The sequence below is a fragment of the Stylophora pistillata genome, chromosome 12 (genome assembly GCF_964205215.1).
Source record: "Stylophora pistillata chromosome 12, jaStyPist1.2, whole genome shotgun sequence".
Classification (NCBI taxonomy): Eukaryota; Metazoa; Cnidaria; class Anthozoa; order Scleractinia; family Pocilloporidae; genus Stylophora; species Stylophora pistillata.
In genome coordinates this window covers 11,277,591-11,420,312 of record NC_142530.1, presented here as the reverse complement: position 1 = coordinate 11,420,312, position 142,722 = coordinate 11,277,591, and the positions used below count along the sequence as shown (strand labels likewise).

Below are 142,722 nucleotides of genomic sequence, written 5' to 3'. Positions count from 1 at the left end.
CATCTACCGAAGCAAGCTGCGGTGGCATTGGTAGTGACTTAGCTAATTTCTCACGGATCTGGGAAAAGTATGCGTTCATTATCTTTACTTTTTCTTTCTCCATAAGAGCAAAACTGCCATCGGTTCTCTTAAGGAGGCCTATTGTTCTGTTACGTGCTGAGCGAATTGTAGCTTTGTTAATTAAGTTCCAGTAAGTACTATATTTCCTTACTTCTTCAAACGTTTTGGTAAACTAGGATGCTTTAGCTCTTCGCAAAGTTGACGTGACCACATTTCTGCCTTTCTTGTATTTTGACCGAAGCTCAGGACGTTTGGTGCTAACTGCTGCCTTGAAAATCTTGTATCTTTTATTAATCATGTAACGCATCTCGTTTGTTATCCAAGGAGCCAGTTTACTTCTTATCTTGACTTCTTTCTGGGCGACGTCACAAATTCTGTTAAACAAAGTTTGCCATGCCCATAAGACATAATCTGGCACTTCAAAAACTAACGCCACATGGAAAGGTGTAGATTCTGTTCCTCCCGAAATTTTCAGCGTCAAATTTCCTGTAATCTCTTGTTTTGATGTACTACGGTTGCGGCCTTTCTTCTTCAGCTTCCTCGTTGCGTATACCACAGTGTGGTCTGAAACTCTCAAAGGCAAAACACCACACTTGCTTATGAGATCAGTCCTTGTTGTGATAATAAGGTCTATCAACGTACTCGTTGTTTGTGTTTATCTAGGGTTTGCATTCACCACATATTGTATATTAAACGTTTCAAGAGTAGAGCATAGTTTTCTGGCGTTAGTACACTGTTCAGATTCCGCCTTAAAGTCACCGTTGAAGTCCCCAAGTAGCATTATATTAAACGTTTTAAGCCAAGCTTTTTCTGAGGTGGCACCGAGAACATCAAAGAATTCACCGGCGTCTGGCGGTCTGTAGATAACTGGAAATAACACAGAAGAACTTGGGAATTTGACTTGTAGCCACGATCTGCGTCGATATTTTGTAGCGTGCAATTGCTCCCCGTAATATAATAAGCATTCTCCTCCTTTTCGACCCTTCCTATTTAATCATCATTACATATCGACATTCCTATCCTCGTCGCATGCAAGAGGTTTATCGCCATGGACCTAGTTCCCCGGCCTAGCTTAACTGATAGGAACTGGCTATAGCTCAGTGATAGAGCGTCCGAAGTACTAATCGGAATGTCGTACGTTCGACAACTGGGGAGCACTCAGACTTTCCTTTTTTTATCCGAGCACGCCTTTGACGGTCTTTTACTAAAGAACGTCTCAGTTCACTTAAATCCCTAGCAATATAATTTACTATCTCCATTTACATCATCATTGCGTATAAGCATTAGATATCGGCATTCCTATCCGTGCAGTATGCAGGAAGTTGGTCATTATGAACCTAGCTAACCATCACAACTTGCCACAAGTCATCACCCATCGGCATTCCGATTATCCTCTAATGTGGAGGAAATTTGTAACCATGGACCTATTTAAACGGCCTAATTTTCCACTAGTCTCCTCTACCTCAGTGGTAGAGCATCCAAAGAACTAGTCGAAAGGTCGTAGGTTCTACTCCTATTGGTAGCTTTCGGAGTTTTCTTTTCTTCTCCGAAAACCCTGTCATTCACCGATAGCATATCTGTTCCTTTAAATCACCAAGCTTAATCCCAACCATCTTCATGTACGTCATCACTGTGCGTAAGCATCATTTAGTGGTGGGGGACAGGGGGGTGGGAGCCCGGGAGAACAGGGGGCGGGAAATGGGATCTTAATAAGGGCGGGAAGCGGGAGCAGAAATTAAAAAGGCTCCCTCTTTCTTGGTCACTGCTGCTTATCATCCAGAAAAAAACAAGTACTCCAAAGGTTTTTCGACTTCTATTCAACGTTCATCGACGGGTAAAAATAAAATTTTATAGGCGAGGAAAAGTACTTTAATCTCAGACTGAAAAAAACAGTTTGTTTGTTTTTTTCTTCGTCGTTAGGTTCGAGTCATATTAAGATAAAACTAAAAAACCCCTAGCTCTTATAGATGCTCCTCTACCTGAGAATTCAAAGTCTAGGTTAACTTTTAATCCCTGATTAACGTTAACCCTCTTTCGAACAACCTGGCCCAGTATTCTGCATTAGTGTAAGTGGAAGTAGTTGTATTGTTATCAGTGTAATGCGTTTTTTTAGTAGAGTAAGTGGGTTGTTGCAATAAGTGTTTTTCGCAAATTGAGTTTAAAAAAATGTTAAAAAGTTAACTACTTTCTTTTCTTCTACAAAGTAACAATTACAAAGTGTTATACTATAAGTTATGTAAGTATTGCATCGTATTGTATTGTATTATCTTGCATTGTGTTAGTTATCCCGTAATGTAAGTAATGTAAGAAATTTCATGTTCCATTAATGATTGATAAAAAAATTTGCGATTTGGTACTGTGCAGCAGTAATGGAAGATAAAACAAGTGAGTTATCATGACTGACGCCCTTATTCACTCACCTGCGGGAAGATATCTCATAAGGTGACTGCCGAGCAGTCTTGGAGAGAAGGAAGTAGTAGCAGTGAATAGCTTTGCAGTGTCTGAAAGAAAAAATGTGTCCTTTTACGTTGAACACTGCTGATCTGTTGGCTTAACGAATACCGTACAAGGAAATTCAGACATGGCCCCGTATTTCTCCTGGCTACCAATCGAAGTGCATGGATTGATTTCCTTACGGTCCTCCTATAGATTAAACGGGTTGTTGGATGTTAGCTGCCGTGGGACTGCAGTCGAGAATTCCTGTCCTCCTGGAGACGTCATCGTGGATTATTTCTAGGCTTAACATGAGGTCTAGCACCCAGACTACAGCTCAGAGACTGACCTCTCATAGGGTGGGTTCTTTACAACTGTATGTCCACAGTATGTTGTGGACATTTCGTACTTCTCCGGAAGAGGCTTTATCAGTTGATTTTTGTTGTGGGTTGTCTAACAACATTGGCATCAAGAGGAATGTTTTCCACAGCTCAGCACTGTAGATATAATTAGTCCGTTTGGATGGAGAGAGTTTCATTGTCAAAGGTAAGGAGCTAGAGAGGTGTAATTGCCCATGGACTCCAGTTATCTTTGCGTCGAGAAAATATCGAGACCCGGGCGGTCCAATATTACTGATCTAGGCGCAAAACTCTAGAACAAAAAATTAACTTCCAAATCGGCACTCTTAATCCCAACGGTATCAACGAACGCTTTTCATTCAACTTCTTGATTCTTGTTTTTCTCGTTACCATGAGCGTAGCTCCATTTTTTGCATATAAACACACACGCACAACCCACAACTCCTTCATTCGCTCTGACGAAGGGCTAACGCTCGAAACGTCTAGTTAGCTTCAAGTTAGGTTAGGTTCTTGCTTAAATTCATTGTTTAACTGAGTTATCGACTGAGTTGCATGCCTTGGGAAATGTTTAGAGAAATCCTGGAGTCTCGGACGAAAGAAAATTATCAAAATAGAAAATCGCATTGAGTCCAGGTATTGCTTGAATTAAAATATCCTGGTTAACTGTTCAAAAACTGCCGCAAACTTCGCAAATGATTTTCGGCGCTGCATTGCAACGCACATAGTCTGAGTAGGAATGTATCGTTATTACATGACATTTTACCCATCCAGAATCGTGAAAACACCCGAACTTATCTCAGTCTTTTCTGGGACAAAACTAATGAATATGTTTAAAATCAGTAAGAGCCTTTTCATGACATGTGTTGGTGTCACCAAAAAAGCACGAGGCTGTTTTCTATCGAAGCTTTAAGGGCTTCCCTTTCAATCTCCCCAGGATAGGTTCAGCTGCAGTCAGTCAGGGCAAGCTTAGTCAATTCTTATCACTTTTCTCACTACCTTATTATCACTTATCTTCGTGCGACTTTAATTTTGCGTATTTGGAATAAAAATATTTCGCGGGACTTAAAAATTCGCGATTTTCACGAATCACTGTTTTTCAAGGTAATTAAATTTCGCGAATCAAGTAACTGGTGCTCGTTTTTTAAACTTCCATTTCTGTATTTTATTTAACCATAACGGAAAAGAAACCTCAAACGCAACAAACAATTGGCTGAAATGTTCAACAATGTCAGCAACTTAGTAACATCTTTTAAAAGGGTTGATACAAGCAAGATGAGTCAGATGATGAGGAATAAGGGCATGCGTTGAACTTAAATTTGAGTCTTCTTACTCGTATGTAAACTCCTAGCAGACGGAAAGCTCAAATAAAGGATTTTATAAAGGTCTCCAAATTTCGCGTCTTTAATTTTCGCGGCACCTTCTTTTCGCGGGACCTTAATTTCGCGATTTTTTTTTTTAAATCGCGAAAATCGCAAAAATTGAGTCTCACGAAAATAAGTAATAAGGTAATAAATGGTCCAACTGTTTTAATAAGTAAGGACTCCGCCCCTAGAAGAGCGTAAATTGAGTAAATTATCACGATTGGAAAATTTTCTTTTGAAGTAAAACCCAGAACCTATTTTAGTAAAAAACAACAACAGCTTCTTTGAGGGAATATCTCGCCCATCCAGAATGCCCAATGTGACCTCTTTTGAGAAACGCCTAAAACACTGAGTAGATAAATTCTTTAAAACTAAAGCACACAGATTATCCTTGGCTGTGTTTTTGAAGCGAAAGGAAAAAAATGTCTAAAAAAGAGTAAGATTAAAGAAAATTGGAAAACATCAAAAGTTTGCAAAACGTCTTGTGTGAGTCATGTGGTGCAGTGTTTTTTTACGGCTTAAACTATTTCATGAATATTGGAAACAAATGTTTGAATTCTAAAACAGACTGTCCACATGCAGAGGAGAACTATTGATTGGTGAGAAAGTAATTTCTGGCCGTTGAAGTCTCTATTTCCGGAGTCTATTCTGGTGACAAAGTTTTACCTCAGTGCTTTTGATCTCACCTTGAAGAAAAGTTTTTGTCAGGCCGGCCCTTCGTTCTCTGGAAAGATTCATTTATCTAGAAGTGAGATCCATTGCTCTATTCAGTTGTTGGTTTTGAAGAAACTGTTTCTCTTACTGGTGTAAATAAAAATGGACGAAAATTTACATGGACCTCTCTGTCTTTCCTTTAATCTAAAGTTCTGAGAGGAAGTATATCTGGTAATCAACACTTGGTTGAGCTCATCCTCAAGGAAAAAGAACTATACTTCCGTGGAAAGTTTTTAGACTTAATCTGCAAAATCAGTGTTCCAAGCTATTCAATTATTTTTGCCAGTGGATTCATGTGAGGGCTTCATATGCACACTTCTCAACTTTTTACGATGGTTTTACGATTGGTGATCCCTCTCGTAGCCGAATATCAAATATAATAGTAGTTTGAGATTACTGGAAAAATATTTATTACCATCATAAGAGCTCTTCATGTGCGCAGCTCTAAATTTATGACAGAAACGGCAAGGCTTACTTACATGAGTATTTATCCATGTTCGTATAACGGTCAATAAACAGATTTCTTAAGACGCAAGAGTTAAGAAATTTACTGACTGGGCTGAAACTACCTATGTTTGAATGTGCAGTTTGAGTCGTGAAAGTTCTCTTTATCAGTTTTGTTGATTAATACAACGCTCAGTTATCTTTGGGGCAAGAGTTAACAACATCTACAATTCCAGAAATAGTTAGCTGGGAAACATGTCGAGAACCACGTTTATGATGTTCTTTCGCCTCCTGGCCTTCTTGCCAATTTTTCTATGCCATCGCAGAGTAACATTTAAGAGGGGCAGAGGAGGCCGCAAGTGACTCAACAAATGTGTCTAGGATAATGGGTCAGGTCATTTGCCCCTCTGTTTATAGGGAATGAAATTGTCTCCCATTTACTAACGATAGGTGAAATGAATGTGTTATCGACAAAAGAGTTTTACGGGCGCTGTCGAAAATTCAAAATATTTTTTCGACTCTCGCGATTCAAACAAATGAATAAAGGGGGTAAGTTTCTAAAGAAACTGCGGTGCTGCGTCGGTGGTGAGTAACAAGGTAATTTTGGTTTTATCAACTGAGTTGGTGATGTAAATTGGCCACCTTTAAGAGTTTCAAAGCTGACGTTTCGAGCGTTAGCCCTTCGTCAGAACAAAAGCCGAGAAGGAATTGTGGGTTGTGTGTGTGTTTACATGCAGAAATTGGAGCTACGCTATCGGTGGAAAAAAGGATAAATTTTTAGAATGAAAAGCGTCCATTGATTCGTTCGTTCGATTAGGTGACCGATTCCGAGAACACCTTCGCGACGTAGAAAGGAATGACAGGGACGCGTCAAAACCAGCCTGAGTCGCTAAAATCTTTAATCTGTCTCACGCTTCTTGGCAGCATATGGCAGTCTGCGGCCTTTCCTTACATTTAGGTGGTTCGGCAAGCCGCAAAACTTTTGAAAAAACAGGTTACTTTTCAAGTCAGCACTCCTAATCCCAATGGTATCAACAAACGCTTTTCATATCGAATTTAAAATAAACTAAAGGAATTGCCAAACAAGTTCACCGAAGAACATAAGCTGAGCTTGCTCGGATAAACAACAACTTCTTTTTTCCATTTTTTGTTTTTTGTTTGTTTAAACGCGACCAATCATCGTTCAGAATGAAAACAGGTAGTTTATCAGTATTTTTTTTACCAGATAAACCCAGAAGATTGAATTCGTTTAAAATTTCCTTCACTTGCGAGCATGATGAAGTCGAAATGTTGCTTACACTTAAAAGTAAAATTCTTCAGTCCTTGAACACCAAAGTAATAGACCATATTGTTTGATAATAGGTATTTTCCGTTAAATATGATAATATCCCCTTACATCCAAATTTTTTAAATTTAGGTTTGTAAGATAATGGCCAATATTTGTGGTTTGTAACCGCTGTCAGATTTGACCCCTTACTCGATTTCTCATTCTTACTTGCAATATTAGTACACCACTTCAAATTATTTCTCCTTCAAATTGACAAAAAAAGAACAGGACAGAAAATTTGCATATATGCATTAACGGTATTTTTGTCGTAAATTTTTAATATCATTTAATATCATATTTCACTTACTAGTAGGGTAGTTTTTCCTTTGTCTCCAGCAGTGTCCAATGATTCCTTTGTCCAACTTATGCTGCATTAAAACGAGGGGTAATTTTAAGTTTTACACCCAAACAAAAGACGATAAATATCAAGTTTGGCCAACGTTGCGCAACGAAAAGGAGCAGATGTGATATACTGAGATATCTTCCCGTTCATGAAGTACGTTAGTCTATGTACTTAAGTTCCCTGATCTCAAAATAACTCTACTCTTCCAAGGTTCGCTACAATGACGGAAATAAGGCGAGAACACCGGATATGTCGCTACATTTTATTTTCACTCACCTGGATCGAGTAAAGTTGCAATAAAGTGACCTCGAGCTTGGCTTTGCTTGTGCTAGGTCTCAAGAGTAAAACTGAAGGACCTTAATGGTTCGAGATGAACTGTGTTGAACGATGATCCACGAGCCTTGACCTCACTACAGATGGTCAGGGTGAATCGTTATTCTCCACTCCCCATGATCCAAATATTTTAACTTTCCGACCATCGATTAGGGCTCACAGTAAATGGATTTCTTTAAATATGTTTTTTAATTCGGTTCTTCTCCTGATCCTGGAACAACGATTTAAAAAAAATCAACGATCTAAGTTGATACCTAGATTTTTCCTCTAATCCTTGGAGCTTTATCCTCTTCTCTTTTACTCTTAAAAATTAAAAAGGTAGGGTGCCCACTTCCGCGCCCTGTTAAAAAACCTCCATGAAGTTTCAAACGAAGTTGTAGTCCGTGACTCTCGAAATTTTGCTTCTTTCCTTTTCTTGACGCCTTATTTTTTTAGTTATCTTAATGGGAATTTAAGCGGAGCTCAGTGTGTAAAATGATCATTTAACGATTTGTCTGTTCTTTAAAGGGGGTGAAAAGTATGTTTTGGTGGGTTTTCGGTGTATTAGCTCGCCCACCAAGGTGAGTGGTAACTGGTAAGTGGTGACCTTGTCTGAAAGTCAAATCAAATGACAGCATTTTCACCTGCAGTCCTAGAAAGTGTGAAATGTCCTACAGCATGGCGCCTGCGGGTCTGCCTGAACTAACAAGGTAACACATGAAGGTGACAAAGTCTTCAGAAGAATTCACACTAGATTCTTTGTTTTCTAAGTGTTCCCAAACTTTTTATTTCGTTTTATTGTTTGTAAGCCGAATAGAAACCAGAAACACAGCAGTGTTAGCTTCTAAACGCAAAGTTATGTTTCTTGTTCGAACCAATGGCCACTCCCATTCTAACAACCAGCGGGAAATATGACAGCGTCGGACTCAGTTGTCCTGAAATGCCTGCGTAAAGTAGATGAATTAGATGAATAAATCATTTTGACGTTAGGTATTGCGCGTGATACATTGCAGGAATAGACATTTTATAATTTCTGATTTTCTATTGTTGGCTTGGCATCACGTTTAGACGCGAAAGTAATTTACATGCGCTCACAGCAGATAACACTACAAGTCCCGCAAAACGACAGAGATTTATAACCTAATCCGAAAATCCACCAATGCCGTGCGGTTTCCTAAGGATTTTAAACCAAACAACCTCACTTGAAAAAGGTGCCGCGTAATTAATCAAAGTTGACAGCTGTCATTAATTATCGCCAACGATAGGCGACAATCTGATTAAATATGTATACCAAAGACCCGCCATGACAGTAGAGTTTCTTGAGGTGCTGCCTTGTTACCGTGGATTCCTTTCTTAGTTTCATTATTTTTCCACATTTCATAACAAGAAAGAATCCTCTATTCACACGCCTTGCGTTGTAGCGATGCGCGCTGAAGATTTCAAACTTTGATGTAGTGCGACAGGAATAGTGATAGTGTCCAACGGATCAACCGAACGCCAAACTTGGATGACGCACTTGAAATAACGCTCAGAATAAAGTAAGTGCACCGATTTTCTGTTTTTTTTTTTAGTTCTTGAACATGAAGGAATGACGAGGGAATGCACATTGCACTTCTTATCTGTTCGAGACACCTCGAAATTAGGTGTTACTGTGGGGGTCGTCGATTTCCGGTAACACATTTCCTAGTGGTAAGTTTTAGGGGAAATGAAAACATCATTATAAGCTACTTCATTTATCTATGGATACCTTTCATGGAAAAAACATTTTCCAGTATACCCTCTATGCTTTATTTACCACATGTAAGTTGCCCTCGCTGCCTTGTACCAAACTGTTTAAACTAAACAGTTTGATTTTGATGTGATTCACCAACTTAAATACGGGAAAATTACAAAGTGTTACTTTTGCATAAAATGCCAAAGGTTTTTTTGCTTGTTATAGTTTCGTGAAGGTTCTATTATCTTTCTGTGTTTAACCTTGGTATTCGAAAATTTACAGTGGTATCTATCAACCAACCGAACTCGAAACTGTTCTGGTTTGTAGATTTATAGAGCACAGTAGTTGTCCAGTATTAATTGCGTTTGAAAGTTGGTTTAAGAAGCTGTAATATGCAAACTAACGAAAGAATAGTGGGCACTTCTTTGAGCAAAGAAAGCGAGTATTGACCTTCACTTTCAACTGATTACTCTGCAATAAACGTAACCAGTGTAGGTTGACTATTGCAATACGAAAGGTCGAGTTCAGCCACAATCCTCGTAAATGTGTCACTTGGAAATGAAAATCTCGAAGCCCTTCAGCGTTTCTGAAATAAAACTGTACATTATTCCAAAATTTTTTGTATGTTTTAAAACAAATGACATATTTTTAAGCTGTAGGAGGATTATTAGGGCTCAGTTTCAAAGAGAGGTTTGACGAGAAAGCAGGCCATTTTACAAATGACAACTTCAATTTAATTGGAAAACAAACAGCCTCGTAAGACAATGCGCACTCTTACCTTTGGTTTATATGGACATTACTGGAAAGCCGAAACGAACAATGAGCACAAAACGCTCCTTTTATCTCCTTTAGCTAACGTACGTATCATACTCTCATCCCGAGTACGATTTGATTGTAACTTTGGAGAAGTGATTTTGTAAGGCAAGCGCCGGAGTCTCCAGGAAAAGAAACGATCTCCCTAAATATAGAAATATTGTTGACCTCTACATTTCAATCACATAACATGACGATGATTCAGTCATAGATGGTTGACATATAAATTGCACGTTAAAAGTGAAATAGATTTGGAACTTGCTACCGACCAGATCTAGCCACAGAGACCGACTTTCCACCATTATTGTTGTAGTACATCCGTTTTTTTTTTCGATATGCAGCATTCCCTTCAGTCTAGGAACCATTACTCGTCTCTTAAATAGCTCGATATATATACACTCAATAATATTTCCTTCCTTTAGATTGCTAGCACAGCTGCTTGGGTTGAAAAACAACATAAAGAACCGAACACTCCTCATAAGTGATCTTTCGCTGATGTTTTTCAGTTCCTGTTAGAACCCCGTCGCTTCAGTTTCTTCAAGTGTGAAGTACAGATTAGTTCTAAATTGAAAAGAATTACTGCCTATTAGAAGCTGCCATTTTCACACCCTCAAAAGTTTCCGCAAGGTTCCCAGAGCTTAAGAAGTAGACGCACTGGCGACTGAGGTGCGAAAAAGCCAGATCATCAATACACAGCCGGGATGAAGCAAGAAACCACTTGTTTTCATTTACAAAACACCACTTTTGTCTGACGTGACTGTCAAGCCTGCTGAGCTAGCTGTCGGGTTTTTACGTTTCTAGTAAAAATGTAAGAACTTTTTCATATGTAAAACATGCTAAATACAGAGAACTTTCAGAGAGTGGGAAGCAAAGAGTTTTTCGGATATTCTAAGCTAACAGTACAGGAACAACAGTGTTCAGTGTTTTCATCCTTTGATAATTGAATGTGCATTAAGTCAAATCGCTTGTTGATCCTCGAGGCCATTCTTTGGTTTTGACGCTTACTATTTGCTACTTAATAAGAGAATTCGGAGGAAACAAACTGAACGCATGATGACTATGGTACAAAAATCACAAATAAGAACACCAAGAAAACAACTGAGTAGAACGTAGAACGAGCCAGGAGAGGCCAGCATGGCTTCGATACCGCTTTAGGACCACGATTGAGGGTCAACATCGTCTTTGAATATTAAACGAATAAATGCATATGTCAAGAAATGTAGAGTTGATTTTTTGATCCATATCTGTTCACATGAATGGGAATAGGAACAACAAGTTTAGGAGCGTGAAGCTTTCGGTTTCCATGAGCCTGAGGTCCACCAAGAGTCCTTACTCTCTTCCATTTCGCTCGTCTGTTCTGAAACCAAATTTTCACTTGAACCTCGCTGAGTTTTAAAGTTCTTGCAATGTGTGATCTCTCTTCCAGTGAAAGGTACTTTTTGGTGTGAAATTCTCGTTCAAGTTCTAGCAGTTGTTGGCTTGTAAAAGCCGTTCTTTTCCGTCTTGATTTGGTTCCTCCCTCGGAGTCTGAATTTTGGTCTTCTTGTTCGTCTTCGTCACTTCCAGTTGGTGAATTTGGACGAGTCTCACCACTGTATCCTATGTGAGGAAAATGGGCATCAAATAAACAGAAAAGTAGTACATTTAACTTTAACAGTAGTCAGTTGTAAACATCCTAACACAGTAGCTTTAGTGATGCACACAGTAAACGAGGAAAGAACCGGCACATAAACGTCGTAGGAGGACTAAACCTTCCATAAGGTCTGTAAGTGTAGACCAATGGAAAGAGAATATATTTTATATTTGAAATAGATGCATTACAAATTTTCATTTTAATTAGCAGTGAACAACGCCGGATGGCTCTGCTAAAATATGCAGTTTTCAAAAGCAATTCCAGCCTAAAAGCAGTTTTCAACACATTCCTTTCTAAATATCGAATCCTATTACTACAGTAACAAATAGAACAGAACACTCACTTGTTGGCGAGGAAGCAAAACGATCCACTACTTTCTCTCTACGAAAATGTTTGTCCAATTTTTCTTCCTCCATTTGAAATACAGAGACCGTCCTGTCCGAATAAATCCCATCGCCCCGCGGTGTGAGCTCAACCAAATTCTGCATGGCACTCAGTGGTCCGTGGCTAAAAATTCCTTGGCTGTCATAATTTTCTTCCCCTATTTGTTTCGGAGGATCTCTTCTAGAAATAATCGATTCAATAGAAAAGGAAATCGAATTTTGCATTGTAAGTCGCCACGTCTTCTTTGTGTTAAATACAAGAGCGAACACACATTAGTGACTGGTGTAGTTCGTATTGTTCCTTATCGGATTACGCTCTCTCTGTTAGCAGACGTTACAAATCACGGGGGCTGTGATGTGTTACGTCAGCCGGACACATCCCATTGGTTGTTTAGTTGTTAACTGACAGGCGTGAAAAATAAACCGAGCGCGAGGGCAAAAATCCATGATGCTTTAGGCTCAGTCAAAACAATTAAAAATCAATGTTCGTGCACAATGAAACTTAATTTTTCCTCATTGTGCTAAAAACTATTAAATACTACAAGGTATTTTGATTTCTTAACTGCCCGATTCGTTAATTATTGTTAGTTTGAAGACAAACAGATCCTGAGTTCCTGAATAATTCATTCAGCTACTGCGAAGTATACAGCACTCACACAGCTGGGCTGTTCCCGCATCGATATATAGACTTCGCTTTCTAATCACCCTAAATCGTCGCTCCTACTAATAGATTTCCCGTATCAAGACTAAAAATGACATCTTTCGCTCTATATCTTGGTTTTTTTTTGTGCTTGTGATCTAGTCCTGGTTGTTACCAAATAAAAAAGTTTACGTACTGAAACCTCGACTCTGACGCCTTAAACTTGCTATCCGTTGACACCTTGTACAAACTTCCGAGGTGAAACAGGCTAAAATAATGATGTATTATTTCATCATAAGAAGACAGCTATGATTTCAATTGCCTCGGTGGTCATTTTGAGAATAACTTGAAATCATTAAAAGCTTTTGTCTTCCCTTTCCTTCCGTAGACTTGTGGCCATTTCTATGTCTTTTATAGTAAATGGACACATCAAGTCAACAACAATACCACTAAAAGTAACTAAGTAACTGAACCAACTGAAGTCTGCGCTCGAAGATACCAGAAGCTAAGTACCGGTGGTTAACAACTCTCAGACTTGCAAGAGGGTCAAGAACTCGTGGAGAGGAAGTTACTTGAAACGACTGCTAATCAAGGTGATATCACCATAGTTTTCTGAAAGATAGTACTGTAATCCAAATATATCTTACTCACTCCCAGAAATTCCTTAAGTACTGTAATATAATAAATTTCAACGCAAATACAAACAAGACGAAATCAAAGAGGCTCCAAAAATGTTTAAACTGACAAAACTGACCATGCTAGCCCTACAGTTTTCGCCACTAAAAGTGTGAAAAGTTGTTCAGCGAGAGGCGCCTTCGGGTCTATAGGCCTGTACACAAAGGACTAAATCTGATCAGATTAACTGGTTACATGCTGATTCTTTGGTAATTACCACAACTGATGACATGATTCATTAAATTGTGGTGTGTACTCGGAAAACGATGCCGACTTCGTTCATGTGATAATCTCTTAAGCTGTTCCAGAGCAAACAATTATTCAATTATACATTTGCCAGACTATAATGAGTTCTGTTGGTTTGTTCTGTTCAAACTAGGTTAAATAAATCAGCGTCATTACAATGACGATAACCTAAATAATTTTAATGATCATAATTATGATAATAATAATAATGACGATATCGATAATGATGATAATTGTTGCCTGACCAGGCACCAACAGCGATAGTTTTTACCCTTGCGTAACGATCCGGTCTAACAGTGAATGATAATCGAACATCCGTGATGGACATTTTAAAGTGTTTTTTGATTTTTAGGGTTTTTATCAAACTTTTGTAAATATTTTTGGCGATTTTAAATAAAGTGGAGTACGTTTTATTAAAAGATACACGAATTGCTACATTGCGGGAACAACAACCGAGAGTCCGTGGAGAACCCGCAGACCCAATACGCATGCGCAGTTAAGCATATCTATGGATCGCGCATACGTGAAGAAAAGCTATGGACTGCAAACCAAATTTGTTTGAATGAGTCAATGCGCAGCCTAATGTGGGATTCACTAGTATGCTGCACCTCACGTGTGCATTGCGTGATGTGCAGGTGGCTAATATATAAACAGCATCTTGTTGCCGCTGCTTTACAAGCATCTCACGGCCTTCCCTCGGAGCCTGCGGGAGGTTCGAGGAGGTTCTGGCGCGGTTCGGCGTAGACCTCCGGCCAGCGAGCAAAGCTTGCTGGCTCGGCCCTCGCAGACTTCGCGAGGCCCCTGAGATGCACGTTCAGCAACGTCAATGAGAGCCTGCTTGCAGGCTAATGTGCAGAGAGGGGTCCCGCACCATGAGCGGCAGTCTTGTTGAGCGGACTTTTGTCACCTGCGTTGTTTTCTCTGTAAAGTAGAATACTTTTCTGTATTTTTCGCAATTACTAGCAATGATAGCCTTTACTAGGTGCATACAGACCTGATGTGCATAGAACTTATAGAAGTATATTATTTTAAACTCATTTAGTTAATCCCTCCGATGTGAGAGTAACATTTAATAGTGCAACACGACTGTCCGGGGAGGAGAAGTCCTGTAAAGGAGGTACTCGGTTGTGACAAAGACTACCATACGCTGTATTTGTACCGTAGTGGTAAAAAAGGATGCCAACAGGAATTTGTAGGTGCAGTAATGACATCAGTTGAGATTTCAACTTTGTCTTTTGAGTGTTTTTCATAATTGGAAATAACCCAGATTTTTTCGATTTTTCCACTGTCTCTTTCCTTTGTCTTAAGGTGGACACAGCGTTAGAGTTGGCTCAGGCAAGCCTAGATCTTGACCGATTTGTCCAGAACTGGGTGTAAATATCCATTATTAGTAACCAGAGGTAAAATATTTTTCGTTATGGACGAATTTTCGCACGTGCGAAAGCAATTTTTTTCGTTCACCTTTATTCTTGATATCAGAGCAATCTTTGGTACGCATGCACTTATCACTTTTTTTACTGTGAAGATAATTTTTTTAGCTATTCCAGCTTCACTAGAGCCTTTTCTTTCCCGGTTCTAAATAATGTAGATTGGTGCGGCGGCACGTTTGTTTTTTGAGTCACACCACAGGCGGCCCAAGCACTCTTTGAGAACCACACAAGGAACACAATTTGCATATCGATTTCTAAGGATTTGTATGGGATTTTCTACAAGATATCCATAGAGATAGTTAAAAGTGAAAATATTAAATAAAAATGGCTTACCTCATTCCATACGTGTGTTGTTTGCTCCTGGTGTCGTTATTTTACCGATTTCACTTGATTTAAGCGGGTCTTTTTAATCCTGGTTTTCTCTCCAAGAAGAGAGAAAATATTTTCTCCCCATCTGTCGGTCGACATATCGACCGACAGGTCGACCGACTATCGACCGACTATCGACCGACTATCGACCGACTATCGACCGACTATCGACCGACTATCGACCGACTATCGACCGACATATCGACCGTGAAAACCGTGAGTAACCTTAGGTTATTGTCGGTTTTTGTTTGTCATTGAGTGAATCACTAGTAGATTGTTGTGCGGGACGTGTGCAGGACGTGTGCAGGACGTTTGCAAGCCTTGTAGTTCGCCCTTGTGGCTGCATATTTCAGAAATCTTGATATTTTATATTTCTTCAACATCACCTAAACGAGGACAGTAGTGTACTTTACTGTCGAGAATAGGAGTATGGTGTTCTATTCGAGAATTTTCTCTTGTCCCTTCGCAACTCATGGAAATCTACAAATTGTTGGCGCAATCAGCCGCCATTATCCAGTCTATTATGGAAAACTTTGACGTCGCCCGGGATACGTGCTATAAGAAGAGGGCGAAGAACTTTGAAAGGATTGGAAGCTTAATACCCGACAAGGTGGAAATGAAAGAGTCAAATGTGATAGCTATTAAATACTCAAAATCTCATGCAACATCATACGACATAACACTGACACCGGCAACAGCCAACGAAGTGAGACTTGGTTCACGACATTTTATGAACCATCCAGTGATGGTGGAATCTGCCAAGCCTGGTTGTACACCGCATATAATACCACCCAATCGCATGGTCTTAAACACCCGTTCGTTCAACCATCTCAGCAGCAAAGATCTAATCTCTTAACGTACTTAAAGGAACTGGTCACTAAACCAACCCGTCGTGACAGTATTTTTAGATGCATTTTTTATCAACACTGTTCACCAATGGAAAAGACCAGTAGCGTCTAAGAGTCTGGTACGGTCAGGTTATCTTTCAGTCATTGTTTCTCCTAATCAACCTGCCGGAACCGAAAGGGGACGCGTTTCTTTCAGGGACGTAAGAGGTCATCGAAAATTCGATTTGCAGCATAAGTTGGAGGCATTTGAGGTCTCATCGATTCCTGCGCAAACTTGGACCAAGCAACTTATTTTTTAGTTCACTCTGTAAAGAGAATGTATGATGAAAGTTACCCACTCATCAAAACTAAGGTATCTTCTTGAGATCCATCTTATACGACACGCTTAATTATCAATAAATAATAATAATAATAATAATATCAATTTCTATAGCGCATTTCCATGCAATTTTCTAATTAAGGTGATTCCTCAGGAAAAAAAAGTTGTCGAACATTTTTTTAAACTTTCCGCAAATTCTCCCTATCAATGTCTGTTTTGAAAAATACAATGAAAAGGATAGGTCACCGTGCCTGTTTAAGAGGTATGATGAGCCAGTCTTACCCCACTTCTGCTCATGCTGTACTGGCACTAATCACGTACGTCCGCATGTTATCGGTTCACGGTACATTTTCGTGGGTAGGGCAAAAAGTATCGAGCGTATGATACAATTTGATCTATAATTTGTGGGAAAATCACGCAATTGTAAACGAAACCGACGCAAACGTTCCTCTAGTCGTTGCCTTCAGGGTCGTAATTTGCGTCATTGAGTAACGGGCTTCGTGCACGCTTTATATTTATCTTTTAGCTTTATCTTTTTTTCCTTTTATGACTTTTTTTTAATTTCTCCAGTTAAAGGGGGATAATTTGTACACTAAAATCATGCAAAAAAAAAAATTATTGGTCACGGCGCTCCTATTAGAGCTAAAGACCATCACACCTCTTTTCTTGGTCCATCAATTGAATTGAATTTTATGCCCAGTAGAGGATGCACAATGCAGTACCGAGGAATCACCTTGAACACATCTGCAAGAAAATTAATAAGCACATAAAGAAAGGAGCTAAACATGGCCAACAAGAACGTATTAATAACCTCATCGGCCAAAACCAAATCCAATCGATTCGCCAAGGGAACAGAAAACGTGGAACTGGATCAAAGAAATGGTGGGACACCTTGAACAAGATCACAGGAAGAGAGCGAAGTAGCCAGAATGTCAGCTCTATCCTGAGCCGAGTGCAATCAACAGTAATTCAAGAGAAATACAGATCTGGCGTATTCCGCTCTTCAGCCGATTCTCATACCACGCGGAAGTCGTGCCCCTGCTCTGAGGTAGACTGTCCAATGGTTCTCATCATAGCAGAAGCGCACAACCCCTGGTCCAGATGGGCTTCCCTATCGGATGCGAAGAGATTTCTCCCATGTCCTGGCTCTAGTGATCAAGAAGCTGTTTGATCCTTCATTGCAACAATAATCCAAGCCCTGTCTATGAAAACTTACCAATATGACCCCTATCCCAAAGGAATCACTCTTAACGAGCTGCAATAAATTACACCCTATTTTTACATGCCACCAAGGCTAACTTCAAGATATCGACCTTCATTGGAGAGAAAGATCAATTTCTGTCTAACAAGGTCACCACCACCAAAAACCATCTATTTTTTGCCGCCAAATAAGTCAAGAATACTATGGAAAAGGGGGCATGAATTCCAACTCCCCGAAATAAGAACTGAAAGACGCAAATACCCGGTTATGAACTTATGTCCTTCTAAACTTGTGTGACTTTAGTCCGTCATGAGTGACTGGTTCTTTTAATCTCTTTTATATCCTGTACAATGCACGCAATTACATAGAAAGTTTTAGATTGACATGATACAGTTGATGATTGAGTGTAAGTCGTTCCCATTGAATATGAATGACTTCTTTGACGACCTACACTGTCAATCTAAACCTTTCTTTGTCATTGCATCCATAGTTTTTTGTCTCTACTGTTGTTTGCCCCATGAGTATTATGTATACACTTTGAATTCAACTTTCTACTTTGCAGTATTTTAGCTGAAGATGACAGTAGTTACTGTGAAATGACATTTATTTTGTCAAATTCGTTACATATCTGCTCCTATCCAGACCTTTTGGAAACTCCTAAATACAAGTTAATAAAGATAAAGTAGAATGTTCTTCATTGAGTTTCCGAGGTTAAAATCACTCGTCATACTTGAGAAAGTAGGTAAGGTGTCTCTTGGTATTTCATCAAAGTCAGTTCTCCCTTTTTATGAATCAGAATATAATTCAGATACAATGAAATATATGAACTTCATATATTTTGAACTGCGGTATTAGATACGTATGATGCACGATCCTCGCAGTAGATAGCGCTATTTAAGCAATAGCGAAAATCAGACCTGAAAAAATTCAGGCCTGTACGGGATTCGAACCACTGACCTCTGCGATACTAGTGCAGAGGTCGCTATTGCTTAAAGAGCGCTATCCAGTGCGAGGATCGTGCATCATACGTATCTAATACCGCAGTTCAAAATCTATGAACTTCATATATTTTATTGTATCTGATTTATCACTTTCACGGGTTTATTACGAGTCAACTTAACGGCCTGCTCCCAGTTGGCTTGTTAGCTCAATTGGTAGAGCGCTGCACTAGTATTGCAGAGGTCAGTAGTTCGAATCCCATACAGGCCTGATTTTTTTTTTTTTTCTTCAGGTCTGATTTTCGCTATTGCTTAAATAGCGCTATCTACTGCGAGGATCGTGCATCATACGTATAGAATATAATTCATCAAAAATGTGGCCATTTTAAAATTCAAATCCGTGTTGACAAATGCTTCCTTCCTTCATTTTTGGGAGTTCCTTAGCCGAATCTACTGCTAATCCACACAGGGGAGTAATGTGGATGTTGTAAGAAGTTTCAAAAGTGTTTCTACAATGGAATATAATGCGGTTAACTTCATTTTGGTCAACCGCTCATTCGCGTTCACTTTTATGAGGTGAAAAGCTTAATTAATTATCTGAAAATAGAGGAGCAAAATAGTTTGCTAAAAAATTCCTTCATTCGGAAAGGAAAGAAAAAACTTGCAATCGAAGGATGAATAGTTATTTACTTTTCAGTGCCTTAGCAAACCTTTCTAGAGGAGGGAGTAACGAAATAATTTGGATATATCAACAAAGTTGAAATGGTAAATGGGCCACCGTAACGATTACAAAAGCTGACGTTTCGAGCGTTAGCCCTTCGTCGGAGCGAATAGAGAAATTGTGGGTTGTGTTTGCTTTTAAAGGCAGAAAATGGAGCTACGTTATTGGTGGGAACATGGCAACGAGAAAAACAAGAGTAAATTAGTGGAATGAAAAGCGTTCGTTGATCCCTGTGGGATTTAGACTGTCGGTTCAGTTGAAAAATGAGCTTTTGTTCAAGATTTTTACGGCTTTCCGTGCTACCTAAGTGTAAGGAAAGACCGCAGATTGCCATATGTTGCTTAGAATGATTAGGTAAATTAAAATGTCTAGCGACTGGTTTCGATGTGTCCTTGTCATTCCTTTCCACGTCTCGAAGGTGTTCTCGGAATCGGTCACCTAGTCTTCTGCCTGTTTCGCCGATGTATATCTTTTTGCAATAAGTGCAAGTTAGCGGAGGTGCACGTGAAGTGATCGGTGATCTTAATGGATCGTTTAGGTCCCGATATTTTATCAACGTTGTGAATGAAAGGACATGTTTTGTATCGTGCACGAGCGCATTTAAAAGTGCCTGGTTGGTCATTAGTCTCAAAAGAACTTCTGACCAAAAGGAGGGGCATTCTGACCAAGAGGAGGGGCATTCTGACCAAGAGGAGGGGCATTCTGCAGTTGGTCTAACTAGATCCTAACTCTTGATTTAATCTTATAATGATTCCTAAACCGATTGTTTCGTTGATTGTCAACTTTTGTTGCTATACGACTATTATATTTTCAATTATACTCCTTTATTGAATGCGAAGTTTTAGTTTCTCTTTTCATTCGCTCAGGTATCATTTCATTCGGCTAAAAAAAAGTTGAAGTACGATAGAAAGAGGGTAAAGTACTTTTGTTTTGACGACTTTGTGAGCACAACGAAAGTTATCCTACCTTTTAAGGGAAAATAACAGCTGCTCGAGTTAAGGGTGTAAATCAACAAAGGAAATCCTCATTACGAGGATACTGATTTCTCGAAGAAGCGTGACAAATATGGGAGATTTTCCTGTGATGCATCGGATGCAGTTTGGGGTAGAGCCCGATCGTTTGTTGTACACTTTCAAATTCTTCTTTAATCGTCTCGAACTGACTGAAAGCTGATTCTTCGTTTTCAGGCATGGATTTTGATTGAGTGTAAACTTGAACGTACATGCTTGGTCTTCCTTCCGGATTATTACAGAAAACACAAGTTCGTGATGGAATGTTTCATTGTTCTTTCAAACAGTTGTTTTCATACTTTCATAGGTAAAATGACAAAAAAAGAACAGTAACACTTGAAGAGCTGTCTATGATAAGTTGTACAACGTTGACCCATGGACTTTTCAAGGATTTCAGTTGTAAATAAAGATGTTAAATTTCCTGACAGGTTTTAGAAATCACAAGTTTTTCATCAATTTGTGGGATTGACCGCAATTGCGGTGTTAATTCAAGTTGAAAACCAAGAATAAAGAATTTATGTAGCTCAATATAATTATCAAACGAATCTACTTTCATATTCAAATTGTACTGCGAGTTTCGAGCTTCAAGAAGTGATTTATTTTGATTGACAAGACAATTATTCACAGCTTTATTCACTTTTCAATCATTCATTTTTTATTTACTTATTTATTCTAAGAGCAATGTAACTTTAAAGCACAAATTGTTAGGTTAGAAGAACAAATGGAAGCGATCTTACAAAGCAAGCACAGTTATACACTTCGCCACAAAGGTAAAATAATGGAAAGATGGATACCGTTTTTGCCGGCCCCAAGTTAGTTTGATTTGTAACTGTACATTTTATTATTCCTGAAATGAAAGACAGAATTCAGTCTTGAATAGAGTAATTGGATGTAAGTAAAGTAAGTAAAGTCTGTTTACGAGCCTAGTGGCCCATTAGGCAGGTGCTTAACTCCGGTTTCTGTAGCATGAAGCGACTAGGAGTATTTCTACTCCCCCCTGGATGGGATGCCAGTCCATCGCAGGGTTACCTACCCCCCAGCATTAAATTTTCCGGTACCCATTTATATGCCTGGGTGAAGAGAGGCACTGTGAGAGTAAAGTGTCTTGCCTAAGAACACAACACAATGTCCCGGCCGTGGCTCGAACCCGGACCACTCGATCCGGAGTCGAGCGCACTAACCATGAGGCCACCGCGCCTCCACACAATAGGATGACTTGGGAGGAAAAATTCAGTGAAAATATGTTGATGCGAAGAATATCCCAAAGTTAGATTGTGATTTCACAATCAAAGAGAGTGGTAAAAGGTACAGTCCCCGTGGAGCAATCAATGTTCAAGAGCTGTAGAGCTACTTGCCACCTGTGGCGCAAATCAAACTCTGACAACATTTACCTCTGGGCCATTTCAGTTTAAGAACTGGAAAAGGATGGAAAGTATCATAGAACATAGGTTCTTCCTTCCGGCTTTATTTTCAATGAAAACAGTCGATCGTTCGTGATGGAATGCTTTTACTCGGCAGTAAAGAGATTTTAAATTCCAATCCATCAATTGCAAACAATTACCAAACAAAATGAGGTGCGTTAACATGGGGAAATGTACGCAGTACTGGTTCGTGAATAATTACAAATGAACGACGCACCAGACGTAAGGTAACTGTTTCGTTCTTGCCTTGACAATGATTGAAAAACGTTCGTGTTGATTTTCATTAAGAATGACACACCCACATGTTCCCGTCATCAGTACGGCACACACCGCTAGTCAATGTAAAGTCTTCAATTTATACCTTAATATCATATATCGCTTTTCTCATATCCTGTGGTCTTGAGGGAAGTCGTGCCTGAAGATAACTTCAAATTAAGTTGGCTTTTCTCAAACATGAGAATAACATTGGATCAATAGCTTTATTCTTGAGTTTTGATCTTTAATATTTATAACCAGTTTAATATTTCTAAAAGTTAAAATACTATGCATCCGACATTGGCGATTTTCTATTATTTTGGTCTTTCGTGAGAAACTGTTCCCAGTGCTGTCGGTTGAGACAAATTTATCAAATGGTGGCGCGGTGTCACCTTAACACTCAATCGTAAGCCTCCGGGGGTATGGCATCTACCAGGTCTTGATTTTTCTGCACGTCTGAGGCGCCCGTATAGTAAGAATAAAGCGTTCTTTTCTTTTTCTTTTTAAGCGAGGTTTGGTAATGAGTGAGCATCATCATTTTTGAGTTCAACCGGCCTATTCTTTACAGTTTGATCAAGAGATCATTGGGATCCAGTGCTTCTTCTACGACAAGAGACTTCATTAACGTGAACCGGAAGGGAAAATATATCCTCTTTCTGTGTTTTCAAATTTTGTGAGAAAAAATTGGAACATTGAAACAAAAAATTACTCCACTCTGATTTTCTAAGTCATTCATAACCGACATAACCCTTTCCCGGGCTCTTCGTAAGATTTTCTGGAGAACATTATACAAGTACTGCGATGAAAGGGTGGTCGAGACACTCAGAGTTCATGCTGAGAAACAAGATGCCACTACTCCTAAACAGCAGGGATGTCGTGAGCCGTATGGGCATTAGATGGTCTAATGTATTGTTAGAAATTTCATTGTGCAGTTATCCAGCCTAACCCTTCCTGCTTTTAGCACTTTGTTTTCTTTGAAAAACGATCTTAGCCAGAATAAGGTTGACCTACAATTGTAGACTCAAATAACTTTCTATTCGTTTCCGAATTGGATCACACGATGTTATGTGCGCAATCTACGAATCCAGATTAATTTGTCTCTACATTGAATACCTATTCAAATGCTTTGCAAATTATGATTTCCCGTCCGGAAAGTGGCCAAAAATAAAGTTTAACTGTGCAACTGTTTGCTTGCAAAGAGAACCGGAATATTTTTAATGTGCTCCTCAGTACGAAAGCGTGGTGATGTTTGTTTTTATTTACTTGTGGCTAATCCCACTACTTATAACTTATACCACTTTGCTCCCTCCCACCAAATCTAGTCTATATTTCACTGCGCCGTATGACTCTTAAGTTTGTTCCAACAAGCGATGAAAGCGTTCTCCGACGAAAGCACGGGAGTTCAAAGGGAGTGTAGATGTCTGCTTCCTGACCGCAACCTATTTACAGTGTCTCAACGAGCCAATTAAGTTACAGTATTCCGGAGTCATAATTAGCCGGTTATCAAGGCGCGAGACTAGAGTCTCCAAACTAACTTATGTTGGTGCCAAGCAGCCGAGAAGTTGACTGCTTGTAAGAAGGTTAGCTGGCTACGAACATAATCGGTTGAGGCAATGTCTTCCAGAGTGAAATATGGCTCGGCTTTTTCCCCTGTCATCCCTTCCAAATCCGTCTTAAATCATCCTTTCTCCATTAAAAACCTGCTAAGTCTCTGCGACGACCAACGAGGTGAAGACAAGGAACATAAAAGAGTCGCTAACCTTTCTATTGCCAGCGAAAACTCGGCGAAGAAAACACGCCCCGTGAAAGAGGGCACAGGTTTGAGTGTAGCACAAGGTAACTTCGACCTAAACAGTGTCTGGCCGGCATGGGTTTATGCTACGAGATATTCGAGGCATGGCATCCCTCCAGGTTAGTTATAATTTAAATAAGAATTTAAAGATATGACGAAGCCTCCAAACTCCGTAATTAATACGTAAGTATAGCGGTGCAACATTTCTTTCTTAGCAGACTCCCATCGGAACTCTAATAAATCATGTATGACTGACCCGTCTCAACGTGATACAATAAATAGCACCTTCTTGGAGAGCATTACTTTCACTTCATAAACAGCTCCACAGAATGCAATTTCTGAACTTGAATTAAGTTTAAACAAACGCATCTATAAATCGTATTCTCTCTTGTCGATCACGTTCTATTTAGCAAAGGTTACTTCTTAGGGTAATGCTCTCTTTATAAAAGATGCTGAAAAAAGCTTGCCCACTTAGTGCATCATACTCGCAATGAAATATATATTTCTATAGCTTGCAAACCTTTAGCCTAGGCCGTGACATTTTAGAGTGTTTTCGTCAGAATCCCAAAATACACACAAAAGGAGGCGAACAATCAGAAATGTGTCTTTGAATATAAGGCTGACAAAAGGCCCCTACCGTATAATTTTTCGAAAAAAGGCGAAGTGTCACATTTATTTACTCGAAGAGGAACTCCGTGAAACATTACATTTTCAGTGGGTAATTAAAAGGGGTGTTTACCGACCTTTTAATTGCTCCGATTCAGAACAGGAAAAGACATAAACAGAAGTTTCATCTTATTTTACAGAAGCCGGTTTCCCATGATCTGACCCTTTGGCATTGTTTCTGTAGACACTGTTTGCAAGCTTTTGAAAGAGGAAAAAAACCGTCACTTGTATCTCAGAGACTGCATCGGTAATCACAACAGTATTGTTTAAATGTAACAAAGCAGTTGCGAAAACGACCGCAAAGGTACTAACTGAATTACCTAAACATGATTAGCGATGGCTAAAATTATCAATCACTTTCGGAAATATTTTGGAAAGTTCGAACTGATTTCCAGAAGCGTAAAATTTAAGCTCAAGTGGACGGAAGATGGGAGGACGCTAGCGGATGTTCCGTTTTTATTGTCCAAGAGTAAGCTATAAGCTTTTCCGCCGGGTTCGTGTGTTCGCCACTCACATGCACACTAGTGATAATACGTACAAATGGTAAACATCTCCACTTAGTTTAATTAAAATACAATGAAACCTCGGAAGCTGAGTTGGCACACATTGACTTGCTAATCACTGGTTTGCCTGATTGAACGGGATCCTCCCTAGATGCAGTCAATTCCACTGATTCACTGAAACTATTGTGATATCGATCGACATTTTTAGATTAAAGAACATATTAATTTTTACCGTAACCTGTGATACAGGTGGAAATTGACATCGCTCAATCTCATCACCAAGAGAGTGTGGAAATTTACGTTAGTAGCGGGTGAGAAGCACTCATTATCACACAGGCACTGACTTTACATCTCATGTTCCTAGTCAGGCTTTTGGTAAAAAAAAAAAAATCACAACAGACATGAAGGTCATGAGGAGCAAAGAAAATGCAAGGAAACGTTAAGTAGACAACTCCTCACATCTGAACTCTGACTTCTCAGTCCAATAGGCACTTTATAGCTCCGAATGCATCGTTTCTACGAACTGGAGAAATGCAGAAATTTGAGTATGAAAAATCCTATGTTTATTTGTAGTAACTGGCACATACTGTGGTCTTCTGGTCTTAGTTCCTTGTTACTTTTTGAATAAGGTGCCAAATCAATTTATTCTTTTCTTTTGGAGACCAAATATTTACTGTTGCAGTTCAATGCTTATAATGTTATTCACTGAATTACTTACAGCAAACTATGCAAACCCACGAAGACCTCGTAAACCTATCAAGAGACAAAAACAACGGCCTCTTTTCTCGCCAGAACAGCTCCAGAAACTTGAAGAAGAGTTTATCAACGAGAAATACATCTCCAAGTCTCGACGGTGTAAACTAGCCACGGAAATAAGCCTTACTGAAGCCCAAGTTAGAACATGGTTTCAAAACAGACGAACAAGATGGCGCAAAGAAGTACACGAAGAGGACGACGACCCCAGCTGGACCACGCACACTGGAATGGCAAAGTTTGACGCTAGTATCTTAACTGCTAACTGTATGATAGTTCGAGGATATTGCTCATCTTGAAAACTGTGACCTCCACATAGATACATTCACCCTCATGATTTCAAAGTCCTGTTAGCTACTTTTCTCCAGCAATAACACTTATACAGTAATTTGATAATATCAAATAAGTTGAAATTGTAAATTGGCTACCGTAAAGAGTTAAGAAGCTGACGTTTCCGAACGTTAGCCCTTCGTCAATCAGCATATAAATCAACTGACATATTTATTCGAGCGATAACGAAACTTCCACTATTGGAATTTGGATTGGCTGCCGTGATCACTGAAAATGGAAAACCGATCAACCAGTGCTCAGTGCTGTTTAGAAACACAAAGTCTTGTAGACGTGTTTTATGGAGGCATGTACATTCCCTGTGGCCGTTTTGATACTGAAAGTTATACTTTTTGTCAGAGAACTCAATATAGGTAGGGGTGGTAGAGCTGATGCGCATGAAAGCACAGTCTTAGGGAGTTCGCAGCATCGATAATTTTAAGTTTCACCAGAGTTAGTTTTTCCATCGCGTCCCGGGTGTTGCATCTAATCGAAAGCAAGACAAAATATAAGATTTGATGAATTATTTCTACACTTTGCACCACTTAGCTTCGTAGATGCCATTTCGGCGAACTTTGCACATTTAAATACCCACAGCTTTGTTGTAAACCCACTCTCTCAAGAAGGCAGCTTTGCGATCTTAAGTAGGCTCATGTGCGACTACACCAACTCAGAAATCTTGCTTAACCTACTGTTGTTTCTCTAAAATTTAATTTTAAGCAACAAATTTTCTTTGAAAATTTGAAAATACATTTTTTGAAAAGCATGTTAATGTGCAAGTGTATATATGTTATCAACCACGTCCTCCTCGCCTGTGTTGATTAGCTATATATGAACGTTCGAAATTTTTTGCGTTCCTACTAGACCTATTATTTATTTCTTAGTTCATAGAAATATTATGCGTCAAGCAGATTAATAAAATCCAGTCGTTGAACTTACTGAATCGAGGTTTCATTCATTCCCTCTAAGACCACTTGGACTCGATATGCTGATAACCCGCATAATTTACCAGGGCCAAAGGGTATTTCGGGAGATTGTTACCGTGAGCTTTTATTCTTCTTATTCGGGAGTTCAAAATCAGATCCCATGAGAAAGAAGAAGAGAGAGAAAGACGTGATTAGTATTAAATCAACTTTTCCTATTTCAAAGAAGCAACGTATTACGTTTTACACTTTTTTCTTCAGTTCTTAGCCCTGCAGTGGCATACTTTGTTTCCAAATATTATCGACATGACCGTACTCTGTTCCCCTTCCTTTGGTTGCCTTACCGACGAGAAAAGGTACTTAGCAGATGTACCGCTACGGTTGAGCGGGCGAAAGCAATTCACTAGCCATTTTCGCCATCCTTGTTTTAGTATGAAACTTTTCCTAAATCGCGTGAACAGTAGTCATGCACTAAGTCACCGTTGTCTGCATTGTGAAATATGTAGGTATCCTTTGTTAGCCTCTGCAAGCTGCACTAGCTTTCTAGGAATAATTGCTTTAGATCGTTCCTTGAAAGGAAGAATATCTTTCAACAAGAAAATTTAGTTCACCATATTCTCGACGGATGTATTGATGGGCCGGAGAATATTGTTTAAGTGAAGGTGCTGATCCTTTGCTATATGCTAACCTACAAACGTTTACAGAAACCTCAATTAACAAAGAGAATACCACGGGAAATACGGCATGTCGACTTTCATTGTTGACTCAACAACTCTGGGATGTCCTATGATTATTGTGAGGTTTATTTACGAGATAAGAAGTCCAAAATATGTCTTAAGTGTTAATTGAGGATACTATGGATAGGAAAATACTAATAATATTTTCATTCACTTTCTTTCCGCCGCGCGGGTGAGTTCCTGATCGGCTTAACTCTCATTATTTCTGTAAAGATCTGTACTTAACACTCCTACAAGTTCTTCTTGTAGATAGAAAACTGGAAGTTCTATCTCAAAATTAACAGAATCGTAACCTGCCAAGTTTCTGTAAGATTATCGTTCCTTGATGGGGTAAAAAGATTTCTACGCGCGCCGGAGTAAAATCCTTATGTCGATTCTACATAGTTTTACTTCCCGTCTTTAACAAGATCTTTTTAATGTTACTGTGCGTTCGCAGTGTTACTGATTCTTATCAATCGCACGAAACGCAAGCAATTTGAAGTTTCTCCCAAGAATTCTGGAGATAAGTAAAACCAACGAGCCTAAATCGCTTTTATCGCAGACGAACAAGATGGCGTAAAGAAGTCACTGACGACTGAACCTCACGCACGTGGACTGACAAAGTACGACCCTGTGTTTTAACTCCTATCTTATGATAGCTAGTGACTGAAAACAGAGAAAACAAAGCGTCGTTGTGGAGGAATATTTTATCGAGTATTGTATTAGTGTGCTGGGAATATGTGCACGAATCAGGGGTTCGGGGATTTTCGTTTCTCAATTCTGAAAGACTAATGACTGTCTAACCCCCGGACCGCTCCGGATAGATATAGTTTAACAGTTTATCCCAGTTCTCGGGACGCAAAGTTAAGGGATCTATGCTTACGATTGTTTAGTGGTCTAAGCACGGTAAATATCAAAGGCCTTCCCCGCCAGACATAACTGATCCCAGCAGAGTGAACACCCCTGGGCTGTGGTGACAACCCTCACAAGCCGGGGAAACCAGAATTTCAATGGTTTAATGTTTGCTTGTGACAAATGTGTACCGTCAATCCTAGTGTTTTCGATTACGAGTTCACACACCAAGCAAAACTGACCCTTCATATTAACACACGCTCTGACATTAATTGGCCTGATTACCTTAGTCATATCAAACAGATAAACCAGTTCGTCAGTTGCGGGTATAACATCAGTTCTAAATCTAACCTTGAAACCGTAAGGCCTGTCATTTGGGATCACTCTTAAAGGAAGGATATACTAATGAAAGTTGCAAAACTCGGTAATGCTTGTCATTCTGCATCATGATATTCTTGTCTGTGATTGAACATACAACTGAAACGAATGCAGTGAGCTGAATTAAAACTTGGAAAGCTTGTTAAGGAATACTGTATCAAACTTGAAATGTTGTCTTGCTAACTGCTAGCATAACGACTGAGTCACGTGGTGAAAATGGCAATGATCGCCCAACTTCTCCAACTATTACTTTCATGCACAACACTTTTGTAGTTTTCTGTTCACTAAGTGCTCGACAAAAACGATAAACTATTTGCAGCTAAGGAAAATTAATCGGCTCAATTTCATCCGCCAAGTTCCACCTAATTTTTCATGAAAAGTTCTTTGCTTCTTATGTCTCCCCTCGCTCCCCCCGCCCCCCCCCCCCACCCTCCCAACAGACGAAAACATTTGACCATGTTTACGGCTAAATACGCCACGTTTGATGGCGCTGCTTTTTTAACAAATCACATCCGGTGAAGGTATAATATTTCTTTATCCATTTAGGATCATTGAAGCAGTTCTGAAAACATAACGCAATGGCTTTGTTAGCCATTAGGCATCAAGGGCGTTCAACTGAGATGGGTAAAAAAGAACTTGAAATTAAAAAAATAAAGGAAAACATCCATCAAATGGTGTTACAGGTCCTCAGAATCATTCACAAAACTTATATCAGCATCCACTTGTCGCGTAAGCGTTTTTTTAACATTATTTCGCGGCTCGAACTTCGGGTAAAGAGATACTGATAGATTATTTGCAATACATAACAAACACGAGTTCTTTTAATCAGAAAACAGAGGAAAAGTCCATTAACGCACCATTTTGATCGGTGATCATTGCTGGGCGGATTTCATAGGCATTCAAACAACTCGCAAAATATACAAAGAGTTACTAACTTTGGAAGTACGATAGGATAATTTCAAGTGTTAGTCAAGGCCGCCAAATTCCGTTAACTAATGAATGTTAAGTTGCATTAACAAATTAAAAAAAAAAAAAAAAACAAGTATCTTGTGACCAAGCTATATCTAATTGGGTTTTCTTTATTAACTACCTCTTCTCCGTAATTTTTTTTAGCGGGCCAGCAGTGTTCCCCAAGAAATTAGCAGACATGAAAACTATAATTACACTTTCAGTTGTTCTTTTTCGCTTTTTTTTCATCCCTTTTATTTATTTAAGTTTAAATTTCTAGGTACGAGAAACTATTGACTTTCGACAAGTACGTGCGGAACATATCCTGAGAAGCTATAATTGATTTAGTAAACTATATTTAGAATGTAAACGAAGCTCACCAAAATAAACCAATATTTAACAAAGGAACAAGTGTTTTGTCTCAAACATATCTGATGAGTGTGTTCAACAGGAAACCCGCGGTTTTCAGGGTCAAAACATGACTGATGGCACGTGTACCGGATGCAAACGGCACCCCAGAGGAGTTTGTCTATTAGCCAATACATCACCACATAAATGAAGGGTGTAAGATCCTTAATCATTTTCTCCTCTGCACTTAACATGTACATAGCGAACTGCACGAAAGGGTCACCGAGTACACGATCATAGCCCGGAAACTGATGCTTTCCCACAAACTTACTCAGTGTGATTCGGCCATGAAAAAAATATTAGTCTCTGGATGAAATGCTAAGTCATCTTTTTTGTTTGTTTTGTTTTTAACAAAGAGAGCGGAAGATGTTTAAAATGTATGCAGGCATAAATCAATGCGATTCGCATAAGCCATGTCACTTGTTGACGAACAAGTTGAGATTTCGTTGTTTTCGGGCGCGGGAATTTGATCGCACGGATTTGATCTTGTCAGAATATATGGCTTGAAATGGTCATCCTTTTTATTGGTCATGGTAGTAGGTAACAGATACTCTCTCTTTATTATGGATCCCCGGTGCTCTCTCAGAATTCTCGTTCTCGGTCTTATTCCTTCGTTACGAGATGGACTGTAACGATATTGAAGGAAATTTTTCGGTACGTTTACGAACTCTTGGTGTTCTTTGTTGTACCTTTCAGTTTTCACGTACGGCCAAAGTCGTCTACCCTCCAAAAGAAATCACTTTCTAGACCGAGGCAACAACGAGCGGGGACTAAGTCTAGTGGGTATTACTCTAAGCGCATGTGCAAACAAAATGGCCGATGATTGTTTTGCTATTCGTGTCAAAAATTTGGGTTGATTTAGGAGGTTTTCTTTGATCGGTTTAATATCTTTCAAAAACGAGTATTTGGCATAATGTCACTTGATCATAATCCCCAATGTTCTGCTTGCAAAATAGCGAATTCTTTGATGTGGAGGAGAGGGTCTAATGGCGAAATCCTTTGTAACAGCTGCCATTTGAAACGGGTTAATTCTAGTGTTCGGGCTCAGCGGCAAAGCTCTAAGGAAAGCAAAAAGCTTATTGCAAGAATTAAGGCAGGGACACGGAAAGGTTGGAATGGAAAGTCTGGTGAGAGATCAAGAGGTCGTCGTTCCCTGCAAAAGATGAAACGAAAGGTGAATCTCATAGCGTACTATAATATATTTTACTTAAGTACGTACATGCCCACATGAACTATCAATTATTTTATTGTAAACTGCAAAGTTTGTTTTCTTAAGCTTTTGTTTACTGCTCTACTAAATTCCTGAAAGAGAGCGTTGTTCACACTTGAACTACTCGATGAAAAGTGCATGTCTCGAGGGCGACCCTTAAAGCTGGAATGACGTAAAATCACAGCGCAAAGTTACCCCAAATGCTAGAAGATGAAATGGCAGAATATTACCCAAATGCTAAAGGACAGAATGGCGGAAAATCTCACCAAATCTCAAAAGAGGAAATGTCAGTAAATCACCCCAAATCCCAAAAGATGGAATTATAGATAGTACACACATACTGCCCAATACCTGTTTTTTTTTTTCCTTTACTACGCCATAGGGGTGTTCTGATTGTGTATGTGAGTGAGATATTCCTTCCCTTTTTTCCCCTCTTGAGTATAACTTTTGTGGAAATTAAATCAATACCCAAAAAATTATCATTTTTCATTCTTGTATGCATGTGAGGACTGATATATTTAGTACAATTCTTTGATTAAGCCCAATTATACCTACATTTGTTTTATAGACATTGGTTGCCTCTGACTGTTGTTATTTTTGAAATGGACGTTTCGGCTAATGCTTAATCCTTCATCAGTGATATGAAAAACGAAGATCCTTATCATACGCTATTTAAAGTTAAAAACGTGACGCGAAGCTTGCGCGCGTAACTATGTATTTGATGCTCGTGCGAGGTCTTTATAGGCTTCTGGAAGTATGATGTGATCATTCCCCGCATTTGGATCCATATGTACAGGGTGTTTCCGAGAAAATAAGTCACATATTGAAACAAAAAAAGGTCAAAGTACATTTACTCCCTTAGTCTTTCTTAGTAGCAAATCTCTCTCAGAAGTTGTTCAATTTGATGAAAATATGACATTGTTCATGTAGGAGTGGAACTGGTTTCATGAACCAACATCGTAATGCCATTTACATGAAACTGTAAGATGTAAATGCTCACAAAATGCAAACAGCATACTAAAAAAATTTTTCAAGAGTGAAGCTCAGTCAACATTTGATTACAAAAAGAGTACTATGGTCTCTGACTTAAGTCTACGGCTACACATACATGACTATACATTTTATCAACAGACTGGACATTTTGAAGCTTAATTCAGTAAATTCCTCATTACTTTGGACATAGTAATTAGGTTGAAAAGATTTTATGCACATAAAATGTAAAGGTATCTCTGTATGGTTTGTTTCACTCAATTAAATTAGTGATCAGAGTTAAACATCTTCCTTTAAGATTACCTTTAATTAGTAGTTATCAATACTCTGAGGTTAATAATACTTTGAGGTGCAGTACATTGTATGTTGTTAGGTACCGATTTTATACGTCGTCACACAGGTAACTATGTGTCATTTTGATTGCAGCCATATAAGTCACCAGAGGGTTTTGCAACTGTAGTTGCAGCTGACAGGATTTACTACAAAGTAAGGCATTCTGGAAATTTAAAGATAAAATAATTCATATCATATATTATATTTTGACTCAAGGGTGATAGTAATAAACTAATTGATCTGCTCATTACCTGTGTGTCATTATTTGAAAGCTGTCAGTCAAGAATACCAAACAAAGAAATCACGGAACAGTTGACATTTACCATGTTGATAACCACTAGTTTTATCCTCTTCACAATGAGTGAAATAAATAATTTTTTAATTCAAGAGAATTAACACAAGAAAAAATCTTAAAAATACTGGAACCTTTATTCAGGAAACCACGTCTGGTGGAACAAATAGGCCCTTTGCAGCTAGAGGTCACGTGCTTGGATACTGCATAGCAACACAAAACTGGAGAGCAAGCGCTCCAGTAAACAAATCTCTTTAGCGGTCAAGCATATCTGGCTTTAGACAATAGTTTTCTGTTCATTACGCTCAATCCTTTTGCATTATCTACAAAAACTGTAAGATATTTACTAAATCTCTCATTTGGACTCAATTTTTGGATGGAAAGCAGGATATTTTTCTCGAAATCGTGAAAAAACTGTCACTAACAACCCACTCGATGGCTAAGAAACATGGCAGCTTTGCAAGGTATGTACTTCAAAAAATATACTTTTTTCTGCTTTTTTGAGTTATTGGACTTCTAAAGTCTATGAAAATAAAATATTGGATCGAAAATAGCAACTGAGTGGAATTTTACGGCATTTTACGCCCAATTTCTTACGATATTATGAGAGTAAATTATGCGTCTTACATTGAGACTAAACACATGCTAAAATTCACTGTAGATTTCTAAACTACCGACGAGCCATCAGACCCGAAGAAGAAATCTTCATACCATTTTTGTGTTCCCTTGTGTAACGTGGATTCTAGATATCATCCTGAATTAAAGTTCCACCACTTACCTGGCCAGGCAAAGGATGACCAAATGCCCATGGCTAGGTTGTAGTCCAGCCAGAAAAGTTTATGATCTTGATGCAGTAAATAATGGTCAGAATCCATTTGGCTTATTAGAAATAAAAGTTGTCAAAGAAGGTGAAACTTCATTTGACAATGTCAGACATCTAACTAAGGACCAGAACACTAACCAGTACAAACTGAAGACAACAGACATTTATTACTACCAGATTCAGTTCCAGCTTGGACTCTCAGGATTGGAACGCTGTGATTTTTTTAGTTATATTGATGACAATTTGTTTTTTTGCTCTAGAATTAATTTTGATCCAGTGTTCTTCCAGGAAGCAAAGGACAAAGTGGATAGTTTTTCCTTCAATTACTTTTTACATTAAGACTGTTCACAATGTATGGCAGAGGGAATAGGGCAGCTTGATTAAATTTTAATTGACAACAAATTAGCTGATCATCATTTATCATCTTCAAAGATTAAAACCCCCACACCAAGAAAGGCTAAAAACTTCGCAACTCCCAATTTTAATATAAAAATGTTCCTGTTTCCCTATGGATTTTTTTTTACATATTTTTTATCACATTGATTTTTACTGCACCCTTCCATCATACATGATGAATATTGACTTCTCAAACAAAACACAGGTTGCTCTGTACTTTATACTTCTCAGATATTCCAATTTATTATATCCATTTTGAAATCACCATCAAATCATGTAATTTGTTTGGTTCAAATTGTATGATTCAAGCACGAATCCCACTATTTTCAGTCTGAATCGCATCTTTTTGTTAGCAAAACAAAATTCCACACTACATTTAGACGACCAATCATGTTGCAGGATTGTACACAGTTTGCCAATCAGATTAGAGGAAATAATGCACACAAAATGAAATATTTTCCAAATTTTATTTCCTATGTTTGACATTGCTACTACTCTTTAGAGTGAACAAAGTGGAGCTTCATGTACATAAATCCAGAAAATGTTCAGTGTCGTACAATTTCGGTCTGATATCAAACTTTTGATTTCCTATCACACTCCTACTGCGCCATCGTGTGATTTTGTTCACTTGTGTTTGATATCAGATCAAGTTGCACTCCACTCAGTTCAATGACCATCAGTTATTTTTTTGTTTAGGTAAAGTATAAACATTCCCAATAAATTATAAATAACACAATAACTTCACTATGGCTCATTGTTACTATTAGATAAGATTAGTGGGCCATGGAAATTTGTAAGAAGGCAGGCTATAGTCCATGACTGATTGACTGAACCCAATGTAGACAATGGCACATCAGAACCAAAAAAGTGGTATCCTTTGACCCTCCTCATTGCTCTTTCAACATGTATTCTCAAACTTGCTATTGTCTTTGTTTTCTGAACATCTTGGGTAGAGATTTGTTCCAGACTTTCTAGAAACAGAGGGATATTTAGCTCCACTCCCTTCTCCCTCAGCAAATCTTCAATGTCAAACCCTTTGTCGGCCATGACCGAGTCCCCAGGCTCTAACAAATCTAGAATTCCACTGTACCTTGTAATTCCCCTTTCACTTATTCCTCCAGTGTAGAGGCTAGAAACAAAACTAATAGCTCCATAAGGGGTAATACCTATTAAGCCTTTTAGTGTAGTATTACTTTTATAAGTAGAATAAAGCTGTGACTGAAGTAGCAGTGAGGTAGGTGTTTGCACAAAAATCTCAGTACAATCTAATATAACATACATGCTTGCATAAACCCTTTTGAAACCTTCTGGTATATAGCTATTGACATCTTCCCTTGATGGCCAGATCACTTGACTCCCAAGAAAAAAATTAGTCTATGTGATCACTTTTCTGCAAACTGATGATCTGTGTATCTGAAACCTATTTGCTAAGTCCTGCTCAAATAAACCAAGCTTGAGTTGCACACAAAACATAAACAACTCATCTACAAGAAGCATATTTCTTGAACCTGGTCTACCAACTCTTTCACCGGAAGCATAACAATATGCCATTTGTGCAGCAAACGCATAGTTACTCTCATAATATCGTAAGAAATCGGGCATAAAATGCTGTAAAATTCCACTCGGAATTGTTGATGCCATTGTCACGGATTATTTAAATATCAATAGGGGTGTCCCTCAGGGGACAGTTTTGGGCCCTATACTATTTTCTATTATGGTCAACGATATTAAGGCCATTCTACCAAATCAGAACTTACTTGTGAAATATGCTGATGATTTAACATTAAGTACTCCAGTAAAATCGCGGGCTAACAACGGCAATTCAGCAGCTGAGGAGGTCCAATCGATCGTCGCATGGACATCTGCTAACCGTATGCAACTAAATTTCAAGAAAACGTGGGAGATGCTTCTTAGAGGTAAATCCACTATGGCCTTACCTGCTCCTCTGGTTTCTATAGAGCGTAAACCATGTCTGAAGTTGTTGGGTGTGACTTTTCAATCTGATCCGTGTAACTGGGATTTACATTTTGATAATATTATATCGAAAGCCAGTAGTCGTCTGTGCATCTTACGTGTTTGTAAATTCTATGGACTGCCGCTGGATCATCTTCATCTTCTTTTTATCAGTCTTATTCTACCTATATTTACATATGCTGTAGAAGTATGGGGCTGCGCGTATTATCATAAGTATCTGAGTCGCATAGACAGGCTGTTCAGGAGAGCTTTTAAGCTTGGCTACTGTAAAGAGCTTTTTTCGATTGAAAATATTATTATTCTAAAAGATAAGAAGTTGTGGGCCAAGATCACCGACAGCGATTTTACAACAGCTTTAGATGACCTTTTGCCACCTGAGCGACCAATGGTTACGCTACGTAAGAGGCGCCATAATTATATTCTCCCGCTTGTCAGAACTGAACGTTTCAAGAGGACTTTTGTTAATAGATGTTTGTTCTCTTATTAGTTAGTTAGTCAGTTAGTAATTTAGTTAGTTCATTAGTTTTATACTTGCTGAGTTCATATCATTGTAACTAAACACGTTTGTTGTTTAGAATGCTTAATAAAGACTTTTATTATTATTATTATTATTTTCGATATGATATTTTATTTTCATAGACTTTAGAATTCCAATACCTAAAAAAAAGCAGAAAAAAGTATATTTTTTGAAGTACAGACCTTGTGAAGCTGCTATGTTTCTTAGCGGTCGAGCGGGTTGTCAGGGACAGTTTTTTCACGATTTCGAGAAAGATATGGTGCTTTCCATCCAAAAATCGAGTCAAAACAAGAGATTTTGTAAATATTGCAAAAGGATTGAGTGTAATGTACAGAAAACTATTGTCTAAAGCCAGATATGCTTGACCTCTTACAGAGTTTGTTCACTGGAGCGCCTTCTCTCCAGTTTTGTGTTGCTATGCAGTATCCAAGCACATGACCTCTAGCTGCAAAGGGCCTATTGTTGTTCAATCATCAAAAATGATCTCAGTAGTTAAAATTTGTCATAAGTGGGACTCAACTACTTAGTGGGAGGAAAAACCAAAATAGATCTCTGCCATCTTCAAACTGGAATTCTCTGTGTTGCCATGTTGTATGACCTGCTACAGTTGCCTCTATTATCTGCACGATTCCTTTGGGACTTTAGTGAATGAAAGAGCTATTGTCTCATGAGAATAGTGGCAACTGTATGAAGTCTTCTGAAAAATGCAAGCATTAATATTTACAGTTTTTGTACATTTCAGTTCTGTTTCTCAGTTTTTTCAATCAAATCTTCCTAGTGCACAGCAACTTGTTCTACCATTGGTGGTTTGTGAGTTAGGTGGTTGTTTAGAGAGGGAGGCAAGAGATTGTACTTGATGCCTGACACAATCAAATGTTTCATTTACTTGCATTCGTTCAAGGGTATTCTTTACCAAGCTGGTGACATAGTATCCATTGAAGACATAGAAGGTGATCTGTATTATGCCCAGCTTAAAGGCTTTCTTCAAGACCAGTATGCACAGAAAACTGCAGTTATTACCTGGCTTCTACCAGTGGTTTCTAAGCCATCACACTTTGATCCTGCTCTCTTTTTACCAGGTGCAGTACATGTACTTGTTATGAATACAACAAATGTAAGTTAACATCATGATGTAAGTTAATATGATGTAAGTTGACATCATGATGTAATTTTCCTTTCATTTGCTCTGCCTAAATTATTTTAGGATTGTATGCTGAGGACAGGTGTACCTCTGATTTTTTCTTTCAGGACCCGAAGAAGACACTCCTAGACCAATGGAATGTATGGAGTTTGTTTGCCGCGCCCCAACAGAACTCTTTAAAGCAAGAAGACAACACCCTGCATTTGTAACTCCACGACAACCTGACCTTAATGATTTAGCAACAATTGCAGAACAACTTCTTCAAAATGAAACACCATCAGTAGTTAGAAGTTGACAACACTCTGGTTGGTACCCACATGCCCTATTTGGGTATTGCACAGCAAATTTTATCTTGGTTGCAGTTACTTTGAAAAGTTTATTTGATTTGTAACCATTTTAGCAAAAGATACATTCAGTTCATGACCAAATGATTTTGCAAACTTAGTCATTGAAATTATATTCATGATTCATAACTGCCTCACATGTAGATATAGAGATGATGGCAGTTGTGTGTCGTACAACAAACTCTTTATTTGACCAAACCTTTCCTTTATTTCCTTATTTAGAGTACTATTACTAATTACTTTTAACACATTCTCCATACTGTTCTCTACACTTTTTCTAAGGTTCTAACAGGGAAAATTTGTTTTCAAAATCAAGAGCTGCTTTAGTAAGGTGACAATCTCCTTTTTTCTCATGACCTTATTGTTTGATAGATGGGTTATACTGTAAGGTGAAATTAGGTGCTAGTCACTCCTACGTGTGAAGGGGTTAAAGCTATCACAATTGATCTGAGAATATTCGTATTACATTGCTCTTTCTTCAGTTCTGCTTTTTAAGACCAAATAGAGATAAAATGCCAAGCTGGCCCCAGTTGTTCAATGGGCGGATAGGGCTATTGAGTGGATAAATCACTAATAATTTTTGACAAAACTTATATTGCTACCCCAGGATAGCATTTTATCCAGTTGATAGTATTATCCACCCTTCAAATAACTAGAGCCAGAGTGGCAAATTTGACCTCATGTCATTGAAAACAAAGTAAATTTTGAAATCAAACTTTGAAGTTTGATCATCCTGGACACAAAATGCTATTCAGCAAAGTGGAATTCACAACAAGTGAATGAACCCTGCAAAATACTAAACATGGTTTAACAAAGTTACAAACCATCCTTCTTTGCCACAGAAAGTAAAAGCGAGTGTCCAATTGCCAACTACAGTGTGCTGGCAGTGTAGCACATTCCTGGCAACTGGCTGCCATTTCTGGGTAATCATTTACCACAGTAATTGATAGAAACTACTGCTGCTTATTTTCCATGCTGTAACCAACTGGGGATGTCAAAAATATCCACTTGTTTCCATTTCAATGGATTCAGCACAGCATACAACAGCTGGGCACCTAGGAGGTGTCTTGGCATCCAATCCTTTCTCTACTGTGTTTACTTCTAAAGAGCTCCTGGATTAGACCAATTCAGATACTGTTGCTGATGTAACCTTCTCCAAGTTGTATTGACAAAAAAAAGACTTGGAATATTCATAAGTGCTGATCATAACAGCACATGCTGGTGCCACTTTAATCAGTCTTGCTGACCCACCTTTCAAAGAAAAAAGATCAAACTGACACCCTACAAAGACAACTTACAATTCTAGCAAGGATTTTGTGTGAAGGGTTTAGGATAGGGTTTTGGCAGAAGCTTCTGGCCATAAGCTTCTGGTTTTGCACTGTATCTTCCCTCAGGCACTCACAGCCCCAAGACCATGCATGTAAATGAGACCACCATTAGTAATAGTATCATAGATATTAGTTATGCACTTTAAGGACAGCTGTGTAAAGTACTGACAAATAAAAAGTGATTACATAACTGTTTTAGTGAGTGCTGAACAATTCAAATACTAGTGAGAAATTTGCTACTTTGCAAGGCTTTTTGACACAGGTGGTACATTCAATCATGATCCCACAATCACTAAATAACATCACAGTTTAACTTAACAAAAGGTTACTTGTTTGTTTCAAATTCCAGATAAATGAATACTAGTAACCCTGACTACTGTAATTGGTAAGAATGAAAAACCCAAATTGCATTATTTGTAACTGCTGTATTCTCACCAGCAAAGAGACTTCTCCATCCACTTTCTCTATACAACTGAAAAATCAGTGAGAATGTGAAAGGCAGCTTCTTAACAGCACTGGAATCTTCTGCAAAGGTCATTTTAATATCATTACAAAATCAATCAAACAGTTTCTTCATTTTTAAAACTATAATTAGAGAGGTAAGTTAACATTGTTTAAAACAAACATTCCTGACAGGTCACAGACAGGTTACCAACAGATGGCTGACTGTTGGCCATCTGTCCACTGATGGTCAGCCAACACTTAGTCTGCAGCATAATGAAAACTGTTGGCCAACTGTTGGCTGATGGTCAGCCGACAGTCGACCAACAGTTGGCCAACAGTTGGCCAACAGTTGGTTCACCAACAGTCAACTGACAGACGGCCAACTGTCAGCTGACAAATGGCCAACAGTCAGCCAACTGTTGGCTAACAGAGGGCCAACAGTACCTTTTGGGAACTGTTCTTCACTTTTACCAATGATATGTTACTCCTTGACATAGAAGAGCACAATTAGTTTAATTTAATTTATCAGATTCGCCAGCAGGTAGGGACACCACAACAGCTTGTGACAATTACTGCGGGCCCAGTAAACCTGCCCTTCCCACCTCAGGGGAGGACATCAACCACGCAGTAAACTCGTGCATGGGAAATTAACATCTCCTACCCCTAACCCTGCAGGAGACAGGGCCTACAGTTTATTCGTCCTTATCCAAGAAGAGTATAATATCTATCCATTTCTTGATATTATAGAACGGTAGCAAATTCTCCTCAGTTATTTCAAGACCCTGAGTGTTGGTCTGGCCAGGGCTTGAACCCTCGACCTCCCGCACCACAGTCCGGCGCTCTACCAATTGAGCTAACCAGGAGGTAGTTAGTACATGATTGATCCTTTCTCTGATAGCTAAGGGATACAACAACACACAACATAGCTTAACCAGTGAAAACAATAGAATACATACTAAAAACAAGTTCACCAAGTTCCATCTGTCTATGTGTTTTCACCACATCAAATGGAGTTGTTATTAATGCAGCCATCTGCAAAACAATGATTTTCAGAATTCAATAAAAGTTAGCAAACCATTGATAGGTAATCTAATTTGACCATCTGTCCAACTGTCTATCAGTGTATCTATGTATCTATATTTCTATCTATCTGTATTTCTATCTACCTGATGAGTCGAACTGTACAGTCAAGCATTTCGATTGGCTCCTGCTTATGACATTGGAGGGCAAACATATAGATGTCACCATTAACAACATTTTGCTTTTTCATCACATAAAACAAATAGATTGTATGCTACTGTGAACCTGTACAGTCACAGATCACAGATGTCAAAATAATGTGAAAAGAACATCAGTAACGTTATCTGTAAACTATTACTGAACAGACATGGAAACATGCATATACAAGTATTCAAAAGGAGTGTGGTGGGTGATTGGGGAAAATGATAGTACTGTCCATTCCTGATAACTTGAGCTTTTGAGGGAAATTGAAAAACCTTTCCTTACATAGATAGTCTGAGTCATGGGAAGGTTAAGAAGAAATGACTGAGAAAAACATGTTTTCCAACAATTAATGTTTTACCAAATGCATCTCAGTACAACTGTTGGGTGAAAATGGAACATTATGGAAAACAAATTGAAGATGCAAAGCTTAGTGAAAATACACTGTAGTGTACTTATCAACTGTACTCTAACCCACAAAAAAAGTTGAAGGACTTGATACTATTTGCGTAATACATTTCTTTTGCATCTTATTCAGAAAAAGTTTGAGGACAGAATAGTTCTAAAAGTAGTTAAGAAAATGTTAGGATGTCCTTTGATTATTATTTCAGTATATACTTCAGATCTGTGAAATAGCCTGAAACATTTACTTGAACAGTCTGAAAACATGACCCATTCTTCTCTATTAACAAAAACCCCAGTCAAAAAAAATAATTTTCTGGATTAGAGCAGAGTACTTCTCGTTTTCACTTGTCACACATTGACAAACATGGTGAGGGCTAAATACTTTAGGGAACCATAACCTCGAGGTTCCCCTGTTAATTATCATTTGCCCAGTTGAGGGCCACTAGTTACTCAGTTGAAACACTGTTCCATTAAATAAAGTTGATTGATTGATTGATTAACACAAGGTTTGATTTAGCGAAGGTTCACCTTATCAAGTGTCTGCCATGGTATGCAAAATATGAAAGTAAGTAAATAGGAGAGTTTGTAAGTTTAAAACACGAGTGATGTAAGCATCACGTCTTGTGTAATAAATGGTCTTCTGTACTTCCAGCACTGTTAGTTTCATGATGGTAGGGTTTCTTAGTCAAAAAATCTCCTGAATAAGATAAAATTGTTTGTTAAAACACCAGGGCAAATTTGGAGAGCTGACCTGTAAGCCTATACTGCACTACAAAGTATTAATTTACTTCAGCTTCAGCCCATGAAATGAAATAATGGGACTTTTACTCACAGCTCCAGACAGCACTCCAGATGAAAAACTAGCAATAAATCCTGGCTCAGTGAACTTTGATTTTAGGACTTCATAGCCTGTCCAATATACAGCTTTTAAAAGACAAACAGGAAAACAGCAACAATGTTTAGTTCAACAATAAGATAGAATTTCTACTAAATTAGAATGCACCAGTGGTAAATTTGAAATATCCTGTTGATGTTGTAAGAGAATGAGGCATGTCAATCAGCCATGTTCTGACATTTATCTGACCAATGTCTTTATTTCAAGTTTCAGTCATGACGGTAAAATTTGAACCTAGCTAGGGGAAGTAAAATTTGTTCAAGTGAAAAGGAATTTGAGTTTACCAAGTTTGTTAGCTGATAGTATATGACTGGAAGAATGGGGGTCAAGTCCAAGGAAAATCAGATCTTGGTTGAGTTAGTGGAAGGTTTGAGTCAAATAAATATTTAAGTTGGGACAAATTATGCTAATTAATACGGTCCCAACCTGAGAATGGTACATCCCTGAGCAGGGTAGGTCCTAATCCATGCCAGAGTGATAACACTCCACCTTGCTGAATGGCAACCTTAATTACACTTAAAAGCTCTGAAGTCAAAATAATAAAATTCATTAGAAATAATGCAAGAAACACCTACAAAGATGATACTCACATTTATTGCAATCATGTTAAAATTTCAAATACTGTCATACATAAAAATGATGTCTACTTGATTCATCTGTTCCATTTCAATGGAAACACTCAACAGACAAAGTGCAGAAAAAAGAACTACAATCAAGAAAATAAAAAAAGCCAGACACCATGAGTAGTAAGTAATGCAACTTGGATGTGCAATACCTTTATAACTAAACTCCTTTCTCGATTGCAGTTTAGTTCTGATCATTTCTATTGGTGATATGCATGTGATGGAGGCAGCTGAAATAAAAAAAATATTTTTATAGATCAATTGAATTGATCTCCAAACCCAAAACACACTGAATATTGTTGTTGCTGCATTTGGAGTAGAAACAACGTAATAGTTACACAGCATTTCCTAGACCCCAGTTAATAAAGAGTAGTCACGTTGATGATAACTCTTACCGTACATCAGTAATTAAGTCAGTGAGACAGAAAGAAAGCAATAGGGGTCATTAAGTTACAATAATTGTTTCAAGTACTGGTTCATGAATAGTTGTGCATGTAATTTTCAAATGAACTTTGTTGGTTATACAAAATGATTAAAACAACAACAAAAAAATTATTACTTCGCGCAGTAACTCCAGAACACATCGGTGACCAAAAATTTTCTTCTCCCTCTTCAAATCCATACAGCACTTTAAGCTGGTCATAAAGAGTAAAATAAATCATTGTGTTTGGAACAGCCATAACTCTGCAATACAACCATAAAAAAACACGTCAGTCAGCACTATGAGAAACAACTACAGTTGTTATGGTAAGGAAAAGTTTTTGGCAAATAAATTTGTAGCAACAGTTGAGACCTTGGTTCAGCTGTCATTTAAAATGCAGTATTGTCTTCACTACTCTGTGTGTATGGTCTACTAAGAACTTTTTCAGTTAGAAGCTCCAGCCCAGTTTTCTAGATAAAGATTGATAAATGACTGAAACCTGGCTGAAATATCAGCTTCCATTACCTGTAATCAAAACTCACAGTGGGAAAAAATTTCTCCCTATTACATAATGTAGAAAGGTGGGTATTATTGTTCAGTTATTTGTGTATAATATTAAACAGCAATATTTAATTCTTATTTAACATAAGTATGTATTAATGCAGAGTTATGCTACCGGCAGAAACAAGTTTCCTAGAGCAGCCAGCCAAGGGTGCACAATTTGAAGGACAACTTTTTGTTGACAATTTATGGGATTTTCAGAAATACTTTAGTGAAGAGATATTAAAAAACTGCCACATTTCCCAAATAATGACCAGATAATAAATAGTTTCATTAAAAAGCTTTTTTACCAACTCTTAGATGTTCAAAAAATGATCTCTCCATGTAATGTCTTCCAATCGATCTTTTCCAATCCCAGACATCTAATAAGAAATGTTGAGCTTCCCTTAAATGTTCATTGACCACTGTACAATTTCCTGTCATAACACTCTAACTAACCCCTTTTCAAAATTCCTTAGAGTTGTTTATATTCTTTTATTACAGCCATTTTGAAATTACCACTGATTCTTACAATCTGCAGTTTATTTACAAATCCCACCAATTTCCATCTAAATCACAGCTTTTACCCAGCCAATGAAACAGTTTTACTAGAACACAACAACCAGTCAGATTTCAAGGCATCTTTAAAGTAACAACTCAAATTAGCAGAAATGAAAGACAACTTTTGTAACTTTTACAAATCAGCTCAGCACAACAACAAAATGTGTGTGCAGACTAAAAAATCCTGTATTTGAGTGACTGAATTTTGTAATTTCAAAATGGACATAACAAAGTGGTAATTGAACTTTGTGCTGAGCAATTTTAGTCTAAAATCATACATGCCCATGTGATTTCAAATCAAATTGCCCTCCTCTCACTTCAATTACCAAAATCTCTATTGCTGTTTGTTCATATTTATTCTCTTAAAATTCATTATCAGTAGAGTGCTTTAATTGCCCACCAACTCATGCACAACAATAATTTCTTCAAGAGGCTACAAACCTTGCTTCAGTGAAAAACCCAAACAATTCAAAACAATCTCTCTCAGCAACAGTCAACCACAATATTGTTCAGAATTTCACAAACAATTTAATGGAGTTTAAAACAAAAAAATTGTTCAAACTGTCATCTTACAGGGTTGGCGGTAAGCCTCTCCACAATGCTGAGATGCCTTCATAGCGAGGAATTTTGATTAGAGCATCCTGGAATTTAAATACACTGTTTTTTAATTAATCAACAATCATTCAAAGTTATACATGTACACATTGTTGAACCCTGTACTCCATTAAAACAGTCATGTCATTCCATTTTAAGAATTATCAATCAAAATATCAGCTGAATAAATATACCACAAGGAATATCACAATCACAATATATTCAAATACAAAAATTCAACTGGAACAAGCTCCAAGCGCAGCAATTTTAGTCCCCATTGACGGCTAAATTTGCAACAAAGATTTGGCAACCTGTGTTGAACAATCATATTGAAAGCTGTGGAATTTAATCTTTCACATTTTAAAGATAAGTGAGATAAATAATGGTACAAAATGTTGTTTTCCACTTTTTTATCTAGAGGGAAGTTAGCAAAAGTGTCATTTTGACAGTTAGAATTGTGGTAGCCATGCTACTACTGGCAGCATTCTGGTAGAAATTTCCAAGAATTTTTCTGGGCAATTTCCCATGGCTTCTTATCCTGACCATTATAATTTTATGTTGAACATTTTTATTCACAAAATGACTACTTTGAAAAAGGTTGAGCTTGAAGCCCTTAAGTATAATCATAAATGATCAAGACAAAAACAATACTGGTACTTCTGACAGCTAGTTTAAAGAACTAATCTAACTGATATAATAATAATAATAATAATAATAATAATAATAATAATAACAATAATTAAGTATTTATATAGCACTAGTATCCTCAAAGTTCAAAAGCGCTTAACAAGAGTGACTCAATAGTATTATTACAAAAATGCTTTTTTAAAAAGGAAAGTTTTCAATTTGTTTTTAAAAACGGACACTGAGGAGCTGTTCATAATGTCGGACAGCAAAGTGTTCCAGAGTGTGGGGGCAGCTACGGAAAAAGATCTTGCACCATAATATTATGTCTTCAAATTATACTATAGCATGGGTACTAGTGCATTTTTAACAAATTTCATACATGTGCACTGTATGGTCTCAAATAATTTTAATTCCAACCCACAAATATACATGTAATTAGTTAAAAAAGGAAAAAATTCTGGAGGTACAAAACTTTATAGATTTCTAAATAGACAACATATTTCATTAACAGTAGTGTTGACATGGTCAGACTTACTAAAGTTGAATTAAAGGGAGGATGAAGAGTATGAGGAAATGGACGGAATGGGGATCCAAGATTGGCACATAAACACAGATGATCCATAAGGCCATTACAGAATAAGTAACAAGGAGCTGAAGGATAAAAAAAAAAAACAAAACAAACAAATGAAAATAAAACCTCTGGAGAGAAAAGATATATGTATGTCATAGTTAAAACTGATTTCAAATTGCTTTACTAACCATTATAATGAATATGAACTAAGGGGAAATACAAATTGACCTACAACCCTGAAGATTATTACTATTTTGACCATAATTCTGTTTTAAACTGCCACATATGCATTTATGAAAATAGTCATAACATGAACATGATATAAAAAAATTTAGACATCACAGTTAAATAAAGACTCTGGAAAATTAAGGACCAGGATCAGTATTTCAACAACTAACATGTACCCCTCCCCTAACCTGTTATCAGGTGAATATTGTTAGGCTAGGAAGGAGGGGTGGGTGCACAGATACCGACAATGATACCAAATAAACATGAAGATTTCCTTTTTCTTGGTTTTAAAATAGTTTTCCCCTAATAAAGCATTTATGAAACCAAAACACAAATACTTGTACCACACAATAGATAAGAAACATGATGGAAATAACTTGTAAAGAAATTTTTATAATAACCATTTTTCAAGGATATCTTGTAGAAAGGTGTAAAAAATTTTTCTTGATTTAAATTCTTTAAATTTGAATTGCCTCAATCCCTTGCTTCAGATATGAAAGAGTCTTGTGCAGGGATTATTCGTTGTTTAAGACATCAATTTAAGCTTTCCCTCTCAACCAGCCAGTTTAGCTGTGTAACCAAAAAATTGAACAAAACAATAATACTCCTCCTACAACTTCTTGTCCAATAATAGAAATCATTGGTTCCAAAGGAAAAAAAGAGTAAATAGGTGTTCTGGCATTTGATCTTTCTATAGTCAGACTCCAAAAGGCTCAAATTAAACATAATGCTGATTTTTCTCCTTCTACTCTGTTCATAACAAATTATTTCCACTTTGCAGTTCATCACTCAAACAGCTATATCTTTTTATCATAATTTTTTTAAAATAATTATTTCTATTGTTATTATCATTAATTTTGTAGCAACTGGCAATATACAAATGAAAGTGATATACAAGAAAATTGAGTCAGCTACCCCATTAAAAAAAAAAAAAAGCTAAAGCTAATGCTAGGAGAGAAGGCAAACAACAGAATTGACAAGAATTGACTACCATTATTATTTTTGTTAGTATCATTATTAATATCAATGTCACCATTATTTTAAATTAATAACAAAAGTTTCATAAACAACAATAAAATCACAGGATAGCAAAGTTTTACATTTTGGGATAGGCCTGAGCTGGGCTTGCAGCCTTGTTTTTACCACATCAAGAGGAGTCACTAGAAATAAACAATAAAAAACATGAACATACGACCAAAGTAGTTCAAACATTAGCATCAGTTGACTAACTTGTATGGTGCATTGGGGTACATAGCTCATCATTAAAAGAACCTGATCTTCAGTAAGTTTACCCTTCTGTATAGCTATGCTTAGTTGAGGTTGCCCAATTACAAACCAAAATAATTCATTTCATGTTCTCTGTGATGTTCCATTCATTATCCAAACCTCCCCACAGAAGACACTATTACAATTTGCATTTCTCAGATATTTTGGCCAAGATGACAAAAGATCTGAGGGTTTTGATTCCAGATGGCAAAATGCGAAAAAAGCATTTACAATCACCAACAAACCATAAAGTAGTTGTTTCGGCACAGCAAGTACCTACAAAAAACTTACATACCTACCAACCCCTTTCCCATGCTCTTGCCTACTTGCATGTGTATCAACCACTCCAAACCACAGGGGGCCCAGACAAGTGACAAGTCTGGTTGTTTATTCGAAATATAAAGGAACGTATGGGAGAATACTGAAGAGTCTTATTATCGTAAACTTATATCATGAAATGTCTGAGTTAAAGCTCAAAAAATAAATGTAAACCTACCTCATTTGCTGTGTATTGTCATTTGCTGTGTATTGTCATTTATGTGGCTCTAAATGGCGAATTTGAGCGATTTGGTGGGTTTTGCATCGACTGTTACCATACGTTATAAGAAGGAGACAAGGGTGGAAAGCTCATTTTCGACCACTCTAGCACGAAGCCGATTTTCACCCAGAAATAAGAATCACTCGGCTTCCAAATCGAAAACCAGATAAACTGAAAGGTTGATGCTTCTTCTTGTCACATTCAATCAAAGATCCATTCAAAATCCAAGCGCTAACCGCCAAAACATTTTCGAGAAATGCAGCTTTCGAAGCGATCAGCATCCGCGGCCCCAATTTCGTGTGCCAAGGAGCAACCGTGATGCTGTTTGCCCCATGCTGATTGGATGATGCTAAACAATGCCCGATTACAAATGCCTCATGTGGGAGGGGAGTCAGGGGTATATTCGTGCCAGCGATTCATCTACTGACTAGCCTGGTGTGAGCCGTCGTGTCGGGTTTCCTTCACGCGACACAAACCTCACACCAGGCTAGTCAGTAGATGAATCGCTGGTGCGAATATGCTCCTGACTCCCCTCCCACATGAGGCATTTGTAATCGGGCATTGTTTAGCATCATCCAATCAGCGTGGGGCAAACAGCGTGACGGTCACTCCTTGGCACACGAAATCGGGGCCGTGGATGCTGATCGCTTCGAAAGCTGCATTTCTCGAAAATGTTTTGGCGGTTGGCACTTGGATTTTGAATGGATCTTCGATTGAATGCGACGAGAAGAAGTGTCAACGTTTCAGTTTATCTGGTTTTCGATTTGGAAGCCGGGCAATTCTTATTTCTGGGTGAAAATCGGCTTCACGCTAGAGCGGTCAAAAATGAGCTTTCCACCCTTGTCTCCTTCTTATAACGTATAGTAACAGTCGACGCAAAACCCACCAAATCGCTCCAATTCGCCATTTAAAACCACGGAAACGAAAATACACAGCAAGTGCGGTAGGTTTACATTTATTTTGAGCTTTAACTCAGACATTTCATGATATAAGTTTACGATAATAAGACTCTTCAATATTCTCCCATACATTCCTTTTATATTTCGGATAAACAACCAGACTCGTCGCTTGTCTGGGCCCCCTGTGTCCAAACTACTGAAATGTGATGTTGCGTCATATGACTACAGTTTTTGTGAACGTGAAATTTGCCACTAAACTCTTCCTTTTGAGCACCTAAACTGTTTCAGAACCAAAAATACTGACAGATGAAGAGGTTGTCTCCTCGAGTAAATAAGAGGTATCTTTGCAAACATTTGCTTAAGACTTACCAATGAGACTGGTTATCAAAGCTCCTGACCCTGACGATATCATTTGTTGCAATGGTGTTATTTTTCCGGAACTATGAATGGAACTGCTCATGGTGACAGGTTTTTAAAATGATTTAGTTTTAAAAACTTATGAATGTCTACTTTAAGTTACAACAAACATGTCAATGCAAAGGAAAGATATGTTATTATGCCGTACACCACAGCTTTTTAGTGAAACACTGTCAGCCATGATTATCCACCCGTTTTCAGAGACGGAAGATTGGGTACGACGCTTCTGGTGCCAGTCTCCTTCTTTTGCTCTGCATGGCCGCAGGTGGTGCTCAGGAAAGTAGAAATGACTAAGTAAACGACTGCCATTTTTGAACTCTCAAGGAAGAAGAATGGGAAAGGAAAACATCTCGATAATTAGAAGCTTACTCTTGTCTTTCGCGTGCAAATGGGATTTCAAATCAGGGCCAAGTTGCTGAATAATCAAGAGAAAATCTACTGGACTCTTCGGGGACTTTCTCGCTCCGTTACATCCAAAACAGTAGTGCGTTTTTGCTCAACAAAGTGAAGCGCCGTGCGTTTGGTATTCAGTAGATCCTTTAAATCAGTTGCACAGAAATCCAAATTTAGAGCATCCTCACAATGGGTGTCGTGGTGTGCCACTTAATTCCTGGAAAATTGAAGTCCCCACCTAAATAGCATGTATCACCCCTCTATTAATTATGGTGTCACAAAGTGTAGCATCTGCTGTTTTCCATAGCATCTCCAACTAAAATAGTGTTTTGAATTTCAGTCTGACAGATTATCTCAGTTAGATATCGACTTATTGCAAAATAAATCCATCCAGTATGTCTCTAAGATGCATAGAATACGGGTGTCTCGAAACTTCAGACAGACCTCGAAACTTCTAGTCTGAGCATCAGGCGTTTCTGGGAGCGTTTCTGGGGGAAAGGTAAGAGAGAAGCGAGAAAAGGAGAGAGCGAAAGGAAGAAACTCTCCTAGCCCCTTAGGAAGGCCTGATACTCAGGCTACGAAACTTCAGACCTCGAAATTTCAGACCCCTTGAAAAGTGATTGAAAATTAAGTTTTAACGCAGTGAATGAATATTTAGGGCCTATCCGCACTAGCGACAAATTTTCTGTCGTCACCGACACTGTATAAGTGCGAATGGTCTCTCGCGACTTGACAGTTCTTCGAAGCTGACAAATTTTCAGACGGGCCGCCAACAACATTTGTCCCGCGTAAACCTTGGCAAAATCGACTTAATAAAGAAAACCGTGATAAACTTGTCGATCATTTTTGAGTTATTTGTTGAGTTATTTAAAAAAAAAAAAAAAAAAAAATTTTGTTAGCGTATAGGTTGGTGTATTGTGGTGTAGTGTTATCTGATCAGCGCAATTTGGTGTATCTCTAAGCAATCTGATTGGCGCATCTTTTTTTTTGGTGTATCTCAACGCAATGTGATTGGCCCAATTTTTTGGTGTATCACAAACCAATCAGATTGTAGTATTTTTCGATGTCGCACCAATCAGAGCGTTCTTGCTAATTTGTGGTTTGATAGGTCTTCAAATTTCAGCGAATCAACGCTTGAGTCGGAGAGAGCGGTTCGCGAAGTAAGGAAATGTATCAGTCGTGTTGGGAAAGTGGTGGAGTTGTGATCGTTGAACGACTATGCTTATTCTTCCTTCTGAAGGAGACTGAGTGGAACATGAGAAAAATTTTGAATCAAATATTACTTCAGATGTTGATAGGAGCAACTTCAGGATATTTCATTACTATATATGAGTCAATCAGCGATTCCAATTTTGAATTTCGCTCGAGGAACGAGGTAAGATGACATCTACAAGAGTTGTAAGATCATCTGTTCAGTGTAATGGCTCATGTCCTTCGTGAGGATTTTATCGCTATGATCTGTCTGGATTTGAAAGGTCGTCAGGGAACTTTTTCTACCGATTAGCGAGTTAAAACGTGCATGTTTTGTGTACCGCTCCTTACGACGCATACACCGTCAGCTGGAGGCCTAACGCGAATTTAGCGCTATAGCGTGTTGTTTCGGAAAGACTAGTTTTACTGACTCTGGTAAATCTTGCGCAAGGTATTTGCGTAAATCATATTTGATTGATAATCTTTTTTTTGCAATATGGTTGTTCTTTTAGCAGCGGTTGAAACGACCACCAAGTTACATATACTTTCTGCGTCGACTGCCATGTTTACATATCCGTTTCTTTGCTTCTAAAAGTCCTCCATGAATTAAATATTGTTTAAACGATACTTTCCCGTTACAATTGCGTGTTACTTTTTACTCGCCTGTATGGATTAGATTTTTTTAGATGAAATGCCAATCAATCAATCAATCAATCAATCAATTTATTTATTTGTTAGCAATACAATATTATCACAGTCCTAGGTGACCCGCAATTAGCAAGCTATTCTAGGCGGGCCACCCTTCTAAAACAAGTGCTGTCTCTGCTAATGATCACATACCGATACAATTAAACAAAGATAATCAATAAATAAAAATACAATTGTTAAATAAAATAAAATAAAATTAAGTCCGTTGGATAATTAAATAATCAATTGCAAGTTATCAAGATATATAATACAATTGAAACAAGACTTAAACGAAGAGTTACTTTATCAAGAGATATTTACAAATTTCTGAGCAGCGTATATCAACATTCATCTCCTCATTTTCAAAAAATTGTGGGAGTAATCGGAAATTTCAGATTTGAGGAGATCAATATTGAAATCGCCCCTAAGATAAACAACTTTATCAGAGGAGCTAAGTTTTTCTAAAGTAAAGTCAACATATTGGAGGAATTGTTCCGGATCATTATGCTGCCTATAAATCACTCCACAAACGATATTTTTACTCTTTAGGGATTCAATTTCGATCCGTAAAGCCTGAAAAGCGTCTTTAGATGTTCTCTCCAGAACCTTATATTTCAAACAATTATTAATGTACATTCCAACACCTCCACATGATAGAGGTGTTGGGACATATTCAAACTGATAGTTTGGTATGCAGGCATTGAAATCTAGCCCAGATGAATTTGTAATTTTTGTTTCTGTAATACCGATTACACTGAATGCCATTTTCCAGTAAACAACGCAAATTTTATGACATAAATCTACCTCAATGAAAAATATTTCACAAGGAACAGAATGGTACGGTCGGTTAATTTTCCACGCAACTCTCACGTGCTTAGACGTTTTCTACCAATAAAATTCGCTTATAGCTAACCTGGACTTTACCCCATTGCGTGTCAATTTCCTGTAAACAACCTACATTTTTCACGTATTTCGCACGCAAAGGGCAAAGTCTAGATAGGCAACAACCAATCAAGTAGCCCACCTTATTATCCTTTGAAGAATGGTACTTTCTCTTGGTTCAATCTACCTTCACTTGTTTGAAGAACGGAGACCGGAAATTATCTTTTTCCAGAGGCTGTAAGAGATAAAATAGAGCTTTCCACTGCAAAATTATATGGAAAAGTATTTTGAGGCAACCATCTGTTACTGAACAAGAAGCTAGACGGAGCCTATATTTGGGCCGGATTTGTGGATCAGCGGATTGAATTGAATTGGTTCGAATTGAGGGCTTTGCTGAATTGAGGGCTTTTGCTGACAGCAAAATCGCTGTCTAGTGCTTTTCATGGTTTGTTAACATGGAGAGTTATGGAGACTAAGACTTCGGAACAAGTTGATGCCATCCATGACAATTTGGAATTACTAAAATCGCCGGAGGAAAGGCGGGATCACTCAATAAAAAGTTGTATTTGAACGCGATGACTTCATTCACAAGGATTTCTCTTGCTTACATCTAATAACAAACCTTTCAAGTTTCCTTTGCCTCGGAACGATATATCACAGAAGGCATTTTACAGACCTCAAGTTTTTTGACTGATTGAAATTAAAGGTATGTGGCAGTGACTTCCACAAGTTTTTTTTTTTTGGTGAGGAAAGTACAATTGTTTTGTTCGCAATATTTATTTACTACGGAAGCCGAAAAGGGACAATCCAGAAATATTTTTCAAATCCCGAAAAATATTTCAAATTGCAATATTTATTTTAAAATCAATGTAGAAAAGTTTGACAAATCCAAAGATATTTTGCAAATCCAAAAAAATATTTAGAAATCCTAAAAAAATTTTTCAAAATCTGAAAATATTTTGCGAATCCAAAAAAATATTTTGAAATCCAAACAATGTTTTCAAAATCCGAAAATATTTTGCAAATCCAAAAAAATATTTTGTCACGTGCTATTTGCGCCAGCAGTCACCCAGCGTTTTCTTGCCATATTCCGCATCATCCCACATACAAAATGGCGAAGGAACGAGAATAGAACATGTTCTGTCATAAATGTGGAAGAGAATGTGGGAACAATGAAACATTCTGCCGTTGTTGTGGAACACCAAAATGGCGTGAAGAGGAAAGCGTGTTGTCCAGCTCGGGAGACGAGAGATTGGCTATAGAACATTACTTTAATAAGGGAAAACGCTACGAGACAAACTGCAGAAATTGCAGAATAGAGCAGCCCGTGTGTTGACATTCTCTAACTATGATGCTGATGCAACTGAGCTACTCGAGTTTTTAGGGTGGAAAAATCTTGCACGCCAGCAGGAAATCCATAAAGCCACCATGATGTTTAAATGTCTGCACCGGCTAGCTCCAAGGTATCTATATTCAAAGTTTACGTGGCGTGACTCTGCTTATGACCTCAGGGACTCTGAAAATAAGCTTAATGTTCCACTATCGCGCACTAATTATTACAGAAAAAGCTTTAGCTACAATGGCGCCACATTATGGAACAGTTTACCACGCGATATAAGGAACACAGAGTCTCTGGGGTTATTTAAACGTAAGATCAATGACATTCTTTAAGTCTAACGCACGGCATTCACGGAAACCAGCTTTAGTGTTAAAGTATGTAGTTTTAATTTTAAATATCTTAGCGTATGTGATATGTATTTTTTTAGGCTGATGAATTGATCGTGTCTAAATAAAGATTACAATACAATACAATACAATACAATTTCGTTACGAGACCATTGTTCACCTTCTGGCAGAATACCATGGGATTTCAATGAACGTGAGGACTTTGAAGAGAAGGCTACGTCACTATGGGTTACAAAGAAACCACCTTCATTCAGAACACACTGTTCGGGAAATAGTTAGACGAGAAATTGTTGTAAAATGAGGTTGACAGGCCTACACGACTCCCCAGCGCGTGTTTAGAGTAGCCTATTCAAAGTTTGGCCCCATTGAGTATGTCTTTGGGCGACCGTCCTCTTTTGTAAGATACGAGAAACGGATTTTTGTATATTTCGTTGAGTAGTGGTTGTGTTTCTATTAAATACCAGTGTCTCATGAGAATTTGCTTTAGGTTTGGCACTGATGGTTGGTATTGTGTAACACAAAATGCAAGATTCGTTGGTTCGTCTTTTGTTTCTGTTGAAGAGCTAATTTCCTGTTTTTTAATTCACTTCTGAGAGGGTTGTGGTAATGAGGTCCTCTCGGTAGCCTCTCTTTAGCAAATGCGCTTCATTTGTAATTTTCTCCTCAAATACTGTTTGAGAGGAGTTTGTTCTTAGAAGTCTAAGGGTCTCCCCTTTTATGAAGTCTCTTTTAATTCCTTGTGGGTGACAGGAACTATAGTGTGTATACAGAAATGTCTCAGTTTGTTTAAAATGAGTACGCACATCAGGGATTGCGTCTTTTTTGAATCATTCGCCTTTGTAGATGTACAGCTATTTTTTTCACTGTCTCGATCGTTAAGTTGTCTTGATTGCTTTCAGCTTGCGCCACGCGCGCTGATTCGATCGTACTACAGTTCTTAGTGTTCCCATTTAACACAAAATTTTTTTGGATTTCAAAATATTTTTTGGATTTGCAAAATATTTTCGGATTTCGAAAAAATTTTTTTGGATTTCAAAATATTTTTTTGGATTCGCAAAATATTTTCGGATTTTGAAAAAATTTTTTTGGATTTCAAAATATTTTTTTGGATTCGCAAAATATTTTCAGATTTTGAAAACATTTTTTTGGATTTCTAAATATTTTTTTGGATTTGCAAAATATCTTTGGATTTGTCAAACTTTTCGACAGTGAGTTTAAAATAAATATTGCGATTTGAAATATTTTTCGGGATTTGAAAAATATTTCTGGATTGTCCCTTTTCGGCTTCCGTACTTTTCGGCTTCCGTACTTTACGGATGGTTTCAATCGCCAACGTTTACATAAGATGGTTGTATTACTGTTCCCAAGGGTTGTTGTTTTCATCAGTACGTTAACAATAGTAGTGATTCACAGTCTTAGGTTTGTACTTTAAATAAATATATTTAAGTTCACTCGAAAGATGAGTATAAACTGTAACAAGCTTATCGTTGATGCGCGGCCAGTACTTCAAATCTGACTGACACTCGATGCCAAAACTCAACCTCGTTCCCTAGATATGCCACCACATTACTTTACGCCAATTAAAAACTGCACGCTATCGTGCATTTTCTTGCACAGGAAAAACCAAACAGAATTTCTGATTCTGGCCCTTAATGCAGGGGTTTCATTAAGGGCCAGGCACCGGGCAAATTGACTGGTTGTGAGGACGGCTTTGCCCACCTGATTTGACAGTCTGGAGGAAAGTTTTTCTAATAAAGAAGTTCAGTTTAAAGAGTTTTGCCCGCCCGTGAAAACCAGTTGCCCTCCTGCAGAAAACATTAATGAAGCCCCTGCTTAATGCTCAGAATAATAACTAGGACTTTGTCTCTTACGAAGGAACGGCAATAAGCACAATTTTAACATACGAGCAGGTTGTTGTTTAGTCTCGTCATGCTATGTTAGAGAGAGAGATAGCGTTGCGCGATAAGTTCAAATTAGGGCTGTGGAGGGGACTGCAGGAAGCGTTGTACCAGTGCAGTTTATTTTTGCCAACATTTATTCAGACACCAGCATCAGTTATATAGTGTCCCATTTCAACCTACGTATCCAAAAAAATAACTCCTGCATGAGTAGCATGCCTATGTTTCGTAAACGCTAACACAAGTGTGGTAATTGAACTGATTTCAGTTTACAGTTTACTGTTTTCAGTTTTTCTGATCACATCTCACCAGCGTCTCACAGGTTTTACTGGGATGTTTGAATTTTATGTCATGTCCACGTTTCGATCCTCGAAGTGCTGAATGGCGACCAAATCGTATCCTGGATTAGATTCAACTTCTTCACTTTATATGATTTTACCAGGTCACCCCTCCCCCCTCCCCCCCCCAAGAAATGGCGAGAGCCATAATGCGCGGTTCAAAACCAGCTACTGGTCCGTTCATCGGGAATAAAAAGAAAGGTTGTATGAAGCGGCTTTCAGACATTCGTTTTCAGAGGTTTCCCATGATTTTGTCGCAATGAAAACCCAGCGGAGAAAATTCACGAGCGCAAAGAAGGTAGTTGCGCATTAGATAGATAGATCATAGATAGATCACTTTATTTTCTCGTTGCCATGTTCCCACCAATCACGTAGCTTCTTTTTCTGCCTTTAAAAGCACACACAACCCACAATTCCTCAATTCGCTCCGACGAAGGGCTAAAGCTCGAAATGTTACCTTTTATAATCGTAACGGTGGCCAATTTACAATTTCAACTTTGTTGGTATACTCAAATTATTTCGGTAAATGGTTTGAACCCGGGGGTAACATGTGAAGGTGTAGTCTGATCGTCCGGGTGAGTGTAGTCCTGAGAAGGACTGTTGTCGGTGGCAGTGACTGACGTTTCGACAACCTGTGCGGAAGTCATCATCAGAGTCAAGTGAATGATTGTTGTCAGTAGAATGTTTTTATTCCAGTTCGTGTGAAATGATCGGTTGGTTTTGCCGTGATGTTATTGGCTGTAAGACTCAAGTAACGTAAGTCGGTCGTGATTGGTCTGTTTCGGTCTGTCGGTAAAGTTAGGTTGTTCTTTTTCGGCCGTTTGTGATGTTTATGTCGTGAATGAGTCGTTTGTATGGGGCGGGTAGTTGTTGACATCTGTTTAGGGGAGTCTGTTCTAGTTAGTAAACCAGCTTTCCAGAGTCAGTCGTTGAAAAATTATTTCGTTACCCCAAATTATTTCGTTACCCCCACCGACGCAGCCCCAAACAGTTTCTTTAGAAACTATCAGCCTTTATTTACTTTATTTATACACAGTAAATTCCACTCAGTCGTATACAAGCAATATAGCTACAAATGTAAGACTATATAATCATTATAAAATATATACAAAGATCAAAAACCTAATCTAAACGAACTGAACTAACTTCTTATTAGAATTGAAATAAATGAAAATAAACTGAGTACTGCTTTTCAGGGACGCCGTGTCATTAGTTCACTCAAAACTGAAGTTACTTAGCTTTGTCTTAAACTCACCTAATGTTTTAAATACTCTAATATCAGTCGGAAGGCTATTCCACAACGCGGCACCGCTATAAGAGAAACTTTTACGAACATAATCGGTACGAGGTTGCGGAAGAGCCAGCCTCATTTCACTATTTAGCAATCTATAACTAGTATTAGTATAATTTCAGAGCTGAGCAAAGAGTTTCCCGCAATCTGATTGGTCGAGTGGTTCCTTATATGACGCTATATAAACCGCTCCGCGCGGTTTATATAAAATGTTCAACTAAAGTGTTAATAAATGTTACTAAAATGTTATGATTTTAGAGGTTTCTCTGTTGTTCAGCTCTGAAATTATACTAAAACCATTATTCGCCTCAAGTTCGGTGAATATTGTCGACTAATCCCCTCGACTTCGTCTCGGGGATTATTCGACGATATTCACCTCGCCTTCGGCGAATAACTGTTAAGTATCATTGCGAAAGATAAATTTATTTGATAAATAATCAGGTGTCTGTCCATTTAGAATTTTGAACCTCATAACGGCTTTGGCAAAAAGCCTCTGATTCCTTAGGTTTTTCCAATGAAGTCTACGGAACAGGTCTAGAGCACTAGAATCATAATGGGCGGACAACAATATACGAGCCGCACAGTTCTGCAGCTTCTGAAGTTTTTCGGCCAGACTTGTACTACAGCAATCGCATACTAAGCTGCAGTAGTCAAACTGGGGCTTTACCAAACCACTGAAGATGTTCAAAAGAGTGTAGAATGGTACAAAATCTTTAATGCGCTTAATTAAGCCCAAAGCTGAAGAAATTTTCTTACAAACAGTTTCAATATGGGTATTCCAGCTTAAGTTTTCATCGATAGATACACCGAGAGACTTTGTTGACGACACCCGCTCAATGGGAAAATTATTAATGGTAAGAGACGGATTGTCAGACAAGTAAACTCGCCTTTGCCTTGAAGTTATTATTAAGAATTCGGTCTTAGTCAGGTTCAATGTGAGTTTATTAGAAGACACAGATTTTAAATCTTTTTTAAGATAATCATCAATTTCGTTTAAATCTTTGCCAGCGTAAGTAATGCTGGTATCGTCAGCATACATTCGAGGATGAGAAAAATTAAGGCCCTGAGATAAATCGTTAATATAGAGTAAGAATAAAAGCGGGCCCAGAATCGTGCCCTGAGGCACACCGCAGTTGAGGAACTTTGGCGTCGATTTAGAACAATCGATTTGGCAGATCTGTGTTCGGTCAACTAAATATGAGCGAAACAAACGCAAAGTTAGTCCACGAATTCCGTACGAACGAAGCTTAGATAAAAGAATCTCATGATCGACTGTATCAAATGCCTTCGTTAAATCTAAGAAGACAACAGCATTGATCAATCCACGGTCTATATTAAGAGCCCAGCTATCGGTTGCCTCGAGTAGAGCCGTAACTGTCGAGTGTAATGAACGGAAACCTGACTGATGTTTGGAAAGAGGATTATACTTCGTAAGAAGGACATACAGTTGATCATAGATTATCCACTCAAAAACTTTTGCTACTACAGGGCTAGGAATTACTGAAATGGGGCGATAATTGGATGGATCATTGCGCTTGCCCGAATTTTTGTAGAGAGGGGAGACTCTAGCATTTTTCCAATCATTCGGAAATACACCTGTTTTAAATGATTGATTAAATATCAACGATACTGACTCACAGATTAAATCGGGGCATTCCTTCAGAAGTTTGGCGGGGACATTATCGGAGCCAGTTGCCTTAGTTCTGGAAAGTTTCGATAAAAGCGAATAAACATGTGCAGGGGTGGTTTCACAAAAGGAAAACAGTTTGCCAGTTTCGATTAGAAATTCGGAATAGCTAACGGCCGCCTCTGCAACATCCTTACTAAGATTTGTACCGATTTCCAAGACAAATGTATTAAAGATCTCCGCAGCTTCCAACTAGCTCTCCGCTTTTTGGCCACAATATTCAACTTCATTTATAACTGTTCTGTTTGATTTACGACAAGTTAGTTCATTAATAGTTTTCCACGTTTTCCGAGTGTCACTATTAGCAAACTGAGGTGTTCAAGTTTATCCCATGTCGAGAAAGGTAGATAAAGGGCAATATTTCCAGGGCGAAGTTAGCGGGTAATGACCATGTACAAGATCTTTATGGTTGGAGTCTCAGCTCGCATGAATTTATGAGAAGCTTTTGGTCTATAGGAGAAGGGGAATCCGCCACGAATTCTAAGATGCTTAGGAATGTACTTTCTTGAGAAAGAAACCTGCTCCCGATTTTAATTCGATAGACTGATCTCGATGAAGCAGTCCACGGGTTACCCTAGACCTTTTGTTTAGTAACCTTGGTTACAAAGAAGCTTTCCGTTAAGGTTAGCAAGATCCAATGGTGAATTTGGAGTTTTTGTCAAGTTTTCTGCATTATTTTTCTTTCTCCATTTTTTGTGTTTTTAATCGTTCCATGTCGACTTACTTGTATAGTTCTATGAAGTTTAGACGAACGCTATTTCTATAGCAACGATATTCAAAGCTCGGAATGCCCTCCTTTGCGAAGGGAGAACGACAGTTCCTATCGCGCACTTTTGACATAGGAAGGTCTTCTTCTTTCTATTGTCCCCTTGAATCCCTGGAGTCTCAAAACTAACATAAGGAATCAAATTACCAATTTCCCGATGGGCGAAATAAACTGGGCCAACCAGGTCGTATTGTAATTTCAAGTAATTCTTTCATCAAAAAATTTCGGCTTACAAAAAAGGATTTTTATTGGACTTCGAAGCTGTAATTTTCTATTCGCTGTTTTTGTTGTTGTTGTTTTATTAAAAAGTACCATGCTCAGGGAATGTAGTTTTGTGAAAAAAATCCAGCGGTTACCGTTAATTGATTTGCTTTTGATTCTTTGTATCTTCCTTGCTGTGATTTATTCTTTACCCCTACTTCCTACCCTCCCCACCCTCAAAGAACGGTGAACTAATCGGCTAAGGTTTTGATTGGCGGAATTAAATGACGTGCCTGTTTTCAACCAATCGATTTCCCGGCGAGAACGAGAAGATTTCTGGAGGTTTGTAATATGGAGAAATAATGGCGTTTTCCGCCCAGACAGACCATGGGCAAAATGAACGTAAAGATGCAGTTTTGTGCGAAATTGGGAAAGAAACATCGAAAGATAAGGGAAAGGTTGGTGCCAGCATTGTAGGTTTATATGACTGTCTCATTGATACGGCTGGGAACTGTTTTTTTTTTTATGCAAACTACGAGGGAGCCATTGTACCACTCTCGCTTAGAGCGTTAGCATACAGAAACTGGCTATTTTCTCTTTTTTTTAATATTTTCCTTCCTTCTTGCAGTTTTTAGAGTTGCACAATTTCTTAAGTATTAATTCTAGTTCTCACACCTTTTTCGGAATTGTTACCAGTTTGTCCCGAACCCCGCTGCCAAGCCGTTTGTACCTTCCAACTTGAATTCAACATTGGGTCACTCAAACAGGACATGGACAACTATCGAAGGACAACAATCAAGGGTAAATACTGGGTTTTTCTTTCATTTGATATTCGGAGTTGAATTGCGTTGTTTTTGAAAACACAACTGTTCCTAGTGACATGATTTGAGAAGCGAAGCGTCTTCTTTCGGGTCAGAGCGTAAGCTAAACCAATGCCGCTTGGCTCCGTTCGGGGTCGATGTTTGTAAAGAAACAAGTAACGGTGCATGAACAATCCAAGGTTCCTCAACTTTCACTAGTTGAAAAATGTTGAAAATTACAGTTTGTATGTGCCATTGCCTTCTTCAACATAGAAACTAACAGCTATATAAAAAAATAACGTAATTGGATTCTTACAATTTCGAAACACGGTAATATAAGCGTTTGCCTATGCTAGAATTAGCACGCTTTGATCAGCTCGATAGCTGCCTTCAAGTTTACTCACTCACCGGCATTGCCATTTCCTTATTTTAGTGCAATAATTATTGTTTTCACGTATGAAAAGGCGTTGTTACTTTTTGTGATAAAGTTATTTCTTTGAGAAAAATAGTGTCCGGGCCACTAGCTGTTGTGATCGTCCGTTCAGTGTGGATTTGCCCTGAGACGTATTCTTTCTCCAATTTGATTCACCTGGCGTAACGATTTCAAAAATGAGTTTTTCGTTTTTGTGGGTAGAATAATATACTCATCTTGGAGTTAGCTCCGACCGGATTTTAGCAATAATTTTACTTAGTATACGTTTCGTGTCATGGTCATTGCCATTCCAATTAGAGATTCGGCGAACCCGAACGCGAGAGATCCATTTGTAAATATCATCTACTTTCTTTGAACAATTTTCATTTTGGGTACTTCGTCTAAGTTTTAACTTTGTGGTATTCGCTAGTTTTTTTTTGTGTGGTATCTGGAGTTCAGCTGTTATACTTCGAAGTCCGGCAAGTTGCACAACTGGATCAAAAGGCTGTTGGATATTTCATTGAATATCTTCCTCTTTAGGGCCTTTTCCACTTGGAGAGAGATTTTTCAGGAGTAATTTTCCCCTCTTGGATTTGTCCACTCGGATTCATTTGAGTCAAATGGCAATTACTTTTTTGTAGACTTGTTTATCAACAACATGCTCTGTTGTATTAACAACTTTTATTAGATGGTTAGTGCTTGTGGTTGATATGAAGTGTGCCCTTATTGGCTAAGTGATAGGGCATTATTCTCCAGTCATGCCTGCAGGTCAGTTACAAACAAGAGGCCATATTGCAGCCTTTACTTGGGCTTCCTAAATGAGAATAGAGTGATGGCATTGTTGTTTCAATAGTGGAATTTGATTTAAAATTATTTTCGACAGAAACGCCTCGATTAGTTTTTTGATTTTCTGATAAAGATGTTTTAACTTGTTCTCTGGAATCTTGCTGGTTCCTTATCATGGCCTTGCAACACGTGGCATTCACAATCAACATGTTTGTAATTGTGATGACAACACGAGATCTGATTTCCCCTATATTTTATTTTTACTTAAGTATCATGGTCATGTACAGATGATTGTATAGCATCCTCAAATATATTGCATTTTTTTTATTGTTTTCAACATTGCTGGCACTGATGAAGCTTACATTCATAAACATCATGTGAAGGTGCATGATGTCTACGCCTAACCTGATCATGTAGTATCTTGCTGTTGTCAGCATGTAAACTGTTCTTGTCAAAGTTTTCTGGCAAAGTAAATGTACTTTTCATATCAGTTGTCATGGTTTGTACCCTTTTTCTACTCATGGATTGCTTGTTTGAGCTGGTAAGAACTTGTTTGAAATATTTTCAAAGAGATGGCAGAACAGCCCCTTTCTTAATGTGTGCTCATCATCAGTTTTTAGTTATAGTCTATCACCAACTCTGCAAACATTTGAAAATGACTTGAGCACATTGGCTATGACCCTATTTGCTATACTTGGGGACAAGTCAAACTTGCATTTACACTGTTGTAATCAGTGCCTACACAGTAACAATATAGGAAGATTGGTGCAGATGGCAGGGTATTTTAAAACTGTGGCCTTTCAAGAAGCCCAAGTTATCAAGCAAGTTAGACACAAAACAAATGATGATTCAAGAACTAACTTCTTGTGGAAATTCAATTATGCAGTGATAACAAGGGCCATTAAAAACCCCAAAAGAGAAGACTGTACCTGCAGCTGAAAGTTTAAGAAACAGGAAAGATTGAGTCTGAACAATGCAAAAAACCTTATTGTCCAATTTCTAGCCAAGAGGTTCCAAAGGTAAATCCTATTTCAAAGGAAAAAAATTAACACTTTCCTCCTATGTCACCCAACTTTACACAAGTGAACATACTCTTACATTTTTTTTGAGTCTATAATTGGGCCAGACACAAAATCATTTAAAGTTTGTGGTCACATAAATCACCAAATAAAAACATTGGCAGCAGATTTATCAAACATCTTCACCTTAATACCACAGGAAGGTTGTAATTTCTCTGATTCTACACCAAGCATCTACAATTTCCTGTGGCAGTTGAGGTTGCACCTCAGTGAACTCTTAACTATATGTAGGACACAAGCAGGTTTAAATCAAGTTAGGAGTGGCAGTGCTCTTTTGCATTGTGTTTTGGTGTGATCAGGGAATCATCAGTTATGAATAATTCATCAGAGAACCTAAGTTTACTTTCCTTCCTTCAGTTACCATCATGTGTAAGCCAGCGATACATGGCTGCAGCGGTGAAATGCAAATGTGAGACTAATCATTTGCACCATCCGCAGCAATGACACCTATCCTGCGGTGTATAGACAACTTTGGTGCCCATGCTCTGCATTAGAAAGAGGTGGAAAGGCAACACAAAAATAGAGGTCACAGGGAATGTCCTAGGCTTTCTCTTACTTAAAGAAACAGATTTCTTTTTGTTGGGAATTTAAAAGAAGACAAGGGCATCAGTAGGAACCACAGAAATAGGTCTTGTTGAGGGAATTTGAGTCACAAATTTCAACCTATTAATTAGTTGTGGCTTGACAAAATATTTGCTCCTTATGGTTGTGATGCATCTTGAAAATTAGGAGTGTTAAAAATCTTTAGATTAAAAATGCTAACGGAAACATATAAGTGTTTTCTTTGCTTGGAAAATATAAGTTGTCAGCTTGTGTTCCATCCATGGTAAAAAAAAAACATTTTATTTTATTTCTGAAGGGTTGCCTCCATAAGCTTGAGTAACCCAATTGTGTTTGCCTTCTTTAGGTTTTTAATCTTGGTGGAAACATCACCAATTTGAAAGCTGCAAGGCACAATGTGATTGTCACACAGCCATACATGAAAGGTCCACATGGTATAGATTATGCCAGTAGCAGTGGAATCCCTAAAGAAGAACCTAGGACACCTACAACCCCTCAATCTAACAATCACATAGCTTTTCACCTTGTTTCTAAAGTTCTGGAAGATGAAAGCATTTTTAATTTTACAAGCATTGAGGAACCAAATCCAGGTGTAGAGCCATTCTCACCTCTTTCTCTCATACATCCTGATAGGTATGGTAACTCTTAGAATCTTTTTTTTTTAAATTAGTATGATAGTATCTTAAACTGTAAAAATGTTGATAATAATAATAACAATTTTTATAGCGCATTTCCGTGCAGTGTTCTAATGCGCTTGACAATACTGTGCGGGAGACTTTTCCAGACTGCCAGCGGCAGTTTACAACAAATGAAGAAGAAATTATACAGATGCCCCCTCCCATGTGCATGACCTACATGGATCATAAGCGACTAAATACAGGGTTGTAGAGAAAGCTTCCAATAACTAATCATGAGCCTGTTTCTTCTCAATTCCTGTTTTATATGTACATTGTAAGTCCACTCCATAAACTTTTTTTGTTTGCGTTGAATGAAAGCGGGCAATCCTCCGCTTGCCTGCTTGGGCAGTTAATCAGAACACAAGATTCACTTTAACTTGCTACTGGGTGCTACCACCTTTTAACAAGGAAAGATACCATAAACGCTAGCAGATAAGCTGCACCCACAGATAAGCCACACCCTGAATTTAGCAGCTCGAATGTTGGAAAAAAAAGTTTTTTTGATAGAAATCAAAAGAAATCCAAAGTCAAGTCTTGAGAAGTCTTCTTCATCCACTGTTCGTCAAATGTAAACTCATCATTAACATTGCAACGGAAAATACTTCCAAGTGTCACCCACAATTTTAGCACTTTAATATAATGAGTTCCACCAACTTTGACATATGATTGGTCATTTTCTGGTATTTTTGGACAGGAATTTCTTCATTCAACACAGTTTTTCTATAGATTTTTGCATTACAACAAGAATGTGAGCAGAACATTCAAAGCTTAGTAACCAGGTATTGGATCTCATGCGAAAATGGATATTAACAACACCTTTTTCATATTTTCCGGCAGATAAGCCACACCCCCAATTTCTAGCAAAGATTTTGGGGGGAAAAAGTAATGGGTTATCTGCGGGCTTTTATGATATATTGCCATTAGCCTCTAGGGTGGTTAAATCTGTAACAGATTCCCTCGATTAGCAGCTTGATATACTGAAAATCAATGTGTTTGTAGTCCCTTATCTCAAAATCATATGATAGGTACAATGGGATAAAATGCATGTATTGATAATTGTTAATTGTTCACTTCAAGCTCCCACCCAATCATTTACTATTATGATTATTACTTATTTACAATGTGTTGTTGTTTTTGGTTGCTCACACAATGGGGATTTTTGTGGTGCGATCTAACATTGCTGTGTGTGTGAGTATCTAAGCTCAAGTTGTGTTCGTTTGTTGTTTCAGTTTTGATGTCACATCTCATTCATGGCCCCTTTCAGCTGCACCCAATGGTCCCATTCCAGTTCCTGCACCAACACCCAATCACAGCAATGTAGCAGCTAGAAACTTTGGTTCTTTTCCAGGTCAAACTATTTGGTCATCAGAAGTGATTGCTCATAGCACCCCACCTTTGTCACCAGTTGATTTGTCCCCACCTTCAAGTTTGACTAATTCGTCACTGGGAACTACCCCTCCATTTCCCTCAACACCAATAATTCCAGCAAGTTCTCTGACCAATTCATCTGGAAGTACATCACCGATTGTGAATGGTTATAATGATGAACTCTCTCCCTTCCCATCCCCAACTGGACAGCAGTTTTGTTCACAGGATACCTTGCCTACTGTGTTCATGCCAATTAAAGATGTGTCTACAGGAGGCAAGGGATGGAACTCTTCAGAATCTGGCTACTATTCAAGTAATGGCTCCAGTCGTCGTTCTCAACCCTCTCCAGGTTCAGCCCCTGGACTTGCACAGTTCATTTCTTCTCCTAAGCCACGCCCACAGTCTCTGAATCTAACCAATGGCCACCATTATTGTAGTTCACCCAGTATGTCCCCTTCCTCACCACCAGGACCAGTTCATAGCCACTCAGCTCCAAAGCATTTCAGTTCAAGTTATGATATGAATGGAGGGTCATGGCTCAAACAGACATCGGGCAGAGAGCATATTCCTCCAAGCTCTTTGTCAAGGGATGCAAATGGACACTCTGGAGGTCATGTCATTTTGCATCGTACCAAGAGTCCACTGACAAGTGAACTGCACTATAGACTTGAAGAATGTTATGAACAATTACGGTGTCTAGAGAAGGAACGAAAGAAGGTACTTAACAGCCTTAGCTTTCACTTAGTGGTTCTCCTTTTGGGTATTTATTGGACACTTTTTAATGTAGTATTACCATTTATTTTTGTAAATGTTTGGACGTGTTTATCAATCTGTCTCTGTCAGTCCTTTACTCATCTTTAATTTAGATTATAGCTAAAAGGCATAGCAAAGAACTGTGCCTGTGAGATTAATTAGTTTGCTTTCGTTGTAACTGAATTTTCTTTTTGTTTGAGTAGACTGAGGCTGAAATCTCACATCTTTGGTCGGGACGAAGACTTTCTTCTGGAAATGCAACAAACCTGAGACTTCCCCCCAATCCATCTAGAGTAGACAAGCTAATTATGGAGCATTTGCGAGAACATGCAAAGGTATTTATATGCATTTAGCAATCATTAGTTAAAGGCAAAGCAACTACTTGGGAACTGATTTTCCTTAGACCATTGTTCAGATTTACCAGTGCCCAAAAGAGGAGCGGTGAAGATTTTCCTCTATTCCTTTGCCATTGATCAAGGAACTTCCACCCTACTAGAGGGTGAGTACCAGGGTGGGTGATATGAAAACTCCCTCTGATGTGAACTTTTCTTTTTGTATTCAAAATTGTTTAAACCTTTTTTTGAAAGACATCAACAATTAAAAACTATATTAATTGGGTGGAAGAAATCTCAAAATTTGGAAAGCTTTCTTTTTACTTCGAAAATGAAGTTTCAGACCACAGTGATCAGACTATATGATCATTTAGTACCAAAGTGTACTCTGGATATGTTAATTTAAAGTTTGTAGACAGCCAAACTGGGAAATGGAAAGATGGCACCTGCCCTTCATTGTTATACCAATGAACAAGAAGGTATACCGTAATTTCCGGCAGTTTACCTGCATGGCTGATTACCCACACTGGCCGAGTATTGCATACAGCGAAAAAAAAAGTCAACAGATTACCCGCACTGGTGGATAACCTGCACCTTAAGGTGGCTCGTACCGGTTTTCATCTTTTTGATGGTTTGTAACTTTGAAAGAATACAACAGAAAGACTGACCAAGGCCAGTTGAACACTTTTACGGGGTTGAATTACATAATCATTGGTTATCCAGAAATAAGTGTCATTTCGTCACTAGCAGTTTCCATGGCAACACTTTCATAGGCTTATTCAGACACATTTTTTAGCTTGTGGCTTAAATAATTCCAAAACTAACCTGGTGCCTGGTGACCCCCTGATTTTTTTCAGTGATTGCTTTTGGCACTTGAAAAGGAAAATGCACAAAGATTTTTAAAAAATTTTACGGAGCGGAATTTCAGAAAATCTACAAAAAGGGAAATTTTCACACCGCAGATTTCCTTCTGTAGAATTTTCTAATTTTTTTTTCTGATGATTCCTTTCGATGTTATTATTATATTGGAACAATAAAAAGAAGGGGTCACCGGACTTGTTTTCATGCAATAGCTTTCGTGAGTTTAGCAGTTTCCATGTGCGTTCTCGCGCATTTAAAAATCTGGATTCTATAAGATCGACATTTGCTCATGATCTGTTTTAGCTACCGCTGACAATTACGTGTGCTCGTGCGAGCACCTATGATCTGATGTTTACAGACGTTTACTGCTAAGAAAATCATTAAACAGCTGTCAAAGACAGCCTCCCGAGCTCATCTTAAAAATCCTACACATGACTTCTGGCTATATCATGTTATTTTCCTTGAAGTTTCAAAAGTCTTCTTTCACTTCAGGTAGATTATCCTTCACTTGAGGTCTTCTTTTTTCGCCGTCGCAAGATTTCATATCGGTTGAATATTTCTTTTAAATGTGAAGTGAAGCAACCTTTACTTCTCTGAAAATCGTCTTTGTCATCTTAGTTTCTATCTCCTGCATTCATAGTGACCACTCAACACATCAAATACAAGCTCTTAGGTAAACTTCTCACGGAAGTAGATAAAATTCCATGCGCCGCCATCTTTGTTTTGAATTTTCATCTTTTGATCTTGCGCTTCTTTTGCACGTTTCTCTCGCGCGGGTCACACAAGAGTGACCTGTTCCTGAGGACACTGGTACGAGCGAGGACACTGGTACGAGCCACCTTAAAAGCAAAGAAAATTTGTACACAAAGGCTCTAGACTTCACAATGTTTCAAACTTGACAGAATGCGAATTCATGGCCACATTTTGTTCGAGCAATCGTTCGATCAGCGCCATGTTAATTTGTTGATTTCTCCAAAAAAAAATCGGTATCTCCGGTTCTCCTGGGCCTAACAAGTCCCTTAAAACGGGAAAATTCTCTTCAGCTCAAGCTCGTGTTAACTGGAAATTTGGTACTGATGCGCCGGATATCCTTGGATTATTTTTGTCACAATCAAGGTTTTGTTTACACACGTGCCGATAAGAATTTGTTCGTCGCGCAACTAATTATGCGTGAAATAAACTCGAGTCGGCATGTTTTCGTGTCACTTTGTGGCAGTGTTAATACAATAAAATTCATTTGAGAAGTGGAAATGCAGGGAGGTGAGAACTTTTTTCAATTCAACGGCTAGTATATTCGGCTAGTATATTTCAAAATTGTTACATAACCTGCACCTCCCTGTTACCCGCAGTGGTGCGTGTTAAGGGCAAAATCAACAGATTACCTGCGGGTAAACGGCCGGAAATTATGGTACCAACAGGAAGCTAATTCAAAAAGAAATATGACCAGTTATTCAGGTGAAATTTAAACAGAGTTGTGTAAGTCTCCATTTAAACTGTGGAAACACTGATCATCCATAAGGATGAGGATGCTCTGCGGTAGGTTTAGATGCTGTTTATGGAGCACTTTCATTGCCATTCACTTTAAAATGTATAATTTATTGTGTTACAGACTGTTAAGGCAGCGCACTAATAGACGTCATCTGTAATCTTGAAAAATTCAGCCACTTAAAGATAGAATTAACCCTTTAAAGTAATGTAGAAGATTTTGTAATTCACTTTCACTTCAGAAAGGACTCAGTTGCAGACCTCATTAAAACTTTAGAGCACAATCTCAAGTATAAGGCAAGGAGAGGTCTTCCACTTGGCACTGACAGCCATGCAGCAATCCTTAATTGCTCTGAAATTTTATATGACTGGGTCTTTCAAGCGAGTTATTCACAATTTATTTTTCATGCCCGTGTATTCTACATGTAACATCATTCACAGGATGTCAAGGCCATTTTTTAGAAGAAAAGGATGAATTAAGTAGCGCCAAACAAAGGTCTCGTGATGTTACTTAGTTTCCAGGTGTGATTGGGGGCATCTGTTGCAACCATGTTAGGATTGTATGTCCAAACAAGTACAGTGCCATGGCATTTATCAACTGAAAACAGTTTTGCTCCATCAATGTTCAACCCTTTTATGATGGTAATGCAGTCATAATTACCAATATTGCATGCTAGCCTGATGAGACCAACGATTTGCACATTTTTGAGAACAGTAAGATCACGAGAAACCACTATTGATGGCATTCCAGTGAGTGTTTAGTGTGTCGTTTCTGGCATGATAATTGTCAGGGCATTTTGGCATCAACCTTTCCTTGCTCTGTTTCTTTCTGTGAATCTCCTTTAACATGTGACAAGCTTACTGTTACTCCTGTTGAGAACATGTTTACCTTGACAATGTGCTATTGGGTTTCAGGACCATATTTTGTAATGACCTACTGAATTTTGCAAAGATATTTACGGTACCAATTAAGGCAAAAAAAGAAAACTTGCCTCATCTGTTCACAAGTTTACTTTTCCAGTTGGAGGTTGTGTACATTCTCAATTAAAAGCTTCATTTCCAATGGCCACTTTGCCTCATTTTGTTGCTAATTTCCTTCTAACAGCAGTCTTTTAAGTGCTGATTTATCTACAAATGTGAACATTTTAGTGAGAGAAGAAAGTATTTTGTCTATAGGATGTCTGCAACACACACCTAAGCATCCATTTTGAATGGTTGTTGACCCATTTCAAACCATGTGGCTGCATTAGCTAGAAAGGTCTATTGCACAATACAGCACCCAAAAGTATGATCATATTAACTGTGGCTTACCAGGCGTAAGGAGACCATCTACATCATCATACAAATTAATTGACTGATCTCCTCTTTAGTTGTTCTCTGAGCAAATCCATCTTTTTTCCATACATCCTTTTGTACTCATGTATATCTATTTGGGGTATTTAGCATGATTGGTGGCTGTTAGTGAAAAATTGTCTGATGCCTTTTAATATTTTTCATGAAAGGGAGTGTGACCTGTGAATTCTCATTTAATTACTATGTAGATTGAAGCCCTAGTTGGACGAATTGAACGCATTCGTCATTCTCCTCTCCATGTCAGCATTAGTGAGGGAGTTGATCTGTGGCAAAGTGGAATTCGAGAATTGCAGAATCGTAGGAGGGAGGAACTAAATAGCAGCAATTGCTCAAGAAGCAGGCTGAATGGTTCTGTACGGAATCAAGATAGTACAGGTATTGTCATGTAAATACATTTTGATATACCACTATGTTCTACTTTTCTTAATCTCAACTGGTCAATGTCAAGGAAATTCATGGGTGACAGTGGTTTTATCCTAAACACCTTTGCACAAGCTACCATGCCAGACAGAACAGCATCACATTTTTTCACAGCTGATATGTGCATATGCAACAGAGTAGACATACAGGACATTCCTTAAAATAAATGTTTCAAACACAGAGCAGGGTTCCTGCACTCATTGAAAGTCCTTGAATTTAACTTTTTGTTTTCAAGGATTTAAAAACCCTTGAATTCAGACTTGGGTCCTTGAAAATTTCAGAGAAGTCATTGAAAACAAGCACAGATGAATCAAAGTCAACGTTTTTCTTTTTAGTTTTCGGTGTTAAAAGTGTAAGTTTTTAGCACAAATTGCAAAAACGAGTTTTCCTTTCAAATACTGTGTCCAATTATTATGTTTGACACGGGATTTTTATATTTTGTACCTGATCGGTGCATTGAAAATAAGCTTGGTTACCTAGCACACGATCACTCTGATGTGCCTGCTAGAAGTCACACTTGTTGGACTTTTCAGCTGGTCCTGCACGCATGCTCATATTATTGAAATTTAACAATAAAGAGCAATCAATCAATCAATCTTTATTTATACACGATAAGTATTTAAAGCAACACTTCGCTTGTGGGGTCATGTCTAAATAATTAAGTAAGATAACTAATGAATTAGAGAATAAATAGGATATACCCAGCTAAAATCATATCACTACTTACTACTTACAAGTCTAGAACGATGAAAGCTTAAAATTCTAAAAAACAAGGTGGTACTCTAATATCGTCTAATTATTAACACTAATTATACTTAAAATCTGCCTCCCTTCTGGTTAATGTTTGAGGGGAGATACAGTCGAATTCAAGGTGTAGCAAAGCCTTAGATCGTCTTGCCATAATCGCATATTTCTTAACATTGTCTATATCGTCATTAAGTTGGGGAACCAACGTGTTCCAAACTATTGCTCCTCTATGAGCTACAGAGTTCCTCATGTAGTAGGTGTTAAAACGAGGGACATCAATTTTCAGTTTCTTCCTAAGTTGATATCGCTTGATGTTATCATTGTTCTTAATAATAGGCTAAAGGGGATCAATTAGCCTTTTACATAACATCAGCATTAGACATCTCCCAAGGTAGCTCAAAGATAATTCTTGCAGCTCTCCAATGCAGTGCTTCTAATGCCTTAAAACCTTCCTTATTTCTGAGACCTCCCCATACCGATATTCCATAATTCTACGATTGATGGCATAATAACTCTAAAATACAAGTCTAATAACATATTCTTTGGAAGAAATTTGCTACGTTTTAACAAGTTTAACTTATCAACAAAGCCTTTTTTAACAACACTGACATGTTTAGACCAATTTAGTTGATCATCTATCAATATGCCTAATAGACAAGAGTGTATAACCCATTTGATGGTGTGCTGGGCCAATGTTAACTCTTTCAATGGGCCAGTGAATCTTCCACGATGGAGGATCATTGCTTCTCATTTCTTTGGGTGAGGCACAAGGGAGTTTGTTTTGCACCAGTACAGAAGCTCTTCTAAAGCTTTGTTAAGTTCAGAAATTACTGTGTGGATAGAATCGCCAATGCAATATAGGGTGGTATCATCAGCATACATGTAGGTTGTCGCAGTAGTTATAGCTTCAGGTAAATCACTTGTGTAAAGAGAAAATAAAGTCGGGCCTAGAACGGAACCCTGTGGTATTCCAGCTTTAACAGTGTTAAGATCTGATGCTTACCACTTAGGACAGTATATTGTTTTCTATTGTCAAGGTAAATGTGCAGCCAGTCGAGTAGCACCCCATTAATTCCAAAATCACTTTCTAATTTACGTAATAGCACATTATGGGAGACACAGTTGAACGCTTTCTGGAAATCTACCAGCACCATACCGACAACTTTATTTGAATCAATGGCACTCCTCCAAATTTCTGTCATATATACTAACAACAGTTCTGTAGAATATCCTCTCCTGTAAGCAATGTCTTTTATTTCTATTAGCTCCTGTTAAATGCCAAAAGTCCTTGAATTTGAGAGCTAAGGTCCTTGAAAATGACCTAAAAAGTCCCTGAAAGTCCTCAAATTGGGTCCTGTAAAAGTGCAAGAACCCTGTCAGAGGCTCTACAAGATAGAAACTGTTAGCTAGGAACACATACTGTTGAAATATTGCAGGAAATCTGGTAAATTCTTTATCAAGCGAAAGTTGCTTTGTAAAATAAAAATTGTCACTTATAAAATAAAACAAAAACAAGCTTGGGTGTCTCGGATGCCAAGAACATAAAACAATTTTTGGAGAAAATATACTCTTAGAGGACAATCAGCTGGAAACATTGGGCTTTGAAAAATAGTATTTATGAATTGACTCTCAGAACAGGTTACTTGAAAAGGTTCTTTAAAAAAATGCAATCTTGACAACTTTGCTGTGTTCAGGTGGTGACAATGTAAAGGGTTGTGCAACTACAGGACCAATACTAGCCAATAGCCTTTAACCTTGAACAAATAGAATTGATAATAGTGGTATTACCTTCCATTTGTTACCTTCCAGCTGTATGGAACTAGCCATAAAATCATTGTACAACTATTCATATCAGCTGTTGATGGATGGAAGATCAGCATGAACTGTTATTGTCTTTCTGCTATCCACAGTGTCTTGTACTTAAAAATAATAATAGTAATAATTTAATATTTTTATTGCACAAATTAACATGTGGATATGATCAAATGCGCATCACAACACTTTTCAGGGGACTTTGGCCAGACTGCATCAGCAGTTTACAAACAATCGAAGGAAACCTAATTGAAGATGCCCCCTCCCCCCAATTCCCAGTAAACAGGCCAGACCACATCACAGTAATCTCATGAGTGGGTTCTTTAACGTCCCCTGCCTAACCAAATTAACTAATTAATAGATGCAGGAGACGGGACCTACGGTTTATTTGTCCTTATCGGAGAAGACTGGAATGTCTATCCATTTCTTAATATTGTAGAAAGGTAGTGCATTCTCCTCAGTTATTTTAAGATCTTGAACCATCAACCTCGACCTCCCTCACAACAGTCCAGTGCTCTAACCAATTGAGCTAACCGTGAGGCGGTTACCCACTCACTTGGGGTCTCCAAGATAAGCTATATATAAGGTTGTCTGTAAGGTGGCTTTTTTAGACCAGATTCTCTACTGCAAGTGTTGACCCACATCATAAATATGTGATGAAAACCATCCTTTTTTTGTTATTTATTTGTTTGTTTTTTTATTACTTCACAGAACTCTTGGCCTTAATATCAGCTGTGAAGACACTGGCACAAAACACACGTGCAACCCGTACAATCATTTGGTGTGCTAATCAGCTTGTGATTGGCAATACTGCAGTTAATGAAAACATTTTAAATGATGCAGACAACACAGTTGCAATATCAGAGGAAGTCACTGTGGATGTGTCTTGACAGATTGCTCAATGACACATTTAGGTGGTTTCATCTTCCAGCTATACTTGAAGCACATCACATATTTGGAAATGGATTCCAATGGCATTAATTGGTTCAGTGCTACTGAGTGTCATCAACCTTAAAACATTGTGGAGAAAATATGGCAGATCTATCCTGGACAAAAGACCCCTAACCTTTGTCTTGACAAATGAAACAAGTCTGCAATGATGCTTATAAATTGGATTGAAGTGCTTTCTAGCAACAGTACTCTGGTAATAGAGAAATTCTGCTTGGCATTGAAGCTTCAAGTTTCTTCCTTTGGGTTTTCCAAGCAACATGTACTTAGTTGTGAGAATGACTGATACAGGAGTTAGAGGAAAGGTCTTTTTGATTTGGTGCAGCAGTTGAACCTTGCAGTCAAAGTGCTACTAAACTAATTTGAGTTAGTGTTTTTTTCCGCATTCAAGGTTCAAGAAAAAGTGCTGATGCTAGCAAGATAAGGTCATCAATTACGTCTATCAAGTATTTTGAGAAATTGGCAAAGAACATTTAGGGTGATGGAATGGGTGAACATGGAATACAATTATAAATGTAATTTTCCGCACTTAGCTTTAGTGTGTCAGTGTTGCTAGGCAACAGACATTTTATAGCAGAAGATTGTACTTATTCAGGCAACGGATATTTTTCTTCTTTCGTGCAGTGCATTCATTCACAAGAATGTTCCAAACAAGAAATCTCACTTGTGCATTGGGTTGGGGAAGGTGATAAGGAGTCTTGGCAGGCCAAGTGTTTCTTACTGGTGAATGAATTAAAAGATACATGGAAGACAGTATATTTTGAATAATTTGTGCAACTTTGTGTTACTTTAAGCAAAGTTCACTCATTTGTGTCTTGATAAGACAAATCAAATACTACCTTCCCAACCTGGTAATTTTACTCATGTCATTCATTACCAGTGACACAAATCAGAATAATAGCTTCTGATAATTTTCTGCACAGTTAATTTCTGGTGATCAATAATACTTCATCTCACTGAAGATAGGCAAATAAGCTTAGCTTAATGTATCACTTTATCCATAACAAGTGTTTGTCAATTTGCAGACCAGTTCTTGAAGCACTTTGTGACAGTAGATCACAGTCTGCAGTAAGAATGTGTGTAACCATCTTCATGACAAGAGGCAGTGCTTGTATGGACAAAGTTCTAAGCCAGTTCTTATTCCTTTATTGCTGAATACATCCAGACATCTTCCAATGGAAATGTTCCAAAAATAAAAGTGCTTTATTTCATTGAATTGTTTGTTGTTGTTCAAGTCTTGATGCTCTTTGTTTATTTGATAGAAGTCTAAATCTTTAACTTGAAGTTTGTCATCTTCTAGCCTTTTTAAAGGCAAGTTTACACACTTTTGGCAATTTTCATAACTTGGCCTCCAAATTAAATGATATCAAATGAACTTCATCTGGGAAAACTTCAGAAAAACTTAACCGGACTTGTCCATGTTTCTTTCAGTTACTAATAATACACAGCAGTCATCCATGTCTGGTTTGTGGCATTTACTATATAAGTAACCTTGTTTCTTAGTCAGGATAACATACCATACTCGAATGAAAAGTGATGTAGGTAAAAATTAAATACTTCCTGTCATAGAAAGTGGTATGTTACTTGTGCAAATCAGATTCGTTGGGATATCTTGTTCTTACCAGTCAGATCCCTTAAGGCTTGTTACTTTCACCAGTCAGGCCTTTGTTGTTTGAAGGCTAGATAATGTATGCTATTCACTGAGTAACTCTCTATCCAGAGGATGGCACAGTACATTTTGCTATTTATCCATTGGATAGCATTATCAGCCCTATTTACAACTGGGTCCAGATTTCTGGGGATATGATGCACAAACTAATTTGATAACAGGATTTGTTGCTAGCACTATTCACACTGCTCCCTTAAATGTGTTGTAGTTTTTTTTTTGTGTCTTAAAACCAAGATGCTGCCATGCCTGTTGTGCATCTGGGCAACAACACTGTCCAAGTATTTTTAGAGTTGAATGTTATCACATACTGCCTATGGTTTAATTTGCCTTGCAGTTGCTCAGTAAGGTTGAAAAATTTGGCAAGTCACATTAACCTTTCTTTTCAACCTCTATGCCTAATATTGTTTTCTTTGGTTTTTGAAGTTTGAACTTGACATTTTTGGGTGTGAACAGTACTCCCTCAATAATGGGGCCGCAGTAATTGGTGCAAGCTGTTGCGGTGTCCCTGCCGCTGGCGAAGCTAAATAAAATAGAATAAAATATGAGTGGGCCATTACTTGTCATATGCGGTGCTGCTTGAGAGCCATTAGAGTAAGATTATTATGGCTGCAATAATTGTAATTTCACTTCATCAGAGAATAGAACCCCCAACATTTCTTTGGTCCAAGTATATTGGGGATAAATTGGATTTTTGACCTAGCCTATCATAGAGAATTATATGGTATGGTTTTTGGGCAGCAATTTTCATTTTGTCCCAGACTGATGAATGGTTGGTGTGACACTAGTGAAGTTTATTTTTCTTACATTAATCAGAGAAACAAATGATAGATCACATGACTATTTGTCCCAGGTTGTGTGTGTGTTTTGCTCCCTTGTGCAATAATGAGAATATCAGTTTTAAAGTATCCACCCCCTCCTATCTCAAAATAACACTCTTGCATACCTATGTTGATGCTGATATGACATTTCCTCCACACAGTAGGTACATTGAAATGTAATTCAAACTAAAAAGGTGTTAAGCAGCCTTAGTTCACATGGTTACTTAGCTGCATAGTTCAAGAATAAATTTTAAGACACAGAAATTCTGACACTATTCCCAGTACTTAAAATGTTCTTTACTGATTATTATACATGTTCTGCCCAAGTGCCATCTTTTTGTTTACCCTAGATTAAAATTTGCATAGAATTGCTAAAGAATCAAACTTACTTTTTTGACAAATGCAAATGATGACATGATCAATATCAGCGAAACTTATTTTTTCTTGGTGAATATTTTAACCGCCACTTTTTAATTGTGCTTGATTAGTTAAATTCCTAGTTAGCAGTAAAACTGGAATTTTGTGATAAGGCCCTCTCCTCTGGGAAAATTTTCAAAAAACTTCAGAAAGTCTACTAACATAAAAACTAAGGAGGTAGGATTGACCATTAATAATACATAAGCATGATCACTATCTGCCCCATCATCATGTTCACATTTAAAGCTCCATTAACCTTAAGTCAAAAAAAGGAATGACAAATCTAGACAATTTTTTTTTAAAATAAAGATGAACATTTTGGGTAATAAAAAGAAGAACAAGATGTACTACAGTTGTTTATTAAAAAATCAACGCATAGCTCCTCTTGATCAGTAACTGTAGTTCCCAGTTTTGTTGTTGGAATTTTTCTATTGCATTCAATGTAACTGGGGAACTTGTCACAAAACTGAAGAATTTACCACTGTCTCCTACAGCTTGGATAAGACATCGGAATCAAAAAACACAACAGTAACAGTAATATCATCTCTCCACATACGTCTATATTGCTCTGGAACCAACAACATCTGAGCAACATAGCCATGATCATTACCACCCAATGCATGACGAATAAGATGAGTGGCTGCGTTTTGTTCCAGAACTTCATCCCCTGCATCGGTGATGTCACTCAGAGCTGTAGCATTCTCTTTATCTTTCCCACCCTGCTGAAGAAAATTAGCAACCAGCCCAACAGCTTGTTCATTGCTAAGAACATCCCACAGGCCATCTGTGGCAAGGATAAGGAATTTATCATTGGGTTGTAAGCAGTGATGTGTAACAACAGGTCTTGCAGTGAGATAAGGTGGAGTAATGTACATATTTGGTGGAACAATAGGACCCCCGTACACCTGTGTGAGGACGTGCGAATGTGTTACTTTATCCCACTTGTATTGAATGTCACCAAATGATCTTAATGGCTGTAGTTGTCCAAGGAGACGGCTGTTCTTTAAGATAAAGGCTTCACCAGGGTGTTCTAACCTAAGTCTCTTTACTTCGTCATCATTCTCAGCTGTTTGATCCACAGAAAGTGGAGTAGCCAACCAAGAGCCATCCCCTTTTGCACTTCCAAGGACTGCTCTGCAATCACCTAGAATATACATTTAAAAAAAGGGGAAATAAAGTGCAAAATAAACATAATAGTGTACAAAAAAAAAATTATCATACACTATATCTTCAGCCTTTTGTACTTTTTTCTATCAATGCAGCATTAGACTTCCCCAGGGTTGCACCTCTCTATTCACCAAGCGGGTAACAACCAAATTTGTAATCCTTTAGAGCAGTACAAAAGATCAAGGGCTAAGTTTTACCTCACTCTTGTGGTTTTACACATATACTTCTTTCTTTTGAGTCTTTCTTTTTAATAAATGTATAAATCAAGCACATGTCAGAATAAGAAGCCTCTGTACTGAGTTTATTGATGGGTAATCCTATCAAAAAGGTTAAGAGGGGTGGAACTAAAATATGAGTCTATTAGAAAAGAAGTCTTAAAACCTTCTTAACCTTGGTTCTTCAAACCCAGTGGGCATCAAAGTTGTCACATTTGTTGGATCCATGTTCCCTTTAAATGGTTTGAACCACCACCATATTTAGTGTGTTGACCAGCATAAAAACATAGGCATGCTACACATGCAAGAGATACTTTGGATGGGTGGTTTGAAATGGGAAGCTAAATAAAATTAATGATGTTTGCATTTTTGTAAAAGAAAAAGAGAATTTACTTTCAAAAGATGCCACTAGAAATATCGTTCATTGGAAAGCAAAAACAAACTGCTAATTTATCTGAAATAAACTCAGATGCAAGTATTATTTTTATGGTATTACCACTGGTTGACAAAACTAAAGTGCTTTGATACCATGCTTCCTGTAATGTCCTTCACAGCCATTGTTTGGTCTCATCATACAACACTCTCCCCCTGTTGCATGACGAGACTAAACAACAGCTTGCTCACAGACAAAGACCATGCTTGCTGCCATTCCTTTGTCAGAGACAGAATCAGAATTATCCAGTTACAGTAAGTTGCCTCAAAAATATTCTTCCACATAATTTTCATTTGGAAGGTAAACAGAAATCTGCTTTTATCTCCAATAGGGGCATTGGATATGAGATGTTGAATTTACCAACCAAGTGCAAATGGAATCAATTCTTTGTTGCTGAATTCTCCACTTTTGCTGAGTGAGTTTTGGTACTACATTTTTTTCATAATATATAATTTCTATATTAATTAAAACAACCAGAAATCAATGCTCCTTCTGACTGCGAAAACCACAAAATTTTCAGTTGACATTTGCATAGCTAGGCTACTCTAAGCCAGCGCTAAGTACTCTACACAGCAGGATCTGAATATTTACATGATATACAGCAAATTCAAATCCAAGAAATCTTCAAGGGTACGAGAATAAAATTTTTTTCTTTCTACTGTGACTATACTTTTTCAAGACCATGAAACTGTGAGTAAGAGATACAAGTGGATTTAGCATAGTACTTTTGGCCAGACAAGTCAAAATCATTTTGTGATAATTACTTTGACTTCAGTTTTGCTCGTCATTCATAATCCTTCACTGCTGCTGAATTTTTCGAAAATTAGTTGAGACTCAAAAGTGACAACTAATAAATTAGAGTTATGCAGTAAATGGTTTGAACCCGGGGGTAACATGTGAAGGTGTAGTCTGATCGTCCGGGTGAGTGTAGTCCTGAGAAGGACTGTTGTCGGTGGCAGTGACTGACGTTTCGACAACCTGTGTGGAAGTCATCATCAGAGTCAAGTGAGTGATTGTTGTCAGCAGAACAACAATCACTCACTTGACTCTGATGATGACTTCCGCACAGGTTGTCGAAACGTCAGTCACTGCCACCGACAACAGTCCTTCTCAGGACTACACTCACCCGGACGATCAGACTACACCTTCACAAATTAGAGTTAGTTAAACTAGTTTGCACCCAGACCTTGTAATCTCTTGGTCTTCTATATTGTGATTGTAGCAATTGAAAACACAGGCGATCTGACTCTCAATTTTTTCAGATGCTAACTATTCCTCAAAGAGAAAAAGAGACAGGGGAAAACCTGCAATTAGATTGGATATGTTTTGAACAAAATGCAGCAAGGTCTTGAACACTTGATAAGTAGGTAGCAGTGGCTTAGGAAGGTAAGCAATTTTTATCTTTCATTAGATAATCTGTCTGAGTCCCTGTAACGTACGCACCAGTAACATCACTCAATGGCTATCCAAACCATATACATTTATTTCTTGACCAGTGGTTTCTATAACAAAATTAAATTACACTAAGTCTAACAACGGAAAATAAATGGCATGAACAAAATAATAAACGTATATGGTTCGGATAGCCATTGAGTGACGTTACCAGTGCGTACATAACAGTCCCTTTTGGTTTTGGTAAAAAACTAGACTTTTGCTGCTTCTCAAGTCATGGCTTTGAGGCATCAAGAGAAGCTCTTTCAGCCACTTTTGCAATGTTTGTACTTTTGGTACTGGAAATAAAACCAATGCAAGGTTAATGACAAGGGCACATTGCAACAAAAGGCAAAAGTTTAGGAGCTGGTGTTTTTTTTTTTTCTCGTGTTTAAAATTTTAATTTTCCTGCCATGTTTGACAAGTAGTTACCGTAAGCACACAAAATTCCATGGGAAGCTGCGGACAAATAATTAGCTTTTCAGCCCTCTTAGCAACAGACTTGTAGGTAAGTCCCTTCAGTTGCAGCTTTTGGGTTGACATTGTACTAGGAGTTCTATCGATTTAACACAGAGTTGTATATCATATGTAAAAAAAATGGAAGGAAAAGATGTTTTTTTTCCCTAGTATGTAGCTTGTAATGTGTTACTGTCTGCCCACATACCTGTGTTTGCCACAAAGATGTGTTGTCCCTCAATGTATGATACTAATGCACAACTCCCTGAAGCTCCAGCAACAAAGGAGTCATCAAGAACTTTCACTGGTATGGCTTCTGTGGAAATATCGTCATCCAACTGCGTAAAGGCCAAACTAAGGGATTCCTGAGTAGGCATTCGACCTTCAAAACGCATCCCTATCAAGCTTTTGATAAAGTACTTTGGTCCTGTTTGAAAAACTTCTTGCTTTTGACTTAAAATATAACCAACATTGCTCTGAGAGGTGTTCTCCACTGCTGGTGACCTCTCCTGTAAAATTCTAACAAAGTCATCTTTTGAGAAATGTCTCGAGAGATTTTTTTCCAGGATGGTCAAATCAGATTTTGAGAGGAAAGATACTGCGAGATAGAGAGGTAAACGATTTTTAACCATTTCTGCACACTGCCAGCCACCGTGTCCATCGAATACACCAAAGGATGTACCATTTGTTTTTAATGACAGCCATTCGTTGGCACGGTCTTCACAAGGTGTATTGGAAGCAAAACTGTTTGTTTCAAAGTACGATACCGCTCCAATATTCACGTTCACGCTTTTTTCATTCTTTCGCAAAATTTCGCTAGCCTCTCTCGGACTTATAGGAGGCTTCTCTGAACCTTTAGGGCCCTGCACAAAGTTATGGATCCATTTCTGCAAAAGATCTCGTAATCCAACAGAGTTTGACGTTTCTTCTTCTCCGCTGCCTGCATGAACCGTTAGGGCCCTGTTGAAACCAAACGTGTACATGGAGCCAAAGAAGGCGGCTGTCACACCGAACACTGGCCATTTCCACTTACTCAAGGTTCCCAAATACTCTGCTCTATTCATTAGGTACGTGGGACTATATCTTAGGTTCTTAGAACAAACTGAACCACCAAACCATATGCACCATCACATGTTTACAGTCATCTCGTCTCTACGCCATGATGGATTTTGCGCAGTTGGGATCCAGTCTCTCGCCACCCTGGGGACGAGGCAACCCCGCCCTCTAGTCCGCCCTGCTCCCCGCCCTCGAAGTTATCTTTAGGGCCTCTTCATATAAGCCCGGTTGCCGAGATCTCGCCTCCTTTGTAAAATTCCGCCCTCTCATATGAGCACATCGAAAATTTTACTGAGTATTTAGAGGTAAGGCGAGATCTCAAAAACCGGGCCTGGTCAACCAGGCCTGGTCAACCGGGCCTGGTCAACTGGGCCTGGTCAACCGGGCCTGGTCAACCGGGAGGCCCTTAAACAGATGGTTCCCATTTTCAGTGAATCATCTTTGATGAAAGAAAGTTTCTGCTCCCACTGATCTAAGTTCCCAAAGCTCCTCAAATCATGAATTGTTCCTTACTGGAACTAACTCTAAATAGTCCCACAAAGCTCCAAAGAGGAAGAAGTCGGTATTTATTTTGACCACTGCTTGTAATCCTGACCAAAATCTGCAACTTATGATAATTATCCAACACTTGATGTATAAAGCAGTTTCTAAGCTCAGGAGCATCAACATCCTTGGGCATTGGGAGCACACAGATGATCACATATCTATTAAGTAGACACAAGTGTGCAGCAAAAGACCGTGTGTCAGTAATATGGGACTAAACAAATTTGGTCTCTAAGTAATACAAATATTCTTGTCAGTAAGAGGTATTTCAAATATAAAAAACATAAAAACATAAAAAATTTTATTTACACATGATAAGATTTAAAGCTCACAAGCTTGTGGGGTCATGTATACTAACTACATCACAAAATATATACACGTAAATATTTCATAAAAACTAAAAGAAAAACTTAAAAGTACACATAGTTGCTGACTCTGTGTCTCGATGTGGAGATTGCTGTGCCGTCAAAGATAAAATCTTTGAAGTAATCCCTGGTAGTAAGCCATTTCTTTAATTCCTTGAAGCTTACATTAGTTATTTTTTCATTGAAGTTTACCAGATTCCATAATATAGGCCCTTTATAGGCTAATGAGTCTTTCATAAACCTGCTTTTCTCTCTGTGGATAGCTGCTACCTCACCCTCTCCGTAAGTAATAGTTGTCTCGTTTACTGAAAATATTTCCACATAAACTGTCAGGTAATATATTTTTGTATGCATTGTACATTAATTTGAATATTTCCAGTTTGTAACTTAATCTAATTGTTGACCAATTCACGGTTTTCATTTCTTTGCTGGATGCCATGTCTTTAGATAAATTTAAAATAATCCTGGCGGCCCTACAGTGCAATCTATCAATTGAATTAATTAACTCTGAATTACAACACGATCCCCATAAAACTAGGCCATAATTTATTGATGGTAAAATAACACTAAAGTAGAAATTCCTCAAAACATCTTTTGGTAAAAATTTAGAACGTTTTAATAATTCTAATTTGTTTGCGAAGTTTTTCTTAAGGTCTAATACATGCGGTATCCAAGTGAGGTTGCGATCTACAGCCATTCCCAATAATTGAGGTTTTGCAACATAACGCAGTGCAGAGTCTCCTAGAAGCAGCACTGTGTGAATTGTGTACCATTTTGGGTGCGACTGTGTCTAAAATAAAAGAGGGAAATTATATTTTGACCTCTCGGTAATAATTGGAGAAATTTCCCTTCTCTCAGCCAGTGACTATATGTCATTTTGTTGAAAGTAGTACCCAGTCATGGGGAGCATGGGTTCAGGCCTAAGCTTCTCCAGGCTTCTTCCTCTGAATTTCTTCCAATACAGTGAAGTTCATTTTTTTTTTTTGGTTTCATTTGTTTTGTGTCAATTTCTTTCTGGTTTATGTCAATTGATTACTGAAAACAGACACAATTAAAACACATGATATCATAAACCTATGCCCCACAACTCTAATAAGTACAACTTTCTACAGGATTCACACAAATTCTAAACAAAGGAAGATTTAACCATTCTTAAAAATAATTTAAGTACTTCTTTAAACACTGCCCTCTAAAAAATGAATATAATGATTTTGTGTGAAATAATTTTATAGCAACTTAACAAATCCCAAAGACTCTATTGGCCATTCTTCAAATCATAAAATCAGAATACAACCTGGTGGCAACCTAATAGGAGTTCAGAATTACATCTGCCAACTCTCACATTAAGCATGATTCCAGTTCACAGCTTCTTACTTATTCTGTTTACCAATTAGATTCCACGTTGCTGTGTATCTGTTCAGTAATAGATCACAGATGACATCAAAACTTAGCAAGAACTAAAAAAGGGCACATCATGGCAACACAAAGTTCATCACTCTTGTCCTTACCATGTTTTGATGTCTTCTGTCCTCTATCAATGAACAGGCCCACAGAAACATGAAAGTTATTTGTTTCATATGACAAAATACGAAATGTTGTTAACGGTGACATCAGCAATATGACCTTCAAGGGTCACAGAGGATGCCAATATTATACTAATAGCGATAAAGCAGTGCTAGCAGTTGTGATAATTTTGGCTGGTGTGTTCAAGTTGGTTCCTAAAGCTATTGGCTTCCCCTTGACCCTTAAAGGTCACAATCGATGTGTCTACCCTTCAACAGATCACAAGTCAGAACCAATCAAAATGCATTTATAATTCAGCTAATCATATATAATGCCTTAACAGAAGATTGAAAGCTATCACAGCATTAACTAAACAATTTTGAATAATTTGTTGCATGAAATATGTTCAAACTGGTTTGAGAGAAGGAAAGAAATTGTGCTGGTGGCTGTTAACCACCAAATATAATTTTCACATTTATATTAGATGCACAGTGTAACTTTTGATAGCTTTATGGGAAGCCACTGCCTTCAAGTCAACTGTAAGGAAAAAGATCACCAGGATAACTGAAATAAATGAAATGTTATGGTCCAAAGGCACTGTAACTTTATGTTAAAATGGTGCTAAAATACTGAGATAAGCTGACAACTTTTTTACTTCTCACTGACAGTGGTGGGTGTTATTTACACTGTTTGGAAGCCACAGATACACAGTTTTCTTAACTACATAAAATCAAATGTCACAATGGCATGATCTTTGTGATAAGCAGTCATGCTAGACTCAATATCCCTGCTTCAATATGAGAAAGTTTTTAAACTATCCAGAAATAACTTAAAATAATTGCTGGTCCTGAGGAAATGTTCCCATATATTTGCAAATGATTGACAGCATCACTTCATCTGCTCCTCCACCAATTGACAAAAGACGGTTATCTCTATAAGCACGGCTGACTTCTACTTCTGATGTAAAACCCATTCCTCCCCAGAACTGCAGGCAGGAATCAGGTACCTCTCGTGCAAGGCGACCAGCTTTGAGTTTGAGCATCGAGGCTAGCTTGTTGACATCTTTTCCTTTCATGTACAGATCTGAAGCATAAAATGGTAAATTTTATGAAGCATAAAATGGTAAATCTGAAGCATAAAATGGTAAACAACTTAAGATAACAACCAGTAATAACAGAGAGATAGAGTATGTACGCAGGGTCCAAACACAAAACCCAAACTGAAAAAAAGAAAACCATAAAAATGAAAGAAACAAGGATAAAATACATAAAAGAAACAAAAAATACACTGTCTTATTAAGTCTGATAAAAGGCACAAGTTACTCTCCATTGTATGATAACAAGTTTCTTACAACAATTATTCCTTTTAAAGAATTGGATCAAAGCATAGCTTCCTCTTCCTTTATCAGTAAAAATCTATGATTAATAACTAAATTAATTAATTAAAGCCACCAGGAACCAACCTGTAGTTCTATATACAAGTGACCTGAGCAGTTCAACTTCAGTTTGAAGCTCAGCAAGGCGGAAGTGAACATACTGATTGTCTAGAATAGACTTTCCAAATGCCTTCCTTTCCTTACAGTAGCTGGCAGTTTGAGAAATAAGTCTCTCCATAGACAACAGTACTAAAACAAAAAAAGATATGATGTAAACAACTAGAAAAGGTATGTATTATTTTGATGAACACTCTTTGCTGAATAAAATTTTTTACCACACTGAGTGTAATCATAATCATTGTGACAAATAATCATTATTGTCCTTATCAACATGTATAATATAGAATTTAAGCCAGAACTGAAGATTCAAATATTCAATTAATAACTTTCAAAAACTAGAAGCATATCCGATTATATTATCATATTCTTCTTGTTTAATTAAAAGTTTTCTGAAAGCATATTGTATGATCATTGTGCCTCTGTCAGAATTTCCAACCAAGGTGGAGAGAAACAACCCAGATTCATGCAACTTACAGAAAAAAAAACTTGAAATAGTTTGTGGAAAACCCATACAAACCTTCTCTATGTCTATTACCCAAAAATATATGGAAAATAATAAATAATAGACATTAACACACTCAAGGAGGTGGCAATATGTGCTGAATATACAATGTGTCCGGAGCGTTAGTCTCTCACAAACGTCAGCAAGAGTTCTTTCCAGGCAGATGATAAGAATATCAATAGCTGTTTTTTTTTTTGCTCTCTGTTTTTTTGGTCATCCTAACATACCTGAAGCCCCAGCAAAAACTCTTTCTTCAACAAACTGAAACATCTGGTATGGAAACCCCATTCCTTCCTGACCAATCAGGTATGACTGTGGTACTTTCACGTCCTCAAAGAACAGCTCTGCAGTGTCTGATGAATGCATTCCAAGTTTGTTAATATTCCTTGCCTTTTGGACTCCAGGAAGATTGAGAGGAACACAGATCAAAGACTTGTTTTTGTGTGGTGGACCTTCACTTGTATTCACTAAAAGACAAATCCAATCTGCCTGAAGACCATTCGTAATCCATAACTTGCTTCCATTTATGATATAGTCATCTGTTAGAAGACAAAATAATTTTAAACCTTGTGAACACAGACATTCATAGAAACTGTTGAAATACAGTACTGGTAAATCAAACTAATTGAGAATGGATACACCTGTATTAGCTCTCCTACTGGCCTCCCTTACAAGGGCATGTACCCATTTCAATTGACAAATTAATACACACAAATCTACATGCTTTGACTATACGACCACATTTTATGAGCAAAAAGTGTTGCCTTTTGTGGTCAGCAGAGGAAACTAGAATCTATCAAGGGATAAAGCAAAAACCTTCTTTAATGCTCAAAAAATTGGAGTCAAAAGCAAACCCTATAACAGTAATCAGTGCTAGTCAATTACACATAAAACTATTACAGCCATGACCACTTCTAAAGAATAAAATTGAAGGTCAACTGTAACCCCCTCTAAGTCACCTTAACAAGATTACATGATCCTAAAGTAAAATTCTTATGCCATTTTCAGCTTGCTGACTCAATCAAGATGTATTGACAGTATGTGGTCTCACAAGCTAGCTGAACCATAAATAAAGAGTTCTGGATTCAAGTCCTTGCTTGCTCATCAAAGTCATGGGCTTGGTTCATAGTCCCTATGTTTTGGTGCATCACTTATAGAGCTCTCACAGTGCATCAACATCACTCCAAGAGCTCCCCGCAGTGGGCTAACACCAGTTTTTTTTACTAACTTTTTTTACATGCATGCCACAAAGGAGGGACTGCTTGTAGTCTACTGGCAAACTGTTATGGAAACCTAATACCAGTAAATATTGGAGGTGGTGGTGGTAGGGGAAGGGGGAAAGTGGATAACAACCATCCCATCTGGAGAGAGTTGCACCACTCTACCTCAATCCTTATTTTGAACCATTATTTCTTTTAATGACAAACCTCCTTTTTTAACAGCTGTAGTTTTAATACTTGCAACATCTGATCCAGCCCCAGGTTCACTCACTCCAAGACAGGCCACAACATCACCAGCAATAGTTGGAACTAAAAACTCTTGCTTAAGCTCTTCACTACCAAACCTGATAAGGGCTGGAGTTGCCATGTCTGCTTGAACTCCAATGGCCATGGGAACAGCACCACATTTGATGCTTCCTATTGAGAAATCAAACCCTTTCGCACCCATGTTTTCAGTAATTATTTTCCCTCCTGTGTCCCACAATTAAAATAGTTCCAGTTCTTAACAAACTTACACTCTCCCATTGGTTTAACATACATTACTTTTTCTTTTCTTACTTTATCAAGTCATTCGGGTATTTTAAATAAAAATTTCATCAATTTTTGCTCTAACAGTGTAAAGACTTCAGACAATTAGATAGAAACTACTACAAGAATTTTGAAGCGTTAGGTATTTATCATAGTTCCACAGATATCAAAGTTTGAGAAACCAATATGAAGTAAACAATTAAGTCTGTCCAGCAGTTTTAGTTACAAAAGCTGAGGCTGAACATAGTCCTGAGCTGACTTACTGGTATTAATCTCAGCTTTGTAATGAGCTGAACTAGAAGATGCTTTTCAGGTGATGTCGTTAGAGTCTTCCTACATCAATCAACAGATATATTAAGATTATCAGGGATTCTAGGCACAAGCTATCATCAGGGTCATTTACTTATTCTTGAGTGTCAGTTGGTAATCTGCATACTTCACTCTGACAATGGGTTTGAAATGGTATAAAACAGTTATCACAGCACCAAAGTCAGAGAAAGATCACCATGGGAAGGGCTCTCCAACCATGATAACATGTAGTTTCTCATGGTGATCTGTGGATTAGCAAGCTCCAATATCCCAAGCAAATCCTAGAGAGATTGTCAAGCACCAAAGGGAGCCCTAGAGGAATACCTCAGGCCCTTGCTTCCTTGCCACCTTCCCACCCTCATAAAAAATTTCTAGCCACAGTCAAACCTGTCTCAAGCAGTCAGCCATGGGGAATGGTGGAGTGACTGCTCAATACAGGTTCCAAAAATTACAGTAATATAAAAAAAAAACATTAAGCAAAAAACATTTTAGGGTAGAATCGACCACTTCCTGTGTAAACATTTGCCCAAAAATACAACTTACATCGATTTCGGAGAGAAATATGGATTGAATTTACTTGAAAGATTATTCTTAGTTTCATTCCGCTTTAAGTGACTGCTCATAACAGGCAGAAGACAATACAAACAGGTTGTGGGCACTTGCTCTAAGGTCACTGCCACCATTTAGTAAAGGTGACAGCTTAATAGCAGTGAAAATTAGTGATTAAGGGGGAAACAAATTCGGGATTTTAAATACTGGGTGACCACTGAGCACATTGCTACTAAATACAGGTTTGACTGTCCAACCTTATAATAAGTCAAGAGTTCTGCATATATATGAGGGTTGCTTCTAAACTATCTCTATTTGAAATAATATGCATACATTACTTCCCTATTGAATGTCCAAGCTCTGAGGCTTCCCTTCATAGTAGCTGCTTTGGAGTCATATATCTACCCTCGATATTAATTCTTTCATTCAAGAACAGCGCTCTAATTGAGTCTCCTTACAAAGTTTAATCCCTGTCCCGTAGGAAATGAACGAATCATTGGCTAGGGGATAATTAACGGATTTACCACAACATTTTCGTCACCAACCAAAATAGAAAGATGTTGTTGTTGGTACAGAGAAGACACTTGATCAAACATTAGAGAATTAAAAAAAACTGCTGACCTAACTCTTCAGCCATTGCCACACTAAAAGAATAGTCCAATCCTAATCCACCATACTTAGTGGGCTTATTCACTCCAAAGAATCCAGCAGATCCCAGCTTTTTGAAAACTTCATGAGCGGGAAACTTCTTCAAATTTTCCCATTCGTCAACGTAGGGGTTTATTTCTTTCTCGATTAATTTGTTGAGAGATTTTCGGAGTTCTGCATGATCTTGCGTAAAAATCGATTCGTGATTTACTTCGTACGATTCCTTTCGCAAATTTGGTGCTGCTCTACAATACGTGCTTGTTGAAAACAATTTAAAAAGCGGACGAAATTGAGTGCTTCTCGTCATCAAGGCCCTCACTAAAGCGGCCATCTTGTTTACTCATTTCGTCTCGCGTTGGACACTTCGGAGCCTTGGGAACGAGTTTAGAACCAGTCACGAGATTTTTAAGTAGAATTTAAGTAATGCAGAGACTCAAGGCCATTTCACAATAATGGTACTTTAAATGAAGAATATTACCTCCTTAGTGGATATTCTTTGAGTAATCACCTTAATCGACAATGTGATTTTTACCAATAAAGATGGAAACAGGATACATCACAACTGGATTTGCCTGGAAGCCGCGAACTCAAGTAGACGTGAAGCACGTAGAGCTTTTGATCAGCAAAGCAGAGGATATTTATAAGGACCACTTTGATGACAACGATGTTACCGTTGAAAACTCAAAATATTCAACTTACAACTTAGAGCAGTGGAATTCAGATGGAGGGAGTTTCTGTGTCTGTCCAGCTCTTGAACCTGGCGTATATCATTTCGTTTTTCGCATTGACAAGGGGGAACAGAAGGAATTGACAATTTCTGATTATTACGACAGAACATTTCTTGGTAGTGGCCGTGCTGTTAATTACATCGAAGTTTGGGATAACAAGAAAAATTTAATACGAGGTGAATATAGCTTAAATACATCATGCAACAGCAAGGTTCTTATTCTTACTTCGAAGTTTAACATATAGTTTGAGGTAAGTTGATCTGTAGATCAAGCTTGAGTATCACTAGGTGTCAAATTCAGCTTTTTCAGTTTACATTAACCGGACAGCCCTCGAGGAACCTTACCCTAAGATGCTCATGACTTCATGTACACAAAGGGCCAAACGGAAGCGTCATTGCCGAACACTGTTAGGATTATCTTATGAAATTAAATGAACCAGACTGTGTTCTGCTGGGAAGAATCACAAATTGGTGGAGGGACACCAAGAGAAAAGGAGATGAGAGAGATAAGGTTTGGAAGTGTGGGAAAAATTTATGTCAAAATTATTCCCTATAATTATTTCTTGGTGTCTCACAATATTTTATAGCAGGTGCAGGCAGGGACTGTTAGTAAGCATTCAGGGTATGGGAAGTGGGATTTTTCCCAATTTTTCCCTCTCTCCATAAGAAAATAGTAGTAGTAGTAGTAGTAGTGGTGGTGGTGCTGGTGCTGGTGGTAGAAAATTTTATTTATACACGGTATCAATTCATATTACATGCTCTTCCATCGAGCTGTGTTCTAAATACAAATTATTTAATTAATTAACCAATATGTATATAAGAACGATCCTTCGCAGTAAAGCACTATTTGAGCAATAGTGGAAATCAGACCTGAAAAAAATTTCAGGCCTGTACGGGATTCGAACCACTGACCTCTGCGATACTAGTGCAGCGCTCTACCAATTGAGCTAACAAGCCAACTGGGAGCAGGCCATCAAATTAATTCGATATAAACCCATAGATGATAAATCAAAGAGGTCAGTGGTTCGAATCCCATACAGGCCTGAAATTTTTTTCAGGTCTGATTTCCACTATTGCTCAAATAGTGCTTTACTGTGAAGGATCGTTCTTATATACGTCTCATAACCGCAGTTCACTCATATGTTTCATATGTTTGTTGTTGTTTGATTTATCATCTACGGGTTTATATCGAATTAATTTGATGGCCTGCTCCCAGTTGGCTTGTTAGCTCAATTGGTAGAGCGCTGCACTAGTATCGCAGAGGTCAGTGGTTCGAATCCCGTACAGGCCTGAAATTTTTTTCAGGTCTGATTTCCACTATTGCTCAAATAGTGCTTTACTGCGAAGGATCGTTCTTATATACGTCTCATAACCGCAGTTCACTCATATGTTTCATATGTTTGTTGTTGTTTGATTTATCATCTACGGGTTTATATCGAATTAATTTGATGGCCTGCTCCCAGTTGGCTTGTTAGCTCAATTGGTAGAGCGCTGCACTAGTATCGCAGAGGTCAGTGGTTCGAATCCCGTACAGGCCTGAAATTTTTTTCAGGTCTGATTTCCACTATTGCTCAAATAGTGCTTTACTGCGAAGGATCGTTCTTATATACGTCTCATAACCGCAGTTCACTCATATGTTTCATATGTTTGTTGTTGTTTAATTAACCAATAATATATCTAACTAAATTAATTGTCTGCACAAGGTTTTAAACGACTATAAAATCGATTTCATTACCTATACTATAACAACGATTTCATTACTTATCAATATTAATCAAATACATAACTTAAAGGAACAAAGAGTTGGCTGTAGCTTAATGCTCAAGGGCAGGCTGTTCCATAGAAGAGAACCATGATATTGGAAACTTCGCTTACCTGCCTCAGTACTCGGTCTAGAAACAAAAAGGTTGTATTTTGACTCTCTCAGATTATGCGAGTGAACACTGGATATAGATTTTAAAAGATTGTTTAAATGAGTTGGAGCAGGGTTATGAAGAGTCTTAAACAAAATGACTGCTAGTTGCTTAGAATGCCTCTGCTCCAAGGAATCCCAACCGAGGTCACTGAATAAAGTGGAGGATCTAATATTTAAGTCAGTAAAGGTAATTAAGCGTGTAGCCCTATTTTGTAATTTTTGGAGTCTCACAGATTGACTTATACCTATGCACTGCCCCATATGGAGCTGCAATAATCAAAGTAAGGTTGGACGAGAGCTTTTTAAATTATAATAAGAGTCTCACAAGGAACCAAGCTTCTGACACGTCAGATAGCCCCGAGGCCAGTGGATACTTTTTTGACAATGTTGTCAATATGGGAATCCCAGGCTAAGTTCTCATCAAAATCAATACGAAGATACATGTAGGTTTTGGCTCTTTCTAAACACTTCAGAAACACTTCAGACTCGAAAGTCTAAATGGACTCCCCCAGAGGGCCAATTCGCATCATTACACTTTTGTATCAAAAAATGCAGCCACGATATCAACAAACTCAATTTCAAACGTATTACCAAATTTTCTAATCTCTCTTCTGAAGAGTGGTCGGCTCTAAAAAGTCTTAGAAAACACAAAGACATAGTTATCAAAGCGGCCGATAAGGGTGGCTCAGTCGTTGTTTGGCGCACTGACCTCTACCAAAAAGAACCTTTGCGGCAACTTTCTGACACCTCTTTTTATCAAAAGGTCGACAAAGACCTCACTGCCAGCAATCAAAACTCCATCAAGAATATGATCAACCAACTCATAACTAAACAAGAATTGCCGGCCACAGATAAAAATCTCATCATAACCACTCCTAAAACTTCTCGTATTTACTTTTTACCTAAAATTGACAAACCTGACAACGCGGGTCGGCCCATTGTCTCGGCTTGCAGTTGCCCTACCAGCTATCTAGACAAAATTATGGCTCCCATCGTCAAAACTTTACCATCATATATTAAAGACAGCCAACACGCTCTCAGTCAAATTTTTCGAGACTTTAATTTCCTTGGCGAAAACAAACTTCTTTTCACCATGGATATAACATCTCTTTACACTGTCATTCCTAATGGCGAAGGCCTTCTGGCCCTTAAACATTTTTTTGATCAATGTACTGTTAAGGAACCTAAATCTGAAACACTACTACGCTTAGCCGAACTAGTGCTCACACTCAATTGTTTTTCATTCGGAAACAACTTCTTCAAACAAACCAATGGTGTAGCCACGGACACCAAAATGGGACCTAGCCATGCCAATCTTTTTGTAGGTTTTGTCGAACATCAATTTTTCAGCCAATACAACGGGTCCAAACCTGAACTCTACGGTCGCTACATTGACGACTGTATCGGCGCTACCTCCTCTACCAGAGAGGAGCTCACTCAATTCATAACCGCAGTCAATTCTTTTCACCCGGCTCTGAATTATACTTGGGAAATTTCTGACAATTCTTTATCCTTTTTAGACATCAAAGTTTCAATTGAAGGTAACGGTTTATGCACTAGTGTATATTACAAACCTACAGACTCGCATAATTACTTGTTATATTCGTCTTCGCATCCATCTCATGTTAAGAATTCCATTCCTTTTTCTCAGTTTCCAAGACTTCGTCGTTTATGTACTGATGACTCTGATTTCCACCACAAATCAGAGTCAATGTGCCAGTTCTTGGATAAATGTGGTTACCCTGTTTCCGTCGTTCAAGTGGGTTACCACCGCGCTCAACTTATTGATCAACATTCAGCACTACAAACGTCGCATAAGGAAGATTCCGACCTCATTCCATTCACTCTCACGTTTCACCCTCACAACCACTCAGTTAAATCTATCATTCTTAAAAACTGTAACCCATTAATGGCCGCAGCTTTTGTGGAAAACTGTGTTTTGAAGCTATTCGAGCAGATTTCGGGTCACTGTTGTGGTTTTAAAAGCTCAAACTTACCAAAAACCCCTTGACAGCTCATGCACTCGACGGCCTTTCCATCGAAATGCAAAATGGCGGCCTGAAAATCTCGGGCACGCGCAGAGAGCAAAATTTTGGGTTGAAAAGTCATGCCCCACTTACGACTTCTACTTTTCTCTCTTTCTCCTGCCCTTTTTTTCCCCTCTCCTTGCCTGAAGTTTCTCCTCACTTGCTGGAAATTGAGTAGGCTTCATTTTGGTGTAGAGATTTTTCAGAAACTACTCATTATTTTCAAAGCACATGCTCGGAAAGGTAGGTGGGTAGTGAAACCCGATTTTTTCAGGTCAAAGTGACACGGTTTTTTGGCTATTTCTCCAATCTCCTTCACTCAATTGTGCTCATTCTGGTATCGTCTGTAAGATATTTTCAACCTGTTCAAGTAGGTGCTCAAGTTCGTGCTCCAGGGTTAAAAGTGATGACGTCACAAGGCGTAGAAAGGGTGTGGGTCCCCATGGGTGCATATGGGCGCACTGGACGTCAACGGGTTAAATTACTTCAAAACGATCCAGAGACAAGCACCATCTTTTCGCAACCTCCGCTCATTTCATTCAAATGCGACAAAAACATAGGCAATTTTTTGGTCAGAAGTTCTTTTCAGACTAATGACCAACCAGGCACTTTTAAATGCGCTCGTGCACGATGCAAAACATGTCCTTTCATTCACAGCACTGATAAGATGTCGGGACCTAAACGATCCATTAAGATCACCGATCACTTCACGTGTACCTTGGCCAATGTAATCTATTGCATAACTTGCACTTATTGCAAAAAGATATACATCGGCGAAACAGGCAGAAGACTAGGTGACCGATTCCGAGAACACCTTCGAGATGTGGAAAGGAATGACAAGGACACATCGAAACCAGTCACTGGACATTTTAATTTACCTAATCATTCTAAGCAACATATGGCAATCTGTGGTCTTTCCTTGTACCTAGGTGGCACGGAAAGCCGTAAAAATCTTGAACAAAAGCTCATCTTTCAATCCGGCAGTCTAAATCCCACAGGGATCAACAAATGCTTTTCATTCCACTAATTTATTCATGTTTTTCTCGTTGCCATGTTCCCACCAATAACATAGCTCCATTTTCTGCCTTTAAAAGCACACACAACCCACAATTCCTCTATTCGCTCCGACGAAGGGCTAACGCTCAAAACGTCAGCTTTTGTAATCGTTATGGTGGCCAATTTACCATTTCAACGTTGTTGATATATCTCGTTACTCCCACCGACACAGCCCCAAACAATTTCTTTCAAAACTATCAGCCTTTATTTCTAAGAAATGGTCATCAATTTTCACATCAAACTGTTAGTTTAGTTAGCCAATTTTTATGGCTACCAAAAATCTAATATTTGTTTTTTTTTTACATTTAAACTAAGTTTATTAGCTCGTAGCCAGGTCTTAATTTGGGCTAAGTCACTATTCAATTTGTATTGTAAGTCAGCTGGATTATTTGAAATTAGAGTAAGACTTGTGTCATCAGCGTACATTCTAGGCACAGAGTATAGGGGGCACGTAGGGAGGTCATTTATATAGACTAAGAACAAAAGCGGTCCCAGGATCGATCCCTGTGGGACACCGCAAATAATGGGGCAGTAGTCCGATAAATGGCCTTTTACAAAGGTTTTCTGCTTACGATCTGTTGGGTAAGATTCAAACCACTTCAAGGTATGGAAATCCACTCCATAAAGTTGAAGTTTCTGCAGTAGGATCTGGTGATCTACTGTATTGAAAGCTTTTTTTAGGTCGAGAAAAAGTACACCATTTATCAGACCACTGTCTATGTTCAGGAACACTCTTTAGTAGCTTCCAGAAGGGCAGTTTGAGTGGAATGCCTGGATCTAAAACCAGACTGAGTGTCAGCCAAGAGGTCATACATTATTAGATACTCATAAAACTGGTTGAAAGCTATTTTTTCTATCAATTTGCTAATCACAGACAAAACGGAGATTGGCCTGTAGTTGTTAGGGTCACTTTTTGCCCCTTCTTTGTATATGGGCGAGACTCTGGCCAACTTTCATTCATCTGGGAATATACCAGTAGTGATAGAAAATTTGATTATATAGGTTAAAGAGGGCGCAACTATAGGTGCTGCCTCTCTAAGTAAGCGACAGAATATCCCATCAAGACCACTAGCTTTATTTAACAGGAGTGAGTTAATTAGTTTTAGAACAGTATCATTGGTCGTTTCTATCAACATAAAGGTATGTGCTACAGGGTGGACATAGTTGCCAAAGGCAATATAAGGCAGAGGAATTTTGCTGGCAAGTAATGGTCCTACATTTGAAAAATGATTATTTAAAACATCACTTATTTCCAGAGGGGAAGTTTAAGCAGCATTTCTAATTTTGAGAGCATTGATTCTAGTTGTCTCTTTTGTGTTTGCCATTATAATAAAATTTATTCTTTTCCACGACTTCTTAATATCTCCTTGATTTATTGCAAAATATGTATTATAATAAGATGATTTAGCCAGTTTTATCGCTTCATTCACTTGGTTTCTGACTGATTTATACCTTGACCAGCTTTCCTCAGTTTTTAGTCGGCAAGCAACTTTTTTTAACCTGTCTCTTTTGAACACCAGCCTCTTCAAGTATGGGCTAAGCCATGGGGAAGGAGTACTTTTAACTTTCTTATGTTGATAAGGAGCATGAAAATTTGAGACATGAGAAACAGGTCTCTCCAGACAGCCCAAGCAGAATTTGGATCATTGTGGTAAGGTACAGTGTGCCATGGGGCCAGGCCTAGCTCCCGCCTAAAGCCAGTGGGTTCAAAATTTTGAAATTGCCTGCTGAAAAGAATTTTCGAAGAACAAGGTGGGATGCATAATTTGCAAATGGCATAAACAAGTGAGTGATCACTAATGCCTATATGGGAGACACCAGCATGAGAAAATTTACTTAGATTATTAGTTATAAACAAGTCGATTGTAGTAGCAGTGAAAGAAGTTATTCGTGTGGGACTGTAGATTAGCTGATGAAATTGGTACAGATTACAGATATCGTGAAACTTTATAGTTTGATGATCCAGACTACTATCTGTGACATCACAGTTAAAATCCCCAAGTAAATTTTTTTTCCAAATCATATTGCTCTTATCTCTCAAGGGCAGACTCGAAAGCATGCATTATCTCGTTTGGTGACCCAGGGGGTCTATACCACGTTCCAACAATAAAGGGTTTTGCCTTAAGCTTAATCACTTTGACACAAGGTAATTCTAAATTCTCATCCAAGGTTTGGATGTTTTCATAGTTAATAGAGTTCCTAATATAAAGCACAACTCCTCTGCCATTTCTATTACGGTCCATTCTTTCAAGAGAATAACCGGGTATACTTATGACAGCATTTGAGAATGGGGAGTCTAAACGCATTTCATTTATAGTTAATATATCAACTGATTTAGAGATCATATAGATTCTTAGGTTGTCAATATATTTCGGTAGACTAGCACTATTGAGCACTGCAATCTTGATACCTCTAGTATTTGCTACATGGTTTCATAAGTAGACAACTGTGTTTAGACAACTGTGTTTAGAAACACTTGCTTGGCACCGCATGCCCAGTTTAGACTTTGATCAATATTCCTCCATAAATTTCCTTTTTACTAATGAAATGAACTCCCATTATGGCCATCTTTGGTTTCCTATGAGTTGTCTCCATTTGAGCTTCTCCAAGGAAAAATATTGAGATTGCTCCCATTTAATTTGTGGAAATGGGTGAATATTTAGGTAATTAGATTTCAAAATGTTTATTGATGTTTGATGATTTAACAGTAGCTTTACTTTTTCTCTCTTCCCCATCATCATATGAGTCCTGTACTGTTCACTTACTTAGCTGGGTTACTGGAACCAAGGCATGGTGACCCTTCTTTTGAACAGTCAGTAGTTTTTGTGTAACCTCCTCACTAGGAGGGTTGAATGATTATATTGAGTGATAACCATTGGGTGGAAGGATGATTGCACTTATACTAAAACTTACTAATAGATAATCTTCATAAGTTGTGGGCTTATGGTTTGCTGTTTCATTTTGACAGGAGATGAGAACTCATACAATGTGAATTCAGTCAAGGGTGAGAAAAGTCAGTCCACCAGAATGTGTAAGAGCAAAGATTCACACTGCAAGCAAGACCAAAACAGCAGCTCATGTGTTTTGCTGTAACAAACATTTACTCATCATGAAAAACTTACTTCATTTATAAAATACAATCAGGGTGTGTCCCCTAATCCATTACTCCATCGTGCACCTCTAAAAGGAGTGGTAGATTCACTTTTTTCACAAAAAATATGATGGGTAAGAGGGAAAATAATATTTTTATAACCTTTTGAATATATTTCCTTTGTCAGAAAAAAAACAGAATTACACACTAGTAATTTGTCATGACATATACAATAAAATACAAGATAAAATAGGCCTTTTTCACTTAACAATTTTTTTTTACCTATACAACCCACAGTTGGTTTGAATGAATCCCTTAATATATAAATTATATTTAAACATTTATGTCAATAACACTTGGCAGGATTGTCATAATTTGTCGATAATTCGATTCTGCGATGGTCAAGCAATTGGTATTACATTATGCACTGTATTTGGGAAAAGAAGACACTAAATTATGGTGTTGCAATCAATCTCTTGGAAATATTATTTGATTTGTAATGTTGTTATTCCAGCATAATTATATTTTATTTGTTATTACTGTGAGCCAAATTTTTCACCTTTTATAAAAATTATTTGAGAAATAAGTGGTCCATGTCTAAGTTGTTTGGATGTTTTCCTGCCTCCTATCCAAACATATTAATTATGGGCTATCAACAAAATATTTAAAATTTATGTATCTGCTACACAGCTCTAGAATATTATTGTAACATGTTCATCCTATTTTAACATTTTTAGGACTTTCTTAAAATAGCTAAAAATACATGTTATTACGGCCATTACTATTTTTTATTAGGCATGAGGTTCCTCTGTCTCATTTCTTGAAAGCCTACTGGGTAAATTAATGGGCCTGAAACCACATTTTAGAATCAAATGATTTTACAGAATCAAGAAGCAGGTTCTGGCATCTTAACTAGTCCATTTTGTTTCTTTAGATGAAAGTTTTAAATTACAATTTTCAAAACTTTTTAACACCCATCTGGATTGAAAATAGAACAGCTTTACAGCTTTATGGGCCCATTAAATTACCAGGACCTTCAAGAAACTGGCCTCTGGTTAAATATCTGATTAAAGAATTTACAAGTAAATTAAATATGGTTTGTGGTTTGGTTTGAGCTAGAGTCTAACTGTTAAGTCTGACATTTATCTAGTTAGTGATTTGTGTTGATCAAGAAGAAGTAATTCCCAATGAAGAATAACTCATATCAAGGCCAGTGAAAATCTCTACCAACAACCCTATACAGAGCATGATTATACGGCCTGTAGTAATGTTGTAATAATTTTATGGTCTCATTTCTAACAATGACATGCTTTCTTCCTTTTGATCCCTTTAAACAGCCGCTCCACTTTTTGCCATCTGCTCGAATTTTCCCTTTAAAGCAAGGGAATCCTTTGGAGCTGTTAAAATAGAAGTTCTTTTCGGTTATAAATGGTCTCAAATGTAAAAACTTTTCAACTGGTCTTATCTCAGCAGCTGGATTTTGGACAAGACCCTCTCCACTGACAAAGTGAATCTGTGAAAATGGAAAATACATCAACCATTGACGCAAATGGTTAATGTAAACTCCATTTTTCACCACACTTCTTTTAGTATCCACAACGCTTGCCTCCTTCGTGACATAGTCCTCAAACTTAGAAAGGAGAGAGTTGTTTTTCTTCAATGCAAGTTGTGTATAATCTGAGATAGCTCTTGCAGTGGGATCCCGCACAATCACTAAGAGCTTGACATCTTTTGACAACCTGTACACACGCCTAGGAACAGTCATTGAGGTGAAGTAACCAGGAGATTTTTCAACAGTTAACTGGTCTTCCCTTGACTTAGGCATTTGACTCCTGTACCAATCAAGGCCTTGCTTGTAGTTTTCATTACGATTGAAGAAATTCACCTCCTTTGGGCATGCTTTGATATCAGGATGTATTTTAAGAATAACAAGCAATGCCCGAGTGCCTGACTTGCCTGATCCAATGATGATTGCCTTTGGTAGATGTTTCTTTAAGATTGCCACATTTTGCAGCTTTGCTACTTTTTTGGCTGACTTGCTTTTCCATGTTGTGAAACGATAAGTACAAAAGATGCCTAAAATAAACAAACCTAAAACGATGGCGGGATATCTTGATGGAAGTGCCATGATTGGAGCTGATTGTAACAATTCTGTTCTCCTACATAGTTTGTGTAACGAAGGATGATATTGGAACTCTGGAGGTATGAATTCTTCATACAGCACACGTTCTGGCAAAGAATGAATGAAGAAATGAAAGAATAACAGCTGCTTCGTGTGGCTATGAACCTTTTTTTCTTTACCTTGTAAGGGTACACTGTATATGAATAACTAAATTGGAAACACTACGCAGACAAGCACAATAATAGATTTTCGATTTCCATAGTACCTAAAATGTTCCCTATCAAACTTTCCCTGCTACTTTAGAATGTTTCATTTTCCATCTGTTACTGGATTGTTGCTGATTTGCAAGTTGCTCTGAACCTTTTCTTATTTACCTTGCAGGAGGGTATGAATAATTAGGTTAGAAACGACCACCAAAAATTACAGGACTTCTCTTGTTAAACTATACGTGTTTAACTGCGTCTGAATGTCTGAGGACAAGTTATGCGATGAAAACTTAGCCCACTTGGAACCAAAGATCGCCAGAAACTCATCATCGACGTACAAAATGTTGGGAGGAACACAGTGCTGCTCTCAGTTTGTGGTTCCTCTGTGGTGTATTGTCTACTTTAATCGTGAATTCTTCTTGAAAGTACTGGTTAACGTCGGCAATCCCTGACACACATAAAATGCATACACATTATATTCCCCAAGGACGACCTCCCTACACAATAAACCCAAGCAGTTTCCTCATTTAATTAAATCAAGGAACTAAATGACCACTCATGTGAAAAACGAATAAGAAGAAATGGTTAAGCCCCGCATAGTGTACCACTCAAACTCTGTAAAAACTTTCAATAAAGTGCATTGGGCTTACCGTACTTTGGCCTACGGTGGTCCCATTGGGGACAGCGCAACAAACCTAAAAAAAACCCAAAGTACAAAAATATACTACTGCAAACTAAATCAAATATACTACGAATAAAATCAAACCATTAATGTCAGTGAAAAATCAAATGCACTTCTACACAATAAAGTGAAACCCTACACACCGAATTAAAAAAAGTTAACCGCACACTGCAAATGAAAGCACAACGCACACCCCAAATCGAGGGGGAAAAAAAACTCACTGCAACCAAAAAGCTAAGGCACGCCGCAAATGAAAGGGACTTAATCTATGCGTGCGCATTTGCGCGTCAAGGCCTGAAACCGAGTCGCAAGCGCGCTTTATCTTACCGCTTTTTTTTGAGAGGTATACGATTGTAAGAATTCGAGCAAAAAAGAAAAAGGGAACAAAAAGCTCTTTGAATAAAAATATCTTGACTAAAAAAACAGATACTGTAGCTTAAGTCTATGGCAATAAACTTAATCAATTGCCTTGAATTGTAATTTATTCCAGCATCCAGTAAAGACTAATTAAACGAAGATGTTTCTGCCTCGAAGCGGTGTTGAAAAATTATTTGGGTAAATGAGAGGCCGCTATTAAAAGCCGATGGTTTATCGTCCTCTGTTTTTTCATTTTCTAGAAAAGTGTTGAATTTTTCAAGGAAGAATAACCTTCTAATCTTTCCTTTTCCAATTTTTTCTTTCGGGTTTAATCTGCTTCATTTTGAAGAGAAGAGCTGTTTGAATTTCGCTGTTATTACACCTTTCTGCAAAATACAAGTTGAAAGTAACAAAATAATAAAATCTACAAAGTCAAGAGCTGCCATAATTTCCCACCAAATTAATTAAGAAAAGGCGGGATTTCCGAAGCGCTGGCGAGGTAAGAATGGTTTCATGAATGTTCCTTTTAATGTCTCTAGAGATTTTATTGGCAAGCTATTGAAGGTTATTGCTATTAATTTTGGATAAGAGGGCATTTTGGGGTTCTGTTTTTAATCTCTGTATACCACCATTCTGGATTTTCGCGCCAAAGATGTGATTTGAATTCTGATTGGTTTAGACATGGATATCGCCAGACGTGCACAACCTAAATGCCAGTGATAGCCAATTATGGCCTGAGATAGCCAGTGATAGCTAGTGATAGCGAGTGATAGCTGGTGATAGCCAGTGATAGCTAGTGATAGCCAGTGATAGCTAGTAATAGCCAGTGATAGTCAGTGATAGCTAGGGATAACTAGTGATAGCCAGTGATAGCTAGGGATAGTCAGTGATAGCCAGTGATAGCCAGTGATAGCCAGTGATAGCTAGTGATAGCCAGTGATAGCTGGTGATAGCCAGTGATAGCTAGTGATAGTCAGTGATAGCCAGTGATAGCCAGTGATAGCTAGTGATAGCCAGTGATAGTCAGTGATAGCTAGGGATAGTCAGCGATAGCCAGTGATAGCCAGTGATAGCTAGTGATAGCAAGTGATAGCTAGTGATAGCTGGTGATAGCCAGTGATAGCTAGTGATAGTCAGTGATAGCCAGTGATAGCTAGTGATAGCTAGTGATAGCTAGTGATAGCCAGTGATAGTCAGTCACAGCTAGGGATAACTAGTGATAGCCAGTGATAGCTAGGGATAGTCAGTGATAGCCAGTGATAGCCAGTGATAGCCAGTGATAGCTAGTGATAGCAAGTGATAGCTAGTGATAGCTGGTGATAGCCAGTGATAGCTAGTGATAGTCAGTGATAGCCAGTGATAGCTAGTGATAGCCAGTGATAGCTAGTGATAGCTAGTAATAGTCGGTGATAGCTAGTGATAGTCAGTGAGAGCCAGTGATAGTAAGTGATAGCTAGGGATAACTAGTGATAGCCAGTGATAGCCTGTGATAGCTAGTGATAGCCAGTGATAGCTAGTGATAGCTAGTGATAGCCAGTGATAGTCAGTCATAGCTAGGGATAAGTAGTGATAGCCAGTGATAGCCTGTGATAGCTAGTGATAGCTAGTGGTAGCCAGTGATAGCCAGTGATAGCAAGTGATAGCTAGAGATAGGTAGTGATAGGTAGTGATAGCCAGTGATAGCCAGTGATAGCTAGTGATAGCTAGTGATAGCTAGTGATAGCTAGTGATAGCTAGGGATAACTAGTGATAGCCAGTGATAGCCTGTGATAGCTAGTGACAGCTAGTGGTAGCCAGTGATAGCAAGTGATAGCCTGTGATAGCCAGTGATAGCTAGTGATAGCTAGTAATAGTCGGTGATAGCTAGTGATAGTCAGTGATAGCCAGTGATAGTAAGTGATAGCTAGGGATAACTAGTGATAGCCAGTGATAGCCTGTGATAGCTAATGATAGCTGGTAGAAGCCAGTGATAGCCAGTGATAACCGGTGATAGCAAGTGATAGCCTGTGATAGCCAGTGATAGCTAGTGATAACCAGTGATAGCCAGTGATAGCTAGTGATAGCCAGTGATAGCCTGTGATAGCCAGTGATAGCTTGTGATAGCCAGTGATAGCCAGTGATAGCTAGTGATAGCCAGTGATAGCCTGTGATAACCAGTGATAGCTAGTGATGGCCAGTGATAGTCAGTGATAGCCTGTGATAGCCTGTGATACCTAGTGATTGCTAGTGATAGCCAGTGATAGCCAGTGATAGCCAGTGATAGCCAGTGATAGCTAGTGATGGCCAGTGATAGCTTGTGATAGCTAGTGATAGCTAGTGATAGCTAGTGATAGCTCGTGATAACCGGTGATAGCCAGTGATAGCTAGTGATAGCCAGTGATAGCCTGTGATAGCCAGTGATAGCTTATGATATCCAGTGATAGCCAGTGATAGCCAGTGATAGCTAGTGATAGCCAGTGATAGCCAGTGATAGCCAGTGATAGCTAGTGATAGCCAGTGATAGCCAGTGATAGCTAGTGATAGCCAGTGATAGTCTGTGATAGCCAGTGATAGCTAGTGATGGCCAGTGATAGCCGGTGATAGCCGGCGATAGCCTGTGATAGCCTGTGATAGGTAGTGATTGCTAGTGATAGCCAGTGATAGCCAGTGATAGCCAATGATAGCCAGTGATAGCCTGTGATAGCCAGTGATAGCTTGTGATATCCAGTGATAGCCAGTGATAGCCTGTGATAGCCAGTGATAGCTAGTGATAGCCAGTGATAGCCAGTGATAGCCAGTGATAGCTAGTGATGGCCAGTGATAGCTTGTGATAGCTAGAGATAGCTAGTGATAGCCAGTGATAGCTAGTCATAGCTAGTGATAGCTCGTGATAACCGGTGATAGCCAGTGATAGCCAGTGATAGCTAGTGATAGCCAGTGATAGCCTGTGATAGCCAGTGATAGCCAGTGATAGCTAGTGATAGCCAGTGATAGCCTGTGATATCCAGTGATAGCCAGTGATAGCCTGTGATAGCCAGTGATAGCTAGTGATAGCCAGTGATAGCCAGTGATTGCTAGTGATAGCCAGTGATAGCCAGTGATAGCTAGTGATAGCCAGTGATAGTCTGTGATAGCCAGTGATAGCTAGTGATGGCCAGTGATAGCCGGTGATAGCCGGCGATAGCCTGTCATAGCCTGTGATAGGTAGTGATTGCTAGTGATAGCCAGTGATAGCCAGTGATAGCCTGTGATAGCCAGTGATAGCTAGTGATAGCCAGTGATAGCCAGTGATAGCTAGTGATGGCCAGTGATTGCTTGTGATAGCTAGTGATAGCTAGTGATAGCTAGTGATAGCCAGTGATAGCTAGTGATAGCCAGTGATAGCTCGTGATAACCAGTGATAGCCAGTGATAGCCAGTGATAGCTCGTGATATCCAATGATAGCCAGTGATAGCCTGTGATAGCCTGTGATAGCCTACAGCGGTAAAGCGTCCATGTAAGGCCCATAACAGGTCCCAATAACTAATACCTATTAATACTATGTATTATAGACTGCATGTATACAACATGATATGTCCTAGATAACTCTTCTACCCGCTGTTAATGTACTAACATTGACTACCACAAGCTATCACAGGCTATCACAGGCTATCACAGGCTATCACTGGCTATCATTGGATATCACGAGCTATCACTGGCTATCACTGGCTATCACTGGTTATCACGAGCTATCACTGGCTATCACTAGCTACCACTGGCTATCACTAGCTATCACTAGCTATCACTAGCTATCACAAGCAATCACTGGCCAACACTAGCTATCACTGGCTATCACTGGCTATCACTAGCTATCACTGGCTATCACAGGCTATGACTGGCTATCACTGGCTATCACTAGCAATCACTACCTATCACAGGCTATAACAGGCTATCGCCGGCTATCACCGGCTATCACTGGCCATCACTAGCTATAACTGGCTATCACAGACTATCACTGGCTATCACTAGCTATCACTGGCTATCACTGGCTATCACTAGCAATCACTGGCTATCACTGGCTATCACTAGCTATCACTGGCTATCACAGGCTATCACTGGCTATCACTGGATATCATAAGCTATCACTGGCTATCACAGGCTATCACTGGCTATCACTAGCTATCACTGGCTATCACTGGCTATCACCGGTTATCACGAGCTATCACTAGCTATGACTAGCTATCACTGGCTATCACTAGCTATCTCTAGCTATCACAAGCTATCACTGGCCATCACTAGCTATCACTGGCTATCACTGGCTATCACTGGCTATCACTAGCTATCACTGGCTATCACAGGCTATCACTGGCTATCACTGGATATCACAAGCTATCACTGGCTATCACAGGCTATCACTGGCTATCATTGGCTATCACTGGCTATCACTGGCTATCACTAGCAATCACTACCTATCACAGGCTATCACAGGCTATCGCCGGCTATCACCGGCTATCACTGGCCATCACTAGCTATCACTGGCTATCACAGACTATCACTGGCTATCACTAGCTATCACTGGCTATCACTGGCTATCACTAGCTATCACTGGCTATCACTGGCTATCACAGGCTATTACTGGCTATCACTAGCTATCACTGGCTATCACTGGTTTTCACTAGCTATCACTGGCTATCACGGGCTATCACTTGCTATCACTGGTTATCACTGGCTATCACTGGCTACCACCAGCTATCATTAGCTATCACAGGCTATCACTGGCTATCACTAGTTATCCCTAGCTATCACTATCACTGGCTATCACTGGCATCACTAGCTATCACCGACTATTACTAGCTATCACTAGCTATCGCTGGCTATCACTTGCTATCACTGGCTACCACTAGCTGTCACTAGCTATCACAGGCTATCACTGGCTATCACTAGTTATCCCTAGCTATCACTAACTATCACTGGCTATCACTGGCTATCACTAGCTATCACTAGCTATCACTGGCTATCACTAGCTATCACTAGCTATCACTGGCTATCACTGGCTATCACTGGGTATCACTGGATATCACAAGCTATCACTGGCTATCACAGGCTATCACTGGCTATCATTGGCTATCACTGGCTATCACTGGCTATCACTAGCAATCACTACCTATCACAGGCTATCACAGGCTATCGCCGGCTATCACCGGCTATCACTGGCCATCACTAGCTATCACTGGCTATCACAGACTATCACTGGCTATCACTAGCTATCACTGGCTATCACTGGCTATCACTAGCTATCACTGGCTATCACTGGCTATCACTGGCTATCACTAGCTATCACTGGCTATCACTGGCTATCACTGGATATCATAAGCTATCACTGGCTATCACAGGCTATCACTGGCTATCACTAGCTATCACTGGCTATCACCGGTTATCACGAGCTATCACTAGCTATCACTAGCTATCACTAGCTATCACAAGCTATCACTGGCCATCACTAGCTATCACTGGCTATCACTGGCTATCACTGGCTATCACTGGCTATCACTAGCAATCACTAGGTATCACAGGCTATCACAGGCTATCACTGACTATCACTGGCCATCACTAGCTATCACTGGTTATCACAGGCTATCACTGGCTATCACTAGCTATCACTGGCTATCACTGGCTATCACTAGCTATCACTGGCTATCACAGGCTATCACTGGCTATCACTAGCTATCACTGGCTATCACTGGTTATCACTAGCTATCACTGGCTATCACAGGCTATGACTTGCTATGACCGGTTATCACTGGCTATCACTGGCTACTACCAGCTATCATTAGCTATCACAGGCTATCACTGGCTATCACTAGTTATCCCTAGCTATCACTTACTATCACTGGCTATCACTGACTATCACTAGCTATCACCGACTATTACTAGCTATCACTAGCTATCACTGGCTATCACAGGCTATCACTTGCTATCACTGGCTACCACTAGCTGTCACTAGCTATCACAGGCTATCACTGGCTATCACTAGTTATCCCTAGCTATCACTAGCTATCACTAGCTATCACTAGCTATCACTAGCTATCACTGGCTATCACTGGCTATCACTACCTATCACTACCTATCTCTAGCTATCACTTGCTATCACTGGCTATCACTGGCTACCACTAGCTATCACTAGCTATCACAGGCTATCACTGGCTATCACTACTTATCCCTAGCTATGACTGACTATCACTGGCTATCACTAGCTATCACTAGCTATCACTGGCTATCACTAGCTATCACAGGCTATCACTGGCTATCACTAGTTATCCCTAGCTATCACTTACTATCACTGGCTATCACTGACTATCACTAGCTATCACCGACTATTACTAGCTATCACTAGCTATCACTGGCTATCACTAGCTATCACTGGCTCTCACTGACTATCACTAGCTATCACTGGCTATCACCAGCTATCACTAGCTATCACTTGCTATCACTAGCTATCACTGGCTATCACTGGCTATCACTGACTATCCCTAGCTATCACTGGCTATCACTAGTTATCCCTAGCTATGACTGACTATCACTGGCTATCACTAGCTATCACTAGCTATCACTAGCTATCACTAGCTATCACTGGCTATCACTGACTATCACTAGCTATCACTGGCTATCACCAGCTATCACTAGCTATCACTTGCTATCACTAGCTATCACTGGCTATCACTGGCTATCGCTGACTATCCCTAGCTATCACTGACTATCACTGGCTATCACTAGCTATCACTGGCTATCACTGGCTATCACTGACTATCACTAGCTATCACTGGCTATCACCAGCTATCACTGGCTATCACTAGCTATCACTGGCTATCACTGGCTATCACTGGCTATCACTGACTATCCCTAGCTATCACTGGCTATCACTAGTTATCCCTAGCTATCACTGACTATCACTGGCTATTACTAGCTATCACTGGCTATCACTAGCTATCACTGGCTATCACCAGCTATCACTCGCTATCACTAGCTATCACTGGCTATCACAGGCCATAATTGGCTATCACTGGCATTGAGGTTGTGCACGTCTGGCGATATCCATGTCTAAACCAATCAGAATTCAAATCACATCTTTGGCGCGAAAATCCAGAATGGTGGTATACAGAGATTAAAAACAGAACCCCAAAATGCCCTCTTATCCAAAATTAATAGCAATAACCTTCAATAGCTTGCCAATAAAATCTCTAGAGACATTAAAAGGAACATTCATGAAACCATTCTTACCTCGCCAGCGCTTCGGAAATCCCGCCTTTTCTTAATTAATTTGGTGGGAAATTATGGCAGCTCTTGACTTTGTAGATTTTATTATTTTGTTACTTTCAACTTGTATTTTGCAGAAAGGTGTAATAACAGCGAAATTCAAACAGCTCTTCTCTTCAAAATGAAGCAGATTAAACCCGAAAGAAAAAATTGGAAAAGGAAAGATTAGAAGGTTATTCTTCCTTGAAAAATTCAACACTTTTCTAGAAAATGAAAAAACAGAGGACGATAAACCATCGGCTTTTAATAGCGGCCTCTCATTTACCCAAATAATTTTTCAACACCGCTTCGAGGCAGAAACATCTTCGTTTAATTAGTCTTTACTGGATGCTGGAATAAATTACAATTCAAGGCAATTGATTAAGTTTATTGCCATAGACTTAAGCTACAGTATCTGTTTTTTTAGTCAAGATATTTTTATTCAAAGAGCTTTTTGTTCCCTTTTTCTTTTTTGCTCGAATTCTTACAATCGTATACCTCTCAATGGATTTCCTGCCTGGAATTCTATTCTTCTTCAGCCATTCGTGGTTTCGGCAGATTCTACTTTTCAATTGTCGTTTTTTTAAGGCTATTGACTTGTTTTCTTTTTCCTTTCTCATCCCTATAGTGGTCAAATTTCGACTAAATCTAAGGGGCTTTTTTTGCTTATGATTTCTTTTATTATTATTATTATTATTATTATTATTATTATTATCATTTATTTTTCTTTTTTTTGGCAATATATTCAACAAAGTTTCCATGCGGTGATTTTTAGAGAACTGCACTCGCGTTAGGCCTGCCGTTTTGATTTAACTGAAACTTGATTGACGATCATTTGCATTAAAATTACAATTTTTAACTCTCTAAGAGGATTTTACACGGATTGTAAGAGGAAAAGAAATTGATACAGTGAGATCAAATTCGATTAAGGTAAATTATCTTTTGTAAAACTTTGCAGACTTCAATTTCTTTGTCTTGCAGGCTTTTACCCTTGCATAAACTTATTTTTCCTATTAATTATATTGGAAGGATTTGTATTCACGTATTGTGAAGGCCATTCACGCATTGGTCTTCACATTCATAGTTGCCGATGCTCCAGCCAAGCACACAATTAGGATGCCATACCCATGTTCGACCTTGACCGACGGAGGCCTACCACCATTTGCTTAAAGATGTTAAGGCAGAATTCATCAAAATGATGGAAAAAATTCAAGAGCTTACAACGAAAGAAATAGTATTATAGTAGGTCTATAGAACATGTAGGGTAAAACTGAATTTTGGCAGTCAAATCTTGGTTTTTTGTTTCATGATTTTATTTATTCATACAGATAAATGATACCCAATTTCGATTAAATTTTATATTTTACAAAAAGAGTGAAGTCCAGTCCAGGCCAGTCCAGATTCCAGTCCAGATTCCAGTCCATATTTTCCAACCGGCCACTTCGATCTAACTACAGCCATAATCGTGACTGATATTATCTTACAAAGGAAGCCTGACCGCAGTGACTTTACACTAGTCTTTCCTCTATCATTAGCTCTGAAACCAGAGGTGTTGTATATGTTTGATATTTTCCGGCCGTTTCACGTATGAGTACGTGATTTGTTTGGTATCAAATTTATTTTCGAGATGTATATAGTACCCAGAATGGATCTTCATCTTTAACATTGATATTTGATATTTTTTTAATTTTATTAGAGTTTATTTGAAACATCTTCGGAAAAAAAGTTCAGGCACAAATCTAACGGTACTTTTAATCGTTTGGAATTGTTGATTTTATTAATAATGGGTTTGGCGCAAGGAATCTGGCATGAAACTGCAAAATTCCCAACTTATGCGCAACAAGGTGACAAGGACTTATGTTAGAAGAACAGCCCTAATCGTGACTCACGGGAAATCTGATGAAAGAAGCCTAACCGCAGTGGCCGTTACTTGGGATCCCTATTATTACACAATAGGTGTAATTAACTAAGTAACGCGTCAAATAAAGCTGCCAAATTCCTAACGTATGCGTAATACGGTAACAAGCACGTTTACTAAAATAATAATTACACCCAAATTTCTACAACAAAAAGTGAAAGGGGCTGTTTGCAGTATGAATGTAGATTTTTATCATTGGTAGTTATCATCTCAGGCGGCACAGAATGGCGCACATACATTTTTTACTTGCTCTAAACCTGAATTTTTTCATGGTAAATTCTATTGTCCTTGATGACATAGTACAAAGTTACGTAGAGAAGATTTTGTGCTCGTTTCAACAAGATATGCAAGCCGACCGGTTTGATCATGTAATTCAACCACCAACAAGGGCAAGAATGGCTGCCGATGGAGAAATATTTCTGGTTCAACAAAGAAACTTTTTGCTGCCAAAACTTTTCATTTGGGCGCCCATCGAACATTTCCAATTGCAATTAAGATGTCCTAAACACTGTGCCGTGATGACTGGCCAAAAATGGACGAATGTGATTAACAGAAAGAGCTATCTGAACCCGAGAATGGTCTATGATTTGGGCGGTAACATCATCCTTGTCCAACGTTATTACAGATGCACGTACAAAGGTTTTGACAAGCAGTGTTCTTACCTCTCTGGATCTTCAGCAATTATGAATTTTCTACCTGATTCTATTTCAAACCTTTTTCCCTTCAAGAAATATCACAAGTCTTGCTGCACGATGGATATCATTAATTTAGTGGAGACTTTGGTTTTGGAGGGTAATAACTTTTTACAGATAAGTGAAATCATAGCAAACTTGAATTTCAGAAAGTTTTCGGAAAGAAATAAACGCTTTCTTTCTTACTTATCATCAAAGCAAACCTCAGGTGTTCAAAATCGCAATGACAAAGAAAGCATCATTTTTTACGAGGACCTGATATTCTCTTTTCCCTCTGATTCCCAGTTAATCAGAATATACTTGGATCGTTTCGAGGAAACGAGGCTGTTATACCGGGAAGAAATGGAAAAGATCGAAGCAACTTCCTTATCCTTAGATCACACGTTTAAGGTTGGAAAAAATATTGGCTGTTATCGCGACACGGATGGTCGCTATGTTAAACAATTCGGCTTTCTTTTACTTTTGTTAAATGAGAATAGAGAAATCGTGGATTGGAGGCTGACAAAATCCACAGGTTATTCAGAAGTTAAAAACCTTTTGCGAGATGTAAAAAGTCGGAACAGGTTAAAGTTGAAGGCTGTGCATGTAGACAATTGTTGTCAATCAAGAAAGCAAATCCAAGATATAATGGAAGACGTCCCAGTCAAACTTGATTTATTCCACGCTATACAACGCGTGACCAATATGGTACCAAAAGGAAATGAATTTTCCAGGACATTCTGCAAAGAATTCTCCCTGGTTTTCAGACAAGATGGGGATTTAGGAGACGAACGTAAGATGAAAACCCCAGACGCTTCAGTTATGAGCAAAAATCTGGACACCTTCTGCGAACGCTGGAAAACATTCTTAGCGAGCGAGATTTATGAACCTCTTTCTAATGAAATAGTGAAGTTAAGACGGCACATTAATAATGACTGTCTCTCTGATATAGAGCCGGGCGCAGGGACTGCGGGAAACGAGAGAATTCACCGAAGTTTAAACAGATCTCTCTTATGTGGAACATCCGTTGTTGGTCCTGAACTTGCAATTGCAATATTAACAGTTCTTTTTCATTACATGAACACGAAAAGAAAAGGAGAAAAACATGTCAAAAATCATCGCGTGGTTCCAGATGTTCCACTAGAAAACGACCAGGCAGCTAATGATAAAACCACCAAAACAAATGATGACAATTTATTAAATGATTTAGTGAAGAGTAATGCAACTATCAACGCTGAAAAAGTCTCGCCTGTGTCGTGGTTCCAGCAAGATGACGAGTTGATATTAATGGCGGATGATATAAGTCATCTCCTTTCTGATGCTGTAGCAAAGAGAATATTAAACATCACCAATCAACTTTATAGCCTACTTGAAAAAATTAGTAACACTGTCAAGGACAGATCAGCAGATTTTTTTGATTCGCTCTTCCTGCAGAATATAACACAAAATTCATTGACCAGTGAAAATAAGCAAGGGATGGAAAATGCAAATAATCATCGCTTCAATCTTTCAAGAAACCTTGCCTCGTTTGGACTTACAATTGATCCCGTTTCCGGAGATGGTGATTGTGTTTTCACCAGCATTGTAAGGCAATTGGGAAGACTTCCAGAATTCATCGATAAGAATCCTGCTCTTACGGCGCACCTTGAAGATCTGGGTTTACTAAGAGGCTGCGAGGAGGAAAATGCTTATAACTTGAGAAAACTTTTTGTGGATCAAGTACAAAGTAATGAAAATTACCAATTTCTCGCAGGGGTGGATCCTTCTAGACTTAACGAAGAAACCGAACTCTTTAGAGAACGTGGGACGTTTAGCGGTAATCTCGGTGACCTTGTTGTAAGGGTTTGTGCAGATGTGCTTCAAATTCCCGTGGTTGTAATAACATCATTGGCATCTTTTCCTTATACAACTTTCGTCCCAGACTGTTTCATCGCCACATCACTATTATACCTTGCATTTGATGCAACAGCTTGCGGACATTACGATGCTACAAAGAAGCAAAGTGAGTACACCGCCTGTCAGTACTGCGGGTAATAAATTACGTAAGATTCAATTCCAAATTGATTTGTACTTATTGATTAACGTTTAAACTGGACGATGCAGTCAAAATTTCATTCATTGATTTAACATGTAAGAGTTTGCGCATGCACATCGACAAGAAATATTACTCGGGGAATACTATAGAAAATTTCACTGCCTGGTGAGTGAGTTCACCTTAAATTTCACGTGAGAAACCTATAGCGCACGAATCGCGAAGTGATGAGTGCGATATTGGTTTTTCAAGTAAAATTTAACATGGAATTCACTCGTCAAGCATTGAGTTTTTCTTGAATCGCATAGCTAAAGTCATCAAATCACTGGGCGAAACAAGACGTTTCATATTTTTGTGCGCCATGCCAGTACATAAACAATGGAAACCCTTTCAAAGTCAGGTATCAAGATCTAGCGAATAGGGAACAAGATATTTTTAGAATGAAAACCACTTTTATTTCAAACTCGTGGAGAAAAAAGTGTCTCACATTTCTCAATCATCGGCGAAAAAAACTAAAAGTACAAAATACGGAGTTATTTAAGAAAGAGATTTTATAGAGAAGTTCTTTCATTCAATTAATGTCTTGGAGTTGCCTGCTACCAGTCAACTTTGCAAAATGTGGCGCCAACAATCAGCAACTGGATGCTCAAATCCCTAAGCGAAAGGAAAATTTCAAGCGTACCGGTATCAAAACAAGATCTACAGAAAACCGGTGAGTTTTCGTTGTTCTTTCGCGACGCTTGTTTGGTTTCCTCGGCATGAACTGTTGTTGGGCTTTGTTCCCTCGTCTCTGCCCTTTTGTTTTTTCATTCTTTGCGTTTTCTCGTACTTTGAGTAGGAATGGTTTCCTCAAATTTTCTAAAATTTAAATTTCAATTCATTTACAAGGTGAAATTTTCGTAACACGAGTTGCAATTTTGTTTCTACGTTCGCAATAATTTTTTCTCGCGACTCACGTCAGCAATATCGCTTTACGCACAAGTGCAATTCCACCCTAAATACCCTCTCATCGATAGCCAATCAGACCGCGAGTTTACCTTTAGCTATGCGATTACATCGGACGTTCTCCACTTTTAGCCGAGGCATAGTGGATGACGTGCACTGTTGAGAACAATCATGCACATATAAAAATACATGATGCATTAGAAATTAATGTAAATGACTTATTATTTCTCATTTTTTCCATTTTCTCGGCTTTACGCAGAATAAAGTATAACCCTTTACCATATAGCCAACCTGAATTTATAAAAAATAAAAGCTGATCCAACAGCTTAAAACTCATCATGAATGTTAAGCTGTTGACAAAATTAATTCCTGTTTCTTGCAGATTCTGAAATATCAGTAAAAGAAAATATTAAAGGCTGTTGCTGTGGCAAAAATCTGGCGAGAGGAATCAAGTCATCGTGCCTTTCATCCGCACGCAAGGTCTGCCCTTGTGTGCGGAAAGGAATGTCGTGTACTAGAAGGTGCAGTTGCAAAAACTGTGGTAATTTGAACCAAGATCCAGGGACCAATGGGGAAGATACAGCCGGTAAAATGCCACATAGACACTTAAGCTGTAGATGTGGAGAAAGTATGGGTAAGAAGAGAGAAGATGTCAAAAAATTCGCAGCCTGCAGGGATGGATTAATCAAGTCCAAGTGTCCTTGCCTGAGACACGGACAGGGATGTTCCTCTTCGTGCTCTTGTGTGGGTTGCGAAAATGAGTACGGTGCCAGTTCTCGTCCTACCTCGAAGCCTTCAGGGTTGAAGAGAAAAAGATCACCTGGAATCCATAAAAGGCTGAAGGGATCGGAATTTCTATCTTCGACAGGAACTCCCCAAATACGTGGACCATGGACAAATTATGAGTCGGTTCTGTTAGCAAGTGTAATAAAAGTTATAAATCTAACAGATATTGAGACATCTGCGGAAAATATCTCTTCATTATACAATTTTGTAGTTAGTTCAAGAATTTCAGGGCAAAAGCCTTTTAATTTGTCGTCTAGAACAGATGCACAGATACATGCCAAGTTAGCGCACATGCAAAAAAAGAAAGATTTAGTTTGCGCTCGTCTCGATTCAGAACAACATGATTAATGCACTGCTCGATTGATTTTCCGCTACAGTTTCTACAACAAATTTAGCGGGGTTTCATAGCCGGTCTTCCGCGCTTACACATTTAGAAAAAATATTATCGTTGATGCTGCAGGTTATGAGCTATCGTTAGAGGCCTTTGTACTCGGATATAGGCAGTTTAGTTGGATCATTTAGAATTTTGTTATTTAGATATTAAATTCATCTTTAATCACTTAAGTAGGCTACGTTCACTTCACTTATAATCTTAATAATGAACCCCTCGCAATGATAAGCAATGATTTAAATTAAATAATAATTACTAAAGTCAGCTGCAATATCCACCATATTATTTCGAATACTTGATTATTTTGAAGTTTTTCCTTGCTTTTTCATGCCGGGATCTACTACATTCAGTTGTGGGCGCTGTATATGGTAATGAGGGACTTTCAATTCTCTATTCCTAATTCAAAAATGCCTATAATGGGGGTCTTTCAGAAATTTTTCAATTTAAATTAGCGCTGCTACAAATTTAGGATTACTATGTTTTGGAAGTCAGTGGAATTTAAGGATATTGTTGGGCAACATCAAAATTAGCACACTCAATGCGATGAACAGCTTCAGTACAGCGGAAACTCGCTAAAAAACCGATGTTACGACGCCCTTTGAATATGGCGACTATTTTTCTTGTTAGTTACTATACCTCACCAAATTCGACTCATTTTTTGGCTTACGCAAGCGCTTGTTTCCCTAAAGAGTTGAACACCTGGAAAAACATGAAATACGGGATTTTGTCAGCTATTTCGGCCGAACTTAAAAGGCTCTCTGTGCCTTGAAATATGTCTAAAATGGACGATCGATCATCGTAGAAGGCGTTCGTGGACATTTTGAAAAAACTACCATATATCGGCGTGGTGAGACTTGGATTATGGTAAATAAAGGCGAACTTAAAGCATCAGAGGGGCCATGATTAGTGAAAAGTGACCTTCCGGGGCCGAACTTCTTTACAAAGGGGGATAATAGGAGTTCTTGTGAGTATTGCTTATTTTGTTTTTTAATGATGTACGGCAACCATTTTTAAATTCCGCAAATCTTTCACACTACGTATGCTCCGCCGCCATTTCGTATTCGATTTCTCGGCATGTAAAATTTTTCCCATTTGTAATTATCAAAAAAGGTCGCAAAGAATATTATTTGATTATGATCCTTTGATAGATAAGTCAGGTTTATGACGAAATTGTTCACAGATTCAAATTCAGAGGCTCTTTCGAATCCGTATATTACCTAATGGCTAGCAGGAGTCACTAAACCTGTGAATGCGTACATGCCAGTACTTCAAAAGTCATGAATTTAAAATGGGTTGTAAATCCATTGCTAAGGAATAAAAGGTAACATCTGATTAACTTTTATGCAAAATTATTCTCATTATTTCACCATGAAAGCGAGGCAATTCTTCAACGTCATTGTTGCTCAAAATTGACAGACAAAAATTTTTTCTATATTCCAATGAAAATCACTCTAACCTTACACTTATTCCAGCATTTGACAATTGGATTTTGACTTTTCTCATAGAATTTTTTGTCAATTGGAGGTGGTTACTAACCATGAAATGAAAATCATTTCATAAGTTGACTGGAACCATTCTGCTCGGTTTTAAAGGTCTTCATCTTTTTAAAAGCTATTTAAAGGTACACAGAAAGGAGAGAAGTTGAAACATGGATGTGATTAGCACCAATCTTGGTTTAAAAATCCTGCACCATTCTTGCTACTCTCCAGACCACTCAAGCAATTCACTTATTGATTTTGATTTTATTGTACTGAATACGTTTTCTATGAATAGCACATCACCATAGTGTAGTCACGTACATATGTATATGAGATATGTAATACATCAATGTATAAAATACCTGAAAAAAATCTTTAAAAAGATGAAAAGTAGAGTTTGGCCCTCTATTTAAAATAACCGTAGCTTAAACGTTCCCTTAACTTAGGAATGCCAATAATTGTTATAAAGATTGCCTTTTTGTGAAATCACAAATAAAATGATGAGCTTGTTTCTTAAAAATACAACAGGTTAAGTCAAGTTTAACTACATTGTATGTGCACTTACCACATGCACAAAAAAATACTCTTTTATCATATCTAAATATTTTAAGGTTGTTATTTGTGTTTCAAATTCCAATAAAAGATTTAAATATGTAAAAATTTAAGATAACTACAATCCGCTGGTGAGCAAAAGCTTAAGCAAAAATTTGGTCTCTGGAGTGAATTCTTGATCCAGGTTGATTGACGTTTAACTCGCAGGCTTTGTTGGTCTCACTTCTTTTCTGTTTTTCCTCTGATTCGTTTCCCTGGAAATAGAGAATACCATGATTGGAAGAACCTTTCTCAAAGCTAGTGTTTATAGGTATTAGTTGCTGTTTGAAAATTTGGCCCATTTCAAGCACAGCTTACGTCTTTTCTCAAAAAACTTTTTGTCAAATGAGTGGCGATTTGTAAAATTCTTGAGCTCAATCTACTCAAATTTTATTTCACTGTGTTGTAAATGATGTTGTAAGTGGTGGATTAGGCTTGAATAAACATGTAAACAATGGCAGCATGGTATTGCCTTCTATCTTCAATTATAACATGTCAGTTTGACTATCATCCCACCTGGTAAGCAAACTGGATAGAGGGAGTCTTTCAGGTATTCAGCAGCAATTCTTTTCCTCCTGCTTCTTTTAACTGAAAAAAATAGATTTTTATATATATATTATATATTTTGTAAAACAACTTTAAAATATAACCAATGCCTAAAGAACATTTTAAAGGACATTTTGCTCAATGTTTTGTGGGAAAAATGCAGTTACCTCTAGTTTCTTGTGCAATGTCACTTGCTGTCTTGACGGCTGCATCAGATTGATTATTAGCTGAAAGTAAAAAGCAACAGTGATAAATATTTGTGTAGAACAGTTTTTCATAAAGAAAATGCGGTTACCTTGAAAATCTTGTACATTGTCACTGGTTGTCTCAACAGCTCCATCTAATTGATGACTAGCTGAAAGTAAAAATGCAATAGTGATTAATAACCTTTTGTCTATTACAGTTTTTCACAAACAAATGCCTTTACCTTGAGCTTCTTGTGCATTGTCACTGTTTGTCTCAATAGCTCCATCTAATTGATGACTAGCTGAAAGTAAAAATGCAACAATGATTAATTAATAACATTTGTCTATTACAGTTTTTCACAAAGAAATGCCGTTACCTTGAGCTTCTTGTGCATTGTCATGGGTTTTCTCGAGGGCTCCATCTGATTGATGATTAGCTGAAAGTAGAAAGCAGCAATTATTAATAATATTTGCCTATAACTATCAAAGTTTTTCACAAATAAAATGCTGTTACCTTGAGCTTCTCGTGCATTGTCACTGGTTGTCTTAACAGCTCCATCTAATTGCTGATTAACTGAAAGTACAAAGCAACAATGATTAATAACATTTGTCTATTAAAGTTTTACACAAAGAAAAACCTTTAGATTCTTGTGAATTGGCTTTTTGCAATTGTCTGTCTTAAAAATTCAAAATAGTTGTTTTCACTCTAGAATTCAACATCTTAAAATATGGCAGAAACCATTTTTCTTGAAGCCAACTTTTGGTTAAAAAAAACTTTCCTTGATGCCTGTTACATTAATGTCATCAATTTGACTTTTTGTAGGATTTGGCTGTTATGAATGATGAATTTTATTCATAAACTTCATGTTAAATTTCATTGAGAATTTCATTTAGTACGACAAAAATTTGGGTTTGCCACTATTTGAGTTGCTAAATAGAACACCTTGAAAGCATGTCCAAGGAATGTTCCTGGGTCACAAAAATATTCCATTGGTACGTAAATATTTGATCACATGATCAAAATTTTTTTGTTCAAACAGCCAGGTTAAAATGTAGGTGAGCCAGTTTTAGTGGGATCCATGTTGTCAATAATTTCCTAAATCAGAAACGGATTCACTGAAATCATATCATCTCCAAAGAGAGAGAGGCTTTTATAATATAACAAATCACTTTTTTACTAACCATTCTTTCCCTGATTTATCTTTGTTTTTCTTCTACCAAATTCTGAAACAAAAGTAAACAAAACGTTAATGTGTTAAGTTGCCACACTTGTTTAATAGCTTTAGCCTCATCAATATTCATACACATTAGTGTTTCAATTAAAACATCTACCTTTTGCAAATAAGAAGAGAGCAAGTGTAGTAACCTCACCAAGACCATTGCTCTACCAACTAAGCTAAACTGGCTATTTACTAGTAATGGATTATGACACATGCAATTAAAAAATGGCCATTCCTCATGAGACTTACTTTTATGTAGTTCTTTTAAGGTTTCTTCTGAGAACCATGATTGTTGTATGTGGAATGCATTCATTTGACTAGAGTTCTTCCTGAAATAGACCTTGCAAGCATGGCCTATTTTCTGAGTCTTAATGAAATTTCGTAGCGAAATTCCAGTTATTTTTGGCGGTGGACTGGTTTGGCCTTCATAGCAAAACTTGATCAATTCATTTACATTGAATGCCATTGTTTCTCTGCAACCACAACTTGTTGGTGAGAAGTCTTGATCAAAAAACCTTAAGACCTGTTTTAAAAAAGGATAAATAAGTGAAGAAAACTGATCAACATGGTTTGATAATTTATTCATGTATATAAGCTCTACAAACAAGGGTTCAAACTAAAAAATATATTAATTGAGCAATTTAATATTGTTTGTTTATTAATGTTTTATGAATATTCAATTAGTTACACTTACCACCTCTGGATCACCCTGAAGCAATTTTTTTATCATGAATGAATCTAGGAATTCTCTGACATCATCATTTGTATGGTTAATGCTTGTTTCTTTACATGGCTTCATCGTCTGGAGTTGTATATAACTTGGTATGATAACTTCAAACATTTTCCTCTCTACTAGCTCAAAGAAATTATTCAAACCAACATCCTGAAGCATCTGAAAAGCAAAATGTATCATTGAATGGTTATGGAATTTATGGTGAGGTTGTGGTTGTGATTTGTTATTAACAATAATTAATTTTCTAAAGTATTCTGCAAAGCAGTTTTAATTGGCTATGATCATAGATGTCAGCTGTAATTACCAGAATTGCAAGCTAGCTAGCTAGAACCTCAATTTCAAGCTAATGTTATAAATTAAAACAACTTTTTAGTGGAGTAACTTGCTTAATGCATGCAGCATGACTAAAGTGAAAAAGTATAAAGGGTACAAGATCACTTGGTCAAGCTGCATACAAAGATTACAAGAGGAAAAATGAATCCATGACAGGGAAATGTTTAATAAATTAATCAATGAATAGCTATTTATCTTTGCTTAAACCAAACTTGTACTTGATTGTTAAGGTTGTAATCAAATTATGCAATATCTTCATGAAATTAATTGTCTATTTCAAGAATCATTTCCATTCAGGGTTCAGGGAAACCTAAAATAGCAGAAACTTTTTCAGTTTCCCAAGGCGTTAAGATTAATAGAGATTCAAGTGTATTACAAAATTATTTTTTATTTACCTTTTTAGTGACATACAACAAGAGGGAATAGGAAGCACTTGCCCTCTGATCCAAATCTGGAAAGTCATCTTCCAGCTTTGCAACTATGGATGCAAAATCTTCATCTTGCATGCGATTGTAAATGTAGTTTGAAGTGTTAATGGTTACGACGCGCACACTTTTATGTGCTGTCTTCATGGCTTCCCTCAGTCCTCTCTCTGCAGAATGGCGATCCATGCCAGCTAGCTTAGGGTTAGGGTCTTCAAAGATAATCCTAAGCCATCTGCTTTTATATCTATAGCATTTATTAATAAATTAGCAAAGTAAGAAAGGAAATAATCTAACAAATCCTTAAATGCGTATGATGGGGAAGTTAGCTATCTTTGCAAACATTACATTTTTTTATATTTAATCAACAAAACACTAATGCTGGAGGTTTTCAAAAGATGCACATGTTTCTAGGTTTTTCACTCTACTTTGGAAAATGAATTTGCATGAAATTTTGTAAAATGACTAAATAAAAAAACAAGGCTTGGAATTATTATAAAAATGTCAACACAAATGGCATGTTGTGATTTAATCAGTTGACAAAATTTCATGCAAAGCCATTTTCCAAAGTACATTGAAAAACATAGAAACGTGTGCATGTTTTGAAAAAGTTCAGCATCAGATGCGCGAATACTGTTGAAAAGTTCTTGATACACATGAGTGTAGAGCGAACTAGCGCAAAACTCAGAGTTAGAGGAAATCGTGTGTTTAGTTGTTTCAACTTTAACATTTAAGCTAGAATTTATTAGATTAATAGAGTTGAAAAAATTTACAACTTACTTCAAATCTCCTAAATCAAGATTGGTGGTGACCAGTGGAACTGTACGTGGAATGTAGGTTTTCCTTACATTTGCACTCCCACACTAAGGAAAAATAAAAACTGAATGTTATCCTATGAATCCATGAAATAAATATAACATTCAAAGTTTTATTTATGTCAACTCGACAAAATTCTTTGTTTGTGGGTATCATTTATCTGTATGAATAAATGGAATCATGAAACAAAAAACCAAGACTTGACTGCCAAAATTCAGTTTTACCGTACATGTCTATAGACCTAATCATGGTAATTGGTTAACAATACTGTTAAAAGCTCTCAATACACCTATGTTGAGCTTAATGTGATTACACAAGGCAACGCATGATTGTCTATGAATCAGAAAATTCTGTTCATGTACTTGTGAGGCAGATTTAAGCTTGTATCTTTACAACAAGTGTACAAACACGATAATTTGAGTCACAGAGAATCATGTGTTGTTTAAAAACCCTATACTGTATCAATATATCTACAGTTGATTCTCAGACTTTTGGAAAAATGGTATATATGTATATATTTATCTGTTAACTCCTATGATATACAGGCTTCAGCATATTTACCGCATTGTATGAATTCACCGCCATGTTTTTTAGTGTCTTAACACAAGAGCAATCATCCCATCCAAAAGGGATGGTAGAGATTCCTTGCTTGGTCTCAATGAATTTCGATGTAGCCTCTGAAAGTAATGACCCAAACAGAATAAAAGCAAATGCAGCAACACTTACTGCTTTTCATCAATATGATAAAAATGGGTAAGAGGAAAAAAAAAACTGAAAATAACATACCATAGATTCATAGTGCTTTTTGGCACTGTAACACTGATACTACTGATTAATAATCATAAAATTAATAAAATAGGTATCGCGTAACTTTTTTCACTCATCAGTTCAAATTTCTTTTATATGCATGATATAGGAGAGGTTCTATTACATATCTACTTTGATTTGAACTTACCACTGATGCAGTCATTTTTTTTCCCCAAAACACTCAGGGCAGCTTTCATGGCTGTGGTTTTTCCTGATACAGGGCAACCCTTGAGTACAGGTATAGAGCAACCATCAAACTCTTGAACAACCAGCTCATAGTTTGATGCAATTGCAGATGCAGCATGCACCATGAGAACCTGGGGGAAGTTGTTCTTAAAAATTTTTGCTTCTGCCATAAAGAGATTCTTTAAAGATTCTCCTTCATCAAAGTCTGAAAAAAATTATCAAAGATAGAAATAAAATATTCTTGCCTCGTAACATTCAAAAGGCTTATCTTAATCCATTAATTTACTGCTCTTTGTAAATTAGTGAAAATTATATGAACTTCTAATATACCCCGATTATTATCTAGATTAGATTAGATTAGAATACCTTAGATAAACCTACTGTTTATCTAAGATACTATTGAAAAATAGTATCTGTCTCTTACAAGCCATTTAAGCCTCTGCCTTGGGCCAATCTTAGGAATTCGCTTGTATGAAACAAACAATAATAAAGATAAGATAAGATTGGTAATAAAATTTTTCCTTCATTATCAATTACCTCCAGTGATGCAATTAATCACCGGTAGTTTTTCATCATCCTCAATGATCACATAGGTCAATTCACTTTCTGGAATCAGAACCCCTGAACCATTGATTTGGACTTGGTTATTAAAAACCCAAGTACTTGAGTCATCTTGCTTTCCAATAACCTAAAAAAACAAACAAACAAAAATTGAAATGATGGATAATAAACTTTCATAAGCCCCAAATGACTACGTGATATTTAATACCTTTTAACAAAGTATGAGCATGCCATCGGGCCATTCCATTTAAAATCCGCACCCTCACCTCTATTGAAGGCCTCCCTGTAACACCCCTTCAGAAGAGTACATTTTCAACCTCCTTCAGAAATCACTTTCTGGAATTTCTGATTAGAGGAGTTAATACCTTCCACGGACTTATCTAGAGAAACCATTGGAAACTTTGTATGAAGTTTAGCCCCTTTCAGAAACTACCCATGGGAACTTCAGTTAAGAGTACTTCTGACCCCTTTGGGTTTGACCCCTATCAGAAATATATAGTTTTTGAAATCCTCCCCCTCAGAAATTATAGGCCTTCAAGGGGGGGAGGGGGGAGAGGGGGTGGGTGTAGATATCGAGTGGAGCGGTTCATTTCATTTACATACCAAAAAGCAATATTTTTATCTTACAGTAAATAACTAATAAATCTAGACAACTCTTTTACCTTCACAGGCGTAAAACGTTTTGGGTTCGTTCCCTTTACATAATCTGTGCATAGCTTGTATACATATTGAGGGAGGAACGTGTCCTTTGATGATTGAGCCACCCAAACTGCCTTGGATTTGCTAGTTAAAGCATGGATTATGGATCCGTGGTTGCCAAGCTGGCGGTTGGTGAGGAAGAATCTCCTAAAAAATTGTTTTATAGTATATTTGTCTGGGTAATCAAATGATTTTTCTCCTGCGATTTATAATAAAAAGGCACGAGTAGATTTTTTGAAAGGCTAACAACATTGCATGAGCACGTAGGGCGAGTGCAATCTGTGGTATTTGAAAAAATTTTACAATTGCCTATTTATTCCAAATTGCACGAGAAAAATCATGTGATAATGTACATGATATGATAATATACATGATAATACATGATAATATACATGAAAAAATATGAGGCAGCTTATCATAATCATTCAGAAGAAAGCGCGCGCGCAGTGCAAAAATATATGGACATTGACATTGACCAATTATACTGACCAATCAGAATGTCCGGTTTGTTTCTTTCTTTGCACTGAATTGTTTTTAAGTATAATGTAGCTTTGTGAAAGTGTACTTCCTGTATTAGATGTAACATAAGATATGTAATTTTATCTTTTGAACAATAAAGACACACAGACACACAGACAAACCCATTGTGCACTGAATTACATTCAAACCTCTCTTAATTGGCCCTCTATTCAGCGGTTACCCTTTATTAAAAAGGAAACTTATCAAATTTCCAAAATGTAAACTTGAACTCAATTAAGCGGTCACCTCTATTAAGTGGAGGCGGTAACCATTTAGAATTCCCAATTGGCTAATTTTTATTGTATTTCACCTCTATTAAGCTGTCACGTAGTCAATTACAATGCGTCATTTCAGGATATTTTGACACAATGATACGCACATCATGTCTAGTTTCTTTCAACAGCTCATACAGAACAACATGATATACATAATAAACTAATAAGAGTGGTTTTGTTTGGGCTAATAGACCTTCGACGGCCCACCGCAGTGCACGTAAAATTCTATTTATTAACTTCGCTTGCAGCCAACCTAAAGAAAATCTGCCACCTTTAAAGATACATCCGCCAGGAACCTCGAGAACGTAGCGACCTCCTCAGTTTACCTGTTTGCTCGTTTACCCTTGATTACTTTTGCATAGTTCGTAGGCCTCTTTAGAAACTCGCTAAACCACGTAGCCTTATTAAACATGTTTCAATTATACTACATTTTGGGAAACCTCTCTTATGCGGTAAATGTCTATGAAGGAGGGAGGCATTGAGATTTTCGTTTCTGCGGTTTTGGCTGTTTTTTGGATCGGTTTTTAGGTTTTTGTGCGAAAAAAGTTCGCTTTTTCGGTTTTGATTTTCAGAGCGGTTTGCGGATTTTACGTGTTTTTGCGTTCGGTTTTCGGTTTTTGCGAAAACTCTGATGCGGTTGTCGTTTTTTTCTTTTTGACCCCTTTGGAGGTGAAAATGTAGCGGTTTTGTCAGGTTTGCACGTGGTTTTCGGTTTTGCTTACATTTTTCGTCGGTTTTCCGCTTTCCCAGAGAACCCAAGCCCCCCTCATTAAGTGGTAAGTTGGCTCATTCCGGAGGGTGATCGCTTAATAGGTTTGAATGTAGCTCTCATTTGCACTAAATTAAATGAAAACCGCATTCATCTTAATCAATAAGAAATTAGAAACTTTTTCATGTATATTATTAGATCGCAACGAGTTAAGTATTAAAATATAACTGCCGAACGAAATTGAACCTTCGAAAAAACACGGGGAGGATCAGTAGGAAAGCCATAAATATAATGTTTTCAACTCCAGGACTACGATATAAGAAAAGAGGAACAGCATTTTGCCTTGGATGGCTTGCATTTTAAGAGATATTTTTAGATTTTTTCGCATTTATCAACCTTATCTCTGAGTAGTACTGCCAGAAAAAAAAAATCCGCAAACCTATTTTTTTTTTTTTTGCATATGCAACAAAGCTGCCCTAATTGTTTCTTACTTGTTGTGAACTGCTCCATCGTTTTGAGGATCTGTGACGGCGAGATCCAGGTTTAGAACATAACCCATGACTTGTCCATCATCAGCAACGTAACCACACACGTTTATAACAAAATTGGTTACACGCTCAAATCCGGAGGCTCTTTCGAACCCTAGTACGCCATCTCTAGCAACAAGTTTGTAGTGATCTACGACCTCTCTAGCTTCTTCGTCGTTTGAAGGCGTGGAGCTGATCGAGCAATCCATTTTCTGCGCTAGAGTTTTTTTTGTTTTTCAGGTGCCCCCGGCCACGGACCCATTAGTGCAATGGTCAGTGCTGCAACGGCCGGACGACATATATACTTAACGGAACCGGAGTGCAATGGTTCCGCCGAGTAACGCCTGAAGGAGGGTACACCAGTACGCCAAAATCGCCCAGGAATCGAACCTGGCCCCCCGGAAGCGCTCCCCGCCTAACGGGGCACCTGAACAGTCGGGGTGTGCAAGGACTGCTGTTGGGTAACGAGTCCCATAATGCAGAGAACTACATGCTATGAGACCCTAACCCGCGTCAGGTAAGTATCAGAGTGCGACGTGGCGTGTTGGTCCGAGCGTTTTATATCTTATAAAATAATCAAGGCACATTCCAAACACTTGTCAATCACGATATGACAGGAACAAGGTAACAAGATTTCGTTTCCTGTTTTTGACATTGATCTCTGAGGGGTTTGTGTTAATGAGGGCCTTCGGGTAGCCAATCATTAGCAGATTTGCTTTGAAATTCTCAATTTTCTCTTCGAATTTTGTTTTGGAAGAGTTTGTTCTCAGTAGTCCTAGGGCCTCCCCTTTAATGAAGCCTTTTTTAAACCCTTGTGGGTGAAAGGAACTAAAATGCGTATACTGAAATGTTTCAGTTTGGTTAAAATGAGTACGCACATCAAGGATTTTTTCTTTTTTGAATCTTTCGCCTTTGAAGGTGTAGGTGTCCAGGAATGTTATTTCCTTATCGGAAATTTCAGCCGTATACTTTGTCGTTGAGTGATGATTGTTTGCTTGTTCAGTGAAGCTTTCTATTTCTGCTTTGTTTGTATTCCATGGCGAGAAGATGTCGTCTAAGTAGCGTTTCCAAACAAAGGGGTTTAGCAGGCTTTTGTTAAGGATTTTCTTCTCTACCTTATTCATTAATATATTAGAAAAGGCGAAAGCCATTTTCGTGCCCATGTGTTTGAAGGTAGTTTTTTCCATTAAACTGGAAAGAATTTTCTTGCAGAATTAGTCTAATCCCTTGTTTTAGTAGTTGTGCAGGGATAGGAGTTTCGTTTCTATGGAATAGTTCGTATGCTCTGCATACAGTTTCTATTCCCTCCCCTTGCAGTATATTTGTGTATAAGCTCGTCACGTCCACTGAAACAAGTATTACTTCCTCTGGTACTTTCGTATTTTCTATGAAATTGACGAAGTCTTTCGTATCTTTAATTAATGTACGACTTTATCTTTTATGCAATCAGCTGAAGGAGTTTGTCGACAAATTATGATAATTTCTCCGTAGGGCCATCGCACCCCGATACTATCGGTATGCCGACTGGTGCAGGCTTGTGTATTTTAGCTAGAGTGTAGAATTCAGGAATTAGGGGCGGGTTTGGTGTCTGACAAAGTCATTTTTTAGTAATGTCTTGAATATGATAGCGATACTCATAGGGTGGGTTGTGGCAAAAATCACGTGTGCTGTAGTCATGTTACAAACACTCGTTTCTTTGGAACGAGGCGAGGGGCCGTTACTCCCCAAGGAGTATAGTCAAAAAGTGGCACGTATCTTCAATTTTAATCAGCGTCTTACTTATATATCTGTGTTTTTCGTGTGAAATTTGTCTTTCACTTCCCCAGAAGAAGGTCCGTGACTGCGACCGAAACGTCAGGAAAAAATTTTTTTACCCTTAACTGATTTAAGAAACGCTTATTTGAAACTTATTTGAAACTTATTTGTATTTTAAAATGTTCTTAACACTCGTTTCTTTCTTCATATTTTATTATGATTTTTAATTATTTGGGCGTCACTCCCCAAGGAGTATATTCCTACTTGACTCTTGCCAACAAGAAAAAGTGGCACGTATCTTGAATTTTAATCAGCGTCTTGTTCAACTTATTGGGATTATCCACTTCCTATTACTACCTCATTTTTATTTAATTAGTTTAGTTATTTTAGTTAAATTAGGTGTAATTTTTCTTTATTAAAAAAAAGAGGTACCCTCGAAAATTTTACCCTCGCCCTCGACATGAAAACCTCGAACCTTGACAAAAAGTTAGGATCTTTAGTGGTTCTAACAAAACAAAGAGTTAGACTCGTCTTTAGTTATGGCATGATTTTTTCATCCATATTACCAGAACGTATTGTTACAAACTTGTATGCCAAATAAATGTTACTTTATTGATTCTGAGCCTGGCGTGCCTGTGTCACAAGCAAAGCTCTTCGCATTTTTCAGGAGCGGTCGAAGGCTGCGTCGGGACCTGTTCGGTGAAAAAGCTGTTGGTATAATCTCCTGGGAAACTAAAAATACAAGAAATTGGTATTGTATAGATTGAAAAATTCTGTTGCTTTATTCGCAATTCATTTTCCTGGCAAAAATTCTATAGTAAAACAGGAACCTATAATTCTTTTGAATTGCTGCTGTAAAAGTATATTTCTTAATGCGGAAAAAGCAAAATCATCTAAAAATTGATCATCGGAGTGGGAATTCAGCTCCTGCTTTATAACAAGGCTAAGAAAAATTTCTTGGCAAAAGTTTTTAAAGTTCCTGGCAAAAGTTATTTTTTCGCTCCTATCATGAATTTGCTGGGAGAAATTCTTATCGTACTTTTCCTAGCTGGATGGAATAAACTACTATTTCTTTCGTTGTAAGCTCTTGAATTTTTTCCACCATTTTGATGAATTCTGCCTTAACATCTTTAAGGAAATGGTGGTAGGCCTCCGTCGGTCAAGGTCGAACATGGGTATGGCATCCTAATTGTGTGCTTGGCTGGAGCATCGGCGACTATGAATGTGAAGACCAATGCGTGAATGGTCTTCACAATACGTGAATACAAATCCTTCCAATATAATTAATAGGAAAAATAAGTTTATGCCAAAAAGACGAAAAATAAATGATAATAATAATAATAATAATAAAAGAAATCATAAGCAAAAAAAGCCCCTTAGATTTAGTCGAAATTTGACCACTATAGGAATGAGAAAGGAAAAAGAAAACAAGTCAATAGCCTTAAGAAAACGACAATTGAAAAGTAGAATCTGCCGAAACCACGAATGGCTGAAGAAGAATAGAATTCCAGGCAGGAAATCCATTGAGAGGTATACGATTGTAAGAATTCGAGCAAAAAAGAAAAAGGGAACAAAAAGCTCTTTGAATAAAAATATCTTGACTAAAAAAACAGATACTGTAGCTTAAGTCTATGGCAATAAACTTAGTCAATTGCCTTGAATTGTAATTTATTCCAGCATCCAGTAAAGACTAATTAAACGAAGATGTTTCTGCCTCGAAGCGGTATTGAAAAATTATTTGAGTAAATGAGAGGCCGGTATTAAAAGCCGATGATTTATCGTCCTCTGTTTTTTCATTTTCTAGAAAAGTGTTGAATTTTTCCAAGGAAGAATAACCTTCTAATCTTTCCTTTTCCAATTTTTTCTTTCGGGTTTAGTCTGCTTCATTTTGAAGAGAAGAGCTGTTTGAATTTCGCTGTTATTACACCTTTCTGCAAAATACAAGTTGAAAGTAACAAAATAATACAATCTAGTGATAGCGAGTGATAGCTGGCGATAGCCAGTGATAGCTAGTGATAGCCAGTGATAGCTAGTGATAGCCACTGATAGTCAGTGATAGCTAAGGATAACTAGGGATAACTAGTGATAGCCAGTGATAGCTAGGGATAGTCAGTGATAGCCAGTGATAGCCAGTGATAGCCAGTGATAGCTAGTGATAGCCAGTGATAGCTAGTGATAGTCAGTGATAGCTAGTGATAGCCAGTGATAGCTAGTGATAGCCAGTGATAGTCAGTGATAGCTAGGGATAACTAGTGATAGCCAGTGATAGCTAGTGATAGCCAGTGATAGCTAGTGATAGCTAGTGATAGCCAGTGATAGTCAGTCATAGCTAGGGATAACCAGTGATAGCCAGTGATAGCCTGTGATAGCTAGTGATAGCTAGTGGTAGCCAGTGATAGTCAGTGATAGCAAGTGATAGCCAGTGATAGCTAGTGATAGCTAGTGATAGCCAGTGATAGCTAGTGATAGCTAGTGATAGCAAGTGATAGCCAGTGATAGTCAGTGATAGCTAGGGATAACTAGTGATAGCCAGTGATAGCCTGTGATAGCTAGTGACAGCTAGTGGTAGCCAGTGATAGCAAGTGATAGCCAGTGATAGCTAGTGATAGCTAGTAATACTCGGTGATAGCTAGTGATAGCCAGTGATAGCCAGTGATAGTAAGTGATAGCTAGGGATTACTAGTGATAGCCAGTGATAGCCTGTGATAGCTAATGATAGCTGGTGGTAGCCAGTGATAGCCAGTGATAACCAGTGATAGCAAGTGATAGCCCGTGATAGCCAGTGATAGCTAGTGATAACCAGTGATAGCCAGTGATAGCTAGTGATAGCTTGTGATGGCCAGTGATAGCTAGTGATAGCCAGTGATAGCCAGTGATAGCTAGTTATAGCCAGTGATAGCCAGTGATAGCTAGTGTTAGCCAGTGATAGCCTGTGATAGCCAGTGATAGCTTGTGATGGCCAGTGATGGCCAGTAATAGCCTGTGATAGCCTGTGATACCTAGTGATTGCTAGTGATAGCCAGTGATAGCCTGTGATAGCCAGTGATAGCTAGTGATAGCCAGTGATAGCCAGTGATAGCCAGTGATAGCTAGTGATAGCCAGTGATAGCCTGTGATAGCCAGTGATAGCTAGTGATGGCCAGTGATGGGCAGTGATAGCCAGTGATAGCCTGTGATAGCCTGTGATAGCTAGTGATTGCTGGTGATAGCCAGTGATAGCCAGTGATAGCCAGTGATAGCCAGTGATAGCCAGTGATAGCTAGTGATGGCCAGTGATAGCTTGTGATAGCTAGTGATAGCTAGTGATAGCTAGTGATAGCCAGTGATAGCTAGTGATAGCCAGTGATAGCTCGTGATAACCAGTGATAGCCAGTGATAGCCAGTGATAGCTAGTGATAGCCAGTGATAGCTGGTGATAGCCAGTGATAGCTAGTGATAGTGAGTGATAGCTAGTGATAGCCAGTGATAGCTAGTGATAGCCAGTGATAGTCAGTGATAGCTAGGGATAACTAGTGATAGCCAGTGATAGCTAGTGATAGCCAGTAATAGCTAGGGATAGTCAGTGATAGCCAGTGATAGCCAGTGATAGCTAGTGATAGCTGGTGATAGCCAGTGATAGCCAGTGATAGCTAGTGATAGCCAGTGATAGCTAGTGATAGCTAGTGATAGCCAGTGATAGTCAGTCATAGCTAGGGATAACTAGTGATAGCCAGTGATAGCCTGTGATAGCTAGTGATAGCTAGTGGTAGCCAGTGATAGTCAGTGATAGCAAGTGATAGCCAGTGATAGCTAGTGATAGCTAGTGATAGCCAGTGATAGCTAGTGATAGCTAGTGATAGCCAGTGATAGCCAGTGATAGTCAGTGATAGCTAGGGATAACTAGTGATAGCCAGTGATAGCCTGTGATAGCTAGTGACAGCTAGTGGTAGCCAGTGATAGCAAGTGATAGCCAGCGATAGCTAGTGATAGCTAGTAATAGTCGGTGATAGCTAGTGATGCCAGTGATAGCCAGTGATAGTGATAGCTAGGGATAACTAGTGATAGCCAGTGATAGCCTGTGATAGCTAATGATAGCTGGTGGTAGCCAGTGATAGCCAGTGATAGCCAGTGATAACCAGTGATAGCAAGTGATAGCCCGTGATAGCCAGTGATAGCTAGTGAAAACCAGTGATAGCCAGTGATAGCTAGTGATAGCCAGTAATAGCCTGTGATAGCCAGTGATAGCTAGTGATAGCCAGTGATAGCCAGTGATAGCTAGTGATAGCCAGTGATAGGCAGTGATAGCCAGTGATAGCTAGTGATAGCCAGTGATAGCCTGTGATAGCCAGTGATAGCTTGTGATGGCCAGTGATGGCCTGTGATAGCCAGTGATACCTAGTGATTGCTAGTGATAGCCAGTGATAGCCAGTGATAGCCAGTGATAGCTAGTGATAGCTCGTGATAACTGGTGATAGCCAGTGATAGCCAGTGATAGCTATTGATAGCCAGTGATAGCCTGTGATAGCCAGTGATAGCTTGTGATATCCAGTGATAGCCAGTGATAGCCTGTGATAGCCAGTGATAGCTAGTGATAGCCAGTGATAGCCAGTGATAGCCAGTGATAGCCTGTGATAGCCAGTGATAGCTAGTGATAGCCAGTGATAGCCAGTGATAGCCTGTGATAGCCAGTGATAGCTAGTGATATCCAGTGATAGCCAGTGATAGCCTGTGATAGCCAGTGATAGCTTGTGATGGCCAGTGATAGCCTGTGATAGCCTGTGATACCTAGTGATTGCTAGTGATAGCCAGTGATAGCCAGTGATAGCCAGTGATAGCTAGTGATGGCCAGTGATAGCTTGTGATAGCTAGTGATAGCTAGTGATAGCTCGTGATAACTGGTGATAGCCAGTGATAGCCAGTGATAGCTATTGATAGCCAGTGATAGCCTGTGATAGCCAGTGATAGCTTGTGATATCCAGTGATAGCCAGTGATAGCCTGTGATAGCCAGTGATAGCTAGTGATAGCCAGTGATAGCCAGTGATAGCCAGTGATAGCCTGTGATAGCCTGTGATAGCCAGTGATAGCTAGTGATAGCCAGTGATAGCCAGTGATAGCCTGTGATAGCCAGTGATAGCTAGTGATAGCCAGTGATAGCCAGTGATAGCTAGTGATAGCCAGTGATAGCCTGTGATAGCCAGTGATAGCTAGTGATATCCAGTGATAGCCAGTGATAGCCAGTGATAGCCTGTGATAGCCAGTGATAGCTAGTGATAGCCAGTGATAGCTAGTGATAGCCAGTGATAGCCAGTGATAGCTAGTGATAGCCTGTGATAGCTAGTGATGGCCAGTGATAGCCAGTGATAGCCTGTGATAGCCTGTGATAGCTAGTGATTGCTGGTGATAGCCAGTGATAGCCAGTGATAGCTAGTGATAGCCAGTGATAGCTTGTGATAGCTAGTGATAGCTAGTGATAGCTAGTGATAGCCAGTGATAGCTAGTGATAGCCAGTGATAGCTCGTGATAACCAGTGATAGCCAGTGATAGCCAGTGATAGCCAGTGATAGCCTGTGATATCCAATGATAGCCAGTGATAGCCTGTGATAGCTTGTGGTAGTCAATGTTAGTACATTAACAGCGGGTAGAGGAGTCATCTAGGACATATGATGTTGTATACATGAAGTCTTTAATACATAGTATTAATAGGTATTAGTTATTGGTACCTGTTATGGCCCTTACATGGACGCTTTACCATCAAATCAAAACAAAATGGCGTCCATCGAAGACTTGAGCATCTCGAGCGAATACGAAACGGCTGACACAACTTTAAACGGCGACTTACCTCGTGGGTCTGAGCGATATGTAATTGAATATTACTTTTACAGAGGTCTTACGTATAGGCATATTACTCTAATGTTGGAAAAGCAACATAATATTTTTATGAATCAGCGAACTCTCAAGCGAAGGCTGAAAGATTATGGACTTAATAGACGTGAAACAGTAGATGAGGAGCTCAAGGAACGCGTCAGGGATCTTATTTTACAAGAAATATGCACTGGTCCTGATAGCCTCAATGGCTACAGGACTATGTGGCATGTCTTACGCTTAAGACACCGGATTAATGTTCCTCGGCGATTAGTAGAGTCACTCTTAAGAGAGGTTGATCATAGAGGAGTGGAACACAGAAAGAGCCGTTGTCTTCAGCGCAGAACGTATGTGTCACCTGGACCCAACTTTTGCTGGCACATGGACGGTTACGATAAACTGAAGCCTTATGGCTTTTCTATTCACGGCTGTGTAGACTGCTTTAGTCGTAGAATTCTTTGGCTTGAGGTGTAACGATCCAACAAAAATCCAAGGTGTGTTGCAAGCTATTTTATAAAGCACGTCAAAGCAGCACATGGATGCCCAGTGCGTGTATACACTGACCCTGGCACTGAAAATGGTCTGGTTGCCGGAATACAGTGCTATTTGAGAGCTGAGGGATTGGATAAATACGCAGGATCAAAGTCCCACAAATACGTATCAAGCACTAAGAATCAGCGTATTGAATGTCAATGGTCACATTACAGGAAACAACGTTCAAGTTGGTGGATCGACTTCTTTAATGACCTTCACGAGTCTGACATTCTTGATCTGACGAGTGACTTGCACAAAGAGGCAATTTGGTTTTGTTTTGCTGATTTGCTGCAGACTGATCTGGATAAGGTAAAGGAATACTGGAACAGTCACCGGATGAGGAAGTCAAAGCATGCCATTGTATCCGGTGTTCCCGACATGATGTACTTCCTGCCAGAGGATTTTGGACACACTGACTGCTTGGTTTCAATATTGCCACACAAGTTCACAGAAATGGAAAATAGGTTTGAAGGGTTCGATGTTGAGGATGATGAGTGCAACCCAGTTTTCCATGAGTATTTTCAATATGTCATGGACAGTAATGGCTTATCCCACTCCACAAGCATTCATGAAGCTGGAGTCCTTTTTGACAAGCTTACCAAGTTTGCAAAAGGTGAACTCTAAATTTCTTTCCTTTTGGGAGCTAGTAAATCACTTCCACAGAGTCCTGTGTATAATGGCAGGAGGCATTAACCGTACGTCAGGCATTTCTATCACATGTAGCCCAACTAAAATATAATTTTTTTGGCACATAGAAACATTAAAAGGTGAGGCCAGCCTCTTGGGTGGCATATGGGTATCATTCTTCTGTCCAATTGTCATGAAAGCAAATTGGTGTGCATTTACTTGTGCCAATGTGTTACTTGTTTGAGATATACTGTGAATGTTGAACCAAACCATCTCCAATGACAAATGTTTGTCTTCCAAAGAAACAGGCAGCTAAAATCACTTAATTTTAATAATATATTTTTTCACCCAACAGCACTAGTTAACAGCAGTATATTTGACTGAAAATAGCTTTTACTGACATTTTTTAATGGTTTTTTGTCTCTCCAAGATGTTTTCACTGGTTACAAGTTACAGAGTTTCAACAATGTTTCTTGGCGGCACAATACCATTAATTAATAAAGTCCCAGTTTCCTCGGTGGTGGGACTTGGCAGCCATGTTTTATTGTTTTAAAGTTTTACAAGCACGTATTAAATGAGGTCGCCAGTACAGACTGAATGCAGTCATCTATTAAGCTCTTCCAAAGGTCTTATTGCAGTGTCCATGTTAAATTTAAAATCACTGAAAGTGGTGATATGGGCAACAGGTAACTGTACCCAAAGGGCACAAGTAGAAACGGTGGGGAAGCAAATTTGGTGGTCATTGCTGCAGTGCATAAACTTGACTGTTATGGCAAAACTGTTCTTCTCAGCAGGTAAAATTGGCATTGTAGTTTTTCCAGTAAGAAACTGAAAAATTTCTGTAACACCACCAGCGCTGTTGGTAGACTCGCTCACTGTGCAATAAGAAAAAATATAAAAAAGCCATTAGTACCATTTCATACTAGATCTATCTGTATTGGTTTAAATAGGCTCATACATGTTACTCACAGTTGTCTTCTCTTTCTTCAACATATCTATTGAAGTAAGCCATTACAGCTGTTTCCTGTAGTTTCCTTGTTGATCCAGGCTCTGAGTATTCAGCTGTCAATGAGTTCATCAAAAATGTAGACGTCACCTGCATACAAATGAGACCATTTAGTCAGTCCATTAACTTTGAGGATTTAGTTCAGAAATCAGTTAGCACACACTGTAATATAGTAATTAATTTAAACACAGAAATTAAACATAGTGACTCTTTTTCACCAAATACTTGCACATCAATTAACTGAAATGCTTGTCTCATGGCAAACCTTTCTCATCTTAGAGAGAAACATACAAAGCAGAAATGATGAAAGGAAGGGATTGAACCAGGAATGTCGGAAAAGTTTACAAGGGTACTAAACGATAAGGCACATATTATCCGGAAAACTCTTACAGTTTAATCCTCTCCTGGCACAAAGAGTTTCTCCATGAGTGATGGGTATTCTTCCATCATGGCCAGGCACCCGTGCAGCCTAAGTCCTTCCCTCATTTGGTCCAGTTCAGCTTTCACCCTCATAATTGTGTTTTGAAGTGCTATAACCCTGAAAACAGAAAAAAATGTCATCCCTAGATGTGGTTAGTCTTGCGGTTAGATAATGAGTAAGTACAGCTAGATCATCAGCACTTAGTTTCATATACATGTCAGATCATTGAATTAAAGCATACATGTTATCAATATATCCAATGCTCTTCAAGATTCCCCTCACTGGTTGCATCTTGGTATTGATCCCATAATGCAACACAGACAAAATGTTCTATATAATTATAGATTAATCCATGCAAAAACTGGAGGAAAGTTTGGGACAATCATAACTTTTAGCCACAGCAAATCATAGCTGACAAAGGACACAAAATGCAACAGCTCTAAACAAGACAACAACAAAACACATCTTGGGATACTGTACTGGTCTGTACCTTACAATAGTCTTTTTTCTCTAAGGAAATTGTGGATGTAAAGCCAGTATTCATTAACACATCCATGTTTGTGTCTTCTTGGAAAATGGCTTGTAGTTCTTCTTTACTATCCACTTCTTTTACCTGATGACATAATTATCATTCTCAGAATTGGGTTAATACATGTATTTAAGGAGGTTCAAAACAGTCTTCAGTACTTTCTAGCACTTATACTCTGAAGGGTCAGTGCTGTAAGCATTAATGTTATCAGTCTTGCTTGGAGATTCTTTTGCTAAATCTTAAGGCTAGATAAAGGCATATAACAATAATTATTGCTATCCTCATTGAGATGATCAATTCAAATCAATTCTACCCATAGAAATGTGGAACTTTCTTGTTCAGTTATTACAAGAAATATTATTACCCTTTTCACTAAAGTCCTGATGTCTGGATTAACAATGTCATCATCTATTAGTGATATGGCTGTGACATCGGGAGTACACAGATAGTGGTATACCCAGTTGGCTAAAAAGGCAGGCGGTGGACCCTCCTGGAGAATTGACATAACCATAACTTGCCCAACAACTTTGAAGGAGCCATTCTCCACAGCCTCAACATGAGGTGCAGGTGAGAGACCACTAAGTTGAATGCCCTCAAATAGGTTGGTCTGAATTCCACTTATAAAATGCTGCAGAAAACAATGTTAAAAAAGATTTGAGGGGAATAGACTTCAAATCATGGGAGTTGTACGCTTATAAAGTGAAAAGATGTAATTTTTTCAGTCCTATTTGTATCTTTACAATAACTGAGTTGCGGCCATTCATAATGAGTTTTCCCATATGTCACACTGACCAGAAAACAACCTTCACTGGCCTGTCACTGTCAATGGCAATAATAATAAACTGCAACTATGATTACAATAATGGTGTTAATGCAAAAGTACTTTCAGCTGGTCACTTCCAATGCAATCTGGAGCAGTACATCATTATTAGTAGATCATTGGTGTTGAAAAGGTTAGGAAAGACTTTCAGGTACAGCTGTAGCCCATTTCATAGAAGTGTCTGTTTATCAAAAGATGGTAGGGGGTGGCACCCTTCCTAAAGTTCTTGGACATCCACATATCAGATCCTGGTTTAGAGCCTGATATCTTACCAGATAAAAACTCCTTTTGGAGCCCTCCAGTGTCTATCCCTGACTCTCCAAAAAACTGCACTGTCAAGAGGCCCAACAAACTTTTTTTCTGTCGTAGCTGCCTAATGCCATCCACCAAAAGATCCTGCCTGCTTACTCTAACTTCACATCGCTCATGCTGCTTTACTCTCTTGTACAGCATGCTTAAGACATCATCAAGGCTGAGGGGAAAAAATTGCACAAAATGTTATTCTGATGTAATTTGCTTACTTTACTCAGATCAGTATCACTTACAAGGTAATTGAGCTGATTAAAAATAATTTATAACTTCATAAGGTTGGTTGGCACTTAAGTTTGCCAATGGAAAAAAAGAAATGATACAAATAAAGCAGAAGTAAGAGAATGTCTTAATTCATAAAAAAAGGCTTTGAGAAATCCTGGGTGGGGTAAAGACACTTTCTGGAACCATGCAAATGAACGTCCAAGCTTCAATATCTTTGTTCTCACAGGTGAGGTGGTATCTCAACTCCCCTCCCTTTCTCCCGGTTGGATTACATACCTACAAATGCCATCAATTGGTTCTATATTTGAGTCAGCTGTTAAAAGTTTTTCGGCAGCTTCATTCCTTAAGCTGGTATTTAAGGGCTTGGGCAATTTCTTCCTCAGAGTTACTTGGGAAGGTTTCTTTTAAAGCTTCTATATCACTTGCTTCTGTAGCAAAACCATTTAAATAGCATTGTCACATCAACTCAAGGCTGTATGTTTGATCACTTCAGTACAGAATTTACCATTATTTTCAAGGGTTGGAGAGAGAGAGAGGAACGGAAATCCTAAAAGAATTACCGTAATTTCCGGCCAACTACTTGCACCGGCCAATTGTTGCATATGGCGAAAAAATAAAGTCAACAGATTACCCGCATCGGTGGAAAACCCGCACCTTATGTTCAGCGCCATGTTGACTTGTTGAACGAAATTTTAAAGGCCAAAGAAATTCAGACACGTGTACAATTCTGTGTCTATATTAGCATGTATTTTATTAAAATGATACGGTAAAAACACAAACATTGTGTGCGAGCAATCGTTCAGTGCCATGAATTTAGCTGAGTTTCATCAATACGTGTGGAGTTTCAAACTAATGTCAGCGATTTCTTAAAAAAAAATTGATATCTCCGGTTCTACTGGGCCTAAAAAGTCCCTTAAATCACGTAAATTCTCTTCATCTCAATCTTATGTTAACTAGAAATTTGTTACAGATGCGCCAGATATTCTTGGATTATTTTTGTCACCCTGAAGGTTTTGTTTACACACTTGCCGATAACAAGTTGTTCACACGCAACTAATTGAGCGTGAAAGAAATTCCAGCCCGCATCATGTTTCCGTGCTGCTTTGTGGCTCTCTTAATACGCAGGGAGGAAAGAATTTTTTTTCAATTCAACAACTGGCAGATTTTAAAATTGTCACAACCCGCACCTCCCTATTACCCGCAGTGGCGCATGTTTAGTGCAAAATCATCAGATTACCCGTGAGTAATCGGCCAGAAATTACGGTAGTTTTTGCAAAAGCGAAAAAAACCCAGATCAATTGTTTGGAAAACTTTCCACCCCCACCCCCTTTCCAAAAAATTATGCTCTGTCTTTCCCTGAATTGTGAGACTGTTTCTAATAACATATAAGAAACATTATAAGGAGTTCAGAAAGGTTACCACATTTAATTAATTCACCTTCTTTTAGAAAGTTTAGTGATTGATTGATCAGGATTGATCGATCGATCAATGTAGTGACACATTAGATGGGATTAGTGGATCACCCAGGGCAGGGGTCCCAGGGTCTGTGGAAGGATTATTAGCAAGTTTCAGTGGGTGGATTCAGAAAAAAGAAGAAATTGGGAGGAGACCCTTATGTTTTCAACACCCTGGGACCCCACAGTTTTCATAGAATCCAGGACCCCCTACCCCTCTTTATCCACTATTAAAGAACATGACACAACCTCTTTTTTAAAAGGCATTTGAACCAAACTATGGAATGTATCACGTGATAAAATGACAAAATGCCATGTGATTTGTCATACAAGTTACTCCAAAATGACAGGACTTGTCAACATGTAATAAAAACAATTAACGTGTAGTAAACTTAGAACCATGACCTTCAGCTAGTCTTAGAACAAAAATTAAAAAATGAGAGTTGCCTACCAGTTCTGTGATCCCCGGCTTGATATGAGGTACCAGACTCACTGGCATCGCAAGGGCACCTATCCACTTCCCTGATTTCCTTATCATCATTACCATCATCCGAGCTCCCAGTCAAGTCTCTATTCGAAGCACCGGAGAAAAATTCGCACAAGTGCGATTGTTTGGCAGGGTTGGCAATGGCTTCGCTGTCGCTTTCATTCGACATGTCTGTGAAGTCGTCGCCAGGAATTAAGTAGAATGTCAAACGCTTAAACTCTTTACCGATTGCTTGTTTGTATGTGGAAAGTTGAAATGTTTCGTTTGTCCCGGGAACATTAACCACTTCTCGGAAGTCGGGATATAGCAAGGTGTACTGAAGAGTGTCGTCAAACGACTGATCGAAGCTTGCGTGTTTGGCTTTTGCTTTCTGCATTATATCCTCTTTCTTGGCTAAGGAGTTGACGGTGATAATCTGAGTCTTGCCACGACGAAGTTTTATTACCCCGTCTGTTTGCCCTGCTAAACCAACTTTAATTTCAACAATCGTTGATTTCTGCGTCGATTTCTTGCTCTTGGAATGGCCTGAATGGCTCCCTCTCATTTTCTTCCTGGGGGGCTTAAAACCACTCTGACGATCCTCTTCTCGCTTTTCATAGAATTCCTCGAATGATAGAGTACGTTCAGAAAGCTGCAGGTTCACCAAACTGGTTGGACTTGTGCCTTCACTGACTTCGCACTCTGTTCGAGGGGAACTAAGCATTCGGGACACCTCCTCACGGACTGCTGCACGAATTTCGTCACGAACATAATTAGACGCCTTGTTAAATGTAACCTCAAGGAAAAAGCGCGCGAACTTGAGCACACGACTCAGTCTCAGGCCTTGACGCGCAAATGCGCACGCATAGATCAAGTCCCTTTTATTTGCGGCGTGCATTAGCTTTTTGAAGTTGTCCCGTTGTTGTAATTGTCCCACAAATACCTTCACCGTGTTTTTACGAAGAACAACTACAACAACGACTTCATCCGACGAAACACTCACCGACCCACTACCACTACCGAAACAAACGACACCGCAACCCCTACGACTACAGCAACCATACCGTACATAAAAGGCATGTCTGAAAACATCTCGCGCATCTTACTATCCTTCAATATCCGCGTCGCCCACAAACCCATCACCACACTACGTCAGTTACTAACCAACGTTAAAGACAAAGACGAACCGAGGAACAGACAGGGAACGATTTATAAGATCAATTGTTCCGACTGCCAAGCCTCCTACATCGGTGAGACTGGCAGAAACCTCACAACAAGACTGACTGAACACAGACGGGCGACGAGGAAAGGTGATGTCAGCAATCACATTGCTGAACACCATCGACTTACCAACCACAACATTGACTGGGACTCTGCGC

At 38.4% G+C, this 142,722-nt stretch overlaps 10 protein-coding genes, 3 long non-coding RNA genes and 2 pseudogenes across 19 annotated transcripts; 7 read left to right on the top strand and 8 right to left on the bottom strand.

Annotated features, from left to right (window-relative positions):
• Positions 1-1,854: 1,854 nt before the first annotated feature.
• LOC148718820 (uncharacterized) lies at positions 1,855-7,824 on the bottom strand. The gene is made up of 3 exons (XR_015994153.1): positions 7,318-7,824; positions 7,006-7,066; positions 1,855-2,990 (listed from the first exon to the last, which is right to left on the bottom strand). It is a non-coding gene; the product is annotated as an uncharacterized LOC148718820 (long non-coding RNA).
• Positions 7,825-8,437: 613 nt separating this feature from the next.
• On the top strand, positions 8,438-11,098 carry LOC111331074 (uncharacterized). The gene is made up of 2 exons (XR_002694879.2): positions 8,438-8,891; positions 10,303-11,098. It is a non-coding gene; the product is annotated as an uncharacterized LOC111331074 (long non-coding RNA).
• LOC111331073 (homeobox protein MSH-C) lies at positions 10,804-12,210 on the bottom strand. The gene is made up of 2 exons (XM_022936107.2): positions 11,857-12,210; positions 10,804-11,479 (listed from the first exon to the last, which is right to left on the bottom strand). The coding sequence occupies exons 1-2, from the start codon at positions 12,119-12,121 to the stop codon at positions 11,091-11,093; spliced, it is 654 nt and encodes a 217-aa protein (XP_022791842.1). The 5' UTR covers positions 12,122-12,210; the 3' UTR covers positions 10,804-11,090.
• An 11,093-nt stretch (positions 12,211-23,303) lies between these two features.
• Positions 23,304-26,948, top strand: LOC111331094 (segmentation polarity homeobox protein engrailed). Its single transcript, XM_022936127.2, has 2 exons — positions 23,304-23,880; positions 25,651-26,948. Exons 1-2 carry the CDS (start codon positions 23,583-23,585, stop codon positions 25,980-25,982), a joined length of 630 nt encoding a protein of 209 aa, XP_022791862.2. The 5' UTR covers positions 23,304-23,582; the 3' UTR covers positions 25,983-26,948.
• Positions 26,949-30,633: 3,685 nt separating this feature from the next.
• LOC111331054 (GATA zinc finger domain-containing protein 1) lies at positions 30,634-39,773 on the top strand. Of its 2 annotated transcripts, none has more exons than XM_022936081.2 (4): positions 30,634-31,409; positions 32,862-32,921; positions 37,672-37,884; positions 38,019-39,773. In XM_022936081.2, exons 1-4 carry the CDS (start codon positions 31,149-31,151, stop codon positions 38,118-38,120), a joined length of 636 nt encoding a protein of 211 aa, XP_022791816.2. In that variant the 5' UTR covers positions 30,634-31,148; the 3' UTR covers positions 38,121-39,773. The 2 variants fall into 2 exon arrangements, with proteins under 2 accessions (XP_022791816.2, XP_022791815.2); XM_022936080.2 differs by having other exon boundaries at positions 31,005-31,409; positions 37,672-37,849.
• On the bottom strand, positions 38,440-50,047 carry LOC111331053 (mitochondrial glutathione transporter SLC25A40). The gene is made up of 11 exons (XM_022936079.2): positions 49,786-50,047; positions 47,814-47,873; positions 46,450-46,565; positions 45,267-45,334; positions 43,731-43,855; positions 43,324-43,401; positions 42,975-43,073; positions 42,486-42,577; positions 40,984-41,059; positions 40,019-40,108; positions 38,440-39,506 (listed from the first exon to the last, which is right to left on the bottom strand). Exons 1-11 carry the CDS (start codon positions 49,874-49,876, stop codon positions 39,373-39,375), a joined length of 1,029 nt encoding a protein of 342 aa, XP_022791814.2. The 5' UTR covers positions 49,877-50,047; the 3' UTR covers positions 38,440-39,372.
• Positions 50,048-61,151: 11,104 nt separating this feature from the next.
• On the top strand, positions 61,152-76,463 carry LOC111331065 (uncharacterized). Its single transcript, XM_022936095.2, has 7 exons — positions 61,152-61,311; positions 61,550-61,654; positions 64,838-65,124; positions 66,398-67,253; positions 67,493-67,624; positions 71,509-71,695; positions 75,011-76,463. The coding sequence occupies exons 1-7, from the start codon at positions 61,216-61,218 to the stop codon at positions 75,187-75,189; spliced, it is 1,842 nt and encodes a 613-aa protein (XP_022791830.2). The 5' UTR covers positions 61,152-61,215; the 3' UTR covers positions 75,190-76,463.
• Positions 76,464-77,894: 1,431 nt separating this feature from the next.
• LOC111331061 (pyruvate dehydrogenase [acetyl-transferring]-phosphatase 2, mitochondrial) lies at positions 77,895-83,035 on the bottom strand. The gene is made up of 2 exons (XM_022936092.2): positions 82,062-83,035; positions 77,895-79,295 (listed from the first exon to the last, which is right to left on the bottom strand). Exons 1-2 carry the CDS (start codon positions 82,915-82,917, stop codon positions 78,640-78,642), a joined length of 1,512 nt encoding a protein of 503 aa, XP_022791827.2. The 5' UTR covers positions 82,918-83,035; the 3' UTR covers positions 77,895-78,639.
• A 692-nt stretch (positions 83,036-83,727) lies between these two features.
• On the bottom strand, positions 83,728-90,937 carry LOC111331063 (putative acyl-CoA dehydrogenase 6). The gene is made up of 5 exons (XM_022936093.2): positions 90,545-90,937; positions 88,745-88,954; positions 87,545-87,856; positions 86,783-86,944; positions 83,728-86,403 (listed from the first exon to the last, which is right to left on the bottom strand). Exons 1-5 carry the CDS (start codon positions 90,900-90,902, stop codon positions 86,150-86,152), a joined length of 1,296 nt encoding a protein of 431 aa, XP_022791828.2. The 5' UTR covers positions 90,903-90,937; the 3' UTR covers positions 83,728-86,149.
• A 30-nt stretch (positions 90,938-90,967) lies between these two features.
• On the top strand, positions 90,968-100,501 carry LOC111331064 (uncharacterized). 3 transcript variants are annotated; one of them, XM_088740655.1, is made up of 2 exons: positions 90,968-91,549; positions 99,265-100,501. In XM_088740655.1, exon 1 carries the CDS (start codon positions 91,112-91,114, stop codon positions 91,541-91,543), a length of 432 nt encoding a protein of 143 aa, XP_088596781.1. In that variant the 5' UTR covers positions 90,968-91,111; the 3' UTR covers positions 91,544-91,549; positions 99,265-100,501. The 3 variants fall into 3 exon arrangements, 2 of the variants coding, with proteins under 2 accessions (XP_088596781.1, XP_022791829.2); XR_015993849.1 differs by having other exon boundaries at positions 90,969-91,809; XM_022936094.2 differs by having other exon boundaries at positions 90,971-91,475.
• Positions 99,377-102,676, bottom strand: LOC111331084 (heparan sulfate glucosamine 3-O-sulfotransferase 2). 3 transcript variants are annotated; one of them, XM_088740654.1, is made up of 4 exons: positions 102,541-102,655; positions 102,366-102,410; positions 101,884-102,163; positions 99,377-101,616 (listed from the first exon to the last, which is right to left on the bottom strand). In XM_088740654.1, the coding sequence occupies exon 4, from the start codon at positions 101,513-101,515 to the stop codon at positions 100,592-100,594; it is 924 nt and encodes a 307-aa protein (XP_088596780.1). In that variant the 5' UTR covers positions 101,516-101,616; positions 101,884-102,163; positions 102,366-102,410; positions 102,541-102,655; the 3' UTR covers positions 99,377-100,591. The 3 variants fall into 3 exon arrangements, with proteins under 3 accessions (XP_088596780.1, XP_088596779.1, XP_088596778.1); XM_088740653.1 differs by lacking the exon at positions 102,366-102,410 and having other exon boundaries at positions 102,541-102,676; XM_088740652.1 differs by lacking the exon at positions 102,541-102,655 and having other exon boundaries at positions 101,884-102,534.
• A 5,812-nt stretch (positions 102,677-108,488) lies between these two features.
• Positions 108,489-111,379, top strand: LOC148718819 (uncharacterized). The gene is made up of 2 exons (XR_015994276.1): positions 108,489-110,198; positions 110,987-111,379. It is a non-coding gene; the product is annotated as an uncharacterized LOC148718819 (long non-coding RNA).
• Positions 111,380-127,954: 16,575 nt separating this feature from the next.
• On the bottom strand, positions 127,955-128,518 carry LOC148718818 (uncharacterized). The gene has a single exon (XM_088740007.1). The coding sequence runs from the start codon at positions 128,516-128,518 to the stop codon at positions 127,955-127,957; it is 564 nt and encodes a 187-aa protein (XP_088596133.1).
• Positions 128,519-134,830: 6,312 nt separating this feature from the next.
• LOC148718817 (uncharacterized) lies at positions 134,831-136,704 on the top strand (annotated as a pseudogene).
• Positions 136,705-136,739: 35 nt separating this feature from the next.
• LOC148718816 (uncharacterized) lies at positions 136,740-142,260 on the bottom strand (annotated as a pseudogene). The gene is made up of 7 exons (XR_015993881.1): positions 141,329-142,260; positions 139,700-139,851; positions 139,162-139,361; positions 138,031-138,697; positions 137,510-137,657; positions 137,083-137,209; positions 136,740-136,988 (listed from the first exon to the last, which is right to left on the bottom strand). The product of XR_015993881.1 is annotated as an uncharacterized LOC148718816 (transcript).
• Positions 142,261-142,722: the final 462 nt, after the last annotated feature.

What these genes read in the sequence shown, in the direction of transcription:
- LOC111331073 (XM_022936107.2), bottom strand. Translation starts at nt 12,121, where the DNA reads ATGCAAAATTCGATTTCCTTTTCTATTGAATCGATTATTTCTAGAAGA. An exon ending in TTTTGCTTCCTCGCCAACAA is followed by an intron (nt 11,480 to 11,856) that starts GTGAGTGTTCTG and finishes TTCCTCACATAG; the next exon opens with GATACAGTGGTGAGACTCGT.
- LOC111331094 (XM_022936127.2), top strand. Translation starts at nt 23,583, where the DNA reads ATGTCTTCCAGAGTGAAATATGGCTCGGCTTTTTCCCCTGTCATCCCT. An exon ending in GAGGCATGGCATCCCTCCAG is followed by an intron (nt 23,881 to 25,650) that starts GTTAGTTATAAT and finishes AATTACTTACAG; the next exon opens with CAAACTATGCAAACCCACGA.
- LOC111331054 (XM_022936080.2), top strand. Translation starts at nt 31,149, where the DNA reads ATGTCACTTGATCATAATCCCCAATGTTCTGCTTGCAAAATAGCGAAT. An exon ending in TGCAAAAGATGAAACGAAAG is followed by an intron (nt 31,410 to 32,861) that starts GTGAATCTCATA and finishes TTTTGATTGCAG; the next exon opens with CCATATAAGTCACCAGAGGG. An exon ending in TCCTGCTCTCTTTTTACCAG is followed by an intron (nt 37,850 to 38,018) that starts GTGCAGTACATG and finishes TTTTTCTTTCAG; the next exon opens with GACCCGAAGAAGACACTCCT.
- LOC111331053 (XM_022936079.2), bottom strand. Translation starts at nt 49,876, where the DNA reads ATGAGCAGTTCCATTCATAGTTCCGGAAAAATAACACCATTGCAACAA. An exon ending in GCTCAGGCCTATCCCAAAAT is followed by an intron (nt 46,566 to 47,813) that starts GTAAAACTTTGC and finishes TTTATCCTTCAG; the next exon opens with CTCCTTGTTACTTATTCTGT. An exon ending in CTGGAGTGCTGTCTGGAGCT is followed by an intron (nt 41,060 to 42,485) that starts GTGAGTAAAAGT and finishes ATTGTTTTGCAG; the next exon opens with ATGGCTGCATTAATAACAAC.
- LOC111331065 (XM_022936095.2), top strand. Translation starts at nt 61,216, where the DNA reads ATGGCGTTTTCCGCCCAGACAGACCATGGGCAAAATGAACGTAAAGAT. An exon ending in TCGAAGGACAACAATCAAGG is followed by an intron (nt 61,655 to 64,837) that starts GTAAATACTGGG and finishes TGCCTTCTTTAG; the next exon opens with GTTTTTAATCTTGGTGGAAA. An exon ending in TCTCTCATACATCCTGATAG is followed by an intron (nt 65,125 to 66,397) that starts GTATGGTAACTC and finishes TTGTTGTTTCAG; the next exon opens with TTTTGATGTCACATCTCATT.
- LOC111331061 (XM_022936092.2), bottom strand. Translation starts at nt 82,917, where the DNA reads ATGAATAGAGCAGAGTATTTGGGAACCTTGAGTAAGTGGAAATGGCCA. An exon ending in CATCTTTGTGGCAAACACAG is followed by an intron (nt 79,296 to 82,061) that starts GTATGTGGGCAG and finishes TGTATATTCTAG; the next exon opens with GTGATTGCAGAGCAGTCCTT.
- LOC111331063 (XM_022936093.2), bottom strand. Translation starts at nt 90,902, where the DNA reads ATGGCCGCTTTAGTGAGGGCCTTGATGACGAGAAGCACTCAATTTCGT. An exon ending in AGTTTTTGCTGGGGCTTCAG is followed by an intron (nt 86,945 to 87,544) that starts GTATGTTAGGAT and finishes TTTTTGTTTTAG; the next exon opens with TACTGTTGTCTATGGAGAGA. An exon ending in ACTTGTATATAGAACTACAG is followed by an intron (nt 86,404 to 86,782) that starts GTTGGTTCCTGG and finishes TTTATGCTTCAG; the next exon opens with ATCTGTACATGAAAGGAAAA.
- LOC111331064 (XM_022936094.2), top strand. Translation starts at nt 91,112, where the DNA reads ATGGAAACAGGATACATCACAACTGGATTTGCCTGGAAGCCGCGAACT. An exon ending in CAAGAAAAATTTAATACGAG is followed by an intron (nt 91,476 to 99,264) that starts GTGAATATAGCT and finishes TCATTTTGACAG; the next exon opens with GAGATGAGAACTCATACAAT.
- LOC111331084 (XM_088740653.1), bottom strand. Translation starts at nt 101,515, where the DNA reads ATGGCACTTCCATCAAGATATCCCGCCATCGTTTTAGGTTTGTTTATT.
- LOC148718818 (XM_088740007.1), bottom strand. Translation starts at nt 128,518, where the DNA reads ATGGGCACGAAAATGGCTTTCGCCTTTTCTAATATATTAATGAATAAG.